Below are 138686 nucleotides of genomic sequence, written 5' to 3'. Positions count from 1 at the left end.
TATCGCCATCATCTACCAGCCAGCATGGCGGAACAGGTGATGTGCACGCCATTGATGTGTAATAGTCTATAATCATAATAATAATAATAATAATAATAAAGGAAACATCAACGCTACCAGCATGGTCTCGATCGCCATCAAGTCTATCTGCCATCTAACGTTTGAGGAGCAAAGAGGCCCAAGACCATTAAGACTAAAGATGGCTGCTCCTGATAAGCCGCCCGACTGTTACTGCTGCCTTCAGGTGTCTTTTACAATACAAAAAAAGTCATTTAAATTTGGTGAGGGTCTGGATAAAGGTGCAAGTACAGGAAAAGTCATCATCGGTTGGTGTAATCCAGGGGTGTCCAAAGTGGGGCACAGGGGCCGTTTGGAGCACTGCGGCTGTTTTGTTTTTATTTAAATTGAGCAACAATAACAACAGAAATTGGAAAAAAAAATTATGAGAATAAAGTGAAAATATGAAGAGAAAAAAAACAAGAAAAGGAATTTTACAACAATAAAATAAAAAACATGTTAAAAAAATATATAAAATATATGTAATATGTTCATAGCATAAAGTTTAAATATTAAAAAAATAATATTTTCAAAGACAAGTCATATTATGACAATAAACAAAAAATAATGTTTTGGAAAATTAGGCTGCTATGAGTTAGTGATTATGATACAGTATTATTGAAATGTCTTAAAATTGTGAAAATATAGAAAATACAGAAATTGAAAAAAAACGCTGTAATTTTATGAGAATAAAGTGAAAATATGAAAAGAAAAAAACAAGAAAAGGTCAGTATTTCACAATAATAAAATAAAAAATATATTTAAAAAATATATATAAAATATAGTATGTTAGTAGCATAATGTTTAAATATTAAAAAAAGAATATTACTTTTGAAGACAAAAAAAACAAAAATATAACATTTTGGAAAATTTGGCTGTTATGATAAGTTATGATACAGTATTATTGAAGTTTTTTTTAATTATTAAAAATATAATTTAAGTATTTTTTAGAAGAAAGTTGAAATATTTGTGGGGAGAAAAATGTAAAAAGACCAAGACAATAGGATATAATGTAAATAGATTTACAGTAATATGCTCTATTTTGGTGAAAATTTTGGCAGCAGAAATTGAAAAAAAAAACGCTGTAATTTTATCATAATAAAGTGAAAATATGAAGAGAAAAAAACAAGAAAAGGTCAGTATTTTACAAAAATAAATTAAAAAAATATATTTAAAATATAGTATGTTAGTAGCATATAGTTTAAACATTAAAAAAAGAATATTATTTTTGAAGACAAAAAAACAAAAAATAACGTTTTGGAAAATGTGGCTGTTATGATAAGTTATGATACAGTATTATTGAAATGTCTTAAAATTATGAAAAAGTATTTTTGAGAAGAAAGTTGAAATCTTTTGGGGGGAAAAAATGTAAAAAGACCGAAACAAAGTTTCCCATAGGATATAATGTAAATATATTTACAGTAAGCCCTGTTTTGGCAAAAATGTTGGCAAAAATTAACTGCAAAAATTGACTGAATCATAGAAAAAAATTGGGCGTATGAACATGATAACCTATGTGGAAAAATTGCTTCGCTTGTCGTCAGACCTTTTGTAACGAATTAATAACAAAAATGGAGGCCCCACTGTGATTGTGTAACCTTAGCACAGATGCTACAATATTATAATATAATAATAATATATAATAGTACAAGCATGAGCACATACAGTATTGCTATTATTCTGACATATTTAGTCTGCCCCCCTTAGACACCCCCCCCCCCTTCTTGTCCAATCTTAACACTTCAGCTCGACTTTTCTGAAGAATCTCGATAAGGCGCGGCAAAACAAAACGCCCCCGGGAGGAAGCACCCTGATGGCGACGGCCGTCTCATCTCCAGACGGGGGTGGGGGGGCGGGGGGGGGGGGGGGGCAGATAGGGGCCAGAGGAAGGCGTGCTGAATGGTACTTTTTGGACTTATGACATGTGCTAATCTGCAGATCTGCCCGGCGTGACGGATGGAGGTTAATGGGCTGTGGACGGGAGTTTCTCACTAAGTGCCATCATTCATACGCTTCAAGACTCGATGGCGGACGGACGGCGTTTCCGTAGCGCGTCGCCCGGGTTCAACTGTAGGAACCCCCTTCAAGTGTTTACAGTAGAACCGCTACCGTTAAAGTACCATATTCTAGTATTTTTCAACTACTTGACATACTTTAAGGGTCATAGGTGCTACAACAGCGTGCTAGCCATGAGTGCTAAGGCCCGCTGTGTGTTAGCATTGATGCTAATGAGCGCTATTATGTACTAGATCCACTTTTACATTGTAACTCTGCATGGAATGGAACCCCAAAGTTAGCAACTGTGGGATTAAGGACCTAGAGTTTGGGTTAGGCTTCGTGTTTGGGTTAGGATTACGGTTGTGGTTACAGTTGGGATTGGGTTAAGGACTAGGGTTAGAATTCAGGTTGCGGTTAGGGTTGGGATTAGGAGCAAGGGCTAGGTTAGAGTTAGGGGCTACAGTTAGTCTTAGATTGCAGTTGGGATTAGGGTTGGGATTAGGGTTGGGATTAGGGTTAGAGTTACAATTGGGTTCGGGGCTAGATTTCGCTTTAGGGTTTATGGTTGTATTTAGGGTCGGGATTAAGGTTAGTGACTAGGTTTGGGATTAGGGACTAGCATGAGAGTTAGGATTAGGATTGGGGATAGGGTTGGAATTAGTGTTAGGATTGGGGCTGGAATTAAGTTTAGGATTACGGTTGGGTTTAGGTTAGTGATGAAAATTGGGATTAGGGACTAGGATTACAGTTCGGATTTGGGTTAGGGTTGGAATTAGGGCTAGGAGATAAGGTTAAGATTAGGGTTGGCGTTAGGGTTAGGATTGAGGCTGGAGTTAGGATTAAGATTACGTTTGGGGTTAGGTGTCGGATTAGGGTCAGAGTTAGAGTTAAAAGTTGGAGTTAAAGTTGGGATTATGAGTAAGCATGAGGATTAGTTTTTGTATTAGGATTAGGATTACGGTTGTGGTTACAGTTGGGATTGGGTTAAGGACTAGGGTTAGAATTCAGGTTGCGGTTAGGGTTGGGATTAGGAGCAAGGGTTAGGTTAGAGTTAGGGTTAGATTACAGTTGGGGTTAGGGTTGGGATTAGGGTTAGGAGCAAGTGTTATGACTAGGATTGGCGTTAGGGTTAGAGTAACGATTGTTAGGGGCTTGATTTAACTTTCGGGTTTCTGGTTGTATTTAGGGTTGGGATTAAGGTTAGTGACTAATTTGGGATTAGGGACTAGCATGAGAGTTAGGATTAGGATTGGGGATAGGGTTGGAATTAGTGTTAGGATTGGGGCTGGAGTTAGGTTTGGGATTACGGTTGGGTTTAATGTTGGGATTAAGGTTAGTGACTAGGGTTGGGATTAGGGACTAGGATTACAGTTCAGATTTGGGTTAGGGTTGGAATTAGGAGATAAGGTTAGGATTGAGGCTGGAGTTAGGATTAAGATTACGTTTGGGGTTGGGTGTCGGATTAGGGTCAAGGTTAGAGTTAAAAGTTGGAGTTAAAATTGGGAGATAGGATTAGGGTTGGCTTTAGGGTTAAGATTGGGTCTAGAGTTAGGATTAAGATTACGTTTGGGGTTAGGCGTCAGATTAGGATCAGGGTCAGAGTTAAAAATTAGAGTTAAGGTTGGGATTAGGAGTAAGCATGAGGATTAGTTTTGGTATTAGGGTTAGGAGCTAGGATTATTTTAGCGTTAGGATTGCCGTTGGGGTTAGGGTTGGGTTTTGGGTCCTGGGCTAGGGTAGGATTAGGGGCTTGGATTACGTAGGTTCGGGTTAGGGGCTAGAGTAAGGTTTAGGATTAGGGGTCCAGTGTATTTAAAACCGGAATGCTTAAAACCGGAATAGTTTGGTCTTCCTCGGACTTTTCAAGGCCGTGAGCGATTGGGCCAAATGAAAACGGGCCAACCCGGACAAGACGAAGACAAACAGACTTGTGGACGGTTGAGAGGAGGCGGGAGATCCTATCCAGACGCCCCAGTGGTTCAAGTGTTCATTCCATGAGTCAGCGCGTCCGTCAGCGCTTACAAGTGGGATGGTGGGGGGTGTGTGGGGGGGGGCTTTCTTTTCCCCCTAAAATGTGATCCTCAGGGTTCAAACAACGGCAGATGGGAATGCTGAGGTCCTGAGCGTGCACGGACACGTCCTGTCAAGATTTGAAACCTTCCTGCTAATCCTGACACCATCGCCGGATTACAAATATCACTTTATCAGTTATGAGGAAAATATTGCGGAAAATACGGAAAATGTTTCTCTTCATATCTGACATTAATTAGCTTGTCATCATAACAAAAATGTATCTGCTTTATGAAGGATGGCGATATCTACAGCCTTCACATATTTACTTCCTGTTTGCCTGTCAGGAACCGCCCAACATCCTCATCCTGACCTTCACGCTTTTATGAGTGGACAGTCAACCGTGGACGGACGGGTGACAACCAAGGTTCGGCGTCACAACCAAAGTTCTGGTTTACAACCAAGTTACAAATGAAGTTCTGGGTTCCAAACTAAGTTCTGCGTTACAACCAAGGTCCTGGGTTACAACCAAGGTTCTGCATTTGACAGTTCTGGGTTACAACCAAGGTTCTGCATTTGACAGTTCTGGGTTGCAACTAAAGTTCTGGGCTACAAAGAAAGCCCTGGGTTTTAGCAAAGTTCTGGGTTACAACCAAGACTTTGGTACACAACCAAAGTTCTAGGTTACAACCAAGATTCTGGGTTACAACCAAGATTCTGGGTTAGCAAGGTTCTGGTTTGGACAGTTCTCGGTTGCTATTAGCATTCTGGATTACAAAAAAACCCCAGGGTTACAACCAAAGTTTTGGTATACAACCGAAGTTCTGTGTTACAATGAATGTTGTGGTTTAGTAAGGTTCTGATTTTGACAGTTCTGGGTTATAACCAGCGTTTTGGTACACAACCAAAGTTCTGGGTTACAACCAAGGTTCTGAGTTACAACAAAGGTTCTGCCTTAGTAAAGTTCTGGATTTGACAGTTCTGGGTTGCAACTAAAGTTCTGGGTTACAAAGAAAGCTCTGGGTTATAAGCAAAGTTCTGGGTTACAACCAACATTTTGGTACACAACCAAAGTTCTGGGTTACTACCAGGGTTCTGGGTAAGCAAGGTTCTGGTTTTGACAGTTCTGGGTTGCAACTAACCTTCTGGATTTTAAAAAATGCCCAGACTTATAACCAAAGTTTTAGTATACAACTGAAGTTCTGTGTTACAAAGAATGTTGTGGGTTAGCAAGGTTCTGGTTTTGACAGTTCTGGGTTGCAATCAAGGTTCTGGGTTAGCAAGGTTCTGGTTTTGACAGTTCTGGGTTACAACAAAGGTTCTGGGTTACAACAAAGGTTCTGGTTTTGACAGTTCAGGGTTACAACCAAGGTTCTGGGTTAGCAGGGTTCTGGTTTTGACAGTTCCGGGTTGCAACCAAGGTTCTAGGTTAGCAAGGTTCTGGTTTTGACAGTTCTGGGTTGCAACCAAGGTTCTGGGTTACAACAAAGGTTCTGGGTTACAACAAAGGTTCTGGGTTTACAACAAAGGTTCTGGTTTTGACAGTTCAGGGTTACAACAAAGGTTCTGGGTTAGCAAGGTTCTGGTTTTGACATTTCTGGGTTACAACCAAGGTTCTTGGTTAGCAGGGTTCTGGTTTTGACAGTTCCGGGTTGCAACCAAGGTTCTACGTTAGCAAGGTTCTGGTTTTGACAATTCTGGGTTACAACCAAGGTTCTGGGTTAGCAAAGTTCTGGTTTTGACAGTTCTGGGTTACAACAAAGGTTCTCGGTTAGCAAAGTTCTGGTTTTGACAGTTCTGGGTTACAACAAAGGTTCTGGGTTAGCAAGGTTCTGGTATTGACAGTTCTGTGTTATAACCAAGGTTCTGGATTAGCAAGGTTCTGGTTTTGCCAGTTGTAGGTTGTAACCAAGGTTCTGGTTTTGACAGTTCTGGGTTGCAACCAAGGTTCTGGTTTCCAGTTTGATTTGTAACAAAAAACTGAGTCACAAATAAAGTTTTGGGTTACAAACAAAGTTGTACACATGAAATCCTGCATAACGGTGTTCTGGTTCCCAAACAGTCCTGGTTTACAAAGAAAGTTGTGAGCTGGAAGCACAAAGAGCACTTCTAGCTAGGTGGAGTGGCGTTATGGGGGTGCGGCGGGGGGGGGGGGGGGGGTGTTTGCACGATGGGACAGCTGAAAGAGCGGCGAGGCCTGTCGTGTTTCTGTGCGTACGCTCGCCAAAGAGGCTCACGTCTCGTCAGCGCAAAGCGCTTTGACCTCGCTTTGTAACCCGAGACCTCCTGCTGGAATTTCCAAAACTTTCATCTCGCCAGTCAAAACTTCTCAAACATCTTCATCACCACGTCTTCATCACTTTTACGCCCACTAAAGTCAACACGGAAAAAAAAGAAGGGAAGTCATCTGGCAACATAAAAGGCATTCAATGAAACTATTTACGGGCATAATGAAGGTTTGTTAGTTTGCAGGGTGATGATCAAAGTACGTAAAGTAGACATTCAAGCAGGCTCATCTACAGTATTACTTTTTTCATATATAATTATATATAATAATTTAATATAATTTTTAATATAATTTTTATTTAATATATCCTTTAATTGATTTAATATTTTCTTGGAAAATTAACTTATTTTTTTATATGACTGTATTTCATATTTTTGTGTTTTGAGGACTAGAATATGTCATGTAGTTTATGTATTTTAACAATTATTTAGTATTCTTATTTAATGATGTTATGTTTTTTTCTTAAAGTAATTTAATATTTTGTATTCAATTCGACTTATTTTTTGTGTTTGACAAATGGAATGTAATTGCAGAAATAAAAAAAAAATATTTTCTTATTTCATATTTTTTGTTAAATTATTAAAAAAAATTCTGTTCAATTCAGATTTTCTTCAATTTAATAGAAAATGCAAAAAATATGTATTTATTATATATTCTTGTACAATTAAGTTAATATTTTTGCATTTAACTGAAATTCATTTGATATTTGTGTTTGAACAATTACAATATAATTTACAGAAATTGAATAATATATCTAGTTTTATTTTTTATTATTTTTTTTATTATTATTTAATATCATATTATGAAATACTAAATATTAAATTAACTTAATTTGCATTTATATCAGATTAAAAGAGTTTGTGTTTAATGAATAGAATATCATTGCAAAATATATTTGTAATTTTTTTCTGTTGACCTTAATATTTTGTATTTAATTCACACAAATGTAATATTTTTCTGTTTGATGAATAGAATATAATTGCAGAAATTGGGAAAAAAATGAATTTAATTAAAGTCAGTTTCTTGTACAATTAATTTAATATTTTCTATTTAACTGGAATTTATTTAATATTTTTGTGTTTAACAGTTGGAATATTATTGCAGATTTTTTTTTATGTTTTGTATTTATTTCAGATTAATGGAGTATTTTGCTCTGTAAGAAATATAATATAATATAATTACAGAAATGGTGGAAATATGAACGACAGTCCTGTTTAAATAATGATAATAATAATAATAATAATTCCATCAGATATAAATGATGTATATGTGGGTAGTTGTTGCTTTTTAGCAATGTTGACGTTGAAACGTGAAGTCCAGATTTCTCGGAGCGCTAAATGAAGCGGTAAGACGGACAGCGGCTAATAAACACGGAGGACGCCGCCTTAAGATTCCTTCTACTCGGCCTTTGGTCCACGAGAGCAATCATTTCTTCATTAGCCTTTTATTTGTTTCCAGACGTTCCACTTCAGGGTTTATTCCGGTTCTCTTAATTACAAAAGGGAGCGTGCGCTCGTGCGCGCTCGTGCTCTGCTCGCCAAAATGAAGCTTTCTGCTAGCGGCGTCCCACAGGGAAGCGTCTTGATTGCACCGCTGATGAACTTATCCCAGCGTTGACCGGTCCGACTTGGACTTTATGTTCAAGTTCTGCCACCTCGGGCTGTGGCCCATTAAGACGAGAGATTCCTTTATTTCCTATACTCGTTATCCTTTTTTCCAAAGAAAAGCCCGCAGGCGTGCGGGGGTTGGGTGTCTGTAAATTACGTTGCAATCTTGTTGCCTCCTCCAGATAGCCATTGAGGCGCCGCGGCTTCCTTCAGGATCTTTTCATTTCTGCTGCTGTTATTAAACACTCCTCCCCTACAGTCGCTTCACTAACGTCACACTTAGCAACGGCAGATGAAATGTGCTTCAGCGCTTCATCCCTGACATCAGGAGGACGCTTGGACGCTTGTTAGGGATCAGTCGCCTACCACCTTTGGAGGAGATGCAACATGTCCGCAAACAGGATTTGGTTTCTTTCTAAAAGGTCACCTTTGAGGCAAAACGGACTTTTCAGTGATGAACATGTGACATGAGAGACCAAAAAGTTTGGACACCCCTCGTTATTCACATTTTTGTATGTACAATTTTTTGTCTATAAAAGGTATTTTTTGTTCAGATTTTGGGGATTTATTTTTTATTTTTTTTAAATTTGCTTGTAAATTGTTTAATTATTTTTTTAAATAAAATAAAATAGTCTCTATAAAATGTGTTTTTGTTTATATTTTTGTGTGTGCATAGTGGCATAAAAGTACATACAAATTTTCATTTTTCACACATTTTATTTTTGTCAAATTTTTAGAAAATTTTTAACCTTTTTTAAATTTTATTAGAATTTTCTCTTCGCTAATAGGAGTCGTGATGTTAGATGCTCACTGATGCCAAGGGGTGTCCAAAGTGAGGCTCTTGGGGTGAGGGGGGGGGACAAAAAAGTTTGGACACCCCTCGTTATTCACATTTTTGTATGTAAAATTTCTTGTCTGTAAAATGTATTTTTTGTTCAGATTTTGGGGATTAATTTTTTTTTTTATTTGCTTGTAAATTTTTAAATTAATTTTTTTTAAATCAAATAAAATAGTCTATAAAATGTGTTTTTGTTTATATTTTTGGGTGTGCATAGTGGCATAAAAGTACATCAAAATTTTCATTTTTCACACATTTTATTTTTGTCAAATTTTTAGAAAATTTTTAACCTTTTTAAAATTTTATTAGAATTTTCTCTTCGCTAATAGGAGTCGTGATGTTAGAGGCTCACTGATGCCAAGGGGTGTCCAAAGTGAGGCTCTTGGGGTGAGGGGGGGGGACAAAAAAGTTTGGACACCCCTCGTTATTCACATTTTTGTATGTAAAATTTCTTGTCTGTAAAATGTATTTTTTGTTCAGATTTTGGGGATTAATTTTTTTTTTATTTGCTTGTAAATTTTTAAATTAATTTTTTTTAAATCAAATAAAATAGTCTATAAAATGTGTTTTTGTTTATATTTTTGGGTGTGCATAGTGGCATAAAAGTACATAAAAATTTTCGTTTTTTCACACATTTTATTTTTGTCAAATTTTTAGAAAAATTTTAACCTTTTTAAATTTTATTAGAATTTTCTCTTTGCTAATAGGAGTCGTGATGTTAGATGCTCACTGATCCCAGGGGTGTCCAAAGTGAGGCTCTTGGGGTCAGGGGGGGGACAAAAAAGTTTGGACACCCCTCGTTATTCACATTTTTGTATGTAAAATTTCTTGTCTGTAAAATGTATTTTTTGTTCAGATTTTGGGGATTAATTTTTTTTTTATTTGCTTGTAAATTTTTAAATTAATTTTTTTTAAATCAAATAAAATAGTCTATAAAATGTGTTTTTGTTTATATTTTTGGGTGTGCATAGTGGCATAAAAGTACATAAAAATTTTCGTTTTTTCACACATTTTATTTTTGTCAAATTTTTAGAAAAATTTTAACCTTTTTAAATTTTATTAGAATTTTCTCTTTGCTAATAGGAGTCGTGATGTTAGATGCTCACTGATCCCAGGGGTGTCCAAAGTGAGGCTCTTGGGGTGAGGGGGGGGGGGGGGGGACAAAAAAGTTTGGACACCCCTCGTTATTCACATTTTTGTATGTAAAATTTCTTGTCTATAAAATGTATTTTTTGTTCAGATTTTGGGGATTTAATTGTTTTTTTTTTAAATTTGCTTGTAAATTTTTTAATTAATTTTTTAAATCAAATAAAATAGTCTCTATAAAATGTGTTTTTGTTTATATTTTTGGGTGTGCATAGTGGCATAGAAGTACATAAAAATTTTCGTTTTTTCCACACATTTTATTTTGGTCAAATTTTTAGAAATTTTTTTTGTTTGGACACCCCTCGTTATTCACATTTTTGTATGTAAAATTTCTTGTCTGTAAAATGTATTTTTTGTTCAGATTTTGGGGATTAAATTTTTTTTTTTTAATTTGTTTGTAAATTTTTAAATTAATTTTTTTAAATCAAATAAAATAGTCTCTATAAAATGTGTTTTTGTTTATATTTTTGGAGTTGTGATGTTATAACATCACATAACATCAATGAGCCTCTATTTGGTTTGGACACCCCTCGTTATTCACATTTCTGTATGTAAAACTATATTTATTGTCTATAAAATGCATTTTTGCTCATATTTTGGGGATTTTTAAAAATGTCCTAAAATTTGCTTGTAAATTGTAAAATAAAACAATATTTTCTTAATCAAATAAAATGTATTTTTGTTCATATTTTGGGGATTTTTAAAAATGTTTTGAAATTTGCTTGTAAATTGTAAAATAAAACAATATTTTCTTAATCAAATAAATGTATTTTTGTTCATATTTTGGGGATTTTTAAAAATGTTTTAAAATTTGCTTGTAAATTGTAAAATAAAACAATATTTTTTAATCAAATAAAATGTATTTTTGTTCATATTTTGGGGATTTAATAAATTTTCTTAAAATGTGCTTGTAAATTGTAAAATAAAACAATATTTTTTTAATCCAATAAAATGTATTTTTTGTTTATATTTTTGGGTATGCATAATGGATTAAGTACATAAAAATTTCGTTTTTTTTTGTCAAATTTGTCAATTTTTTTGAATTTTTTTAACGTTTTTTTTAATTTTATTAGAATTTTCTCAAACTTTTTGTAAGAACGAATGACATTAATGACAACCGAGCCACCACTGCATATTGAAGCGGGATGTCCGATAATTGTCGGAACCGATAATTATCAACCTGATATCAGCGTAAAATACAAAACCGGTTAATATCCGATTTTTTTCCAGAAGTGATATTTTTAAAACGCACGTGTTCATTCCAACACAGGAGCTATATCATGTTTACGCATATCGGTATCGGTTGGACAGTATCAGTTTTTGTCAAAAAAAAAAAAAAAGCCAATATCAGACATATTAAATTAAATATAAATAATCCAAATGAATAAACCAGAAATGAAATCCTCTCCATGATGAAGGTCTACAGCGGCAGAAAGTGCTGACTCGGGTAAAACCAGCGTGGAAGCTAATAATTGAATCAGAAGAAGAGCTCGCTGTTGTGAGTCCGCCAGGATATTTTACGCATTAATTGATGTTTAGCGCCCGCCGTCTCACAGGTGCTGATTGCCCGTGCAATCATGAGAATGCCCTCCCGTTGACCCCGCCGCCATTAACCCCCCCACCAACACACACACACAACCCGGTATCAGCTCCAAGATTCTCAGCATATGCGAAACGCTTCCCCAAAGAGGAAGTTGCAACCAGAGCCATTTTGTGGGAGAGTCGGCCGTTGTTTTGTGCGCGGCGGCAGCGGCGGCGGCGGCGAAGAGGCCAGCGGGATAATTGCATTTTCCATCCTGACACGAACGCAGCATCCCTTCCTCTGTTATTAATCATAATGAGGGGGATATAATAAGCCGCCATTCATCACGCCGCTGACAGTCATAGTTTGCGAGGCCAAGCATTCTTCCTCTTTTTAATGGCCCCAAACTGAATGAATGCACGCGCATCCGATGCGCCTAATCAATTGTGGAGGAGATTTAAAGCCTTTTAGCTGCGCCGTGCATGATTTTTTTTATTTTTTCCTTTAGGATTGCATCAACAGAATTAGATATGCCGACTTCCTGCGGGGGCAACAGTGAGTCACGGGTTTAAGATAGCGGAATGATCTTGGCCGTGTTTAAATTGTACCTACTGAGGTGCTGAAACACCACACCTGTTTTCGCTTAGGCCTTCATTTAAAGGATTGAATCCCTTTTGAAACGCGCATGTATTTCTATGAAAATTAAGACTTTTTGGAAAGCATCTATCCTTCTAACGCTTCTACTCCTGAACTGTTAAACACACAAGCCTGAAAATTTGTCAAAATATTCACCTCGACTGTGTTGTTAATGCTATTACTTTTCTAACAAATACACCACATGGTGGCGCTGTTATTAAACGCCAAAGTTTGACCCAATGAGTTGGTTTCACTTTAAATTTCTTTCGACTTTTCCAAAACATTCACTATAACATGGGAGTGTTTCGCTGAATCCACATTAAATTCGGTACGCACCTTTAAGGGACTAACGAGTACACGTGTGCCAAATTTGAGAAAGATCGGTTGAAAAACATGGCCGCCACGAGGCAAAACATTTGGGTCATTTTTTGCGGTTATGCTAAAATGTTGTATGCTAGCCTGTGTATTTTCAACACAACCCACTAGGGGGTGCCATTAGCATCGTTTACATTCACGCGTCTGCGGCCTAAGTCGCACGGCGTCGTCATCCATCTCGGTGGAAGTCGGCGGCCGGCGAATGAAAACACAAACAAGCAATCAATTGTTTTTGGCGCCGCAGCTTGGGGCTTTACTAATCGAGCACATTTATCTGAACGCCGGCGGCGCTCGCCCCGGCAATACTTTCATTTGTCACGCATTATGTTGAGTTAGCGCCTACCGGGGTCGCTGCTACACCTGCGGGGGGGGCAGGCTTTGTTTTAAAGCAACGACGCCATGTTGCTGTGCTGGGACACTACCGTGTAAACGACCCCACCCGCCGCAGCTTTAATGGGCTTTTCCAGGGAATATTGCATTGTATCACCGCCTCATTAGGAAGCTGCTGCTGCTGTGCCGCCATTTGTCCTGCCCCCCCCCCCTACTCGATCTGATTGGAGGAACACAAGTCTGCATGGGGGGGGGGGTCTAATAATGATGCACCCTCAGGCCTAATGTGCCCTTCACTTCTCTTCCTCTCATGAAGACAGTAGAGTTCATGGGGGGGGGGGGGGGGGGCGGGGGGTATATATATGGAGAATAACTTCACAAATGTAAAATTATTATTATTATCAATTATTATCTTTAGTCATGATCTGATATTCCCACACATTTTATACATGTGTGTCTTTATCTTGTCTCATTTCCTTTGCACTGAGAGCCCGCCCCCTTGTCTTGTAGGCCAGCCAATCAGCTCCTTTCCTGCCCTGGTGTATACTATACTGTTATTCAATGATTTTCATTCATTTTATGTGTTTTTTTTTTCCAATTAATGGCCACTAATGTGTGGTTATTATAAATAAAAAGCTATAATCATTAGCTTTCATGACTTTTAAGCAATTATTATATATTTTTTTAATAATAGTAAGGTTAATAGTTTCAATTATCTCACAGCCTAAGCAAGGAAGACCAGACTTCCCGCTCCCGGTTACTTTGTCCAACGGATCCCGAGGCATTCCCAGGCCCATTGAGAGACATAGTCTCACCAACCGGTCCTGGGTCTTTCCTGAGGCCTCCTACCGGTCGGACGTGCCCTGAACGCCTCTCCATGTGTTGTTGTTATTATTATTATTATTATCATTATTATCATCATAGTAATAATAATAATAATTATCAATAATAATATATGTTAATAACAATAATAGTAATTATTATTATTTGACTATACTTTTTATATGTTAATTATAATTACATATACTTTCAATATAATTTTTTACTTACATAATATATCTTTTAATTACATATGATGTGCTAATTACGTTCAAATGGTTGTCATAACACTTTTATTAAAATAGTGTTACTTTTACCTACTATTTGTAGTTTTGTTATTCAGTATATTCTTTTTTTCCATATTTATGTCTTAAAATAAACTAGAATTTTTTTCATCTGCATATTTCAATTATATGAAAAATAACTGCAATCTGGTCAAACAAAAATTGCTAAATGCAAGAAAAATAGCTGAGGTTCATGTTGAATGATGGGCACATGTCAAATATAAACAAAAGTGTAAATATAACTTGTAAAAATGTATTTTTTGTTTTATATTGTGCATTATTTCATGTATTATTTACAGGCTGCTGCTCCTAAGTAAAAAAAAAAAAGTCTGCCATCTTTGTCATACATGGAAACGATGAGGCCAATTAGGATTGCTTGCTTGTTGTGCGCATGCGTGGAAGTTAATTACTGAGGGTTTATTTTGAAACATATTCATCATACAAAATAATGCATGAGCAGTAAATCGGTATTTTTCCTAGCTAATAATTCATACTTATGTGCACGTGAAAGCTTTGCAGTGATGGCGGGAATGTCCACCTGAAAAAAAATAAAATAATAAAAAAAATACCTTCTCTACTTCCGGAAAGTACAATCCTAATAATGACAAATTAGGATCCTTCCTCCTGCTCCTCTTCCTCACCTGTTCAAGGCGAGATGAAAAAGGCGATCAGGTTAAATGAAATAGATGCTCTTTTATCCCACTAAATTACATTCACCTAAACGCCTCACCGGAGGGGCGCTGAGCAGTTCGGGTAATTCACTTTCAACTCCGGCAACTTACTCAATAAAGCGCGGGAAGAGAACCGATGGCCGATCAATAGGTAGCTTTATTCCAGGAAAAATAATATTAGTTTTAATTATAATAAGAATAATAATGATTGTTTGCACGAAATAGAAGGGGGCATAATAATAATAGTAATAATGTAATAATAATAATAATAGGTACCTGCTTGAGCATGTCAGTGCAGCAATATGTCATCCATCAATCCTCATCGTCCCAAGCCTGCATTTAACTTTCCTTTTCTCCCCCCCCCCTCCCCTGCACATTGTTTTCACTCCCCCCCCCCTCCACCTCTCATCCTCTTCACTCTGTCCAGTTTGTCGTCGTCTGCTCCGGGCAGCGAGGCGCCAGGTTTCCCCCTGAGGGCGGCGAGGAGTCAACGACTGCACCCCGCAAATGCACGATAATGTAATCCAACTCTCTGGATAAAAACAGCTCTCCGGTGGGGGGGGGGGGGTAAAAAGTGCAGGCTTTGGCCTCCTGGATGCATCCTTCCATCCATCTCTATCCATCCATTCATCCATCTCTATCCATCCATACGAGACTTTTCAATGTGCTTTCATTCCCTTTTTCTGCCTGGAAACAATAAAAGGCCCATAAGTAAAAATATGCATAGCTATGTTTTCCAAGACATGCACGGCTAAGATGCTGCAGAAGACTCTTTTTTTTCTAACGCATGCGTGGAACTGGTCTAAAACAACTACCGTAATGCTCTTAAATTGATTTATAATTGCTGCTAATTCAACAAAAATCGCAACAAGAAATTATAATTATACAATTTTCGTTGAATTAAATGCCATCAAATGATTTAAATAAATAAGCTATCTTGTAATAAAATTATCAAAATGTAAACACACAAACACTCATTTATTCATATGTATTTTTATGCAAAAATAAAATGGCTTTTAAATTAAAAATGGTCTAAATTTGGTTTAAAAATAAACTATAATATTATTAAACTATTCCAGGGAATAACTCTCCCATTGACATTCACACATTCATCGCCATTCCACACACAACACGTGGGCCTTCTGCGTGGCCACCTGCACTCCTTTCTTCTTTTTAATCGGCTGTGGAGACACCAGGGACACCGGGCACGGCCACGAAACCCCACGCAGAACCTCACTCGTACATCAGCAAAGGCAACTGGGACAAATTCCTTTTGTCCTTTTGCTTTGTTGCTACTTTATTACCCAGACTAGGAGACATCGCCTGCAGACAAACATTCATCACACACACACACACACACACACACACACACGAAGCCCAACCCACCACAGGCATAGCCTTTGGGCAATCACACACACACACACACACACACTTAATTGGCAATTGCCTTTTTATTGCATTAGAAAAATAGCTGATTGCAATCCTGCACATATGCCCTTTTATGATGATGCAGACCCACAATATTAGGTACAGCACAAGCTATAGAAATACATCAGCATAGAAGCCTCTACATCACTATAGGAACCGTCCCTCTATAGTTTATGTCCGTGGGTGTACTACAAGTGTTCTACATCCAGCATCCAGCTATTTATGACATGCTCATATTTTGTGCAAAATATATCTACTTGAATGAAAACACTGTAAAATAAAAATAATGCTTATTGAAGTGAAAGCCTTACAAGTCTACAGTCTTGTAGGCTAACATGTTTAAAAACAATTAATTGATTTAAACCACTTTTGTGTGTAATAATAATAATTCACATGCAAAAAAAACAACAATAAATATTTATCAAATTTAACAAAATCATAAAATACAATCAAAAGATTGATTAAAACATGTTGACTTTCTTTTAAATAAGTGTATATATTTTAAATATTTATAGGCCACGTTTTGGACCTGGTAACACATTAAAAACAAGACTAATTTAAATCAATTCATGAATAATAATAATAATAATAGGCTACACGTGCAATGTACAAAATCAGCCATATTTAACTAAACAATATTAAATCCAATATATGATGAAAAATCATATGAAAAGATGCTGCCTTTTATGAAATATACACCTTTTAAATCCACGGATACGGAAGTGAAAAGGTTCATCGCGTGAGCTCAGATTCCCGCGTCAGTTACATAAGGACAACAACTAGCAAACGATTAAAAAAAGGATTCAAGCTAAACTATCATTATTTTTATTACAATTAACCTTGAATTTGATGAGTTATTAAAAAATATAAGGGGGGGAAAGGAAAATAATTAGTCAATCAATGAATGTATCCTGACGTTAGCTTTGAACAATATCAACCGGAAATGCATGAAAGCTAAACATGTAGCAAAAACAAGCTAACGTTCAACGTTGTAATTGTTTACAATATAATAGTGACACACAGCACATGCAGCCTCTGCTATTTTAAGGCACACATCCCATAATAATAAGAATAATGAGGATAATAATCATAATAGTAATAGTAAAAGGTGGTAGAGGTACAGCAGCTAGCTGTTATTGATATGGGCCGGCCATGCACACAATTGATTTTTATGCTTCCCTGCAGCCACCTCGTGCAGCGGAGACATATCTCCATTCGCGCCCAAAGTGAAATAAGTGCGTAATAAAACGGTGATATATTAAATTTGTTTTTTTTTTTTTACACCCTCCTCCTCCTTGCTTCTTCCTCCTCTCACACCCCCCCCACTTACCCCCCCTCCCTCGCCGCGTGTCGTGCTTTTATTATCACTCATTTTTCATCTTTATTGAATTGAGGCCACGTCGAGCTGCACGTGCACGTGCACGGCAAGGTGAAATCATTTGTGCCGATCTATCTATTATACATCTATACCGTCTTCGTTCATAGCCATCCGCTACTTCCGGTTGATTCCTGCCCCCCTTGATGACGTCACTATACACTGTTAATTAATCCTACACAATAAACTGATAGTGGTTCACTTTTGGCGTTTAAATGTGTATTTTTTTAAATCTGTAATATATATATTGATTGTAAAATTTAAAATAAATATTTTTTTTTTACAAATAAATTATTCTACATTTCCATATAAATATATATGACGTCACAATGAAAGCTAACACCATACAGCATATTCACATAGCATACAGTTTTACGGTACAAGCAGTTTATGTTCGTCTATTGTTTACAGTTTGTTTTATTTAAAACATTTAATTAATGCCTTAAAAAATTTATATAAAACCTATATATTTTATTAAATATTTTAATACATATTTAAAATTGTGTTTTACATTTCCATATAAATATGTATGACGTCACAATGAGAGCTAACACCATACAGTATATTCACATATACAGCATTACTGTACATGCAGTTTATGTTTGTCTCTATTGTTTACGGTTTGTTTTAATTGAAAAATGTCTTAAAAAATAATATAAAACTTTTAGATTTTATTAAATAAATATTTATATATATGTATATATTTTTAAAAAATGTTTAATTTAAACTTCTAATGAATCATTATTTATTAAATGTGTGACGTCACCATTTACTTCCATAGATAAATCTTGATTTTTTTAATTTAGTTGAAATAAATAAATGTGTATTACTGCACTATAATAAATAAATACAAATAAATATTAAACTATTTCTACAGCATTGTGACTAGAAGGAAAAATATGAAAATTCCACCTGCTTGTTTGTAAATGATTGCAGTTTTAAAGGGGCTTTGTGTGTCCAAATGAAATGAATAATAATAATAATAATAATGCCAATATTAGACTAGACAGTAATAATAATGAGCTGGCTGGATGTCGGCCTCCAGCATCATTAAAAGACACAAACCCTCCAATTGGTTCCATCATGTCTGCAGAGGAACAAGATGCTGTACCTTTAAGAGATGAGAGCACGTCCACTTTCGCCAGGAGCAGGATGATGAAGACGACAACGAGGAGGAGGAGGAGGAGGAGGATGAAGATGAGGAGGAGGGTACGACCGAATGGCAGCGTTTACGCAGAGCTTCTTCTCACCTGCACTTGAACGCAACACAAGTTCCCACCTTGCTTGCAGCGCTAGTCTGCAAAATTAAAGTCCACGTCAATCGCGTCATGGTTTGGCTTTTTGCGGCTGCTTCGGTTCTGGTTGTGGATCTGGATCATCACCATTACCATTCAGGGCCCATGCCGGCTCTCGGGGGGACCTGGTCACCTCAGAGGGAGGATTTTTGTCAGTAAGTGTTTTTGGCTGGTCTTGAAGATGGAATATGCAGTCTCCTAAAGTCCAACACGCTGCTGGACGCCAAATGATGGCAACATGTTGGACCTCTGACGCGCTGGACCTGTTCCTGTGGACCACTGAGGCGGGTGTGGATGCTTGAAATTGTTTTGAAGAGAACACTGAGCATTGATTGTTATTGTTTTTTTTTTTAAAAGAACATAATTAATTGTAATAATTGCATAAGATAAAGTATGGAGCACACCGGCATCGAGGAGGTGAACCAAACCCACCAGCAGCAGCACGAACCCATCAGCTTCGGGATCGACCAGATCCTCAACAGTTCGGACCAGTCCAGCGGATGCATGCTGCCGAACAGAACCGGCGACACGGACTACTCGCTGGCCGCCTCCAACGTCTACAGCAACGGCTACAACAACGTCTACAACCCGGCCTGCTCCATGGGCCTGGCGGGTTCCTACAACGTCAACATGAACATGAACGTCAGCATGAACATGAACGTCAACGTCAACTCCGCCGGCGCCGGCGGGGTGATCCGGGTTCCGGCTCACAGGCCCATGCCGCCCCCGACTGCTCCCGCAGCCGCCACTGCAGCAGCGGCCGCCCCACATCAGCCGCCCTCCGCGCACCCGGGCGGCATCGGGCCTGCCGGGATACCACCCGTGCCCGGCATGGGCCCGATGGGGAACGCCAATTTCACCTTCCCGTGGATGGAGAGCAGCAGGAGGTTTGCCAAGGACAGATTAACAGGTAAGCAGCCTTTTATTCAGGGCCATGATAATTACCTGCCTTGTCCTGCAGCAGAGAAAACCTTCACACCCTGCAAAACAACATTGCAATGCACGTACATTACCTGACAAATATTGACAAAAATAACATATACCTGCACTGCAATGCAACCATCAACCTTCAAACCATTAAACCGGCATTTACCAGCATTAAAACACACATATAACCTACAAAATCTTAAAAAAACAGCATTTGTAAGCATTGAAACGCACATAAAACCTACAAAACCTTAAACATTAGAATTTATCTGCATTAAAACACACATATAACCTACAAAACCTTAAAAAAAATCAGCATTTATCTGCATTAAAATTCACATATAACCTACAAAACCTTAATACAATCAGAATTTATCTGCATTAAAATACATATGTAACCTACAAAACCTTAAACATCAGAATTTATCTTCATTAAAACACACATAACCTACAAAACCTTAAAAAAACAGCATTTATCTGCATAAAATACACATATATCCTACAAAACCTTAAACATCAGAATTTATCTGCATTAAAACACAAATATAACCTACAAAAAACCATTAAACCAGCATTTATCTGCATTAAAACACACAAAACCTACAAAACCTAAAAAACCAGCATTTATCTGCATTAAAATACACATATAACCTACAAAACCTTAATAAAATCAGAATTTATCTGCATTAAAACACAAATATAACCTACAAAAAACCATTAAACCAGCATTTATCTGCATTAAAACCTACAAAACCTTAATAAAATCAGAATTTATCTGCATTAAAATACATATAACCTACAAAACCTTAAAAAAAATCAACATTTATCTGCATTAAAACAAACATATAACCTACAAAACCTTTAAAAAACAGCATTTATCTACATTAAAACACACATATAACCTACAAAACCATTAAATCAGCATTTATCTGCATTAAAACCTACAAAACCTTAATAAAATCAGAATTTATCTGCATTAAAATACATATAACCTACAAAACCTTAAAAAAATCAGCATTTATCTGCATTAAAACACACATATAACCTATAAAACCTTAATAAAATAAGAATTTATATGCATTAAAACACACACATAACCTACAAAACCTTAAAAAAAATCAGCATTTATCTGCATTAAAACACACATATAACCTACAAAACCTTAAAAAAACAGCATTTATCTGCATTAAAATACACATATAACCTACAAAACCATAAACATTAGAATTTATCTGCATTAAAACACACATAACTTCCAAAACCTTAAACATCAGCATTTTATCTGCATTAAAACGCACATAAATCCTACAAAACCTTAAACATCAGAATTTATCTGCATTAAAACACACATATAACCTAAAAAACCTTAAAAAAACAGTATTTATCTGCATTAAAATACACATATAACCTACAAAAGCTTTAAAAAACAGCATTTATTTGCATTAAAATACACATATTACCTACAAAACCTTAAAAAAAGCATCATTTATCTGCATTAAAACGCACATAAATCCTACAAAACCTTGAACATCAGCATTTATCTGCAGTGAAATTCCCATCTAAACTTTCCAACCCTTACAAATCAGCATTTATCTGCATTTCCATGCACATAAAAAGCTACAAAATCACCATTTACCTACACTGAAATGCACATATCAACCTCCCAGCCATTAAAACCTTAAAAGTGTGCAGATGGGCTGCAATGACGTCAAATGCATGAGACGAAGAAGAAAAAAGGCTCTGGTTGCGATTTTGGTCCTTAAATGTCATTCATTTAGATTTTAATTTAGTTTATTCTACTTTACTGTGAAATAACAATGTATACTATTTCTCACTATTTGTATTTCATCTGTAAGAAAACAGCATAAATTGTTGCAGGAGAAGAAATTGTAGAAATCTTTTAAGTGATTATATGTTGCTAAAAGTATTATTTTTTTAAATTACTGTATTTTGATTGGTTACATTATTTAGACCTAATATTTACAACTAGTTTTTATTATTTGTTCAGGGGGAAAATATCATTAGTATTTTTAAATTGTGCTATTAATTAGTATTGTGTGTGTGTCAGTATTGTGTGTCACATGACGTCACGTTTATGAAGATGAAAATGATCATAGATGCCCCCCCGCCCCCTCATGAAATATTGACCATGGCTTCCATAGGTGATGAATAATTAAGAAGCGAGGTGGGGGGGCGATAAGTCAAGTGAAAAAGTGTAAAAAGCTTCATCGCTTTCCTCCTTTTCATTGCTGGAATGATTTCCTTGCACTTTGTTGTACGACGTATTGATCACACGAGGAAGCACGTTGCTTTATGATTATCAATCATATTCAGCCTTATTGTCTCCATGAAAATGCCAAGTCATTTATAATAATAAAAAAATATGAATACAATACTACAGCAATTTAAAAAGTGACCTTATTTAGTTTTTACTATAAAATCATTCATTCAAAAAATGGAAGAAATATTTTCTAAATACTGTATGTAACCTGTATAATAATTAAATAATAAATAAATAAATAATAATTACATGTAATTAAATAAAATAATCTTAATCTAAAAAGATTATTTATGCTTTGAAAACAATTCTAAATATATATATAAAAAACATAAACGTCAGTATTTTTTTTTAAAGGAGGTGACTTGATTTACTGTCTTATCCTCACCAGGGTATGCTGGAGCCTACCCCAGCTGACTTAAGGCGATTATCATATATAATATATACAGTATTTAATTTTATTTTATTTTTACTTTAAAACCCATTTATTAGTAAATTAAACTTTTTTTCCCACAATACCTGCTTTGGGTTACGGGAGTATATATTTAACAAAAATAATGAAAAGTAATATATGCATAAGTTAATAAATGCATTGACTCTAAAAAAAAACATGATTCAATCAGTTCAATGATTAAAATGCTTTAAAAGAATTACAAACATCCTATTACACAATCCCCACTCAGCACAATAACCGAGTGTTTAATACCGTAAAATGTTGAAATAATAAGACAGCAAACAGAGCAGCCATCACATCCATTTCCTCCGCCATACATTACAAATAAAAACAGTTTAAATGCTCTCAACGTGTGGGGAAAAAGACAACCGGCTGCCTTTTGCAAGGCCCGGTGTAATAAATAGCAATGTATGTTCATGTTCTATTTCAATATCCCCCCCTTTAGAATCCTTCACGGATATATTTATTAGATTGCCTGCAAAAGGTAATATCCGCAGTGGGGGAGAGCGGCCCTGTCACTGAGAAGTGTTATTAAGTATAAGTGGTTTTATTACAGCCTAACATATTCTCTGCGGTGGCATTTCCTTTTGGTGATATGCTAAATTGTGTTAGCCTGCTTGCGCATTTTTATTTCTCTTTCACATGGAAACATCTTCTGTGTTTTAGTTTTTTTTTTTTTTTTTTTTAGAAGAAAATGCATTCACGTTTAATGCTCTCCAGGCTGCTTGTAGTACTTTAGCACAACAATTTTCATGCACTTTTGGAGATTATTTTCCACATTTAAAAGCGTCTTAATGAGTTTGCTTTACAGTAATGGTAGATGGGTTGAAAATTTAATTTCGGGGTTTAGCATTTTTTAAAAATTTTGCATAAATCTGAGAGTAAGATAATGCAGATTTGGGAATTTTCAGAGGTTAATATTGCTGTAGAATATTCATCTTGGTGAGATATTTTGCGGTGCATGCAGGGTTTCTGAGGGGTGTGGTGCATAAAAATGAAGGAAAAAAAATTACATTTTTTTTACAACAGTATCATGACAATGGAAATACAAAGTGCTAAAAATACTCGAGGGAAGTCATTCACTGGTGTTTAGTCTGCCAATAAATAGTAAGTAGTAATGGTAGTAACGGTAGTAATGGCCGACTCCTCTGCTCCATCACTGAGCGGCACAGATAGCCCCCAAATCGCGTTTACTGCGGCTTAATGAGTTTGCTTTACAGTAATGGTAGGTGGGTTGAAAATTTAATTTCGGGGTTTAGCATTTTTTAAAAATTTTGCATAAATCTGAGAGTAAGATAATGCAGATTTGGGAATTTTCAGAGGTTAATATTGCTGTAGAATATTCATCTTGGTGAGATATTTTGCGGTGCATGCAGGGTTTCTGAGGGGTGTGGTGCATAAAAATGAAGGAAAAAAAATGACATTTTTTTTTACAACAGTATCATGACAATGGAAATACAAAGTGCTAAAAATACTCGAGGGAAGTCATTCACTGGTGTTTAGTCTGCCAATAAATAGTAAGTAGTAATGGTAGTAACGGTAGTAATGGCCGACTCCTCTGCTCCATCACTGAGCGGCACAGATAGCCCCCAAATCGCGTTTACTGCGGCTTAATGAGTTTGCTTTACAGTAATGGTAGGTGGGTTGAAAATTTAATTTCGGGGTTTAGCATTTTTTAAAAATTTTGCATAAATCTGAGAGTAAGATAATGCAGATTTGGGAATTTTCAGAGGTTAATATTGCTGTGGAATATTCATCTTGGTGAGATATTTTGCGGTGCATGCAGGGTTTCTGAGGGGTGTGGTGCATAAAAATGAAGGAAAAAAAATGACATTTTTTTTTACAACAGTATCATGACAATGGAAATACAAAGTGCTAAAAATACTCGAGGGAAGTCATTCACTGGTGTTTAGTCTGCCAATAAATAGTAAGTAGTAATGGTAGTAACGGTAGTAATGGCCGACTCCTCTGCTCCATCACTGAGCGGCACAGATGGCCCCCAAATCGCGTTTACTGCGGCATTATGCGGCCCGACGTGCTGCTGTGAGCCTCCGCAGGCCTTTTCGGCGTGAGCATGTGACCTTCAAAGTGAGACTATGACCTCCAACGGTTGTTTTGAACCCCGAATGCTTTCCATGGAAAAATAGCCAAATTCATACTCCGGCATAAAACGGGGAGTATAAAAGTAATGATGGAAATCCCGGCCAAGTCTTCAAAGAAATCCTAGCGGGATACAATTACAATATCCATAATTATGCACGGTGAAACCTGATGATGTTCTTATTAAAAAACGGGAGTTAGTGCAGGAGATTATAGGAATAGTTATTACAGGCGTGCAATAAGCGGCTTGTCATTTACGCTGGCTTCATTTGACGGCGAGCACAAATTGCGGCAATTCATCATGGAATCACAAATTTGCCTCGGATTCTGCGGGGACGCCAAATAGCCTCTTCGACACCCGTGCAGATGTTTACGCCTGTTTTTTTTTTTTTTTTTTTTTTTTGATTGCACAAAAAGGAATAAATGAAAGAATGAAACGTTTCATCTTCTATTGCTGGGCTTTATCAGCATCATGGTGGTGGGGGGAGAGGGGGGGGTCCATACGTCCCAAAACGATCTCCTTACACGTATTGATCTTCTGTTTACCCACGGCTGACAAAATAGACAGGATTCATAGATATTTTATGATGCAGGAGATAAGTGGTTATTAATACCATGCAGGACACGCTGAGACGGACGGGAAAGTCAACCAACAACCGAGTGACAACAAGCTGGTTCATATTTGTGGAACGGGAAAATAAAGAAAATTAACAGAGATTGTTTATTAATTCCATATTGATGAAATACTGCACTGTAGGTATTAACCGTTTATTTATACACTAATCCCTCGTTTATCATCGAAACCTTCGAAATATGGTTTTTAACACTCACGTTAGCATCCTTCTTGTTGGTCTTTTTGTACTTCCTGTTCTGCACACTACTTCCCGCAACATTCTCTCATCAAACGTATCATAACTAACACTTAGTGACCAGTGAATGCATCTTTCAATGCATCTTCTGAATGCCACATATTTGTATTTTATGCAGTTTCGCCATTTTTATGTTTGCAAATGCTTCATTTCGATAAAAAACAGGAAACTTGGATATTTCTCGATTAATAATAAGCCATAAAGTGGTGAGGTATTACTATATTGGTACTATATATGTATATTATGATCAATATTATTGAATCAATCAATAATTTAAAGAAACATAGCCAACAAATTTGTATAACAAAACTGCACCTCATACAGATATGTACTGGAAATAAACGATTTTTCTTGAAATAAATGTACAAATTATTCTATAAAAGAAAAATTATTATTTTGTATGTATTGATTTTGTAATCCATTTTCGACACCACTGCAGAACCCTTGAATGGTACGCAGGACTGCAGTTTGTTATTATTTATTAATTTGGGTAAAAGTAAAAATAAAAATAAAAATAAAAATAAAAATAAAAATAAAAATAAAAATAAAAATAAAAATAAAAATAAAAATAAAAATAAAAATAAAAATAAAAATAAAAATAAAAATAAAAATAAAAATAAAAATAATGCAGTGCAGAATAAAGCTGCTGTTAAAAAAAAACAAACAAACTCCAAACCATTAACGCAAATTATTTTATAAAATAAAAATTATTATTATTTTGTATGTATTGATTTAATAATCCATCCATTTTCTACGCCACTGCAGCACCCTTGATTGGTACCCAGGACAGCAGTTGTTATTAATTTGTTATTAATTTGGGTAAATAAAAATAAAAATAAAAATAAAAATAAAAATAAAAATAAAAATAAAAATAAAAATAAAAATAAAAATAAAAATAAAAATAAAAATAAAAATAAAAATAAAAATAAAAATAAAAATAAAAAATAAAAATAATGCAGTGCTAGATAAAGCTGCTATTAAAAGAAACAAACCCAAAACAAACTCCAAACAGCCGTTAACACAATTTTTTTTTGGCCGGTCATAATCATCGACCCTGACGATTATTTGCTTTTGTCGACCACGCCGACTCAGCGGCTAACTGAATGGAGAGTTAATTGGAGCATTTCTGTCAATGTCGCTGAGTGAATGTTCTGATTTACGAGCGCTTTAAAGTGATAGACCTTTAAAAACACTTCCATTGTTTGTCATTGTCGGTTATCTACTGATGCTCCACAGCACGAAATGTTCATATTTGTAGATAAATGACCTCCAGAAGCTGGCGTGCTTCATCATGATCATATTTGCAACAACGCTACCTGTCATTTAGGCTCCTAAATGGCAGACATGTCCCCGTGCAAACGCCAGCCCAAGAGAAAATGTGATTGAAGCAGCTTGTGTTCATCATTCAGGCGTCTCGGTCATGTGATTATACGGGTCGGTGCCGCTGTGCTCCAGATGCGGGGAGCTCACTGTGTCTCCCTTTCCTTTAGGGGAGCAGGCAGAGGAGAGCCGAGCGCGAGAGGCCGCAGTGGGGGCGGGGGCGGCCGGGCCCCTCTGCCCTCTCCCCAAGGGAGACATCGGCAGGGTCCCCGTCTGGAGCACGGTGGAGACTTTAACTAAATGCTATTACCCCGAGCTCGCTCACCTGCGAGACGGCAATGGCCTTCTTGCAGACTATTCTTTCCCAAAGGGGGCTTGCCCAGGTGAGTCACCCGCCCCCCCCCATCCCATCACCTCACCCCCCAACACCAACATTGTTCAGAATTTAGTTGGTTATTTACCGGAAGGCACAAAAGGTTAAGAAAACACATCTTAGCTTTGTGTTATGATAACTTCTTATCTACTTCGCCTTTTCGGATATTAAATTGTGATATTCCAAACTTATTAAGCATCCAACACGACAACTATCACCTTCATCGTCTTTCACATGTTCTGATTTGAAATACAGTAATCCCTTGCCACTTCAAAAATAGAAATAATAATTAGATAATCACTTTTTGGGGTTGAATACAGCCTATTATTAGGAAAAATTAGGCACAATTAAGCTAAATTTAAATTAAATTCATTCATTCATTTTCTACCGCTTATCCTTATGAGTGTCGCCACGGGTGATGGAGCCTATCCCAGCTGTCTTCAGGCGACAGGCGGGGTACACCCTGGACTGGTGGCCAGCCAGCCAGCCAATCACAGGGCACATATAGACAAACAACCATTCACACTCACATTCATACCTATGGACAATTTGGAGTCGCTAATTAATTAACCTAGCATGTTTTTGGAATGTGGGAGAAAAACGGAGTACCCAGAGAAAACCCACGCATTCACGGGGAGAACATGCAGAGATGGCCGAGGGTGGAATTGAACCCGGGTCTTCTAGCTGTGAGGTCTTAATTTAAAATCAAATTAAATTAAATAAAAATTTAAAGCTAAATTAACATGTTTACAAGCATAAAAATGGCTAAATGAAGTACAATAGAAATATAAGGCATTCGGAAAACGCATTCAAAGACGTAGTGATATGTAGTATCCTACACCGGTCACTAGATGTCACTAATGTTACATTTATGGGATCGCAGAAAGAACCGTGCAGAAACCGAAAGTAAAATAAGAAACCTTATCTCAAATTTTTTAATGTTTTTTCCTGAAAAACTAATATGAAAACTGGGGCGTTCGAAAACCACACCCTGGACTGGTGGCCAGCCAGCCAGCCAATCACAGGGCACATATAGACAAACAACCATTCACACTCACATTCATACCTATGGACAATTTGGAGTCGCTAATTAACCTAGCATGTTTTTGGAATGTGGGAGGAAACCGGAGTACCCAGAGAAAACTCACGCATGCACGGGGAGAACATGCAGAGATGGCGGAGGGTGGAATTGAACCTGGGTCTTCTAGCTGTGAGGTCTTAAATTAAAATCAAATTAAATTAAATAAAAATTTAAAGCTAAATTAACATGTTTACAAGCATAAAAATGGCTAAATGAAGTACAATAGAAATATAAGGCATTCGGAAAACGCATTCAAAGATGTTGTGATATGTAGTATCCTACACCGGTCACTAGGTGTCAGTAATGTTACATTTATGGGATCGCAGAAAGAACCGTGCAGAAACCGAAATTAAAAAAGGAACCCTCATCTCAAATTTGTTTATGTTTTTTCCTAAAAAAACTAATATGAAAACTGGGGCGTTCGAAAACCACACCCTGGACTGGTGGCCAGCCAGCCAATCACAGGGCACATATAGACAAACAACCATTCACACTCACATTCATACTTATGGACAATTTGGAGTCGCTAATTAATAAATCTAGCGTGTTTTTGGAATGTGGGAGGAAACCGGAGTACCCGGAAAAAACCCACGCATGCACGGGGAGGAATTGAACCCGGGTCTCCTAGCTGTGAGGTCTTAAATTAAAATCAAATTAAATTAATTTAAATTTAAAGCTAAATTAAAATGTTTAAAGCATAAAAATGGCTAAATGAAGTACAATAGAAATATAAGGCATTCGGAAAACGCATTCAAAGACGTTGTGATATGTAGTATCCTACACCGGTCACTAGGTGTCAGTAATGTTACATTACTTAAGAACCGTGCAGAAACCAAAAGTAAAAAAGGAACTCTCAAATTTTTTTATGTTTTTTCCTGTAAAACTAATATGAAAACTGGGGTGTTCGAAAACCAAGGTTTGACTGTAGGCTAGTACCTTCTCGCTTCCAACGGAAGGCTTCCAGTATGCCAACTTTTATTGGTCAGAATTTCCTCCGAGGAATCGGGAAAATTGTTGAAATGAAAGAAATGTTGACTTTTCGAAATTTGACCCAGTTCTATTTTTGTCTGTCTGCTGTTTCTGTTAAAAAAAAAACAACTCAAACGATTCATTATTTCCGTGTTCTGTTCCAGCCGCCTTGTCACCGTTCTCGGTGACACGCCGCATCGGCCACCCGTACCAGAACCGGACGCCCCCCAAGAGAAAAAAGCCTCGCACGTCCTTCAGTCGGGTGCAGATCTGCGAGCTGGAGAAGCGCTTCCATCGTCAAAAGTACCTGGCATCGGCCGAGCGCGCCACCTTGGCCAAGGCCCTTAAGATGACGGACGCGCAGGTCAAGACGTGGTTCCAGAACCGGCGAACAAAATGGCGGTAAGTCTTGAAACCGCGACCATCATTTTGCGATGTGCTCATTTTGATTGAAGCCTAAATGGACACTCACCGTGTCTCTCGTTTGGGTCCAAAGTGGCGACTTGAAACGTTTTTGAGGACGCCGTGCAACACAGCGCCTTTTTTTTTGCTTAGCTGGGCGGCCGGCGGAGGCCAGTTCACTTGACCAAGCACAATTACTGGAGCCTCCTAAAAGGCCTTTTAGGAAGCTGCTGTCCACAGCAATACTCAAAACACTCACTGGAGGATCTGGCCTGCATTCCTACACTCTCCCCGCCGCCGCTTCCAGTCATTTGGCGGCCGATGAGGGATAAATCCAATGACGCTTTTCCCGCCCATAAAGCCACTGCACCTTTTAGAAGCCATTTTTATGACAGAGCCACTCGAAAACTCGGCATTTTTCATTTTCACACATTAGCTTCTTAAGGCAGGGGTGTTCACACTTTCTACAGAGGACCGCATACTGAAAGTCATATGAAGTGGTGGGGGGGGGGGGGGGGGGCACTTTGATGTTTTTAAGTAGTTAAAAATTTTGCAATTTTTGGTTAGCATTATTTAGCATTATTGGTGTCAACATTTCGACTTCTTTCGCCTTGTTAAATATTCCTCCATTTCTACCGTTTTCCCGTTTTTATTTTTACAATATGTCACTGGCCAAAAATATTTTTTACATATTTTTGTTCATTTTGTTCATCAAATGTATAAAGAAGCAACTCTGTGGTAAAGCTGAAGGCCGTATGTCCAACCGAGACGCATTTTGGACACCCTCGGCTTGAGGTATAATATACCAAAGATCACATCACTTGGGAGGGACTGTTAGGAATGGAATATTTTCCACTCTGTTACAACAACGTGCTGATCTTGCACAGAGAAAAAGATAATAATAATCGTCATAATAATAGGGTTTATCGATATGCCACTATAGAGGTAATACTTTAATCATGTTAAATACTGTATTTAGGTCCTGTTATGCTCCAAGTATTTCATTTAAAAATAAAAATAAAAATAAAAATAAAATAAAAATAAAAATAAAAATAAAAATAAAAATAAAAATAAAAATAAAAATAAAAATAAAAATAAAAATAAAAATAAAAATAATTCTACTTTGCAGAAATTCACCTATTGTGTCTGGAAGAGAGTAAAAATACAATCTAAATAAAACAAGACATGATTGTATATGCAAAACAATACTAACTTTCATAACCCGCAAGGCATGCTGGGAAGCCCATGCTCACACGTCCCCCAACAGGAAATTACACAGTCTCCATTTAGTTTTTTGTCTCGGAAAATAACCCCAGCAAAAAGCAGGCATCTAGTATCTACAGTACATATACTATCGCTATATTAAGTACTTGGGCCGAGTGTATAGCGCCCTCTGCTGGTTGGCGACAAACAATTAAGTAATAACAATAATCACATTTTGGTCCATGAAATGTGACATGATGGATGGATTGTTTTCGTAATAAATAAATAATTTACATGAAACAGGATGATATTCAGAAACAACTGTTAGCGCCCCCTGCTGTTTTTCAATTTTTAAGGGGGCATGACTCTTTGCTAGTGTGCAAAAATATACAAAAATATACCAATACACATATACAACATAATTTTTTTTGAAAAAGCTAGACAAAAGTTGTAAAAAAAAATAACTTTTGGATCAATCTGAATGAAAAGAATAATCTACAGATGCTATTTAAACACAAGAATCTCCAATAGAAAACGGCAGCTAGCCTAAAATAAACAGACTAAATGGCGTGTCACGACAAATAACCGGCCTCGGTACTTTCCAAGATTTATGCCGTCGCCATCTCGTTGCACCTGGCAGGCCGAACATGAGGGATGTCTTTGCATGACCAGCACGCTAACTAACAAGACGGTGATCGAATCAGCAGGCAGCCAATCGGATTAGCATAATGCCGTTAGCAATAACGTGTGGCTAATGGACGCAGGTTGGCGAGCACGCCTGTGTGAGCCCCCTGTACCTGCCGTAATGATTTTTCTCTTCTTGCCATTAGCGCTAGACAGCGCCTTTCACACGAGCCGGATTATAAATCTTTGATTACAGATACATTCACTGGTTGAAGAATGCTGGAAAATTGAAAAAACAATAGAAATATGAAATTAAATCTAATTTATCGCAGCATGAGAGTGCAATACTTGGCTTCAACCAGCAGAGGCACTGTTGATTCAGTCTTAATTAGTTAGCCGGTCGCCCGCAACGCATGCTGGGTAACCAGCAGCAATGCATATCTAGGCTACAATATAGTGAGACACGCAATAAAGCAAACAGCACATGTAGTGATGCTCGAATGCTCGAATGCTCGAATGCTCGAATGCGCGAAGCTGCAGGTCAAACCTTGGCGCTTTGTTCACGAAATAAAAACGCGCGGTCGGAACAAATGCAGATGTTTGTCATTTCAGCGCCTCCCGACACGACGTACAAGATGTTGCGTCTGTGTTAACATGTGTAAGGTCGATCCTCCCACCCGCCCTGTGAGTCACGTTCCCTCGCCAGCACCTGTCACTCAGCCCCATCAGCTGTCATCTCGCCCCGAGCCCCACGCGGCGGCGCAGGTGGCGGAGATGTATAAATGCAAATGTATACCAAACCGCATGTGGTTTCTTTATTCCCCTATTATGAATTTTAATTATTGACAAGGGCCACTTTTACAATATAATTTTTAATTTAACAATTTTTAAATTTTTCATTTTTTTATTTTTTTATTTTTTTTAATTAAATAAATATTTTTTAATTTTTTTAATTTTTTTTAATTTTTTAATTTTTATTTTTACAGTTTTTAAAAATGCATATAAAAACAACATAATACAAAAGCTGTATCCAAAATATACAAATGTAAAAATCCTTAGATAATAAATACAAATAGTACTTCATTTCCTTCAAATATTAGCAACTTTATTGACATTAACGCAAGCTTGATCGATAAAATTGTGCTATGTGTTATCGCAGTAGTCATGACGACGCGCGGGCGTGCAATTCTCACTGACTTGCTATGATTAACTGCTCCAGGCAAGTCACAGCACATGGTGCGTTCAAGTACCACTGAATAAAGTGGGATATTTGAGAAAAAAATCGTAAAAATTTTTTTTTAATCGTGGCATAACTATGATCATATATGTGGAAATTATGACTGACTTAATAAATAAATACATAATATATATTAATAAATATATATTAATAATAATAAATAATCTATATAAATAAATGAGATTTATATGGAAAAATATATATAAATGCACACATTTGCAGGGCTGTGAATGCTGACTCAGCAATATTGTATGTCATTACTCCTAATTTCTTGGTGAACAAACAAGGTTGCGGATAAAAAGCGTTGTAAAACACGATCATATGATCCAACTACGCGGCCCCTAACGCTTCCCTCCCGGTCTCTCCTCCCGGCTAGGCGACAGACGGCGGAGGAGAGAGAGGCGGAGCGGCAGCAGGCCAACCGTCTCATGCTGCAGCTCCAGCAAGAAGCCTTCCAGAAGACCCTGAGCCAGCCTCTGCAGCCGGACCCGCTCTGCCTGCACAACTCCTCCCTCTACGCCCTGCAGAACCTGCAGCCCTGGGCCGAAGACAATAAGGTGACCTCCGTCACCTCCGTGGCATCTGTTGTGTGAATGTGAGCGTGATTGTGGGCGGGACGTAGACCGTGCGTCCTGGCTGGGGGGGGGGGGTGTTGGTTCGCCGCCAAGGAGCTGCGCTGACGTTGAAGATACACTGTAAATATGTGTTGAGTCAATTTCCTGCCTTACACAACGTTTCCGCTTTCCCTTCAGCTGACGGTCTAAAAAAGGGAGGACGGGCGCTTTATCCCTAAGTGCCGCACACCTAACTAATGGACACCTGTGTACATGCCCACCTATCAAGACTGAACCCCTCCCTCTTCCCTTTTTACTTCTGGAACCTTCAAGGAGGACGCAGAGACTTTCTGCCCATAGCTGCAAAAAATTAAAAAAAAAAGAGGCCTGGTTTCTCCCTTTTGACTTTGTACAACGTAGCAAATGCATGTTTATGTCCTTTTCTGTATGCTGCTGTCGAGGCGCCACGCCGCGCTGCCGCGGCGGGACGGGCGGTACTCCTCATCACGGACTCCTCACGATGGTCCATTTAAAGGGTGTTTTATATTAAATCATATTGTGACTTTTTTTCCAAAGGCTTTCTCTCGCCTCTTTGTGTCTCATTGGCTTCGTACACAACATCGACAACGGCACTCGGAGGAGGGAAGACCTCCGTCGAGGCCGAACGGTCCTCATTTGCATCAGCACCAAATGGAATTACTTCACTGATAGCCGCCTCCTGCGAGGAGCGGAACTATAAAAGATGTCTTTAAATGTCATCTTCTGGATTGAATGTGTAGGTTATTTTTATATATTTACCATATTACATTTCACCAAAAGCTTGTAAAATATACTTCAACAGGTTTCGGGATATACTATGCGACGTCACTCAAACATTCCACACCAAAATGTCATTTTCTGAATTGTATGTGTAGGTTATTTTTATATTCTGCTACATTTACTATATTACATTTCACCAAAAGCTTGTAAAATATACTTCAACAGGTTTCGGGATATACTATGCGACGTCACTCAAACGTTCCAAACCAAAATGCAATCTTATGAATTGTATGCATAGGTTATTTTTATATTCTTCTATATTTATCATATTAAATTTCACCAAAAGCTTCTAAAATATACTTCAACAGGTTTTCAGGATATACTATGCGACGTCACTCAAACGTTCCAAACCAAAATGTAATTTTCTGGATTGGATGTGTAGGTTATTTTTATATTCTGCTATATTTACCATATTAAATTTCACCAAAAGCTTCTAAAATATACTTCAACAGGTTTTCAGGATATACTATGCGACGTCACTCAAACGTTCCAAACCAAAATGTCATTTTCTGAATTGTATGTGTAGGTTATTTTTATATTCTGCTACATTTACTATATTACATTTCACCAAAAGCTTGTAAAATATACTTCAACAGGTTTCGGGCTATAACTATACGACATCACTCAAACGTTCCAAACCAAAATGTCGCAAAACATACTTTTAAAGACGTTTTTTAGCATTGGTTTTACGACTTGTTGACATAAACAAACAGACTCGAAGCATCCCGAGAATCGCAAAGTTGTCCTTGGCTGCGTTTCCATAGCAACCAACGACAAGTAAACTGCATCTGCAGATAAGAAGAACCGAGAACATATTCTCTTCGACTTCATCCTTGAAACCACCTTGACGGGTGTTTTGTCATCTTTAGCGCCCACGTTGTCATCGTCGTCAAGGTGACGACCAAAGAAAACAAGACAGCGGGGGCAGCCGTAAACATCCGTTATCGCCGCGTCCGCCCGATGTGTTTGAAATGTTTTTTCAGCCAAGTCATAACAAAGATTAGCCATCTGGAAGGAGCAGTAAACGCCTCATTCAGGTTCCTTGCTCGTAAATGAGACTTCAGCGCCGTGACGTCGCGGTAAAACGGCCACGCCCCCTCCTCGGTCTCATTCGGGGGAATCACTTGGGCTGAGTTGGTCTGTTGTTGATTTTGCCGGTTGTTTGTCTTAGAGCCTTTGCTAATAACGCTGATATGGCATTTTGCCTTGGTTTGCGTACATTTTCTTGGTTAGCATACAATATGGTGCCTGTCTTGGCGTGTTATTAATACAAAGTCCAATGAAAATAACATGAGCGTCATTGGCGGACTTTGATATGATTATCACGCGTATATGTAGATATCGCCACCTACTGGCCTGGCATGCACATGACACCCTTTCCAGTACGGGATTTCGTAAAAACGCCAGGAGTCTGTCAGCCAAGGTTCCCGTCGCGCCTGCTAGCAGCTGTCCTTAAACGCATCCACCCCCGACGACCCCGCCAGGCGCTCGGGCCGCGTTCCGTCATCCAGTGGTATTCACGGGCGTCTTGCTTGGTCGGGATCCTGTCAGTGGCGGCCTTCTCTCCAGGTGACGCCGCCGCCGTCGCCTCCTCGGCCCCCCATTTCCTCCACTCGCCGCTGCCGCTTTCATCTCCCTGTCTCACAGGGGCCTTGAAGACGTGACTTGGCTCATTTTGGAAAAATTCCTGCCTTGGCTGTTTTCATAAGTGCGCTTTGTGTTTTACTGCAGGTGCTTAAAGATTTTTTTTTTTATCCTTCGCCGTGTTTGTGGCGCTCTACGCCCGAAGCTTATGTCTTCGTGGACAAAGAGTAGACCTTGTATCGGACTTCCTATCGGACGGAGAAAGCAGACAACTATTCGGCTCACAGTGTGTGTGTGTGTGTGTTTGCTCGGCGTCACGCTTGGTCTGTGCCCGTCACTTGTCTCCATTCTTTGGAGACATTTAACTCACAATCAGGCGGCCATTGAAACGTCCACGGTTCACTTAACGCAGCACAGAGAGGCTGCAGACGTCCCGACCATAAACACTCATGCAAAATGCTTGGAGGCAATGTGGATTTATACGATACGTTATGTTGTTTAGATGTTTATTTATTTATTTATTTCTTCTCTCCGGGTACGGACGCTTCCGCCCACATTCCAAACACACGCGTGTTCATTGGTGACTCTAAAAAGCCCATAGGAATAACCGTTTATCTACATGTGACCTTCCATTGGTTGGCAACCCCGCCTCTCGTCCAAAGTCAGCTGGGATAGGCTCCAGCATACCCCCAGAACCCCAGTAATAATAATAATTAAAAAACTAAAAATATTTCAACAATTGCCGTTATTATATTCCATCTGGAGCCTATCCCAGATGACTTTTTTTGGCAAGAGGCGGGGTACACCCTGGACGGGACTACCTGGAGTAAACCCACAAACCCACCCACGGGGAGAACATGTTAACTCCATACAGAGATGCCCAAGCGGAGGTTTGAACCCAGGTCTTCATGATCTCCTGACTGTGTGGCTAACATGCTAACCACTGGTGCACCGTACGGCCTATAACTGTAACCTCAAGTCAATTTAAACACGGCCTTTTTGCATTCACGTTTATTTTTTATATTTATGTATTTTAAAAAACAATAAAATTGTTGAATTTGAATTACAATGCTAAATAAAATGTCATTAATAAAATATGCATGTATATATTTGTAAAAACATTTTAAACCGTACATTTTAAAAATATTTTATGTTTTTTAAAACTTTAATCTTTTCATTACACTAGGAATTGTTTCAAATAAATTCAAATAAAAAACATTAATAAAATAAAATATATTTGTCATTAGATGTACAGTAAAATAAAACTGTCCTTGTTTCTATCATCATGAAAACAGCCTTTTATGGTCACATTTATTTGTTTGTAATTTTTAAAAATATTAATTTTTTAAAAACATTTTCTGGTATTTTTTATATTCATATATTTTAAAACCAATAACATTTTAAAATAAAAAAAAAGCAAAATAAAATATATTAAAAAATATTTAGGTATAATTTTCAAAGCAATTTTTAATTTTTTTTTGGAAAGCCATAGTATTTTTTTATATTATTTAAAAAATAAAAGAATTGTTTCAAATAAATGAAAAATGAAAAATAAGATAAAAAAATATACATTAATTTAAAATGTCATTAAAAAATGTATAAAATATAATTACTAAAACAGTCATTAAAATATATTTTTGATTAGATGTACAGTACTGGACATATATAAAAAGTACAAGCTATTGATCAACATTACAAATGAGCTGTCTTCCATACTGTGGAGTCTGTCATATACAGCAAAATGCCCAAAGATGTCTGCAAATAGGTTGACTGACATCTCCTGTAAATTTATTCCACTCAATCATGCAATCCGATATTTATTCAATCCAAACAACAACAAATCAGCTGTTGGGACACTTGACATTGTTGTCTTTATTTGGAGAAGAAATCCAAACAAGAAATAAACTCAAATAAACTGTTTATCCCTCGCTAATCCCGCTATAAAACGCCGTTTGCTACGTTCGACAACGCCGACTGTTCCACACAGCGTCTAAATAAAGACGCTGGTTTATCTAACATGTTTATTTAACCAGCGGCCCGACACCCACTCCACCGTCACGCCAACGCCATTCCCAGCTGTCGACCGTTTGCTCACGTATGAAAAGTTCGGATGAATTTGGTTTAATGTGCAAGTTGTTACACGCCAGCGGCGCCTCGCCTGTTTTTTTGTTTTGTTTTTTTTATGAACCAATGGGCAATTTCAGTGTAGCTTTGTATCACTGAGAGTGCATTCAAACATTTCAATCAGGTGTCGTTTAAGTGAAGAAAACATTTTCATAACCTTTCTCTCACTCGTGAAAGCCATGCAGCAAAAACATTTACTCCAGGCAAAAAAAAAATATATATACATATATACACACTAGGACTCGGAAACTGTTGGGTCTAAGGCTCAACAAGACACTGGACCGACCATCCAACATCTCAAAGGCAGTATTGCTGGTATGGTTTTCAAACACTGGCACCTTTAGTGATTAAGGGACGATGCCATGATGCATTTTAACAATCTACAGAATAAAACACACACGTGGCAGTTTTATGTTAGTTATCCATTTAGTTGCACATTGAGGTGTTGAATTTGGCTTTGTTATGATAAAACCTCCTCAGAGACAATTAGTGGGAACCTAATTTCTGTAATATTTCAACTTAATGCTCCTAAAATGACATTATTTGGCATAATATTACAATGTTACTTTTGTATAATTTGAGTTTTTTCTGCTAATATTTTGACTTTATTATTGTAAAATTACTGCTAATTGTTCCATTTTTGCTGTTTCTTTTTTTTAGTTTTCCTATTAAATTATATCTAGAACAGGGGTCTCAAACACGTGGCCCGCGGGCCAAATGTGGCCCGCAGGACACTAATTTGAGGCCCCCGCCTTGATATGAAAGTTAAACATAAGTTTGATATGGATGCTGTATGGTATCATGTACCCAGAAAAAATGATTACGTTTGATTAATGTTCATGTTAAAGGTTAAATAACTGTTAATAGTTATCCTCCCTATCCGTGTGGAAGTGGTAAGTTTTTGGCTATTTAAGTTGAAAGGAAATAACTTGGAGGCTACCGCTTAGGTCGCTAGCTCTCTAGTTTGCGAGTTAGCATGTGTCTCGAGACACTGCAGTTGCACAATATGTTGTAAATAAAAAGAGTATAAATGTGACTATAGTCGTGTTTTGTCATGTCTACAGGGCTCTAATAATGCTTTGTTCATTTTAATCTGAAAAGAATTTGTCTACCCACCAACTATATGTGGTTTCTTAATGTTTTATTATTTGCCGTTTAATTATTATTATTATTATATTTATTTATTACTGATTGATTTTCTTTATTCTTGATTTGTTTATTTATTGACATGAAGCTTTGGTAATGGGTTTTAGAATTGCGTAATAAAATATTTACTTATTTCTTGATTAACTGGAAAAAAATACAAAATAATTCGGGAATTTCGGTGATTATCGTTACCAAAAAATGATTTAATGTGATGAGGTTTGGTGTTATTGTTAGTAAGAATATATGCAAGCATAATTAAGTAAACCTGTACTGTCCACGTGAAAGCGTGTACGTTTTCATACAAAAAATGTACCTAACTTGTGCAGAAAAGGTGCAAAGGCTACGTGTTGATTGATCCGCCGACGTGCAGATGTGCCTCATCCAGCTCTCGCCCATGCATGAAGACAAGTCATTGCTGTTGGCTCGAACGTTTTTTTGGCCCGTGTGAATCGACACCTGCCGTGCAACGGCGTGACGCGGAGGCTTGGAAAGAAATTGGACAAGTTCAGCTGGTGTTACACAATGCCGCCTCAAGACCTTCACGGTACGCCAGCAATTAAAACATATGAGTGGTCAACATGAGCGCCGCTGATGATATGACAAGTCACATTTTTGTGAATAAAACAAACCCAACATAAGAGGTATCAGCATGCATATTTTATCATACATTACATTTTATTTACCAGAGCCCATCCCATAATGCTTTTTCCCTACTGGACTCGTTTATCCTGTAATATTCTAAAATGCCAAGGCTTTAACATCCTCATTTTATTATCAATAAATTTCACCAACCACAGAAGACTCCTCTAAAAGGCTACAAGTGCCCCCTGGGCTGGACTTTTAATATCACTGACCAAATGCCTCTTTTATTTAGTGCAAACAACCCACCCGGTGCGAGATATGGGCCATTCTTAAAATAAAAGCTGAGATTTGTATTTTAGGACTATACTGCTGGTAATTAAAAAAACACAAAAAAATAAGCAAATTGAGTTATTAGGAAGTCGAGTACTTGTTTTTTTAACTATAATAATATACTGCTGAATTATCAGTTTGTTGAAATTCTTAATATTATGCTCTTTAAACCTTAAAATATGCTCTAAATGCACTTACCTCAATAAACATCACTACAGCTCCCTCTAGTGTTCATTCACTGGAGAAGTACCAGTCGTTTGTCCCGCCCTCTCGTCCGTTCGTCCTTTCCTATTGGTTCAACCGTCGGTACCATCACTGGACATTCCTGTCTTCCAAGTGGCTCTGTCCCACGTCCGTCAGCGTGACCTACGGAAGTAAACCAACGTACACAACAAAGATGGAGGGTGAAATTTCAGATATGAACAGACCTCAAATGTACTTATTTGGTGAGTTCAGACATGCGACAAACCTATATTTACACGTTCGCACAATAGGTTGTATAGTTTTTTTAGTAAAAAACATAATATACGTTAATTCAGAGGACGTCAGCGATGTATGGGGTCAATCTGTATGTTCCCACAAACCGCGCCAATTGTGCTCTTTTGTTAGCTAGCAGGGAGATAAACGACAGAAACAACAACATGCACTCACATTACTCCATGTCTTTGTCGTCTTGTTGTGCAAACACCTGGCATTAGTTACAGGTTCCGTACGTGCTTCTCTCCGCAGGTTGTACCCTCAAATCGGACAAACGGGAGTACAAAGTCGATGTCGACGACGATGAAACGGAGCAACAGTTGTCGATTAAAGCAGTAAGGCGTCCATTTGAACGCATAATGTCTCCGTAGCGTAGCATTAAGTGTTTGCGGAAGAAAACTATTAGCTTCAGGATGTTTTGGTAGCGTTTCTTCATCGTTTAGAGAGCTGCTTTGCCTCGCGACATTATTTGAAAAGGCGCCAAAGGAGAGGCGCTGGCGCTTGTCGGCCATATTTAAAGGGATGTCACGTGATCACCACTCACCTGTCATTACCTGTTTGGAATGAAAAGCATTTACATTATTTAATTAAACCTGGCCTGTGTTGTACGGCTAATCAACTCAGTTTAAATGAAATTGGGATTATTATTAAGTTGTGTGTAGTTTGAAAACAGCATTGAGCCACAAAACTTACTGCATGATTAGTTTGTTATATGATGAACTTTGTGGTACAGATATACTCTGCTGCTGCTCTTTCAGGCCTGCTTGGGAGCCGAGGCTGAGGACAAGTTCCACATGGTGGAAGTGGAGGCCCTCACATATGATGGAAAGGCCACCAAAGTGCCACTTGTCGTGCTGAAACCATCGGTCCTGCCCTCTGTGAGTCAAAAGCACATCATATGTATTTGAACTTATTTAATCTCAGGTTACCGATCTTTTATAAAATTGCGACATCACCTCTTTTTGCCTCTTGCTCAAAAAATGTATAGAAACATCTTTGGTATTGAATGAGTTAAGTGGTGCCCGATGATGTGCAATTCTGCAAAATATTACTTCTATGTTGCTTTTACACTAATTGTGTTGTCTTTTCTTTCCCAGATGAGTTTAGGTGGATTTGAGATCACGCCGCCAGTTACCTTACGTCTCCTGTCAGGTTCCGGACCCGTGCACATCAGCGGGCAACATTTTGTCAGTGAGTATTGAAGACCCTCATGTGTTTAAAGTTTATATTAAAATATCTTTCCTGTTTGTGTAACACGCTTCTAAAAGTGATAAAACGCCTGTGGTTGCTTTTCAGGTGTGAAAGAGTCAGACGCTGAAGAGGAAGAACACAACACTTCTCCGGTGAAGCGTCCCGTGAGCTTGATGAAGGGGAAAAAGGCTACACTGGTAGCTGTTTCGGTTACTTGTTTACTCAATAAATCATTTCTACGTTGGTGTTTTTAAGCGTAAATATTTAGCGGCACTTTGGCTGCTGCAGTCATGAGATTATTATCATGAGACTGCCTGTCTGACTTCAATAGTTGACACATCTCATATGCACCTAGTCTGCCAGGGAATAAGAAGATGTAGCAGGAGGGACAAAAAGAGAAAAATAGTTCAGGATAAGTAACGCAACACTTTGTATTGCAGGATAGGAGGAAGTTATGTCGAGGTCTCATGACATGAAAAGCACGTATCGCTTTTCTAGACGAGCAGGAGGTGCTACCGTGGACTTCTACCTACCCCATGTCACTTTTTTTACTGAACTTTTTTCATTCTTTTTTCACACTGCAACTTAAAAAAAAAAAAAATCTAATATTTCAACTTAATGCTACTAAAATGACATTTATTTTTGTAAAAAAAATTTAAAAGTTTTTTCTCCTAATATTTTGACTTTATTATTGTAAAATTACTGCTAATTGTTCCATTTTTGCTATTTTTTTTAGTTTTCCTATTAAATTATATCTAGAATGTGCTGCGGGCCAATAAAAAACGGCCAAGGCATGCAAATGGCACCCGGGCCGCACTGTAGATATCGGTCTTCTGGACCTAATACTACCCGTCAAAAGCTTGGAGACACTTTTTCATACAGTAACATGATAAAGTGATTTTTTTTAATCCCTTTTCTGTTCTTCCGTGTCCAATTGCATAATGGCCAATTATGGCCCCTCCACCCCCCAACGCACCACTGCCAAAAATAGACAAAAAAAACTCTTAATAGTGCCCTGTATGGGTGTAACGAGACAAGATGATACACGAGATTGGGTCTACAAGCCGAGATTTTAACATTCATTACTTTTGAGAAAATTACAATGACAAAATATTGCAGTCTACTAAATACATTTTTACTACATACCTTGAACTGCGTCTAGGAGGTTAGGAGGCGGAAGATGAAAACCAAGCCTAGCGCCAGCCAGACGTTTTTCTAAGCGAGAACTCGTGTCACGTTTTAATCTCGTGAGGTCTTGTGAAACCGTCGCTAAGCTCTCATTCATTTTCTTTTATTTTTTGCAGAAAAAGCTAAAGATGGAGACGGATGAGGACAGCGATGAGGATGATGACGACGACGACGATGAGTATGTTTCTTTATCTCGCTCGTTAGGCAAAGCGAATTTGATTGTCACTTTCTTTTCTTAGTGATGAAGATGACGATGGTTGTGGAAATGCAGTGGCACCCCACAAGAGTGGCAAGAAGGTAATCCTGGCATGTGTGTAGATTTATATATATATAAAATATATAATATATATTATCATTGGTCACAATACATTTGTATTGTTATTGTCTTTTAAGTGTGTTGTAGCTCATGCAGCTAGAAAGACATTAGTGTTATTAGTCTGATGTTAGTTCAGTATTGTCCACTAGGTGTCAGGCTAGTCAGACGTTTGTCTTTAGGGGTTTGTCTTTAGGGGTTTTTGAGCAGGCCCTCCCGCCCCGCTGCCATCCCTGCACCCACTGACCGTCCACTGTTTTTGTGTGTGTGTGTGTGTATGAAGCAAAAAGTTTTCATCCTGTTGGCTCTTGCACCCACCTGTTTTCAACGCGTAAAACACAGGGTGTGCGTGGCATAATGATCGGATTTCTCCTCTGTAATCTACGTGGATTCTCACTGTCTCGGAGAGACGGCACTATTTCATGCTTGCACACATTTGCACACATGCATATATGTGTGTGTGTGTGTGTGTGTTGCTGCATATTTCCTGAGAACACGCATGCATTTCTATCAACAAGATTGTGTAAACACGTACGCTGACTTCACACAATTTGAAATTCTTATCGCCTTTTGTCATTTCAACCCCGCACCTGGCCCTAACCTTTGAACACTTTGTATTTTTTCGCGTGTCCTCGCCATCGCAACTGCACATGTGCATCGAGCCCGATTTAATTGTCTTTCTTTGCTTTCACAAAAAAGAAAGAAGCCACGCCGAGGCGAGAGATCAAAGCGGAGGGCAGATGCGCATACCTGCGACATGAGCGCCTCGTCCGCGCCTCGGGGTCAGATGACAGCTGAGCATGTCTGTCACCTGTTGATTTATTCTGTTGTCTTCCCCTCCGAAACCTCCGCCTCCCGTAGACCTCCCCTCCGCGACCCCCAAATCCACGTCTTCACGCTTCTCGTCAGTCCTAAATAGTGACGGTGGCTGTAGATAGAAGGACTTGGAGGGACTTGTTTAGTATTTCTTCATTTAGTCTCAATGTGGACTATTTGGTTATCACTACAATGTTGTACTGTGTGAGTGTATTTTTAGTGGTTAACATCTTTCTACACATTCAGTACTGCATAGTGAAGAAGTTGAAAAAAATGTGACATTTGTGTTCCTATGTCTTAATAACTTATTTTTACACTTGTATGAGCACAAAAACCTGACTCTAAACAGATTATTATGGGATTGAGCAAGAAGGAACAGTGTTGCTGACCTTGCAACATTGTCGCTACATCTGTCCGTATGTCCGTTTTCTATGCCGCTTATCCTCATTAGGGTCGTGGGTATGCTGGAGCCTGCTGTCTTTCTACATTCAGCGAATAATCCGACCGCTCCAGATAAGGGGTGTCAAACTCGTTTTCGCCGTGGGCCACCTGTAATTTCAAAACCATATTAAGGTATACTCGTCTCATAATAATATGACACAATTGATTATTCTTAGTATTGTTTTGCCATCAAACTTACATTGAAAGAAGTCAATACAACTATTGCATCATCAACAAAATTATTTCCAGGCTCTGGCGGGCCACATAAAGTCATATCAAGTGCCGAATCCAGGTCTCGTGCCTTGAGTTTGACACCCGCGCTCTTTTTCCAAGAAGCGACTAGCGACAAATCTTGTGAAAAGACACACGTGTCCAACTTGACATACACAGCGGTTTGTCTTGGATTTATGTCTCACATAACTGTGGTGCGTTCAAGGACCCCCCAACAGAGAGTGAAATCTTCATTTCTGATGGAAAACATAATCAATGAGACGAAAAAAAAAAGGAAATTGCGGGCTTTCTTCCAGAGACTCTGACATGACAGCAGCCGGTGCTGCTTTGCGCCCCCCCCCCTCGCCCCCCCCTGTCTGAAAACACTCGCAGGCGGCTCTGTCTTGTTTGTGACCTTTAAAAAAAGACGCCAAAAAGAAGTGACAATATAATTCACTTGTAGTTGTAAACATATTTATGGTGCTTTTGATGTTTATGGTCGTTATTCCTCACGATTATAACTTATTTTTACAGTACACTTGTATGAGCATAAAAACGCGACTTCAAACATCGCCTGTTTCAGCCAGTACAGTAAAACACAGATGTGAGTTTGTAGCCGGGCCTATTTAAATTGGACGTGGGTGCTAAGGTACTAAGAACAATGCTTCAGGGATGTTTAAATGTCAAGTCAGGAGCCATGTAGTAACACGCCACAGATAACTCGGGTTCTTCAACGCTGCGCCCTGTTTACCACAGCGAGCGTCCTCGTTCTGTCCTCAGCAACCGGAACATGGCGAGGCTGTCGTCATGATTGAAGAGACTTCCTCCGCCGCTTTCGTCTCGTCGAAACGTGTTATAAAACGCTGTCACTTTGTCTGGCTAGAGGTATCGCTGGAGGAAACGACACGCGTAATGGTTCTTGTAGTCGTTATGTCAACACAGGCAATTACGCTTGTAAGCCGCTCCGAGGCGAGGAAAGAGGTTGGCGTTCAGGAACTGTAGGTTCTCTCTGCCGTGACTGGATAACCACACAGGTGAATTCTACCAAGAGAAACCTAATTGGAGAGCCTCCGGTGTGCGGTGCAACAATGATGATGGATTACTTGCACTGCTTTGTGTTGACTGTCCTTTATTTCCAAAGTAAACAATCATTTTCGACATGTCTATTTATTGTTAGCATTGTGTACGTGTTATGTATCGTCTTTGTTGCAGGGCCCGGAAATGTTGAAGGCCAACAAGAGACTGATGAAACCTAACGGCCCTGCCGCAAAACCATTAGGATCAGGCCTCAAAGCAAAGGTTAAGGTAGGAAAAGTTAAACAACTTGTTAACGTCTGAGACAAGAACGACATTTTGTGCGTCAAATTTTGTAGCTTCACTTTATCCATCCACCCATTTTCTATGCCACTTATCCTGACTAGGTTTACATGTATGCTGGAGCCTATCCCAGCTGTCTTTGGGTGAGAGGCGGGGTACACCCTGGACTGGTCGCCAGCCAATCACAGGGCACATATAGACAAACAACCATTCACACTCACATTCATACCTATGGACAATTTGGATGCATGGTTTTGGGATATGGGAGGAAACCGTAGTATTCGGGAAAAAACTTATCAAAAATATGTTAATAAATAATGGTATTTAATGGTTGGATACAGCTTAATTTTAGTTTAAAATATGCACATTTAAGCACATTTTACAGTTTTGTCCTAAATTAAGCCTAAAAATGGCTACATGAAAATATAAAGCATTCAGAGATGTTGCAATGCTATGTAGTATTCTACACTGGTCACTAGGTGTCAGTAATGTCACTGTAATATTTGCTGAACACCACACATACAACAGATTTGAATAATCTCTCAACAGGCACAATAATCCCGAAAAAAGGGCAAATTAATACTAAGGTAAAATGAGTATGAGTCTTATTTGTGTCTTAAATGGCTTCATTCATTCATTTTCTACCGCTTTTTCCTCACAAGGGTCGCGGGGGTGCTGGAGCCTATCCTAGCTGTCCTAGCTTGGGGCGAGAGGCGGGGTACACCCTGGACTAGTCGCCAGCCAATCACAGGGCACATATAGACAAACAATAATTCACACTCACATTCATACCTATGGACAATTTGGATAATTTTTTGGGGATATGGGAGAGTATTCCCAAAAGTATAAGTATTCGGAGAAAACCCACGCATGTACTGGGAGTTAAATCTCCAGATTTTTTAAAAATATGTTAATGAATAATGGTATTTAATGCTTGAATACAGCTTAATTTTAGTTTAAAATATGCAAATTTTACAGTTTGTCCTAAATTAAGCCTAAAAATTGCTACATAAAGTAAAATACTAAGCATTCAGAGATGTTGCAATGCTATGTAGTATTCTACACTGGTCACTAGGTGTCAGTAATGTCACTGTAATATTTGCTGAACACAACTAATGATCACAAATTCACAAATAATCTCTCAACAGGCACAATAATCCCAAAAACAGGGCAAACTAATACAAAGGTAAAATGAGTATGAGTCTTATTTGTGTCTTAAATGGCTTATTTTCTCTTATTATCTAATCTTACCTACTAGATTGTTGAGTGTAAAGGTGAATATATGGACGTTATTTCATGCCTAATAATGTTTAAAATTATTAAATGGTCGTAAACAGGTTTTCTATGTAACTACGAAAACATTCCATTATAAATAAGAATCCCACTTTGTGGAAATTCCCAATTAACCATTATAAACAAGGGTTTACTGTATTTGCTTTTTGCTGATATCGGTGCACAAATCAATATTAGTATCGGATCAGCACCGCTAGTTTGTAGCATGTCTTTTTAAAATTTACTGAACACAAGTGTGGCAAACAAAGCAAAGCGTTCAGCAGACAGAGCGTCACAATTACAACCCGGACTGGCCAACATCGTCATGCGTCCAGCTATTGTGGAGCCACATTGTCGCTATCATTGATTTTACACCCAAATATCCCAACAGGAATGTCTCGCTCAGGAATGTGATAAGCGCATTGCAATTAGCTCAGCCTGATAGTACATTTCTTTCAAAGCCCAAATCTTCCACTCTGCCTCTCTTTAAGCAAACACACCTGACCTCTAAAACGGTTTCCTGGGGCAAGGTTTAAACCCGTGACCCCCCCCCTTGTCGCGACCCCGCCGTCTTGGGTTGCAGCCACCTTTGATGCCTTCCACGGCAACATACACACCAGGGAATACAAATTGGCCCGGCTTCTCCGCACATTTGGCTAAGCATTTGATCAAATGGCTGTGACAGGAAGAAAGATAAGGGAACTTCACCACAAAGACAGTACACCCGGGCCAAGTGCTGCTTATCTGACCTCTGCTAAGGTTGGGATTGGTGTGTTTAATGCTAACAACACTAACGGCTAGACTCCCATGGTGAGGAATAGATTCCTCGAGGACAGCCGTGCGGTCTCCCTTTGTTGATCCTGTTGTTTGACAACGCTCCGAGGATGAGCAAGATGGCCGAAACCATTTTAGCGATCTGGATCTGTGTCGTACCCAACAACTGTTCCCTCTTGACAACCTCTTCACACCCCTTACTTCCTGGACACACCTTTTCCCAATTGCTCTCATTACCAGCGTTTGATGTCTGGTGCAGCCTGCGCTTCCAGATGCCCCCGAGGAGCGAGGAAGAGGGCGTGGATGTCTGTTTTTTTGTTTTTTTTTTTTTTTCCCCTAAGTGCAGGTGACCGGCCATTAGATGGCCTTGTCAGATCTGCTGCCAGCACTGCAGTTCTCGCCTCTCCGGCAGGCCCAGCGTGTCGCCGCACCTCCTTTTGCGTAACGAGGCCTGTCATGAGAGTCGGCGACATCGCGCTCCAAGCGCATTCATCTTCAACCAGCTGGTTTTCCTTACATTGATGAGTTGGGAGAAGTTATGCCTGAGAGCAGACGTCAGAGTTGTAAAGTTGTTAACCACTTTGCTCAGACTTATCCCAGAGGATGAGTCATTGTTTTGAAGCAGCTGATTGACATGTGTTAAAACAGGTGCCTATCTGGATAGCATTAACTTATAAAGATATTTTTTTTTATGTGGGTATGACTCCTCAGATTGGAACTAATGTGCATGAGAACCTTCAAAAAAGACAAACCCCTCTGGTGACAATACTTCATATCCAGAAACATGACTCATTCAATACCAGCCATTTTTCAAAAGACGTCGCTCTCGGTTTTGACGATTTTGACAGATTTTTCAAGGCACACGGAATATTGTGTTCAAGGCCCGTGTAAACATGGTACGTGCCGAAAGAAAGATTAGACTCTCATCTTTCATGGGGTTTGTTTCTTCACGTGAGTCTCAGTAAAATTTCAGTTATCAACAAAAAAGGGGTGAAAAACAGCTTTTTGTGAAAAGATACATTTTGCGCACTTTCACCGTGACACATGCAGATTTAGCCAAAATATCTAAACAACTAAGCCTCAACATAAACAACACAAAAATGGTTGTCTTTGCATGAAAATAACAATGTATTTACAAATAAACACCATGCACTATTTACAATTTTCACATTTAGAACTCAACTGTATGTGCACGCTACACGACTCCATGCTTTTTGAGAAGTACGACCACGGGATGAATGTCTCTGAATGCGTTTTCCGAATGCCTTATATTTCTATTGCACTTCATTTAGCCATTTTTATGCTTGTAAAAAATTAAATTTAGCTTTAAATTTTAATTTAATTTTAATTTAAGACCTCACAGCTAGGAGACCCCGGGTTCAATTCCACCCTCGGCCATCTCTTTGTGGAGTTTGCATGTTCTCCCCGTGCATGCGTGGGTTTTCTCCCACATTCCAAAAACATGCTAGGTTAATTAGCGACTCCAACTTGTCCATAAGTATGAATGTGAGTGTGAATGGTTGTTTGTCTATATGTGCCCTATGATTGGCTGGCCACCAGTCCAGGGTGGGATAGGCTCCAGCACTCCCCGCGACCCTCGTGAGGATAAGCGGTAGAAAATGAATGAATGAATGAATCCAGTATGAACACAGTATGAATCCACACATCACTAGTCTAGTAGTAATCCTACGCTTGATCAAACTTACTTAAGATTTGTAGGAGCAAAACACTGAACTTCCTTAATCTGCACTCTAAGCATCATGGGAACTGTAATAATTTTTAGTCACGTTGTTGTAGTAGAATATTTTTGAAAAACCTTGATGTGAGGTAGCGAAATTGAAAGCATGAAATGGCGAGGGATTACTGTATGAATCCACTCGTACGCTCAATTCAGACAAATAATTCCCCCCTGAAAATATTGTCAAAATAAACAAATATATAAATATAAAATATTATCTCTAAATATTACTTGACTCTGTTTGGTATTAGCAAACATGGATGTATTTAAATCTACTTTATTGTGTATTCACAGTCGTTGAATAGCTGGTAATGCTTTGCCCCCCCCCCCCAGCATCTAAACTTGATTTAGCTCCATATTTGTGCAGGATTACGACTCGTTCTTGTTGATTCAAGCCTGCGCCGCCTCGTTTATGCTAGCATGCACGCGGCTAGATTAGGAGAACCAGGGTTGACTTAACGTGGCGCTTATCGGTGATTGAGGCCGCTTGGTCATGTCAGCCACATCTCTCATTGTGGCTTTGTGGAACTCGCAGCCCCCCCCCCCCCTGCCCCCCTGGGCAAACTTGATGAGCAAAGGTGTTGCAAAACACGTGTTTGCTTTGGATTGAAGACGACAGATTGCGTCGAACGAGAGCGTGCTTGTGATTAAGTTCCATGTCTTGTGGCATCTGTAATCAGCGTCTGGCGCAGATGAAAAAGCTCGCCGTTGTGTTTATCAGCTGTTTCGGGTCCACAGCTGGCCTTTTGGAGCTGGCTTATGCAGAGAGTTGCCTGTAAATAATAAATGTAGTGGATTTAGTCTGGCCGGGAGCCAGCAGCATATGCGCGCTGTGTCTGTAGCGCCAGGTTTTTTTTCTCCTTTTATTTCGACCTTTTGATGTCCGTTGTAAAACACCGGCCTCTCGCTGGGGATGGGGACACATGACCGCATGTTCATATTCTTATGATTATTCGGTGTTACTTTTATCAAATTCAGCATATTTCTCCACACCAGCTGTCAACTGAGAAGAAAATCAGGTGTTTGCACACGGATCTCTGGCTCTTCGGATGAGAGGAAAAATGTCTTGGACTGAGCCGGTCAGTCTGGGATTTTTTTTATTTTAAGGCGAAGCTCACTCTTGGGAACAATATGTACACAACTTAAGCAAAGTTACTCATGATTTAACACCATATTTCTGAAGCAACGATAACATCCAGCACCCATTAGCATGAGTCCAGTCGACGACGCAACCGTCCCGGACCGTGCACGCTTCTCGCTTCTTTCATGCGTGTTCCAGACTATTGATGAAACCCTGCAATTTCTTTGGATTCCACGCTTGCTTTGCGTGTAGAGGCAACTACAACACATGTCATGATGTGGGGACACTGTGGGACTTAATTAAGACTTTTGGGACTTGAAGTTATGATGCTAGGTGCTAGCATGGTAGCCGTTAGCATGTTAGCATTAAAGCTAATTTACTCATGACTAAAGGCAAATATACACATGGCATGATGCAGGGAGGTTATAGGACAACCTTGGCACTTTCTAAACGTGAGGCTTTCTTGGTAGGTGCGAGCATGATGACTGTTAGCATGTTAGCATTGAAGCTAATTTACTCATGTCTTAAGGCAACTACACACATGTCATGATGTGGGGACACTGTGGGACTGCTTTAAGACTTTTGGGACTTGAAGTTATCATGCTAGGTACTATCATGGTAGCCGTTAGCATGTTAGCATTTAAGCTAATTTACTCATGTATAAAGGCAAATACACACATGGCATGATGTTGGGATGTTATAGGACAACTTAGGTTCTTTCTAAACTTGAGGCCCTCTTGCTAGGTGCTAGCATGATGACTGTTAGCATGTTAGCATTTAAGCTAATTTACTCATGTATAAAGGCAAATACACACATGGCATGATGTTGGGATGTTATAGGACAACTTAGGTTCTTTCTCAACTTGAGGCCCTCTTGCTAGGTGCTAGCATGATGACTGTTAGCATGTTAGCATTTAAGCTAATTTACTCATGTATAAAGGCAAATACACACATGGCATGATGTTGGGATGTTATAGGACAACTTAGGTTCTTTCTAAACTTGAGGCCCTCTTGCTAGGTGCTAGCATGATGACTGTTAGCATGTTAGCATTTAAGCTAATTTACTCATGTATAAAGGCAAATACACACATGGCATGATGTAGGGATGTTATAGGACAACTTAGGTTCTTTCTAAACTTGAGGCCCTCTTGCTAGGTGCTAGCATGATGACTGTTAGCATGTTAGCATTTAAGCTAATTTACTCATGTATAAAGGCAAATACACACATGGCATGATGTTGGGATGTTATAGGACAACTTAGGTTCTTTCTCAACTTGAGGCCCTCTTGCTAGGTGCTAGCATGATGACTGTTAGCATGTTAGCATTTAAGCTAATTTACTCATGTATAAAGGCAAATACACACATGGCATGATGTTGGGATGTTATAGGACAACTTAGGTTCTTTCTAAACTTGAGGCCCTCTTGCTAGGTGCTAGCATGATGACTGTTAGCATGTTAGCATTTAAGCTAATTTACTCATGTATAAAGGCAAATACACACATGGCATGATGTTGGGATGTTATAGGACAACTTAGGTTCTTTCTAAACTTGAGGCCCTCTTGCTAGGTGCTAGCATGATGACTGTTAGCATGTTAGCATTTAAGCTAATTTACTCATGTATAAAGGTAAATACACACATGGCATGATGTTGGGATGTTATAGGACAACTTAGGTTCTTTCTAAACTTGAGGCCCTCTTGCTAGGTGCTAGCATGATGACTGTTAGCATGTTAGCATTTAAGCTAATTTACTCATGTATAAAGGCAAATACACACATGGCATGATGTTGGGATGTTATAGGACAACTTAGGTTCTTTCTAAACTTGAGGCCCTCTTGCTAGGTGCTAGCATGATGACTGTTAGCATGTTAGCATTTAAGCTAATTTACTCATGTATAAAGGCAAATACACACATGGCATGATGTTGGGATGTTATAGGACAACTTAGGTTCTTTCTAAACTTGAGGCCCTCTTGCTAGGTGCTAGCATGATGACTGTTAGCATGTTAGCATTTAAGCTAATTTACTCATGTATAAAGGCAAATACACACATGGCATGATGTTGGGATGTTATAAGACAACTTAGGTTCTTTCTAAACTTGAGGCCCTCTTGCTAGGTGCTAGCATGATGACTGTTAGCATGTTAGCATTTAAGCTAATTTACTCATGTATAAAGGCAAATACACACATGGCATGATGTTGGGATGTTATAGGACAACTTAGGCTCTTTCTAAACTTGAGGCCCTCTTGCTAGGTGCTAGCATGATGACTGTTAGCATGTTAGCATTTAAGCTAATTTACTCATGTATAAAGGCAAATACACACATGGCATGATGTTGGGATGTTATAGGACAACTTCGGTTCTTTCTAAACTTGAGGCCCTCTTGCTAGGTGCTAGCATGATGACTGTTAGCATGTTAGCATTTAAGCTAATTTACTCATGTATAAAGGCAAATACACACATGGCATGATGTTGGGATGTTATAGGACAACTTAGGTTCTTTCTAAACTTGAGGCCCTCTTGCTAGGTGCTAGCATGATGACTGTTAGCATGTTAGCATTTAAGCTAATTTACTCATGTATAAAGGCAAATACACACATGGCATGATGTTGGGATGTTATAGGACAACTTCGGTTCTTTCTAAACTTGAGGCCCTCTTGCTAGGTGCTAGCATGATGACTGTTAGCATGTTAGCATTTAAGCTAATTTACTCATGTATAAAGGCAAATACACACATGGCATGATGTTGGGATGTTATAGGACAACTTCGGTTCTTTCTAAACATGAGGCCCTCTTGCTAGGTGCTAGCATGATGACTGTTAGCATGTTAGCATTTTAGCTAATTTACTCATGTCAAAAGGCAAATACACACATGGCATGATGTAGGGAGGTTATACGACAACCTTGGAAACTGAGAAGAAAATCAGGTGTTTGCACACGGATCTCTGGCTCTTCGGATGAGAGGAAAAATGTCTTGGACTGAGCCGGTCAGTCTGGGATTTTTTTATTTTAAGGCGAAGCTCACTCTTGGGAACAATATGTACACAACTTAAGCATGATTTAACACCATATTTCTGAAGCAACGATAACATCCAGCACCCATTAGCATGAGTCCAGTCGACGACGCAACCGTCCCGGACCGTGCACACTTCTCGCTTCTTTCATGCGTGTTCCAGACTATTGATGAAACCCTGCAATTTCTTTGGATTCCACGCTTGCTTTGCGTGTAGAGGCAAGCTCTTTTGGCTTGTGTAACATCCACTATGGATGTGTGTGTGTGTGTGTGTCACATTCAGACACCTCCTAATTGAAGACCTCTTGGGGCCTCGTTTGCCCAGGTCTGGACACACCTCCCAATACTGCCACGATTTGAATTAACAGCCTGTGATGTCATCCCAGGATTCACGGAATGTTGATTTCTGCCTCATAATAGTTCATTAGAAAACATCAAGTCCTTTTTGACAATGACAAACTTAAAACACTTGCGCCGCACATGTCTTTCATTTGCCATTCAATTTTAACAATGTCTCTTTTGCACGCTGGAGCGTCAGGGGCTCGCCCACTCTGGCTTGCGAGTAATAAAGTCATTATTTTGCATCGGATGTGTAAAAAAAAAGAAAAAAAACATGTTGTAATTAGGTTACATTTTGTTGTCCCTTCTTATTCTCTTATCTCTGTCCAGCTACTTCCTCATGCCAAGACCGTAAACACACACGGCAGACTAAATAGGTCACGATGGAGATGAAGCCCAGTCTGCTCCACGTGGGTCGTAATATTGATCCATCATAACAGCTGGCATGACAGCTGATGAGAAGCAGAATGTCTTGTAAGACAACTTCACTGTACCTTAACGACTGTCGTGAGGATAAATACTCGGGTCTGGTAACATCTCCTCAGACTTGGGCTATCCTACCATGAACAACCTGAAAAGTGCTTTGAGGATCCATCATGACTGATGAATTTACCGTGAAAATTATATTTAAAAAAAAATTAAATTTACCACAATCAGACACAGGGGCGGCACGGCGGGGTAGTGGTTAGCGCGCAGACCTCACAGCTAGGAGATCAGGGTTCAATTCCACCCTCGGGCATCTCTGTGTGGAGTCACTTGGAGCAGCTGGTGTCTACCAAATACGCTTAGGCCTGAGTTTGTATCATTATACATTGGTTAACTTCTTTTTACACTTTAATGACAGTTAAGCATATGGAAATGCTAACTAAAAGATTGCCTGGGGAGTTAGAGTTGATGATTGCATTATTTCATAATAAATGTTTCAATGGTGTGGCACGGCGGTCGAGTGGTTAGCGCGCAGACCTCACAGCTAGGAGACCAGGGTTCAATTCCACCCTGGTGTGGAATTGAGTGTGGAGTTTACATGTTCTCCCCGTGCATGCGTGGGTTTTCTCCGGGTACTCCGGTTTCCTCCCACATTCCAAAAACATGCTAGGTTAATTAGCGACTCCAAATTGTCCATAGGTATGAATGTGAGTGTGAATGGTTGTTTGTCTATATGTGCCCTGTGATTGGCTGGCCACCAGTCCAGGGTGTACCCCGCCTCTCGCCTGAAGACAGCTGGGATAGGCTCCAGCACCCCCCGCGACCCTCATGAGGAAAAAGCGGTACAAAATCAATCTGTCCTGAATCAGGACATGGAAAAAAATTGAAGTTGAATTAAGGAAGAAATACGGTCAAAGTATGCTATCTTTCAAATCCGCAGCTCCGAAATAAATCTGTATTTGACGTCCCAATCAGTCTGTCTTATCTGTCTAATATATTTCTTTTCCAGACACCTGTTCCAGGAAAAGCCCAAACCCAGGCCGGGCCGTCTAAATCTCCGTCTTTGGCTGAGATAAAGAGCAAGCTGTCAGCGGCAGCTAAAGAGGTATATGGTCCCATATCCTGGCTTTTTTTGGGGGGGTTGTTGTTTTTGTTAATTGAGTGTCTGCTGTACGACTGACTTGGATGATTTACTGTCTTCTTGCATCAGGGGAGACTGCTGCCCAAGACGGAGCAGAAGTTTGAGAATTTTGTGAGGAACTCCCTTAATATTTCAGACAAAAGTGTAAGTAATTGGATGTATTTTTAGTGCATTTATTGACGGCACATGGTTTAGGAACCCATAGCTAACTGAGGTCTTATCTATAAGATACATGGTCCGCTCTCACAGAATGAGTTATGTATTGCTAGTTTTTTTTTTTCTCTTTTTGATCTGTGTGTAGCCAGAAGAGTTGTTTACGGTCTACTAAATCGAAGAAATGTGTCAGGTTTATCATCCCACGGTTCATATTTGTCTGTTTTTAAATCGCTATCCTTTGCTCTACGATGACAGAGGTGGCGTTATGATCGTAATGGTATAATGCAGGGGTCTCAAACTCAATTTACTTGGGGGGCCACTGGAGCTGGGGTCTGGGTGAGACTGGGCCGCATCAGGTTCTCCAAAAAAAAAAAAAACACATTTATTAAAAACAAAAAAATTAAAAAAAACTTTGCTTTGGTTCCAATTTTCTACATGAAAAGCTCTGATAAAACATTCCACTGTTCTCAAATATCTTACCTTTTATTTTTCTACACAAAATAAGATGAAAAATAAATAAACAAATCAAGAGTAAAAAAATCAATCAATCAGTAATAAATAAATAAATATAATAATAATAATAAAACGGCAAATAATAAAAACTTAAGAAACCACATATAGTTGGTGGGTAGACAAATTATTTTTTTCACATTAAAATGAACAAAGCATTATTAGAGCCCTGTAGACATGACAAAACACGACTATAGTCACATTTATACTCTTTTTATTTACAACATATTGCGCAACTGCAGGGTCTTGCGACACATGCTAACTCGCAAACTAGAGAGCTAGCGACCTAAACGGTAGCCTTCAAGTTATTTCCTTTAAACTTAAATAGCCAAAAACTTACCACTTCCACACAGATAGGGAGGATAACTATTTCACCTTTTCACCTTATTTAACCTTTAACATGAACATTAATCAAATGTAATAATTTTTTCTGGGTACATGATACCATACAGCATCCATATCAAACTTACGCGGGCCACACTAACATTAAACTTTCATATCAAGGCGGGGGCCTCAATGTAGTGTCCTGCGGGCCACATTTGGCCCACGGGCCGCGTGTTTGACACCCCTGGTATAATGTATAATGGTCCCAAAATCCTTTTTTTTTTTTTCGTCTTTGAAAAACTGCGCATAATATGAAAAAATCAAATTACTCATTCTAAGATGTATTTTTGTTGCCAAATGTTGGCAAAATTCTGAATCATACGACTTTAGATTGCATTTGACTTCTGAGGTTTCTCTGTATGAACGCCGGTAGCTGCCACTTTTGCCCGAGTCTTGGCAGTCGCCGGGTCAAGAGCCCTTTTTCCCTTCATTGAAAGCCTGAAGAGCTGTTTGGCATGATGGATATGCAGGAATGCACCATTGTTCTTCACACGGTTGACAAACATTACACTATCCAGCGGGTCTCCGAGATCTCCCGTGGGACGGCGCGTTCTCTTTTGAATTATGTCCATTTTGTATCGCTGGGCCCGTTTTGAGGCAGAATGGGAGTACACCTGCCAAGACCAAGTCTTTGCCGGTGATTTAGTGGAGTGTGTGTGTCTTTTGTAGCCTTAATGAAGAGACTGGTGGTATGCGGATGGTACCAGTCTCACATTCACATCCAAGGCCTTTGACCAGCCCAGGAGAACCTGGTTGTTATCTTATTGCATGAACTAAATCTTTTCTAATGCTTTCTTGTCATTTTAGTGGCAACAAAACAGCGCTGGTGTTTTATTTTGTGGTGCAGGATTAGTCCTCCCAAGAGGTTTATGAACAGTGTCAGGTAGTAGCGCTGTATTATGTATTACTCAAACAGTTAGCAACAGTAGGTATGAGGGAAAAACTCACCGATTTACTTCTTTACGTGGGGTGAAGTTGTACTCACGATGTGGCAGCTAATATAATATACCTAATATAGCGAGGTTTGAGGTCCGCAGTTCAACCGACATTATTCGCCACCGACAGGGGATGGCTCTTTTTTGTTATAGCTAATGATGTTATGCCGTCCCATGGGAGTTTCCTTTGTGACGCATCAAAAGGCGTGATGCCGTTATTGTGTTCAACGTCCCCTGTTTTGTGCGTGACAACTTTTTTTTTGGACTTTAACAAAAAATACATCTTTCATCTTTCTGAGTATGAGCTCTAAATACCAAAAACCTCACAAACATGTTGTATTCACCCACAAAAATGTACAAACTTATTATGGTTTGAAACTCATTCACAAATTAATGCATATTGTTTTGCAAAAAATTCCCATCAAACAAATACAAAAGTCCCCCAAAAATATTAAAACTACGAAAAACACATGATTTTTGGCACTAATTTTCCTCCTTGAAGGTCCACACACAAATGAAATCAACAGCGGCACCTGCTGTTGTGGAGTAGGAATTGCAGGTCAATTTTCAGAAAGTTTGTTTGTGGAAAATAAGTGCCGAAAGTCAGGTGACAGTGCTATAGAATTTTTTTTTTTAACATTTGTATCATATTGTAGTTCCCCAGCATGCCTTGCGGGCACTGTAAATAGTTAAAGCTTTGTTTTTGTATTAATGCGTCGTTGTTGTTGAATGGTAGGTAATTGCTTCTCAAGACATATGGTCATCTCTGCGGGTATTTGGGGACGTCGTCGTGGCGGGTGGATGTTCGTGAAGTGTTAGCTTGCTAGCGTGTCAAGGTGTCTAAGGCAGTGGCGAGGTCCCGTACGATTGCTATGTTTGTTTACAAAGCACGTCACGTAGTAGAAAATGATTGGATGATTCTTGCATGCTAACTCAAAGACAGCACAGTACTCCTTAAAAAAATCGGTTATCAGAGCTATTTTTTTTTAGCATTATCGGATTTATTGGTATGACATCATCATTTCTTATACCGGTCCGATTATTTATTGTGTTTGATGACTTGTCTGTCCGTTTGCACTATTTGTGTTACGATGCCATCTACTGGACAAGCATGTTTCTGTGGCGGCCCATTTTTATTTGTGGCGACCCGCCACAGATAAATCAATGTATGGGAAACCCTGCATTTACAATTGGGTTTTAGTTGCCATTAGTCGGCCATGCAGTGTAAAGGGTGTGTAAAAAGTCGAAGCGGCACTTGGTGTTGATCTCGCTGTGTCGAAACATCTGTGGAAATGCTTTTGGTTTGGTCCGCCAAAGGCTGAGTTTTGTCAGACCTGAAGCACCTACTCATATACTCTGGTATGTACTACTGCCCCCACCCAAGCCCTCGTCGCTACCCGGCAGCCCCATCTAGGCGAGACGCACAAAAACATGTAGTAAAAGTGACTCACGTCTCTCATTCTTGACTTTTGTCTCTTTCTCAGGTGGTCAAGGACCTGTGGGGATTTGTAAACACGGTGAAGACGGAGAAGAAGTAGACGTCCCCTCGCCTTCTTGTGAAAATGATGTTGTTGCAATCCCATCAGGTGATTTAAAGGCACAGTCGGCGACATTTCCTACTTAGCCTTGTATCGTGTCAACGTTTTTTTTTTTTTTAGGCGCACAACGTAGAACCGGTAGTATTTTCACATTTAGCACAAGCCGCCCACCTTGTCACATGTCAATCCGCACCACCTGTTGGAGAGCCAGGCGACACACAGCCGCGGTTCAGACCTGCTGTTGAAGTGCCACCTGCTGCTTTTCCATTCATTCATTCATACATACGTGCATACATTACATTATCAATTGCATTGCAGGAATTGAATAATGATAAAGACAAATGAATGCCTGAATTGATGCAACATCTCCAGTCATGACTCCCTCAGGATAATGAGCATCATTCAGCCCAAAATGCATGCGACTCCATCTTCTTCAAACGGTGAGTTTGAAGTTCTTTACACACACACGCACACACACGGGTGTAAATCCTACAACAGTAGCTATAAAACATAAAGCACCTGCAGATGTCACATTTTATTACATTCAGGTGCTGCAAGGTGTTTAATTGCGCGCATGCTGGGATCGGCATGTCTGCATCTTACTTTACTTGTGTGTTACATTTTTTTTTTTTTTTTTAATTCCACCATACCGGGCGACACCGATTGTGGAAGCTCCGCCTTCTGTTAACCTGAGCATTCCAAAAGAGTCGATAATGTAATAGGAAATATTGCAGAATGTGCCTTTAAATGTGTGTACTGTACATGTAATGAAATACGTCCCAGTTCTTATGTGAATGACAGCCCATGTTATGTTTGTTTGATTATATGACTTTGTTATGAATGCTTTTGTACAGTTTCCGTGCTTAAAATGGCACCGTCAACACCAAAGCCGCGGTTTGGTTACCCTGCAGTCCGCTCACTCATCTAGTTACAGTACAACGCTGCGGTAACTGCTGCATATCTTTCCAACTCAAAACGCATTTTCTCGCTTAATATTCTTCCAGGAACACACCTGGCGCTTCTGGATCAGACGAGTGTCATTCTTTCCCTTTCTGCTTTTCTCTTTTTAACGTGTTTAATGCAAATGCAAGGCTTTATTCCTTTCGGGGATCATGTGGAAATGTAGAAACCCGCTGCAGACGTAGCGAACGGCTCCGATGGAGGAAAATCAGTGAGTTCTATAAAACCTGACAGATGGCTTTTTCTCTTTGACTTCTCAAAGCGTCGCATTAAGAAGAAATTAAAAGCACAGGGAACCATCATCACGAGTTTGCAGCGGCGCATGTCCGACTGGCCCGCGGTGCGTTTGAACGTAGGAGAATCCTGTGATTCAGCGAGAGCGTGGTGTTTATTGCAACATAATCATAAGGTATCTATCAGAGAAATGACATGAGCATCCAATGATGTCACCTTGACAGAAACCACATTAAGTACACAAGCACTCCTTAATTGTTTGCACTCGCGGATGTCTGACGGCTAAAAGCGTGCGCTCAATCCACGCTTATTATGTGTTTATGATGCCGTTTTACGGGGCAAATGTTGGCACCGGGATGCCATCTTTTAACGATACAAATGGCTCGCGCCAGCTTTGTCGCTAATGATTACTAGGAATATAACCTTATAAATGTCGTTATCTCATCTACTAACTCTTCATTTGTCGCTAAGTCTCATTTTACTTTTATTTTAAGGTCCCACGACTGAAGAAAAATGTTTTTTTTCTACAAATACACTCAACAAAATGATCAATACTGTTGTGTTTGCTCCCATCTTTCATGAGCTGAACTCATGTACCATAAAGGCATGTTTCTTTCAAATATCACCGAATTTGTGTTAGTGAGTACTTCTCCTTTGCATAGCATTAGCCTGGTCACAATAAAAGTCCACCACAAATGTACACTTTTACTGTATTGGGGATTTCTGACAGTTTGTAGCAATACAAAGTGATTATTGGAGCAACTGAGGTTTCTATTGCAACAAATGCAATGTGACCCATAATGCATTGTGATCACTTTGCACGTGATCCAAGATGGCGGCGTAAACAAAGCAGACACTAAACAAAAATTTTGGTTGTTAACCAAAAAAAAAAGCACTAACCAGGGTGGACGTTAACTGAGGTACCACTGTAATTGCTGTGGTGTAACATTACTGACACCCAGAGGCCAGTGTAGAAAACTACATATCACTGTATAATCTTTGAATTTGTCTTCTATATGCCTTATATTTGCTTTTTTTTTATTTAATTTAACTATTTTTATGTGTGAAGCGACCCTCGTTAGGATAAGCGGTAGAAAATAAATGAATGATTGAAAGTGCTATTGATGCAATATGCATAATTTTGACTGACAGGCCGTGTTCAACCACAAAACAGCAATAATTTATCAATATGTTTTTTGAAAAACATGAAAAAGGGAGGCTGCAAAATTTGAGGTGCAAAGTGAGACGGTATGACTACACTTGGCAACACATGCGGCATCGTACTAAAAACGACAAAACTGCACATTTGTCCTTGTATTGTGGCCAGCCTACGGCACAATATTTGAGAGAAATATTGCTTTTTTTTATGAGGAGAAAAAGTTGTACATGTTGAGATGGGAGCAAAAACTAAAGTTGTGCATTTGTATTTGAGGTGAGTAATTATTGTGTATACGGCAGCTGAACAAGAATATTTGAGTGTGTAATGATACTTCTTAATCCGCCCTTGTATTGCAGATTTTTTGTTGTTGTTGTTGTCGTTTATGTTTTATTTAAAACCCCCAGTGCTCTTTTTCTCTAGTTTCCCTCATTATTGTTTGTGTTTGTAGACTGTACCTGAGTGCATTGTGTTGATGGGGTTTTATTAGGTTCAAATGATAACGTTTTGACTACTCTACTGTAAGGACGACTCCCTGAATCTCTAAAAAAAAAAACTGTAGTTTTGTAGGAATGACTTCATATCAGGTGGAAAACACGACTACGGTCAAAATGTGAAATGCTAAGGTGACTCATCTTGTGTCTTACAATTGCAACATGGTTCATTCATTTATAACCAGCCAGTACAATTTGCCTAAATAAAAGACAAGTCTTGACATGGTCTCTTTAAGAGTCTTCGAATGCCCCAAAAAGTTTAACCCATTTGACATTTAATGAAAACGTATTGCAAAAATTTGTCTTTTTTTTTGCTTTTTTTGTGAGCCATCACAGGAGGGTACAAGGTAAGGCAAAAAAAAATTTTTTTTAAGTGTGATGATAACCATAGAGCCAGGAATGTGTCTGGCTGTGCAATACAATGAAATATTTATACTTATAAGACGCCACTAGATGGCAGTATTACACCTTCCTGTTTCCTATCTATTACAAGCAGTTTGTAGTTTTACTTCATTTTGCTTATTTTTCTCATTATCTGCATCCAGGTTTCTCCTCGCTCATCATTAGCGTAACGACCTTCAAAGCGCCGCCATCATGACGGGGTGGCACCGGGCTTCCATCAGGCTTCGACCGAGCCTTTTGAGTACAACAAACCGATGATGAAGTCTTTACCTGAAGTGTGAGTCAGGCATTACTTCACTCCCAGCTGAACCTTCTTCTTTTTGCCCCCCAGCCATGTGGAAGTGAGGCTGGCTTTGGCGGATGCGGCCACGGGATGACGCACGGCGTCGCCCCTCCGAACGAGACCGTTGCGAGGCACGTGGAAATCAACCCGCGTGTTTCCAAACACCCCCCTCCCTTTTTTGTGGTCGACTCGGAATTCCAGTCGCCTGGAGGTACTGACACATGAACGCCGGCTTTGTAGTGTTGCATGCACGAGTTCACGAGCGTGCACCGCAATTAAGCCTTTTCTATTGCGATAACAATAGCAACAATAACCATATAATATGCCGACCTGATATTAATTAAACATACGATTTAAAAAAGGAAGTCACTTGGAGCAGATGGTATCTACCGAATACGCTTAGGCCTGAGTTTGTATCATTATACATTGGTTAACTTCCTTTTACACTTTAATGACAGTTAAGCATATGGAAATGCTAACTTAATGCTAACTGCAAGGGAGTGAGAGTTAGATTTCCCTGGAACAGATGATTGCATTATTTCATAATAAATGTTTCAATGCATACACAATTAAAAACATTATTTGTAGAGTCAGGCATCCCTGGCTGAGTCCCATTGTGCTAACATGCTAGGTGCTAGCATGCTAACAGCATCTTGTGCAAAATGAGACCCTAATTCTGTAGATTGTGGGACCCTACACACAGCACATGGTCTGTATATGTACATATGTAGGTTTCTGGTGATCACAGTTTGACCCTGGAACAGATGATTGCATTATTTCCATTGGGAAAATGTTTGAAAATTTCCCAAAATGGAGGCACGGCGGTCTAGCGGTTAGCGCGCAGACCTCACAGCTACGAGACCAGGGTTCAATTCCACCCTCGGCCATCTCTGTGTGGAGTTTGCATGTTCTCCCCGTGCATGCGTGGGTTTTCTCCGGGTACTCCGGTTTCCTCCCACATTCCAAAAACATGCTAGGTTAATTAGCGACTTCAAATTGTCCATAGGTATGAATGTGAGTGTGAATGGTTGTTTGTCTATATGTGCCCTGTGATTGGCTGGCCACCAGTCCAGGGTGTACCCCGCCTCTTGCCCGAAGACAGCTGGGATAGGCTCCAGCACCCCCCGCGAGAAAAGCGGTAGAAAATGAATGAATGTTTCAATGCATACACAATTAAAAACTTTGTACTTAAAAAAAAAACATTATTTGTAGAGTCAGGCATCCCTGGCTGAGTCCCATTGTGCTAACATGCTAGGTGCTAGCATGCTAACGGCATCTTGTGCAAAATGAGACCCTAATTCTGTAGATTGTGGGACCCTACACACAGCACATGGTCTGTATATGTACATATGTAGGTTTCTGGTGATCACAGTTTAACCCTGGAACAGATGATTGCATTATTTCCATTGGGAAAATGTGTGAAAAAATTTTTTCCACTTTTGCAAATAAATCAGATATTGCAAGCAAACACAAAAAATATTGTGTTCAACCTACCACTGTACAGTTATGTTATGTTTCTGCCACTTACTACATCATAACCAATGAAGTAAATGGAAGTACCTTCATGTCCTAAATTGACTCTTGCAGAAGAACTACTGAGCCTGTAGACTCACCTGTTTACAAATAGGTCCGGTCCCCACTTTATTTTAGTGCACTGTAATAAAAATATCACAAGAATTCAGCTGAGCAAGGGTCAGCTTTGTCGGACGACCCCTTGTGACTGAACCTCATGACCTTAAAAAAAAAAAAAAAAGGGTAGCGTTCCAACACAAATGCGTTTGTGCCATTGCTGGTACTAGCTTGTATCGACTAGTAGCAATTAAGCTACAACTTGCTGCCGCCTGGAGCATTACGCCAACGTCCTGGACATGTCAGGGTATATAGCGTTGTCTGGAAGCAGGCGTTCTTTTCCTTGAATCCACCGGTGCCGATTATGCAATCTCGACCCGCTCCGGTGTTTGCAATGCCTTTTGGGAATGCGAGGAGCGCTGCGAGAATGCCTCAGCCTGCATTTTTATAATTCCACTTTTGATACCTTAAAGCAGACGCTGCTTCTTGTAGTGCGGTGTTATTACCCGATATAGTATTGTTTGTTTCGGCCATATTCTGGCTCTCTGCTGGAGAGAAATGTAAAGTTAAATATCTCTGCAGGCATGTACATTTCTGCCCCCCCCCCCCCGCGTCCCCCTCTCTGTTCATAACCTAAAGGGATGTGCAATATTTTGGCACACATCTGTGCGTGTAGTTTTTAGCGCTGCACAACAACAGATGTTGTCAACATGTGTTAGCAGTATATAATAATTCCGTGGGTCTGGACATGTGGTCAGTACTGTAACTAAGTGTTGTTATGACGATAAGGAGGGCGGCAACTCTGTGTTGGCCCTTCAAACTGGGACACACAGGTGTGTTGGAAAAAAATGTGCATTGGGCGGCCCCCAGTGGCGTTGAGGCGTGAACTTGATTTATCCGTATCGCAGTCGTGATGTGATACCGTGGGTGAGTCGATTTGTGTGGATTGATTATGGACTAATTTAATTAGTGAAATTGTAAAGTGGTCTCATTCAAAGTGATATCATGGCCCCGATGTGATACCGTGGAGCGTCGGTTTGTGTTTCTGCCATAGTGGATATAACTGAAGTATAAATGATCTGTTCCAGGGTGAAGCAGTCACCATTGTAAGACATTTAAACATACAGGCAGCGCTTTTAACTGACATACAAGTGTAAAAAGTTCTTAACCGCTGATTATATAATGAAGATTAAAAATGATAAATAAATTTGAGATACATGATATTGGATTTCTCGCCGATATTCAATATGCCGACCACTCCATTACCGACCAATAGTCAACTAATATAACTATATAATTTTCCTTCATTAATTAAGTAAGACAGGTTAGTCTTCAATAATTGACAAAAATAATGCATTGGAAAGCTGCACATTTGTATGTGGCACAAACATCAGAACAAAGTGCAAAGTATGTAACCTCTGGACTAATATCAGGGAAATTGGGGTAATTATGGGGTCATTCAAAGCAGAAATATCAGAAATATTAAAGGATAGTGCACCCCCCCCCCCCCCCCCACATAGACAGCGCTTTCGTTGCAAATTTAAAATCCAGAGGCTAAGGCCATAGTGAGCTAGCAAGCTTGTTGCTGTATGGGTGTGGATATGATTATCAGCGGAAAATACAATATTTTCTTTCTGACAATTTATATGATGCCCCCTACTGTTGGAATATCATTTGCTGTAACAGTCTGCTCGTTGGTTGCTGGTTTGATCCCCAATCTGTAATCATTCAATTCATGCATGCATTTTAAATTTCAGTGTGCCTTTTTTGACTTTCCAACAATTTAAATTCTGCCCGGGCTGCACAGTGGTCGAGTGGTTAGCAAGCAGATCTCACAGCTAGGAGACCAGGGTTCAAGTCCACCCTCGGCTATCTCTGTGTGGAGTTTACATGTTCTCCCTGTGCATGTGCGGGTACTCCGGTTTCCTCCCACATTCCAAAAACATGCTAGGTTAATTAGCGACTCCAAATTGTCCATAGGTATGAATGTGAGTGTGAATGGTTGTTTGTCTATATGTACCCTGTGATTGGCTGGCCACCAGTCCAGGGTGTACCTCGCCTGAAGACAGCTGGGATAGGCTCCAGCACCCCCGCGACCCTCGTGAGAAAAAAGCGGTAGAAAATGAATGAATGAAAATTCTGCCCGGGCTGCACGGTGATCGAGTGGTTAGCGTGCAGACCTCACCGCTAGGAGACCAGGGTTCAATTCCACCCTCGGCCATCTATGTGTGGAGTTTGCATGTTCTCCCCGTGCATGCATGGGTTTTTTCCGGGTACTCCGGTTTCCTCCCACATTCCAAAAACATGCTAGGTTAATTAATTAGCGACTCCAAATTATCCATAGGTATGAATGTGAGTGTGAATGGTTGTTTGTCTATATGTGCCCTGTGATTGGCTGGCCACCAGTCCAGGGTGTACCCCGCTTCTCGCCCCGAAAAGACAGCTGGGATAGGCTCCAGCACCCCCCAGGAAAATTGGTAGAAAATGAATGAATGAATAAATTCTGCCATTTCTAGTCTGCTAAGACCAAGACTTTAGTCTGAGACCTTAAAAGCGAACTATTCCGGCAAATGTTTGATGACTCGCACAACCTCTGAGGGAGGTCTTTGCAGTCCAAACCATGTCGGGATCAGGAATTTCCCTCCGGAATATATTGCAACTTCATGCCGCCATGTCAAACAAAAGCTGTCAGACATATTTACAGCGGTGTAGATTGCAGCTTGACATGTCACACTTCAAACTAACAAGTGTGGTCTGTCAGCTCCCCCCCCCCCCCCCCCCCCACACACAGAGCTTGCTCCCATCCCTCCCATATGTCGATTGTTTTGACCTTTGCTCGGAGGAAATAAGGCCTTGCGAGCTTGATGTGACAGGCTGGCGCATCACCTGGATACCGGAAAATAAACGAGCAGGCAAAGAGAAAGAAAAAAAAATATCAGGGGAACATTTCAGGCATTCGCACGGCGCTTTCAAAATGGAACAATGGCTTCGCCCCGAGGGAAAAAAGCGATCATGCTGGTATGTTTATATTACAGCGAAAGGAAGCCGTCATTGTCATCACCAGCCATTTTCTCTCTTTCTGACAGTACGACTGTATCCCAATAATTCCCTTCTATATCCAAGGCAATTGTCACGGATAATGTCCTTATGTAAACATTCTGCTTTCAAGCTGTCACAATACATGTGCGAATATTCTGCAAAACTTTATTAATCCCGTATATATGTGCTTCGTCTGCTTTGTTGTTTGTTCATGCTGAAGGTTTAGGAACACTTGAGAAGGGAGCGCAGAGGGGGGGGGTGCTTTATCATCTGTCTTCCCGTAAGCAAAAACCTGGCCCGTGCAGTAAAACACAACCCAACGGGTACAGCAAATAGTGACATGCGCTTATTAATACACGAGAGGGAGGTGCGCTCAACCTCAACAAGCGCCAACATGCGAGCGCATTACCTCGCCGGCTGCTATGGCAAAGATGTGAGCTGCATTCCTCTACCCCACAAGAATACTCGCAGCTTTTTAAAACCCCCCTCTCCAAGTCAAGGAGGGCAACTCCGCTCAGCTCTGCGGGCCGGGCTTTATAAAGACATTCTTTATTTGTGCCCGGAGAGGGAGGGGGGGGGGGGGGTTCTCCCGCTATCGAACGCAATTTCAACTAGTGTGCACACATGCACAAACGCCACACACGAATACTAGCAACGGGTACAGTTTCTGTAATTCATTCTCGATGTCCGTCAACTTCGGTTGCAGGACCCTTCATCGCCCCTTCATGACAAGCCGCGACCCAAATTATGGAAGTTTTACAAAACTTAGATCAGGGTCTCAAACACGCGGCCCGCGGGCCAAATGTGGCGCGCAGGACACTAGTTTTTAAGGCCCCCGTTTTGATATGAAAGTTTAATGTTAGTGCGGCCCGCGCAAATTTTGATATGGATGCTGTATGGTATCATGTACCCAGAAAAAATGATTACGTTTGATTAATGTTCATGTTAAAGGTTAAATAACTGTTAATAGTTATCCTCCCTGTCCGTGTGGAAGTGGTAAGTTTTTGGCTATTTAAGTTTAAAGGAAATAACCTGAAGGCTACCACTTTATGTGTAAAATAATCTTCCTGAGGGGTGACACTTCCGATATAGTCCATGTGGTCTACTGTTCATTTATTCCTGACGGCCAAAGTTGATAAGAAATGAAGGTTCCGATTCGATTCCATAGAAAATACATGCGGGTCATTTTTGGCCCACTTATGGAAGTTTGGGGTAGTAACACAAAAACAAAAATTTCTTAAAATGTATAAAAGGTAAGTTAAAAATGTGAATGGCATGATATTAAAAACATGTTTTTTAGGAATACCTGGAATATGAAATGATAAAAAATTTTCATTACAAAGATATTTCAAGAAAACAACCTGACCGGGTCATTTTTGACCCACTTATGGAAGGTTGGGGTAGTAATACAAAACCTAAAATTTCTTAAAATGTATAAAAGGTAAGTTAAAAATGTGAATGGCATGATATTAAAAACATATTTTTTAGGAATACCTGGAATATGAAATGATGAAAAATTTTCATTACAAAGATATTTCAAGAAAACAACCTGACCGGGTCATTTTTGACCCACTTATGGAAGGTTGGGGTAGTAATACAAAAACTAAAATTTCTTAAAATGTATAAAAGGTAAGTTACAAATTTGAATGACATTATATTAAAAACATGTTGTTGTTTTTTTAGGAATACCTGGAATATGAAATGATGAAAAATTTTCATTACAAAGATATTTCAAGAAAACAACCTGACCGGGTCATTTTTGACCCATTTATGGAAGGTTGGGGTAGTAACACAAAAACTAAAATTTCTTAAAATGTATCAAAGGTAAGTTAAAAATGTGAATGGTATGATAGCAAAAACATGTTTTTTTAGGAATACCTGGAATATGAAATGATGAAAAATTTTCATTACAAAGATATTTCAAGAAAACAACCTGACCGGGTCATTTTTGACCCACTTATGCATCTAAGGGTTAATCATGAATTAACCATGGATCCATCCAAAAACTCCAAATGATTGTAAATGTTCCTGCTAGCATTCAGTCTTTAGTTGGGAGCTCAGCAGACTGAGTTGCATTTCTGAGCTTTTACTTTGAAGTACTGTAAAACTGAACATACGGAAGCAAAGCATAAGATTCTCATACTGTGATTTTACTGGCTTCTTAGAATTGATAAGTACATTTTACTCGGGAGTACCACAGGGCTCTGTTCTTAGCCCCCCTCAGAGTGCCCCTGAGCTCCCATAAAGACTCAGTGGGAGTCGAGATTCATTATTTTTTATTACAAATATTGCCTTTTCTGTGTAAAAATATACTATGTATCTTAATGAGAGTTAAGGAACTGACCATTTTCTCTTGTTGTTTGGTTTTAATAGCTCAGAATCTTTGCAAATATGCTTTTCTATGAATAATAAACTGATGAACTGAGTTTGTGTTGGTTCTATCAAGGTCGGATGCTCCATCGAGGTGTCTTGGAGGCAACCTGGACTTGGACCGGGTAAGTGATATACATGTGTTCAGAAATAAATCACTAAATAAATCAGGTTAACCTAATCCAAAGCATATTTATCATTCTCGTTTTTCTCACAGGAGTTCTGCGGCAGCCTCAAGCGCTCCTTGTTTTTTTTTTGTTTTCTTTTACCAGATATTTGAAAGACATAGCTCACTCGGAGCAGTCCGGTGCTACAAGGTAATTTGTCAGTCCCTGAACTTCAAAAAGCCGAAATCTGTAATGACTTGAGCCCCCGAGCTCTGTAAAGCTGTTATGCTCGTTGCATGTGGTCTCCCTTTATTGGAGCCATGCTCTTGAGTTAAGATGAAGGTTCAAGCTCACGTTCACACGCAATTTGCTATTTGACCAGCTTGTCATTCAAATAGCGTAGACTATATTCATCAATGTATACGTTCACTTATAATAAACCACACAAAGAATAGTTTGAACTTAAAAACCCACACACAGACTTAACCCTGTCCGTGTATACTCCCAGTACTTGATTTAAAATGTAAAAATAGTTCCTCTTCGGGAGTGACCTTGGATGAGGGAGTCTATTTTTCCCTATAAAGCCATGCAAAACGATTCCACTCTTTATACCCTGATAATGCATTTCCTGACCTACAACACTCCACTGAGCTTATACTTGATTTACAGGTTTACTGTTTTTCCCAGCGACTCCTGTTTTCTCTTTCACCTTTCTACCAGTAAAAAACATCTTCTCATTTAGCTTCCATCTTAGATTTATAATGTAGGATTTGCATAACTATGATGGCACTCAGGAGACTAGAGACCCCTGCCGAGGCACAATAATCCTAATTTGTTCCAGAACAACAATTCTCAATCTGGTTTTGAATCGGGACCAAAAGTTGATCAATTGGTTGTTGGATCGGACTAAAAAAAAAAAAAGTTAAATCCAAAAATAAAATGACAATGAAAACAATGACAATACTGTAATACTGATGACCCTTTGTCAGTTTTACAAAAACTAAGCAGAACTTGGTCATGATCTAAAATGTGTCAGTTATTCAGTCAAACCAAATTTTAAGGTGAATCTGTAGGGATCGATTATTTGTGGACTATGTACAAAATAACAAAATCGGATAACCCGAATAAACTCCATTCTTCTTCATACTACCAATGATGCAGACCAAAAAACATAATCAAATATATTCATGCTAGGAGATTAAAACATGATCAGTATTTTCATGCAATAAAACTGCCTTGTGGGTATGAGGCCTTTACTGACTTCGGTATTTAGCCATGTTGACCTCGTTTTTTGCCTCCAATCAGACTGACAGAGGAACCATTCTGTGCATTGGTTTGTTTGTTCCACAGAACAACGGCATGAATGGAGTGAGCCCTTTTGTCAGTCATACAATCTCTGTTTCTGTGGGGGGAGGCGGGGCCACTAGCATACATACAGAGTTCAGAAGAGTGTAGCGTATTCGAAATTAAGTGAGTAAATTATCATATTTTTTCCTTGTACTAGTACTACATTATAAGGTACATTGTAAGAGACCCAATATTGTGTATCGTATTGTGACGAGAGACGGGGTACACCCTGGACCGGTCTGCCAGCCAATCACAGGGCACATATAGACAAACAACCATTCACACTCACATTCATACCTATGGACAATTTGGAGTCGCTAATTAACCTAGCATGTTTTTTGGAATGTGGGAGGAAAAAAAAACGGAATACCCGGACAAAAACAGAACATGCAAACGCTTGTGGGTGGAATAGCGTGCTAAACACTTGACCACCGTGCAGCCCCCTAATACATACACAGAATGCAAACTCATCTTAGCTAGTTTTTTTCCTGGATGTGTGGAGATACCATCCAACCTTCCCATTGTACATCTGGAGTGGCACATTTTTCCCTTTTTTTTCCCCAAATAACATCTGCTGCTAAAAAGCCAGACAGGTAGTTAGAGTCTATTGGTCATGGATGGAGTTTCTCTCTCTCTCTTTCTGTCTTGCACTCCTTCCTTCTCTCTTTTTTTCTATTCTAAAAAGCCCTAAGGCTAGTATTTCACTGATTACAGAGTCCCTCCATTTGAATGGTCGTTTGTGTATTGTCAGAACAAAGGGGGCGAGCGGCCTCTGAAGAGGTGCTAGACAGGGGAATGGATTGGGCTCAGCGATTAGGATGAGTGGAAGTGCAGGTTCAGGCTAGCTTACCCCAGGAGAGGTACTCCACACAAACTGCGGTGGAAGGTTTCTTGACCAGCTGCAATGCAAAAAAAAAAAAAAAGGTCCAATGGCAACACAAGTGCTTTTCTAGCCATTAACATTATTCTGCACTTTGGTCATTCCTTTCTACTCCGTCAGCTACAAAGCTGGCTTTAGGGGGGGCACGATAGTTGCAAGTCCCGCACTAATCACCTGAAATGACGGGAAAAATGACAGAATTTTCCCTTCTTGCGATCGCCGTAAAAGCCACGCCAATGTTGCTAATCACAACATTGCTAATTGCTAACTTTTTCCAAAAATTACAGATAATTTTTTTTGGTCTCTTATAATATTATACCCGAAAAATAGCTTTAGCTTTAGCTTGGACAGAGGAATGTCAGGTGAAGGCTCGAGTTTTAGAAAATTACAAAACAATTCAAACCGCAAGCACTTAAATCACAGGTTTTTTCAACCATCTTAACTTTTTTCTTGTAATATTTTGCCTTTATTCCCACAACATTGCTAATTGCTAACTTTTTCCGTATCAATTTATTTCCAGTTGGACAGAGGAATGTCAGCTGAAGGCTCGAGTTTTAGAAAATTACAACCATCTTAACTTTCTTCTTGTAATATTTTGCCTTTATTCCCACAACATTGCTAATTGCTAACTTTTTCCGTATCAATTTATTTCCAATTGGACAGAGGAATGTCAGCTGAAGGTTCGAGTTTTAGAAAATTACAAAAACAATTCAAACCACAAGCACTTAAATGACAGGTTTTTAACCATCTTAACTTTCTTCTTGTAATATTTTGCCTTTATTCCCACAACATTGCTAATTGCTAACTTTTTCCAAAAATTACAGATAATTTTTTTTTTGGTCTCTTATAATATTATACCCGAAAAATAGCTTTAAAAAAACGGTTAATTCTTTAACTCCTTGCAACAAAAATATTATTTTCTTTCTACTACAATGTTTTCGTAAAATTCTGAATTTTCCTTGTTAGCTTACAACATTTTTCTCTTAATATTTCTACTTTAGTTTAGTAAAATGGCTTTTCATATTTACATTTTTGCTGCTGTTGTTTTGTTTTGTTTTTTAAAAAAGGTGCCGCAGGCCAATAAAAAGACCAACCGCGGACCACATAAAGTCCCCGATCCCCACTTTGGACACATCACAAACAAACAGCAACACTTGAATCAACCCATTGTGTAGAGCTTTTGCCCATCCCAGACTCTGTTTCAGAACTAAAAATAACTATTCATGTTATTATTCATGTTAACTTGTTAACTCAAGTTAGCTTAACAGGTTTTCTTTATTTTTCTCAAGCCGCTGTCCCTCCTGTGTCCAACTTTTTGTTGATGACTTCCTGTGTATCCTGGTGAGATATACGGGAGTGTTTCTCATCTTTATCAAATTGCTGGCAGGTTTTTTTGGCCCCATGGCAGGTTATTTAGAAGTCAATTTAAAAAAATGGTAAGTCAGGAACGTGTGGGGTGTTTTTTTTGGGCATTGCTTTTTGTGGAATGTTCCGGTACAGGGCAAACAGATTAGTTTATTGTACGAAAACTAAGACCGTGTACCAAAACCGGGGTAAAATTTTCAGAAGTAGTGATTTGGCATACTACTACTACTGTACGCAATAATCAGATAAACGCCAACGCGACGGCCTTCATCTTTGAACACTCACTCAGTACTTCTCACCCGCCGCAACGCTAAAGGTGGCGACTGGCAATCAAAGTCCTCATCAAATTACCAGGCCGTGTTTTTGCCGCCTGGGCGGGGAGGGGAGGGTCACGCGCTTGGTGGGCTTCCGCATCCTTTTGATTCTAAAGCATCACCTTTTCAAAGCTGTTTTCCAGAGGATGTCTTTTTCATTTACTCTGGCTCTTTGTGCCGTTAATGAGGCTTGTAAAGCGCCATCCATCAAGTGATGGAGGACCAATATACAGCGGGGGCACCCGGGGGTGTTTGTCAAATAATCACACAGGTCGCCATGAAACACCCGGCGAGGTTTCTGGTCAGCTTGTTGAGATTTTCCTATTCAACCTTTTAAAACCGGCACAGGAGGGAGGGGGCGTGGTTGCATTGGCGTTGCTATGGTAACTGTGTGTATCAATTTATTTCCAATTGGACAGAGGAATGTCCGCTGAAGGCTCGAGTTTTAGAAAATTACAAAAAAATTCGAACCACAAGCACTTAAATCACAGGTTTTTAACCATCTTAACTTTCTTTTTGTAATATTTTGCCTTTATTCCCACAACAATGCTAATTGCTAACTTTTTCCGTATCAATTTATTTCTAATTGGGCAGAGGAATGTCAGCTGAAGGCTCGAGTTTTAGAAAATTACAAAAAAAATTCGAACCACAAGCACTTAAATCACAGGTTTTTAACCATCTTAACTTTCTTCTTGTAATATTTTGCCTTTATTCCCACAACAATGCTAATTGCTAACTTTTTCCGTATCAATTTATTTCTGATTGGACAGAGGAATGTCAGCTGAAGGCTCGAGTTTTAGAAAATAAAAAAAAAAATTCGAACCACAAGCACTTAAATCACAGGTTTTTAACCATCTTAACTTTCTTCTTGTAATATTTTGCCTTTATTCCCACAACATTGCTAATTGCTAACTTTTTCCGTATCAATTTATTTCTAATTGGACAGAGGAATGTCAGCTGAAGGCTCGAGTTTTAGAAAATTACAAAAAAAATACAAACCGCAAGCACTTAAATCACAGGTTTTTAACCATCTTAACTTTCTTCTTGTAATATTTTGCCTTTATTCCCACAACAATGCTAATTGCTAACTTTTTCCGTATCAATTTATTTCTGATTGGACAGAGGAATGTCAGCTGAAGGCTCGAGTTTTAGAAAATTACAAAAAAAAATCGAACCACAAGCACTTAAATCACAGGTTTTTAACCATCTTAACTTTCTTCTTGTAATATTTTGCCTTTATTCCCACAACATTGCTAATTGCTAACTTTTTCCAAAAATTACAGATAATTTTTTTTTTGGTCTCTTATAATATTATACCCTAAAATAGCTTTAAAAAACGGTTAATTCTTTAACTCCTTGCTACAAAAATATTATTTTCTTTCTACTACAATGTTATTGTAAAATTACGAATTTTCCTTGTTAGCTTACAACATTTTTCTCATAATATTTCTACTTTAGTAAAATGTAAAATGGCTTTCCATTTTTACATTTTTGCTGCTGTTGTTTTGTTGTTGTTGTTTTTTTTTTTAAAGGTGCCGCAGGCCAATAAAAAGACCAACCGCGGGCCACATAAAGTCCCCGATCCCCAATTTGGACACATCACAAACAAACAGCAACACTTGAATCAACCCGTTGTGTAGAGATTTTGCCCACCCCAGACTTTTTTTGGAACAAAAAAAAACTATTTACAACTCAAGTTAGCTTAACAGGTTTTCTTTATTTTTCTCAAGCCGCTGTCCCTCCTGTGTCCAACTTTTTGTTGATGACTTCCTGTGCATCCTGGTGAGATGTACGGGAGTGTTTCTCACCTTCTTTATCAAATTGCTAGCAGGGTTTTTTTGGCCCCATGGCAGGTTATTTATGGCAGTCAATGTAAAAAATGGTAAGTCAGGAACGTGTCGGGTGTTTTTTTGGACATTCCTTTTTGTGGAATGTTCCGGTACAGGGCAAACAGATTAGTTTGTTGTGTACTACAACTAAGAATAGTTGTCTACCAAAATTTTGGGCGGGGGTAAAATTTTCAGAAGTAGGGATTTGGCATACTACTACTGTATGTACTATACTGATACTGTATGTAAACCGTATTCCACGGTGCTGCTGGGGGGTGATTTGTTGCAGAGTGAGGCTTTCATTTTCACCTTTCACTCCCCCCCCCCACACACACACACACCCCTTCCCCTTCTGGAGTCTTTAATGACTCCACGCAAACAAGGTGTGACGGGGGACAAATTACTAAAACACTTTTTTCCTTCCCTTCCGTGTCCCTCAGGTAATACTTGAAAGGTCACAAGGTAGCTGCTGGCTCCTCTCTCTGGCACCCTCCGCAATGTCAAGGTGTCGCGACCCCGCCGCCCGCCCGCCCGCCCGCCCCGGCCCCTCAGTAGCCCACAGTGGCGCATGGGCGACGGTGTGAAAAGGGAAGTGGAGAAGGGGGGGGGCATGCACTAATGGGGTGAGGGTGATTCCAGCAAGATCAGAGGAAGAAGGCCTTCTTCCCGTGTGGGGCTTCACACGCCTGTGCTCTTTAAAATGAAAGAAAGCTTTCTGGGTGGCTTGTCCGAGTCACCCCTCCGCATCGGCCACCCCCCCCCTATTCCCTTTCAGTCAATATGTCCGTGTCAGAGATGAAAGTGCAAAGTGGGGGGGGTCCTGACACTAATGTACTACATTGGGCTTCCCTTACTGATCTGCCAACTTCTTTTGTGCGGCCTTAAATGCCTGCTAGGGACCCTTTGAACCCGCCCAGCGCTCGCCCGCCTGCCGATGCCGCCTCCTTCAGTGACATGTCCTCACCCGCATTCCCACCGTCCCGTCGCTGTGGACAGACACGCATAGCTGCACGCGGCGCACCGGGGTTTGAAATTCAAAAGCCTGCAAGGAGGTCTGCGAGGTGATAGGGGGAACCAAGTCGCCCGCCCCCGCCCCCTGCCCCCCAATCCCAAGGTAAGCGGACATTTTCTAGTCCTCAAAAGCACATACCTGTCAAACCTCTCGTTTTTAACCACAAACTCACAGATTTTGCCCGTCTATGTCCGGTCAGTTCAACAACAATCTGTACAGGTAGGCCTTCAAAATAAAAGAAGCACATCGGTAAAATGTTACCACAGCAGGAAGTCGGGTCTTTACACCCCTCCCCCCCTCCCAGGTCACAAAAAACATTGTCTTAAAGGGGGTGCTGGTGGAAACTATTTAGTAAAATCCCTTTCTCTAATTTCATAGAGAAATAATGATGGTGCGTTCAATGCACCTGGGGAACCACATATAGGGTGAAGTTGAACATTAATAAAACTGTGCTTGAATCGGATTTTACCGATACCCACAAACGCATCGTGATGAATCTCGATTTCACCCGTCAATTGCATCCGTACCCAGTGAATGAGCCGATGCACTCGCATCGATTAATATCGATTATTTTCCACACCCTTAAAATGTTGACAGGTATGTCTAAAGCAAGTCCCGTGGATGTGGGCGGACATTTTTGTAGTCCTAAAAGCAGTTGGCCTCAATGAAATTTCCCTGACACCTCAAGATGAGTGAACATTTTTGTGCAGTTGCCCCCCCACCCCACCCCAACATTTTTGGAGTGCAGTTTTCTTGTCCACACACCCCCCCCCCCCCAACGCCACGACTTAAGTGGACATTTTTGTAGTCTTCAAAAGTAGTAGTAGTAGTAAAATCCCTTTCTCTAATTTCATAATGTAGTAGTTGTATGTGCCTCACGGTATTCAATACAAAGGCCAAATAATGATGCGTTCAATGCACCTGGGGAACAGCATTTTGGGTGAATTTGAACATTAATAATAATAAATAAATAATAAATAAATAATAATTGGATTTTACCGTTACCCACAAACGCATCGTGATGAATCTCGATTTCACCCGTCAATTGCATCCGTACCCAGTGAATGAGCCGATGAGCACTCGCATCGATTAATATCGATTAATATTGATTAATATAGATTATTTCCCACACCCTTAAAATGTTGACAGGTACGTCTAAGCAAGTGGGCGGACATTTTTGTAGTCCTCAAAACAGTTGGCCTCAATGAAATTTCCCTGACACCTCAAGATGAGTGAACATTTTTGTGCAGTTGCCTCCCCCTCCCACCCCACCCTCACCCCAACATTTTTGGAGTGCAGTTTTCTTGCCCCCCCCCCCCACGCCACGACTTAAGTGGACATTTTTGTAGTCTTCAAAGCCGTTGTCCCCTTGATTTGTCCACTGTACTCCTGGTTTGATGTTGCCACTTTCCTTGTCTGTCACATGACACATGGACATTTTTGTAGTCCTCAAGGTAGTCCGCCCCCCCGCCCGCCCCCCGGCCCCAGTAGAGTGGACATTTCGTCATCCTAAACACTCTCCTTGTCCCGCCAGGTAAACCAAAACCTCCAACTTGATTGCTTTTCCTCACTCATTCACTCCTGTCAGCTAATCTCTACCAGGTAACCTAAAACCTTGAGTAGCTAACCCCCCCCCCTGCCCCCCCCCACAGTGGCCTCACCCCTCCTCACTTCCATTTCTCCTCATTCATAAAACATCCTCCTGTTACGCTCCACCGACGGCTACCTGCATGTCAGACATTTTATCGGCTCCTCAAAGCGCTGTCAGCTGGCAATTTGTAAAAGGTTGCGTTTGCAGTCCATGAACGCACCGCGGTGCGACGACAAGGCCTGCTGTGCGAACCGTTTTGACGCAATTTGGTATCACCGCTTATGAGCGGCATCCTTGAAGGGCGGACATCTTTTATTTGAAATCATAAGGTCGCATGTTACTCGCATTTAAATATTCTTAACGTTCAAGTGAATAATAAAAATAAAATAAAATAGCCGAGTGGTTAGCATAGGTCACACAGTCAGGAGCTCAGGAAGACCCGGGTTTGATTCTCGTGATTTGCATGTTCTCCCCGTGCATATGTGGGTTTTTCTTCCGGGTACTCCGGTTTCCTCCCACATTCCAAAAACATGCTAGGTTAATTAGCATTACTCCAAATTGTCCATAGGTATGAATGTGAGTGTGAATGGTTGTTTGTCTATATGTGCCCTGTGATTGGCTGGCCACCAGTCCAGTCCAGCTGGGATAGGCTCCAGCATACCTGCGACCCTCGTGAGGATAAGCATTATAGAAAATAGATGGATGTTTTAAAATGTTAATTTTTCCTAAAACATTTTACTCCGTCTGTAACGGACATGGGCGGCACGGCGGTCGAGTGGTTAGCGCGCAGACCTCACAGCTAGGAGACCAGGGTTCAATTCCACCCTCGGCCATCTCTGTGTGGAGTTTGCATGTTCTCCGGGTTTTCTCCGGGTACTCCGGTTTCCTCCCACATTCCAAAAACATGCTAGGTTAATTAGCGACTCCAAATTGTCCATAGGTATGAATGTGAGTGTGAATGGTTGTTTGTCTATATGTGCCCTTTTTCCCCTCGTGTGAAATCTCCGCATGGGAAGTGATGTGTATAATCATTTAGGATCATTTTCAATATGAATGGGGCAGGAATGTGGAGGATCCAGTTTTAATGGGACAATAAAGTTTTTTTTTGTAATGGCAGCAGGGATGTGTGCTGTGTGCAAGGACTCACTTTTTTTTTTACCTCTGCCTGCCTGCTTGCCTGCCAGCCAGCTCTGATGTGCTTGTAAACACTTTCACACCTCTCTTTCATTTAAATGCAGGATAAGTTATAGCACATTATTGAAAAAAAAAGAAAGAAAGGGGAGGAAGATGCATTTGAATGCTGTCTGGGGAAAGGTGAGGCCCAATCCACAAAGTGGTGAAGCTTTAAAAAGCATAAATAACAGCCGAGAGAGGCAGTTTCTGGCAGGGGAACAATGAAATCGCTGCTAGGATGTTTCATCATGACAGGGATCACATCTGTATTGGTACTCTATTACAAGAAAAAAATAGAAAAATAATATGTTTAAAAAAAGGATGTATTTATTTATTTACTATTAATAATAAAAAATACTAAATAAAAATAGTATTTTTTAATTAAAATAGTAATAAATAAAAAATATTCCAAAACAAACAATTAGCATGAAAGGAAAAAAAACATTTAAATACTATTAATAGTAAACTTGTAAACATTCCAAAATAAATAACTATAATAAATATTAACATTTTCTAAAATCTTATTATATTATTATAAAATAAATGTTAAATATTATTACAAGTAAACTAGTAAACATTCCAAAATAACTCTAAAAATTATTAACATTTTCTAAAATCTTATTTTATTATAAAATAGCATTTAAATACTATTAATAGTAAACTAGTAAACATTCCAAAATAAATAACTATAATTATTAACATTTTCTAAAATTTTATTTATATTATAAAATAAAATTTAAATACTATTAGTAGTAAACATTCCAAAATAAATAACTATAATATTAACATTTTCTAAAATCTTATTTATATTATTATAAAATAAAATGTAAATACTATTAATAGTAAACTAGTAAACATTCAAAATAAATAACTATAATTATTAACATTTTCTAAAATCTTATTTATATTATTATAAAATAAAATTTAAATACTATTAATGGTAAACATTCCAAAATAAATAACTATAATATTAACATTTTCTAAAATCTTATTTATATTATTATAAAACCAAATTTAAATACTATTAATAGTAAACTAGTAAACATTCAAAATAAATAACTATAATTATTAACATTTTCTAAAATCTTATTTATATTATTATAAAACCAAATTTAAATACTATTAATAGTAAACTCGTAAACATTCCAAAATAAATAACTATAATAATTATTAACATTTTCTAAAATCTTATTTATATTATTATAAAATCAAATTTAAATACTTTTAATAGTAAACTAGTTCCAAAAGAAATAACTCTAATTATTATTAACATTTTCCAAAAACTTACAAATATTAGTAATTTTGAAGAAAAGGGGTAAAAAATGCAATTGAAGTGAAAACTGCAGATTTAAATCAATCATGTTTTTTGCCCACTGAGAGGGAGGGAGTGGGGGTGGGGGGGGGTGGTTGGGGGGGAGAAACCCTCCTCTGCCTGCTGATGGCCCTATGATTACCCTATCAGGTGCAAACGGCTGACATGTTTCCACCCACCAAGCAGCAAAAAGCGTCTCTGCGCCCCAAAGTGCAGCCGCAGACGCGCCAGGCTGACAGACGGGCGGTGCTGCGCCATCACCTCCGCCAAGCAACAAGACAAGAAGACACTTGCTCGGATGTGTTTATTATTATTATTATTATTATTATTATCGCCCCGCAGCCCTCCGAGAGATGAGGAATGGGACGGTCAAGGTGTAGAACTTCTTCCCTCCACGCACACTTTTGGGAGTTTGTGACCGGAGGATTTCATCTTGTTTTTTCTTCCCCGAGAATCGGCCAATAATCTGGATAAGCCTTTGAACAAGGACCCGCCTCATGTTGCCCGGCCGCGCGGCTGTTGCCCCCGAGCCGGGACTCCTGCACCTCCGGCGACTCCTCCTCGGAGCCGTGCGCGTAAAAGGCGCACCGAGGTCCGCGTAGGAGTTGAAGGAAGGTGGGCTCTACCTTCTTCCGCTTCTCCCGCTTCTCCTCTTTTTGCCCCCCCTCCCTCTGTGTGCACTCAACGGAAGCAGGTGTATTTGTGTGCAACGTCAAGATGTCGCTGCTGCCTTCCAGGTTCTTTTACCTGTAAGTGTCCCCCCCTCCACCCCACCCAACCAACCACCCACCCAACCTCCCAAAAAGAACACAACAATCTGCATTCTTTCCAATAGAAGTCGCTAAAAGCCTTCAACTTGTGATTCGTTCATTCATTACTCCTCTGCTTTTTTTTTCCTTTCAGGTGTTTACATTTCCTGGTCCTCTATTTCCAACTTCAGGTACAGTTCCTCGTTTCATTCTCACCTGTTTGTCTGTTTTATGTGCATGTGTTCGTGGAATGTCGCAATATTTGCATCGAATCACGTGGCGAGGTTTCAATTTAAAAGTGTATAAAATCTACTAAAATAACATCCAGTACATTAGCATGGCTCTTCTTCGATATTAAAAAGTACTACTAAAAGTTAAAAAAAAAAGAAAAGTAATATTCCAACAAGCAGGTGTTGCTGCAGGTACACTTCCACACTTCCATGGAATTCTTTCATTCCGTGTGTAATTTGGAAATGGGAGCAATAAATAGAGAAATGAGTGCTGCTGTAAATTAGGATAGTTTTCTATTAAAATTTGACATTCATTTTGTATTTCTTGTAGAAATCTCATTTTTTCTTAATAATCTGGCTGTTTGTCTTGTTTTTTTTAATATTTTTTTCTCCCAGAAGTAAATTTTTTCTTTCCTAAAATTTAATGTTTCTTGTAGAAATCTGATATTTTTTTCTAGTACTTGGATTTTTTTCTTGGAAAATATGAATTTGTTTTCTTATTTGAAAAATCAGATTTTTGTGATAGGAGTACAACTTTTTTTCATGTAAAATTCTGTAAAATTTCCCCCTCATAAAATAGCAAATTTATTCTCAGTTCATACTTATGTAAAATCACAAGCAACAATTTTAAAATTATATTTTCTTTATGTACATTTTTTATGTAAAATTGGAAAATTAAATAATGATTTTGTTCTCATAGAATTCATTGTTTTTCTTATAAATTAAAATGTTTTTCCATTTCATTAAATTATAAATATTTTTTTTCTTGTTAATATTTTGACTTTTTTAAGTTCAATTTTAGTCTTTTTTAATTAAAAAAATATATATGTTTTTCCACAGTCCAACTTTTTTCTGTCTAATTATTTATTTTCATGAATTTTTTTAATAAAATGATTTTTAGAATATTTTTTGTAAAATTTGAGTACAACTGTTTTTTCTCATAAAATTACAACTTTTTCCTTTTTGCAGCACAATTAAACACCTCATGTTTTTTTTGGGGGGGGGGTGAAATTCAGATTTTTTTTTTGTAATATTGTGTATATTGTCATTAAAAACCATCACATGACTTTTGAGGTACCAGTACATCTTTCCAATACACAGGTTTTTACTGAAGGTGTAATTCCACACTGAATTCAGATAGAATTTGAAGTGCAAATTGTCCAAGTGGCGAAAATAAGCGTCTCAACGACTTGTTCCCATGAGCAACGCTGCACTTGCCGGTGTAAAAGTGTCTGAAATGTATTTGGAGGAATGCGTGCGTTACATGTGCACCTCAATTAGCCGCGGCAGCTTTTTTTTTTTTTTTTTTTTTACAGCAACAACCCTGACAGATATTTGAAGCTCCGGGGTTAAAAGTTCCTCTTTGAAAGGCCTTTTTTTCCCTCCTGCTTGCTCGCTCCACTCTTGTTGTGTTTTATGAGCGGAGTCTCACTTTGAACTGTAACCATTTGCAGGCGTCTGCCTCACCTAATTGACTCATTCACTCCGTGTTTCTTCTCCTTCCACTCACACAAACTCCACTTTTATGATGATGATTAGTATTATTTTGGCCCCCAGTCAGCGGGCTTCTCCTCCGCTCTCACGCCGGCGACGCTAAGACAAACAAGCGTGGGTCGCGCCGCGTGCTTTTACTGCACACATGCTGCTTTTCCATGTGTATTGGCGTTTCACGTACATTTCATGTACATTAAATGTACATTTCATGCATGCTGATGGGGAATTAACATGCATTCAATTTTGACTGGAGACATATCTTATACTTTCTCCTCTATTGAACGTCTATCTAGATTTTTTTTATACATGGAAAAGATTTTAAAAAATACAAATTCTTTATCATTTTTGTTTAAGTTTTTGCAGTATGGAATAAGGATTGTCCAATGTATTACTTAGCATTGTGTCCCAAACTGGACAGGACAAGTAAAAAAAAAAAAAAAGGATAATATTAGTAATATTAGTCAAATAAAAAAAATAAAATAAAATTAAAAAATTGAAAAAGTAATTAAAAATGTCCTTAAATCCTTAATTTTGTGTAATATGTAGCAACATGTTACAAACTGGACAGGACAAGTAAAAAAAAATTAAGGATAATATGAGTAATATTAGTAAAATAAAATTAAAAAAAATACAAAATAAAAAAATAGAAAAAAGTAATTAAAAATGTCCTTAAATCCTTAATTTAGTTTAATATGTAGCAATATGTTACAAACTGGACAGGACAAGTAAAAAAAAAAATAATGATAATATTAGTAATATTAGTAAAATAAAATACTAAAAATACAAAATAAAAAAATAGAAAAAAGTAATTAAAAATGTCCTTAAATCCTTAATTTAGTGTAATATGTAGCAATATGTTACAAACTGGACAGGACAGGTAAAAAAAATTAAAAATAATATTAGTAATATTAGTAAAATAAAATACAAAAAAATACAAAAAAGAAAAAAATTGAAAAAAGTAATTAAAAATGTTTTAAAATCTTTAAAATTTAGTGTAATATGTAGCATTTTGTTACAAACTGGACAGGACAGGTTAAACAATAATAATAAAAAATAAATAGAAGTTTTTTTTAAAAAAAGAACAAAAATACAATAACAAATGTAAAAACAATAAATAAAAAAATAACAGTAGTAAATAATTTTTTTTTACAAAAATAAACAATAGAAAAAAATAAATAAAACATTACAAAAATGTATTAAAATGTATGTAAAAGTTTCAATGTGTTCAAACTGAACAAGTTATAAAATAATAAATAAATACAACCAAAAAGTTTCTTCGATCCAAACTGTGGGTCGGAGCTCTGAATGGTACACAGGTCAATTTGAATGGGGTGGGTAAAAAAAAAAAGGCTATTTCAATATTGCTCATCACCATTGATCATCATCACTTTTGGCCGTGGCTTGACAAGGTTTTGTTAAATATATAAAACATACTTTTTGGAATCCTTCCTGCCGGTCTGGATAGCTGCCCAATGAGGCTTAGTCGCCATTTATCGCGGATAAATCCATTCCAATCGGAGTTAGACATGGCGATTGTCAGCCTTTTTTCCAACTGAAAACCAGAGAGCGGCGAACACGCACACACCAGCGTCATTGACCTCCTTATCGGACGCACACTGATGGGAAGTGGAGTCTTTTGTGTGTCATGGTGGAAATGTAGGTCATGTGGGATGACATTTGTGGTGAGAGAACACACTAGCTGTTACGTAACGTGGATTATTTTGTAGTAGCATTGTCAAATTTGAAATGGACTTAGGTAAGAACTTGAGCTTTAACTTTTATAGTCCATATCATCAAAATATTTAAATTTTCCTGACCCAAAACAGGCCAACCTAAAAAAAAAAAATCTCCCAAATTTCCTCTGAATCAGTGTGGGTAGTGTCAGGGATCAAACCTCAGCTAGTTAGCTTCCCAAAGAGGCCAACGTCACGCCGTCCCATCCCAAAGCGCCGCCATGCTAAGGGGTTAACAACCGCCATCATCAAAGAGCAGTCAGAGATGGACGCCACAAGTCCACTTCCACCGTGGCACTTTTCAAGTCGTATCCGCTTTCACCGCCGCCCGTCTTTGAACGCACAAAGACGCCACCCGATAAAAAGCCAGCAACGCCCCCCCCCCCCCCCCCCCGCCCCCGTGTGTTTGTTTGGAGATAAATCCCTCAGCGCTTTTTATTTGGATTGTTTTTCAACCTTGAAGCTTCCACTTGGAGAAGCTTGACGAGAGACCAGGCTGATGTTTATCTTTTGACTAAGACACTTTGCAACGTTCTGTTTTTTTTCCCACTTTCTCATGTACTCCAATTCATTATTAAAGTTGAATCAGGAGTTTTTCCTTTTTGATTTTGGGGATTTTTCAAATTTAAAATATCATTTTTTTTAAACCGTATTTTGTTTTTCTTTTCGTGAGTCTTCTTAAATATATTTTGTAATTATTTATTTTTTGTAATTCTCACAACTTTTTCCTCTTTTTCCGCATTTTTGTGTAATAGTAGTTGTCATTTTTGTAATTGTAATATTGTGATTTTTGGGGGTTTTAATAATAATTTGACTTTTTTCTTGTAAGTTTTTCTCAAAAAATCATTTTTTTCCTGTATAAGTACTTGTACTTATATATAAACTTTTTTCATAATTTCCAACGGCTTTTTTTCTTCTAACACATTTTTTCCTTGTTTTTTTCCCCAAAATTTTAGATTTTTTCTCATAAAATTACGACTTTTTCCTATTGTAACATTGCAAGTGTTTCTTCGAAAATGTAATTTTTTTTCATAATATTCTGATTTTTTTTGAAAAATTAGTAGTATTTTCTAAAATGGCATTTTTCTGATATTTTTTATGACTTTTTTTCTCTTAAAATTCAGATTTTTTTTTACATTTGTTTCTTGTAAAATGTACGTTTTTTTTAAATATAATATTCCAACTTTTCTTCTTGGAGACCTTGATTATTTTCTCAAAATGCAACTTTTTTGTCTTGTAACTGTAACTTAAAGTTTTTTTTTATTTAATTTTTTTTATTTTTTTTTTTACTTTTTCTCACACGCAAAATTTTGACACTTTTAATTATGTACTTTTTTCAAATATTTTAACATTGTAACGCGTCACATTGCAGTATTTTCTCATAAAAATGTCCTTCAATGGCGTCACACCCAAACATGCCAAAAGGAACATTATGCATTGCTTCCTAAATCTCAATGGGGGGGGTTGTTGGGGGGGCTAAAGCAAATATGTCATGACGAGTGGACGACTTTAGTCTGATTTTTAAAGGTTTTTCCGGCCACATTGAAGTTGACAAGTTGATCCCTGATGCGCGATTAGCGATTGTCACACGGAAGTAAACAAGCAGCGCCACAGTGGATCCTCCTCAGATTAGCTGCTGCTATCCAACCTCACCAGGTGCACAAAGTCGGAGGAAGGGGCGGAGCCTCGCGCTCGCCATAACTTGTTTGTCCCCCTCCTTCCCTTTCCCCCCCTGCGTTCTGACTTTTAGGGATTTGTCGTACCGCGGCTACCATCCTCCCGTCCTTTTTCCTCTGGATGTCATTAATTTGGCGGGGGGGGGGGTTGGAATAACAAGGGGGGCTATAATTAGCCACCTGAGAGCCGCGGCGTAAAGAGCCATTACCGTGCAATTACTGCCGACGTCCAGCTGTGGAAAGCAGGTCCCGGCTGAGATTTCACGGCCCTTGAAAGTATACCTTTCCTCTCCGCGTTCCACACGTCGGCTTCGCTTTCTTCGCTATTTCCCCCGTTTTTTTTTTACGCCGGGTCTAAAGGTGACTCGTAAACATCACACAGGTGAACTCTTGCGGATTGGATGACAAAACCCCGCCCCTGCTCACGCCTCACATCCTGGTCGTCTTCCTCTTGCGGTGTTTTTGCTAATTTATGGAGCATCGGTGTCCCGCGGGCAGATATTTCTTTGATGATAGTGAAGCTTCAGGTGTAGAACTGCTCGCGGGGGAACGCTAGCAAACGCAGGTAAATCAGAGTAACCCCCCCACCCCACCTCCGAGATTCAAACATCACCACCACAGTTAACACCTTGTAAAAAAAAAAAAAAAAAAAAAAATCCACAAGCCTTATTCCTCCCTTCTTTCCCACGCAGGAGTCGCAGCAGAGCTCCGCCGATTTCAGGTTCTACATCGAGAACCACACGAGGAACCCGGACGACCTGAGCCGCAAGCAGGTCCGCATCTACCAGCTGTACAGCAGGACCACGGGCAAACACGTCCAGATCCTCGGGAAGAAAATCAACGCCAACGGAGATGATGGGGGCAAGTATGGTATGGGAGAATTCCTGTGCATCTCACTCACATTTCATTTACTCCAGATTAGAAGAAGAAGAAGAAGAAGAAGAAGGAATCTTCTTGGTAGTCTTTGCAAAAACCGACTGGATGAATGCCAGCTCAGTTCGCTCACTTTTTAGTCAGTAGATGTTTGGATTTCTACATTTTAACCTTCTCTGGGTTTTGCCCCTCTTTTCCAGCGCCCTCACATTTGAATTTTAAATAAAATAAAAAATAAATAAATATGAAAGCCTGCTAACAGGTAATTCAGCAATAAATACAATCCTTTTGCATTTTTTTGGTGAAAAAAATAGACACAAAAAAGACATAATAAGACACAAATTTCTTTATTCTAAAATTATGAATTTTTGTTTGTATAATTATGAACAGAGATTTTTTTCTTTTTGTAAAATTGCTAGGGTTTCTTAAAAAATTATCAATTTACCAGTGTGTAAAAATTGCAATATTATGTTATTAAGGAATATAACTTCTTTTCCCATCAAAGTTTTCTTTCTTGAAAAATTGATAATTTTTGCTTGTAAATAATTACATAATTTTTTTTTTACAATTGTAAGGGTTTATTGTAAATGTTTTATTTTTACACAAAAGTCTTAAAGTCTTTAAAATATGATTTTTTTCTTGTCGAGGTATAACCTTTTTCTTATGAGGTGGCCAATTTTTCAACGTTTTCATTTTGTAAAATTGCAAGGACGACTTTGAGATGTAGATTTTTACAATGCTTAGTCGTAATCACAAACGCAATCGCTCCTCCCGCCAGTTATCAATGCCAAACTCCACTTCAAATGAACAGTAAGACTGGAAATAATCTGCGACATCAAAACCCACAGTTCACTTGGTCACGCATGTGCACAACGTAGCTTAGTCACAATCACGAACGCGATCGCTCCTCCCGCCAGTTATCAATGCCAAACTCCACGTTGTGTAACAGAAATGAACAGTAAGACTGGAAATAATCAAAAACTAATCAAAAAATATCATATCAAATCAAAAATAATCAAAACCCACAGTTCACTTAGTCACACACAATGTAGCTTAGTCACAATCATCAACGCGATCGCTCCTCCCGCCAGTTATGAATACCTTTTACCGGAGAAATGAACAGTAAGACTGGAAATAATCTGCGACATCAAAACCCACAGTTCACTTGGTCATGCACGTACACGTGCACTAGTCACAATCATGACCGCGATCGCTCCTCCCGCCAGTTATGAATACCTTTTACCGGAGAAATGAACAGTAAGACTAGAAATAATATGCGACGTCAAGTCTTTACTTTTTAAAAAAGTCTTCCATCTACCCGGCCAGGGTTTGGTAGACCCCACCCCCCTCCCCACTCAGTGCAAAGTTCCACTGGATTAGGACTCATTTATTCCTCCCAGCGTCCCCCTGGAGTTTTAGGTGGCAGGTTGGGCTTGGGGGGACTTATGCCCCGGAGCCCATCCCGTCCCCTCGGGCCTCTTGAGCGTGTGTGAATGGGTCTGTGTGTTAAACAAATGGATCATCTTAACTTTTGGATTGAGTGAGCACAGACTAAAGACGCGTTGAAACCTAATCCTGAGGTTGGGGGGGTTGAAAGGGGGGGGGGACAGAACCACTAGCCAAATGCTGGGCCCATCTCTTTGCTGCTTGGAGGGCCCGACGCAGACAAAGGCCGCCTCGCAGGGGTTAACGTCAGGGATGCAAGGGGGTGGGAGGTGGGGGGGCCTACAGAGGGGGGGCTTGTAAAAAATAAATAAATAAGAAGCACCGGGATGCGTCCCGGGAGTAGATTACTGCTGTGTCAGCTTAAAGTATTTAGCATCTTTTATCAACAGAGGTAACGTTAGCGCGTCACAATCATGATGTCATTTGTTTGTTTGCTAACACTAATAGCACTTTGCAGAAGGGGGGCGGAGGGGTGGCTACAGGGGGCCATCGAGGGTCCACTAGAAAATGTTTTCATCCAACCCCCCCCCCCACAAAAGATCATCAAGTTCACTTAAGGATACATTTACTATAAAATAACTTATTATCCAAAGCAAAGTAAATACAGAACATTATCACTTTACTATACAGGACCAGGAATATTATTCATACACACATGAGAATGTTATTTATTTATTTTTTAAGTTATCTTGTTCAATTATATTTCTATAATTCATAAAAAAAAACACAGCCATAGGTAACAAATGGATCCCAGGTGGATAAAAAACTGCGATAGAGTGAGGGCAAAATGTTCAACGCGCCATGTAACAAAGAACTGTATTTATACGGGAAAAAATAATTTGGAGGCATAAAATACCAAAAATATTTTTTTACCAAAAAAATCTACAAATTTGCAGGCTTGCAAATGCGGCATAGTTTTATTATTATTTATTTATTTATTTATTATTTTTTTATTTGTATTTATTAATATTATTAGTTTATTATTATATTATTATTTTACTACTAAGATTTTATTCTTATTGTTACTCTTATTGTTATTCTTATTATTTTATTTTATTGTTATTTTTATTGTTATTCTTATTATTTTATTTTATTGTTATTATTATTTGTTATTAGTATTTATTATTATTGTTGTTATGCTTATTGTTATGCTTATTGTTATGCTTATTATTTTATTGTTATTATTATTTGTTATTAGTATTTATTATTATTGTTGTTATTCTTATTGTTATTCTTATTATTTTATTTTATTGTTATTATTTGTTATTAGTATTTATTATTATTGTTGTTATTCTTATTGTTATTCTCATTATTTTATTTTATTTTATTATTATTTTTTTTTATTAGTATTTATTATTATTATTTATTATTATTATTATTGTTATTATCATTTATTATTATTTTATTATAATGGCAACATGCCGTTTGTGTTGATTGGAAGTGCAACGTCGGGGTCACCAACTGTACACAAACAAAATGGATTCCAAAACAGGAAGTTGTCTTTCTGGTGCCAACAAACCACGCCCCCAGCCTGACTGCTGCCTGGGTGAGCGATACGCCCCACGAGAGTCTGCCACCATTTGTAATTTTTTTTAATAATAGCGCTAAAAATGAGGAAACTGTATTGAATGACGGACCAAATTCTGCAGAAATGTTCACTTTAATCCATAAAAGTCACAAAGAACACCTTTTATGTAGTAGTCATGAAAGTAGCTGTCCTTTCACTAGTACTTCAGAGTATTTGTGGTCATGCATGGTGGTGCTGACTAATATTGGTGTTTTTGGTGTTTTGCAGCGCTCCTGGTGGTGGAGACGGAAACCTTTGGCAGCCACATTCGAATCAAAGGGAAAGAGAGCGAGCATTACATCTGCATGAACGAGAAGGGCAAAATCGTTGGACGGGTGAGCCCATTTTCTTTGCTTTTTCCCGCAAAATTTTGTGTCTTAATCCCGGTGGGGGCTGTGGATCGGCTTTCTGCCCCCCCCCCCTGAAAACAAAACCCCTTTGATAGCTCTCGGCCCGTTCCTCCGTTACGCAATCGAGCCTTTGACACTTGATCAGTCAATTACCCGCTGCCGTCAACACAATGCGTCCACAAACTAATGGTCACTTAGGAGGAATGCTGCTGCAATTATGTCACCTGCTCTCACCAGGTGGCCTCTCTTGGAGGGGGGGGGGGCATGGCGTTATCTTGGTCAACACTGGGGAGGTCTACTGCGTGGGACACATTTCAAAATTAAATTTCAACATTTACGCCCAAAATGTGTACAACTTTGCACCATCTTGCTGTCACTGTGAAAGGTTCAGGGAACCCTTCGTTTTCGGTAAAAAGAGTTTCCGAAAGCAAAAAACGAAGCAATACAAAAAATATATAGAACGCTCAGAAATACGCAGTGCACATGAACGCCTCATTACTATAAACGGGACCGAAACGGAGATGTTCATCGTTCTGTGTGAACACATAATCCACTTATATCCACACATATAAAGACAATTCAGTGATTCCCTGGATGGAATCTGTCTATAGTGTCCCAACTCTCAAAGAACCACTACCCATTTTTGACAGAACCTGGGGGCGGGGGGCATGGCATTATCTTGGTCAACACTGGGGAGGTCTACTCAGAGTATATTGTGTGGGACACATTTCATATTTTTATTTTTTTTACACCCAAAATGTGTACAACTTTGCACCATGTTGGTGTCACTGTGAAAGGTTCAGGGAACCCTTGGTTTTCGGTAAAAAGAGTTTCCGAAAGCAAAAAACGAAGCAATACAAAAAAATATATAGAACGCTCAGAAATACGCAGTGCACATGAACACCTCATTACTATAAACGGGACCGAAACGGAGATGTTCATCGTTCTGTGTGAACACATAATCCACTTATATCCACACATATAAAGACAATTCAGTGATTCCCTGGATGGAATCTGTCTATAGTGTCCCAACTCTCAAAGAACCACTATCCATTTTTGACAGAACCTGGGGGCCGGGGGCATGGCATTATCTTGGTCAACACTGGGGAGGTCTACTCGGAGTATATTGTGTGGGACACATTTCATATTTTTATTTTTTTTACACCCAAAATGTGTACAACTGTGAAAGGTTCAGGGAACCCTTGGTTTTTGGTAAAAAGAGTTTCCGAAAGCAAAAAACGAAGCAATACAAAAAAATATATAGAACGCTCAGAAATACGCAGTGCACATGAACACCTCATTACTAGAAACGGGACCGAAACAGAGATGTTCATCGACTTAGGCACACATATAAAGACGATTAAATGATTCCCTGCATGGAATCTGTCTATAGTGTCCCAACTCTCAAAGAACCACTATCCATTTTTGACAGAACCTGGGATGCTTTGTTGTGGCGCTGTGAAAAATGGATCGTGGTTCTTTGATAATTGGGACACTATAGACAGATTCCATCCAGGGAATCACTGAATCATCTTTATATGCGCGCCTAAGTGGATTATGTGTTCACACAGAACGATGAACATCTCCGTTTCTGTTCCGTTTCTTGGAATGAGGGGTTCACGCGCACTGCGTATTTCTGAGCATTGTGTATGCTTTTTTTTGTATTGTTTCGTTTTTCGTTAGAGGCTTTCGGAAATACCGAAATCAAAGGGTTCCCTGAACGTTTCACAGTGACACCAACATGATGGGTGGTGGGTGCCGACGTCATCGCAGAAAATGTTGCAATAGTAATCATAACAATAACAGGACAGAATAATAATTATTATTATAAAAACAATAGGGGCGGCACGGCGGTCTAGTGGCTAGCGCGCAGACCTCACAGCTAGGAGGACCAGGGTTCGATTCCACCCTCGGCCATCTCTGTGTGGAGTTTGCATGTTCTCCCCGTGCATGCGTGGGTTTTCTCCGGGTACTCCGGTTTCCTCCCACATTCCAAAAACATGCTAGGTTAATTAGCGACTCCAAATTGTCCATAGGTATGAATGTGAGTGTGAATGGTTGTTTGTCTATATGTGCCCTGTGATTGGCTGGCCACCAGTCCAGGGTGTACCCCGCGTCTCGCCCGAAGACAGCTGGGATAGGCTGAGGAAAAAGCGGTAGAAAATGAATGAATGAATGAATAAAAACAATAATAATAATTATTATGATATGTATGTGGAACTTTTTAGAATATAATACTCAAGAGCGTTATTGTTTTTATTTGTCAGCCCGACGGAAGGAAGCAGGAGTGCGTGTTTGTGGAGGAGTTCCTGGAGAACAACTACACGGCCCTGGTGTCGGCCAAGTACAAAGGCTGGTACCTGGGCTTCAACCGCAAGGGGCGGCCCAAGAAGGGCTCGCGGACCACTCAGCGTCAGCAGGAGGTCCACTTCATGAAGCGCCACCCCAAGGGCCGGGAGAACCCGCTGGAGGAGTTTCGCTTCACGACAGTAACTAAGCGGACACGTAGGGCCCGGCGGCTAAAACCCAGGAGGAACTGACGGACCCGCGGCGGGACAGCACTCGTGTCGGTCGGACGGGAGGAGGGACGTTTTTTTGAAAGAACAAATAAGATGTTTTATTTTTGTACTCTTGGACGCCTTGGTGGTTTTATTTATCGGAGACGTTTGAAACGGAGACGTTTGGACTGAGGTGCCGCACCGCCATAAAAACTGGCCAAATGGGATTTATTGGTTTTTGTTTGTGTTGCCCCTGACGACCAGGACGCCATACTTTCCACTGGATGGGGACGCCGTGGAGACGCAAAGGATGGCTGTGTTGCTTCGAGTGCAATATTTAACGCATCTTTCTGGTGGGGGGGGAAGTGGGGGTTGGGGGTCAACCTCGGCGACACGTCCACATGTGCTTTTTCTTTAGCCCCTGACAACAAATGCCAACGTCAAATGGTCTTCCGTTCCGCCTTCACCCCCCCCGACTCAACCTCCATCCATGGACGCACTACTGGACTCGCCGCTCCACAAAAACGGACGGGAGCTTTTTTGGGGGGGGGGGTTTGTGATGAAGACTTCCTCTACCTCCTTTTGTTATGTCGTGTTGTCCACAACTCTTCTTCTTCACGGTCCACAGACTGGAAGACTGGAGTCTTTCTTCTCTCCGGTCATGTGTACTCACCCGTCTACTGGCTGTTACTAACAACATGACACATTTATGACCTTTTTTTTTTTTTAAGAAAAAAAACATGTAAGCAAAATAATTTTATGACTATTATTAAGATATTTATTGCCTCCCCTTTGTAAATAAAATGTGATAAGTTTTATTTGGCCTCTGTTAATAAAATGAGGACTATATTTTAAAGAAAAGTTCATTGATGTCTTTATTTATACTAACATTCGCTAACAGTCTTCACTATATCTTCCTACTGCCCTCAGTGTCTTCTTGGATAAAATTGTTCTAGATAAAAAATGTTCCCCATGAGTTTTTTTCCACTCTCTAGCTGCCCACATTCTCCTCTTGGATCAAATTTACCTCCCGTTGTTGCCATACATCATCCTGGTGCCCTTAGTCTCCAAAAAGCAAAAAATCACTACAGGAGACCCTAATTGTCATCCACCGTTGTTGGCTACTTCATGCTGCCCTCAGTCTCTTCTAGGATAAAAATGTTCCCCTTGAGTTTTTTCCGCTCTCTTACTGCCCACAGTCTCCTCTTGGATCAAATTTACCTACTTCCCAACATAGTACATAAGGCAAGACAAGTCAACACAGGAGACCCTCATTCTCTTCCGTTGTTTACAGCCATCATACTGGTGCCCTTAGTGTCCTCTCAGATAAAATAAGTCATCTTCCCAAAAAGAAAAAAATTCACAATGGGAGACCCATTGGTCATCCACCGTTGTTGGTTACTTCATGCTGCCCTCAGTGTCTTCTGTTGTTGCCATCCATCATCCTGGTGCCCTTAGTCTCTTCTCATATAAGATTTGTCTTACCAAAAAGTAAAATTAACTACAGGAGACCCTAATTGTCATCCACCGTTGTTGGCTACTTCATGCTGCCCTCAGTCTCTTCTGTTGTTGCCATCCATCATCCTGGTGCCCTTAGTCTCTTCTCATATAAGATTTGTCTTACCAAAAAGTAAAATTAACTACAGGAGACCCTAATTGTCATCCACCGTTGTTGGCTACTTCATGCTGCCCTCAGTCTCTTCTAGGATAAAATTGTTCCAGATAAAAAATGTTCGCCTTGAGTTTTTTCCCCACTCTCTTGCTGCCCACAGTCTCCTCTTGGATCAAATTTACCTCCTTCCCAACATACATAAGGCAAGACAAGTCAACACAGGTTGTTTACATCCATCATATTGGTGCCCTTAGTCTCCTCTCAGATAAAATTTCTTACCAAAAAGCAAAAATACAAAACGGGAGACTCTAATTGTCATTCACCGTTGTTGGCTACTTCCTTGCTGCCCTCAGTCTCCTTTTGCAGGAGACTAAATGCAGGAGACTCTCATTCTCTTTTCTCGTTATCCCTCAGTCTCCACCAAAATAAATGTAATCATCTTACCAAATCTATTGTTGTCCACTTTCTCACTGCCCTCAGTCTCCTCTTGGATAAACAAGTATCTTCTTCCCAAGAGCCTCATGCAGAGAACTGAGTACAGGAGTTCTAAATAGGGTGTTCTTTTCTTTTCTAGCTTCCCTCAGTCTCCTCTTGGATAAAAGTCCTTGAATTCCAACCAGTGAAGAAGAAAAATGATCTATTGATGTTTAAAAGTGTTTTAAGTCGCTGATGGCCGTTTGCTAACCTCGGAAGACAGTAAGTTGTCCATGTTAGTAAGCAACAACGGCGCGGACGTTTCATGCATGTTTTATGAAAAGGTACTGCAGGAATGCACGGCGGCGTGTCTCCTGAACGCCGTGTGCTGGAATGATGTTTACAGGAGGCGTCAGACTGAGTGATGACGCGACTTTCAGAGAGAAAATAAAAAAAGCCTTTGGTTTAAATTCCCAGCGTTGCTTCCTCCGATTCAGACCCCCTCGGAGATCACCACCACCTCACTTCTCCCAAATCCCACCCACTTACCTTAACCCGTCTAGTCATTCTGGATGTGTGGTCGCATTTTAAAGCCAAAAATTTGTGCAGTTGAATGTCAGCAAAGGGAGGGGGGGGGGGCAAAAGAAGGGAATCTTTACGGAATTTTTTTCTATCCAACTCATTGCTTTTTTCATCTGTGGTCCTCCACCATTCATGGCGAGAACTCCCCTTTCACACAAAGATTGCACATATTTATTTGAATGTGTCTTTTGTACAAAACCAAGCACGCAGGCCTTTGCCATAACTGTGTGCTTTCACACAGTAACACTGCATTCCTCAAAAGGATTATTAGACAAATGCTTTCAACACAACAGGGTAGGGTCAATGTTCCGGCTTTTTGCTATTCCCTTTCACACAGCCGCTATCGTGCCTCTAGCAGCCAGGTCTACAGGAAAGGGGATTTCTGGTGCCGGAAAATTGCCGGTTCAAATTTGTCCACTCAGACAGTTGCTCTTTACACAGAACAGTGACAGTATGAAATGGAAGTCTGATACAAAATCTATCAAAAATTTATAGATTTTGGACCCATAATCTGTGTCAGTGCTTTTCACACAGAACAGCACAATGAAAATAAAAAAATATCACTTATGGTGGGTGTGAAAAGGGGCTTCGGAAACTACCTCACCAGTCGGAAAATTGCCAGGTCCATTTCTGACCCATAATCTGTGTCAGTGCTTTTCACACAGAACAGCACAACGAAAATAAAAAAAAATCACTTATGATGGGTGTGAAAGGGGCTTTGGATACTACATCACTCGTCGGAAAATTGCCAGGTCCATTTCTGACCCATAATCTATGACAGTGCTTTTCACACAGAACAGCACAACGAAAATAAAAAAAAATCACTTATGATGGGTGTGAAAGGGGCTTTGGATACTACATCACTAGTTGGAAAATTGCCAGGTCCATTTCTGACCCATAATCTGTGTCAGTGCTTTTCACACAGAACAGCACAATGAAAATAAAAATATATCACTTATGGTGGGTGTGAATGGGGCTTCGGATACTACCTCACTAGTCGAAAAATTGCCAGGTCCATTTCTGAGCCAGTGTCAAATGGAGGTTTGATACAAAATCTATCAAAAATTGATAGATTTTGGACCCATAATCTGTGTCAGTGCTTTTCACACAGAACAGCGTAATGAAAATAAAAATATATCACTTATGGTGGGTGTGATACTATGTCACTAGTCGGAAAATTGCCAGGTCCATTTCTGACCCATAATCTGCGTCAGTGCTTTTCACACAGAACATGGAAACATGGAAAAAAAATTCCCCAAAAAACAGGGACAAGATGTCCCTGAACATTTTCCCAATCGCTTTCATACCCCCATTCCGTCTTAGTTGTGTTTATACTAGGGATGTGAATCTCAGCACTGAGGACGATTCCGTACAAATCTCCATGCACTGCCAGCGATACCATACTTTAACTATACAATGCGATACGATTCACCCTCTACGATACGATACAATGCGATAATCAATTAGTTCACATCAATGCAATCCTTCTTGCCATCTTAAAATAGCAACAACTTTTCAAAAATAACTTTTATCCCACTTTCACATGGTCTATGCAATTCCAATAGCAGTGGTTCAGTAAAACAATTCAACAATAATTCCCGCTGTAAAAAATACAGTACAGCAACAGCAAAGTTAAAGTGACACTTTCAACAGTGGAATCAATGTTTGTTTACATTCCTGTCTGCTAAACATACCGCTAATATGAATGAGCTAGCAGCTAGGCTAATACAGTAGTGGGGAGTAGAAAGTGGAAAACAACTTATACCCTTTTAAAATGGGGGGGGGGGGGGGGGGGGGCTTGTACACTTGTAGCAGGGACGAACAAATAGCTCCTGGATCCACTGACCTGATTAGCTTGGTTCTTCCCCGGTGTCCGACGAGGAACTCGACGGGGGGGGCGGCGGTAGACTTTTTGTCGAGCTTTCCGCCGTTCTAGTGTTTCCAAACATACCATTTAAACGTTGCGGGGGGGATAAATATAGAAATTTTCCTCACTGCTGCTTGGTACGAACGTCCATGTTGTTTTACTAGTAGTTGTATGTGTTTCATGGCTTCCGGCCGTATTCAATACAAAACGCCAAATAATGATGATGCATTCAATGCACCTGGGAACAGAATATGGAGTGAAGTTGAACATTAATAAAACGGCGCTTGAATCGGATTTTTTCGATACCCACAAACGCATCGTGATTAATCTAGATTTCACCCGTCAATTGCATCCAATGAGCCGATGCACTCGCATTTATGTATGTATGTATCAATTAATATGGATTATTTTCCACACCCTTAGTTTATACAGACCAACAACACTTCTGATAATACCTCCCAAGCTGGAAAATGTTGTCCTCCAATTCTGACATTGCTGTTCACACAGAACATTCACTTAAACAAAAAACGGAACAAAAGAAAGCTTCTTTGGTCAGAATGAAATGGGATTCTGGTGCCACAAAAGCCCCCATTCTGATGGTTCTGTTCACACATACCAAAAGTGGGCAGTGTGAAATGGGATTATGATACAGCAGATAATTGCGTTGGTGCTGTTCACACAGAACAGCAACATGAGAAAAGTAAGAGTCAATTTCCGAACAGTGTGAAAGGGGCTCGGGGCAAGTTTTTATTTTTGTCATTAATTGATTATAAAGTTGATTTGTAAAGATCAACAAGACAGTAAACAGCCGGCATTTTTCAGGCTGTGTGAAAGGGGCATAAAAAAATCCTTTAAACCATTTCAATACAAAGAAAAGTTCCCTTATAAAGTTGATTTGTAAAGATCAGCAAGACAGAAAACAGCCGGCATTTTCAGGCTGTGTGAAAGGGGCATAAAAAAAATCCTTTAAACCATTTCAATACAAAGAAAAGTTCCCTTATAAAGTTGATTTGTAAAGATCAGCAAAACAGTAAACAGCCAGCATTTTCAGGCTGTGTGAAAGGGGCATAAAAAATAATTGAAATCATTTCAATACAAAGAAAAGTTCCCTTATAAAGTTGATTTGTAAAGATCAGCAAAACAGTAAACGGCCAGCATTTTCAGGCTGTGTGAAAGGGGCATAAAAAATAATTTAAATCATTTCAATACAAAGAAAAGTTCCCTTATAAAGTTGATTTGTAAAGATCAACAAGACAGGAAACAGCCGGCAATTTTCAGGCTGTGTGAAAGGGGCATAAAAAAATCCTTTAAATCATTTCAATACAAAGAAAAGTTCCTATATAAAGTTGATTTGTAAAGATCAACAAGACAGGAAACAGCCGGCATTTTTCAGGCTGTGTGAAAGGGGCATAAAAAATCCTTTAAATCATTTCAATACAAAGAAAAGTTCCCTTATAAAGTTGATTTGCAAAGATCAGCAAGACAGGAAATAGCCGGCATTTTCAGGCTGTGTGAAAGGGGCATAAAAAAATCCTTTAAATCATTTCAATACAAAGTTCCCTTACAAAGTTGATTTGTAAAGATCAGCAAGACAGGAAACAGCCGGCATTTTTCAGGCTGTGTGAAAGGGGCATAAAAAAATCCTTTAAATCATTTCAATACAAAGAAAAGTTCCCTTATAAAGTTGATTTGTAAAGATCAGCAAGACAGTAAACAGCCGGCATTTTCAGGCTGTGTGAAAGGGGCATAAAAAAATCCTTTAAATCATTTCAATACAAAGAAAAGTTCCCTTATAAAGTTGATTTGCAAAGATCAGCAAGACAGGAAATAGCCGGCATTTTCAGGCTGTGTGAAAGGGGCATAAAAAATCCTTCAAATCATTTCAATACAATGAAAAGTTCCCTTACAAAGTTGATTTGTAAAGATCAGCAAGACAGTAAACAGCCGGCATTTTCAGGCTGTGTGAAAGGGGCATAAAAAAATCCTTTAAATCATTTCAATACAAAGAAAAGTTCCCTTATAAAGTTGATTTGCAAAGATCAGCAAGACAGGAAATAGCCGGCATTTTCAGGCTGTGTGAAAGGGGCATAAAAAAATCCTTTAAATCATTTCAATACAAAGAAAAGTTCCTGCCTGCATACTTGAAAGTTGACCAAGCACGGCCAAACTGCATTTTGACATTTAAAAAACGTGTCGGCTGATTCGCAATAAGGGAGGGGGGGTAGATGGGGGCGGGAGGGGGGGGGGGGGCGTTTTAGCATAAACCTCCCGCTAGGCTTTTCTCTGACTCCACCTTTGATCAGTGGAGGCGAGATGCTCTTGGAGCTGGCCCAATAACTTCCAAATGAAACATAGTAGAACCCCCCCCCCCCCATCCCTGTTCCTTTCCAGGGAGGTGGAATCTTTAAATGGCGTCTTTCTTGCCAGCTCGTTGATATTCTATTATTAGGAAGCAGTGAAGCCGTGCGCCATGTTTTACCATGTCATACAGTACCAGGCGGCAACGCTGAGAACTTTTTACTGCTGCGAGCAAAAGTTGTTGTTTGTCCACAAAGATCAGCGGCCACCCTTCACAGGTTTGCCAACACAAATGTTTGCCCTTTCAGACGTTTAACAAGATTTGTCTCGGCAAATTTTCACCCAAATTGTCCCCCCCCCCCCATCTTCCCCCGCTCGGAGGTCAACTTAAAAACAAGGCGGCGGCCTCCAAAGCAAACAGACTGGCGGCTCGATTACGGCTCGTGTCGTTAAAAGCGACGCTTGGCGTCTCGTCATTTACTGTCAAAACAGGAGCGCAGCTACCGCACTTTGACTGCTGGCCTTTTTATGACTGTGGAATCCTCCGGGGGGGGAGGGGGGGGGGGGGACACGGCGTGATTGTGCACATGGCAGAGTGGGTGTTTTTACAGGATTACAAATGTGCTCGCTGGACGCAGAGCTGGTGGAAAAGACAGACCTCCACTCCGCACCGACGACGGCGACGATGGCGGCGGCTCTCAAAACAACCGCCGTTTCACTGCAGTCCAAATTGTCTTTTTCCATTTTTGTTCTCGAACGCAGACGCTAGAAAGCACACGGCGACAGCGAGCGTTCGATTCCAGCTCGCCAAGAGACAACATTATCCAACACGGACAGATTACAGTAGTCACTGTGACGCTTGTATTGCTTGTATATCATGAAATTAATACCATTGTGTAAATCTGGCAACACACGTTATGTTATCTACCATGGCCTTGATCCTCTTGAACACCGAAATCTTTTTCCACTCTTCCATGATGACATCACGGACGTTCCATACCATACACTCCGCCTTCCTTCCGTACTTCCTTACTCGACCACTCCATCACCTTCGTTTCCTTGACCCTTGATCACACACTTGATCATCTTGGATGTCTAGTTGGGCTCCTTATGCTCCTGAAAAATGCCCATCGGGGCCGCTTTCTGCTTCATAATGTTCCAGTACATGTTGGAAGTCATGTTTGAATTCAAAGATGGCAGCACTCGTGCACATGACCACCACCATGCTTGAATGCAGCCCATTTTCTTCTTCACTGTGTGACAGTACTTGTTGGAATCTTTACCAAAACATGAACCGCAACTCAATGTCAGCAGCACTCATGCCTCAACCCCATTAGTGTGGGCAAGACAAAATTTCACCACCATGTTTTACTTCCGCCCTGTATCAGCTTCACAATGTTACAGTACATGTTGGAAGTCATGTTTGAATTAAAAAATGGCGGCACTCGTGCACACGACCAACACCATGCTCGACTGCAGCCCATTTTCTCCTTCACTGTGTGACAATACATGTTGGAATCTTTACCAAAACTCCAACAACCAACAACTCAATGTCGGCAGCACTCATGCCTCAATCCCATCAGTGTGGGCAAGACACAATTTCACCGCCATGTTTTACTTCTGCCCTGTATCCGCTTCACAATGTTACAGTACATGTTGGAAGTCATGTTTGAATTCAAAGATGGTGGCACTCGTGCACACGACCACCACCATGCTTGACTGCAGCCCATGTTCTCCTTCACTGTGTGACAGTACATGTTGGAATCTTTACAATCAAAACATGAACTGCAACTCAATGTCGGCAGCACTCATGCCTCAACCCCATTAGTGTGGGCAAGACACAATTATATTGCTCCTCACTTTCTGTGCAGAACTGTGTGTTTTACCCTCAATTAACCACAGTTTCAGCACTCGTGCACGCTACCACCACCATGTTTTACTTTCGCCCTGTATCTGCTTCATAATGTTACAGTAAATGTTGAAATGTCGGTGTCGGCAGCACTCATGCCTCAACCCCAGACCATCACCACGAGTGTGGGCAAGACACAATTATCTTGCTACTCACTTTGTGTGCAGAACTCATGTTTTACCCTCAATTAACCGCAGTTTCAGCACTCGTGCACGCTACCACCATCATGTTTTTCTTCCGCCCCTTATCTGCTTCACAACGTTAAAGTACATGTTGAAATGTAGAGTACATGTTGAAATGTCAGTATTGGCAGCACTCATGCCTCAACCACCTCAACCACCACCCTGACTGTGGGCAAGACAATTATTTTGCTCCCCCAGCTGCTCCCCTGACAGCTGACAGCATTCGTGCATGCTACCAGCACCACGATTGACTGCAGCCCTGTTTCTGCTTCACGGTTTCATAGTGCATATTGAAATCCATCTTTCCCTTTTATGAACCGCAACTCCCTAGTCTTGGCAGCACTCGTGCACACTTCAACCTCCATGCTTGACTGTTGGCCAGCATCCACTTTACTGTGTCACAGTACATGCTGGAATTCATCTTTCCACTTAATGAACAATGACAACTCCCCTGTGCCGGTAGCACTCATACACACTACCACCAGATATTTAGGCAATAATGGCTGTGTTTTGGCTCATGCTCAGTGGATACTACAGCTGTACAAGCTGTGCACTGACTACTCTAAAGCATATCGGCCAATGAAGAAGAGCTTTAGTTGTCTTGGTGCATGAATCCGCTCGGAAAAACAATAACGTGCCGTTTATTCCCGAGCGCTTTGTGTTTTTTTGAATTCAGACTTTTTACTTGAGGAGTCGGAGGAACGAGAGCAGCCTGAGCGGAGCAGTCAGGTGACACGGCTCATTAACTTTTTCCCTTTCTCCCATTCTTTGGCCTCCTCATTGTCTTGAGATATGAGATGAGCCTTTGTTGAAGAGTTTTTTCCTGCGGGCCAGCCGGGGCACATAATTAGTGCTTAGCGCTGGGCGTACTTTCTCACAGGGCGATGACACAATTAATCAGCACTTTCCCACCAATGGACACAAGCCGCATGATTCCATGAAGGACGCATTCTCAACTTGTGGCGCTCGGCTTTGTTTTCCCATCATGCACATATCAGGATGGTGAAATCATTTTCGTTGGCGTTGTTTACGAGGGCGGGATGATGGAGGGACGCTGAAACCATAAAGTTTCAAAATGTCATCCTCATCCATAAACGATGTTCACTTTTAATTGGTATTCATTTAGTACGGCCTTGTAGCAGGCAGGGAGGTTTCATGCTGTTGCCATAGCAACACATTTGGCCTTTAATAGTCTGTATCATATCATTTCTCCTGAATTAACATGAATTATCTTATTCAATAAATATTTTCTATCAGCCGCTATATGTAGGAACCTATTTTTAGCCATAATTTATTCTGTACATTATTTGTTATACAGTATTTATATTAGTTTGTATTATGATTATTTATTTTTATTTATGTATTTACTATATATATCATGATAAAATGTCTATCTTTTATCTGGTATCATATGTACCAATCATGTACTGTACGTATCATACTGTTTACGCGTTATCATGGCATGTCATTATGTATGAAATAACTGATATCATGGTATTTGTATCATATTTGGCATCATGTACTGTTTGTATAATGTATGAATCATATATCTGGTATCAGTTATGCATCATGTGTATGGTATCCTATCTGGTATTAAGTGTGTATGTGGTATGATGTACATATCATATATCTGATATCATATATCTGGTATTATGTATCATTTGACTGCGCTCATGCATGTATCATATATCTGGTATCGTACTGTATATCTGCTAATAACTGTATGGGTTAGTATCATATGTTTGGTATCATATACAGTATCTGGTATCATGTAAGTATCATAGCGTATATCTGTTGTCAGGTAAGTATGGTACGCCTGATATCAAGTTAGTATCACATGTTTGGTATCATATTAATATCATAGAGTATATCTGGTATCATATATGTATCATACAGTATATCTGTTATCAGGTAAGTACGGTACGCCTGATATCAAGTTAGTATCATATGCCGGGTATCATACATCTGGTATCATATTAGTATCATAGAGTATATTTGGTATCATGTATGTGTCATACAGTATATCTGTTATCAGGTAAGCATCGTACACCTGATATCAGGTTAGTATCATATGTCTGGTACAATATATCTGGTATCACGTAAGTATCATAGTGTATTTCTGGTATCAAATATGTGTCATACAGTATATCTGATATCAGGTAAGTAAGGTATGCCTGACATCAAGTTAGTATCATATATCTGGTATCATATATGTATCATACAGTATATCTGTTATCAGGTAAGCATCGTATGCCTGATATCAGGTAAGTATTATATGTCTGGTATCATATATCTGGTATCATATTAGTATCATAGAGTATATCTGGTATCATGTATGGATCATACAGTATATCTGCTATCAGGTAAGTATTGTATGCCTGATATCGGGTAAGTATCATATGTTTGGTATCATATATCTGGTATCATATTAGTATCATAAAGTATATCTGGTATCATGTATGTATCATACAGTATATCTGCTATCAGGTAAGTATCGTATGCCTGATATCGGGTAAGTATCATATGTCTGGTATCATATATCTGGTATTATATTAGTATATTAGTATCATAGAGTATATGTGGTATCATGTATGTATCATACAGTATATCTGCTATCAGGTAAGTATTGTATGCCTGATATCGGGTAAGTATCATATGTCTGGTATCACATATCTGGTATCATATTAGTATCATAGAGTATATCTGGTATCATGTATGTATCATACAGTATATCTGCTATCAGGTAAGTATAGTACGCCTGATATCAGGTTAGTATCATATGTCTGGTATCATATATCTGGTATCATGTATGTGTCATATAGTATATCTGCTATCAGGTAAGTATGGTACGCCTGATATCAGGTAAGTATGATATACCTGGTATCATAAATCTGGTATCATGTATGTATCATACAGTATATCTGCTATCAGGTAAGTATAGTACGCCTGATATCAGGTTAGTATCATATGTCTGGTATCATATATCTGGTATCATGTATGTGTCATATAGTATATCTGCTATCAGGTAAGTATGGTACGCCTGATATTAGGTTAGTATCATATGTCTGGTATCATATATCATATATCTTGTATCATATTAGTATCATAGAGTATATCTGCTATCAGGTAAGTACGGTACGCCTGATATCAGGTAAGTATGATATACCTGGTATCATAAATCTGGTATCATGTATGTATCATACAGTATATCTGCTATCAGGTAAGTATAGTACGCCTGATATCAGGTTAGTATCATATGTCTGGTATCATATATCTGGTATCATGTATGTATCATACAGTATATCTGCTATCAGGTAAGTATGGTACGCCTGATATTAGGTTAGTATCATATGTCTGGTATCATATATCTGGTATCATGTATGTGTCATACAGTATATCTGCTATCAGGTAAGTATGGTACGCCTGATATCAGGTTAGTATCATATGTCTGGTATCATATATCTGGTATCATGTATGTGTCATACAGTATATCTGCTATCAGGTAAGTATGGTACACCTGATATCAGGTTAGTATTATATGTCTGGTATCATATATCATATCTGGTATCATATTAGTATAATAGAGTATATCTGATATCAGGGAAGTATGGTACGCCTGATATCGGGTAAGTATCATATGTCTGGTATCATATATCTGGTATTATATTAGTATACTAGTATCATAGAGTATATGTGGTATCATGTATGTATCATACAGTATATCTGCTATCAGGTAAGTATCGTATGCCTGATATCGGGTAAGTATCATATGTCTGGTATCATATATCTGGTATCATATTAGTATCATAAAGTATATCTGGTATCATGTATGTATCATACAGTATATCTGCTATCAGGTAAGTATGGTACGCCTGATATCAGGTTAGTATCATATGTCTGGTATCATATATCATATCTGGTATCATATTAGTATCATAGAGTATATCTGCTATCAGGTAAGTATGGTACGCCTGATATCAGGTTAGTATCATATGCCTGGTATCATATATCTGGTATCATGTATGTGTCATACAGTATATCTGCTATCAGGTAAGTATGGTACGCCTGATATCAGGTTAGTATCATATGCCTGGTATCATATATCTGGTATCATGTATGTGTCTTACAGTATATCTGCTATCAGGTAAGTGTGGTACGCCTGATATCAGGTTAGTATCATATGTCTGGTATCATATATCTGGTATCATGTATGTGTCATACAGTATATCTGCTATCAGGTAAGTATGGTACGCCTGATATCAGGTTAGTATCATATGTCTGGTATCATATATCATATATCTTGTATCATATTAGTATCATACAGTATATCTGCTATCAGGTAAGTATGGTACGCCTGATATCAGGTAAGTATGATATACCTGGTATCATAAATCTGGTATCATGTATGTATCATACAGTATATCTGCTATCAGGTAAGTATAGTACGCCTGATATCAGGTTAGTATCATATGTCTGGTATCATATATCATATCTGGTATCATATTAGTATCATAGAGTATATCTGCTATCAGGTAAGTATGGTACGCCTGATATCAAGTTAGTATCATATGTCTGGTATCATATATCATATCTGGTATCATATTAGTATCATAGAGTATATCTGATATCAGGTAAGTATGATATGCCTGATATCCTGAATCAGGCATCCCGTGTATGATAGACATAAGTATAGTATGCATAAGTCCAAGAAAAGCGAACGCGTCTGTATCGGTGTGGCGTTCATAGCGGACGCTACCAACGGTGTTGTGATGTTGTGATGGCGGAGGGCGGAGGGCGTGAGAGGAAGGCCGCGGGCAGAGAAGGGCGAGTGTGAAAAGCAGTCCCATGAGTTGGGGTCAGGGGTTGGACAATGTGGACATTCAGCTACTTAGCTTCCTTTGCAACTTAGTGACAAAAAGTGTTTGGCCAACACCAATTAAGATGCTTCTGTGCGCTCAGCGGCTTTGACGTCCAACGACGTGACGTGTCCCTGAGCACGAACAAGCTGGCCTGTGTCCTCCGCCCGGTAATTGGTGTCCCTTGCTTCCCAGGGCCGTCCTTTGTGTCCCCATGGCAGTCCTAAATGAGGGGAGTCAGGGCTTTAATGGAACTCCTGTTAGTTTTAAACAAACATGGGGGCCGCCCCCCCACCGTTCAGCATGCTGCGCCCAACAGCTGGGAGTCCGCGGGAGAAGAAGGGAGGAGGGGGGGTCAAAGCGCGGACCCCCTCCGCACTGTGGCGTCCCCGATGTCCTCTCGGGACAGTTGATCGGGTGGACGACCATGTGGGTGTTCTTCTTTGGGACAACATCATCGTCCGAAACGTGACCACAAATCGGTGATGAAGGCGTCGCAAGTGTAAGAAGAAGTCAAGCCAAGCGGGACACAAACATGAAAGGAAGACGGCATAAAGAAGGGGGGGTTTTAGGGCGACCTTTTGAGCGCACCAAATGGCTAATATAGTCATAAATAAAGTCATAAAGTCATAAATTTCAACACAAGCAATATGTTTACACTAGTCAAAGATCCTCTATGTGACAGGAGCACTCTGCTCTTTATAAGGACTGAAAAATGGGAGTCAAAGATCCTCTACATAACAAGTGGAAAAATAAAAATATTAGCATATTTACATATGACATTATTATTGCTATGATTCTATATTATGATAAAAGTTATTTAGATTACAATTTATGGGAAAAATTGCTAAATTATTATTAGAATTTAATTTAATTATAATATTTAAATACTATTTAAAAATATTATATTATACATTTTAATTTAATTTTATTTTAATTTTTAATAATTTATAATTTAAAAATTATAAATATATACTATTAGTATTAATACTATTATAATAATTAATTCATATGATGTCACTTTTTTGTTATTTAATACAATTTAAATATCTATGTATATGATATAGTAACATATTTAAATTCAATGTATTTTCACTGTTTATTTTTGAAAAAATAGATATAAAAATATATGATTAATATTAAAATATTGTTATATTTTGTTATACATTTTAATTCAATTTGGTATCACTAATTTGGGAGGGGGGCGGGTGTCCATTATTTATTATGAGAAAAAAATGCATTGTATCCTGATACATTTATTATTATAATTATAATCCAAAAATATTCTTACAAAAAATAAGAATGGTTAATTAATTTTGGTGTTGAAATTTGCATTGCTGAAAAATAAATATAATTTCAATATAGAGGTTTCATCATCCCACAAATTGTCAAGATAATATTCTGCAAAATGAAGACGTTTTGATCAATAAATTAGATCAATAATGAGTCAAATCTGTAATAGATTTGAATGTAAAGGCCATAGGACTTGACATAACACCTTTTTTTTTGTCCCGTCACTCCCTTAATCCACTTAGGAACGACCTACCTGACACCCGGCCTCCAGATTTGGATTAGCGACGCCTTCACAAGCGTAGGACGGCAGCCGGCTCAGGGAGACCAACGGGAGGAGGACGTGCAACCACGTCTTCATTAGCCGCGCTGTTTAAACACATGAGCCCCGCCTCAGGCCAACCACTCCCGCTGCTGTGGACACACTCCAACATGGAATACTCCAACATGGAATACTCCAACATGGAATACTCCAACATGGACACCTTTCTACCTGCAACCACTTCAGGTAGTGTCAGTATATATGAGTGTTATTATTTTGTTTGTCTTAAAAGACAAGAACCTGTATGATATATATAAGTTAAAGGTCATATTGATAATTAGATGTCAGACTTCCGGCTTTATTTATGTAATAGTTATACTTTTTCACATAATATTTTGCAATATTACCTTTTTTTCCCTCTATAAATTCTGTCCTTATTCTTGTTGAGTTATCATTTTTTTATATTAACACTGAAAAAAATCTGTAATATTGTGATTTTTTTTTGTTAAATTAATCTTGGAAAAAAAAATTTGGTAAAGGAAACCTTCATTTTTATAATATTTAGAATTTATATATGTAAAAATTAAAAAAAAATTGATGGTTTTTTTTTGAATATTTTGACTTTATAATTTGAAGTTCATTTAACAACAAATTCAGTTTTTATCCTTTATCTTTTATCTTTATTCTTCTTATTTATTTATCTATGTAAAATTAAAATATTTTTTTGCGGAAAAAAGGAAGTAAAATTACAGCTTCGGATTTGTAATATTCCCACTTTTGCTGTGATAAAATGACAACTTTACTATCATCACATTTTGATCTGATTTCTGAATTTATTTTTGGTAAATTACACCTTCATTTTTGTAATATTACTGTTTTTTTTATTATAATATTACAAATGTACTCTTAGAATATTATATTTTTTTCTCCTAATGTTTACACTGTATGCAAATTCACATTTTTTTGTCTGAAAAAAATATTTTGACAGTTTTTTTTTTAATATTTTGACTTTATAATTTGACTTTTTGTCTGTAAAGGTCTAACAACTTAATTTCACAACAAATTTCGTTTTTATTCTTAGTAAATTACAACCATATTTCTTTAAATCATAAAATTCCATGAGCACTGTATGCAAATTCACATTTTTTTGTCTGAAAAAAAAACATTTTGACAGTTTTTTTTTTAAATATTTTGACTTTATAATTTGACTTTTTGTCTGTAAAGGTCTAACAACTTCATTTCACAACAAATTCCGTTTTTATTATTGGTAAATTACAACCATATTTTTTTAAATCATAAAATTCCATTAGCACTGTATGCAAATTCACATTATTTTTGTCTGAAAAAAAACCATTTTGACAGTTTTTTTTTTTTTTTATATTTTGACTTTATAATTTGACTTTTTGTCTGTAAAGGTCTAAACTTAATTTCACAACAAATTCCGTTTTTATTCTTGGTAAATTACAACCATATTTTTTTAAATCATAAAATTCCATGAGCACTCAATGCAAATTCACATTTTTTTTGTCTGAAAAAAAAACATTTTGACAGTTTTTTTTTTTTATATTTTGACTTTATAATTTGACTTTTTGTCTGTAAAGGTCTAACAACTTCATTTCACAACAAATTCCGTTTTTATTCTTGGTAAATTACAACCATATTTCTTTTAAATCATAAAATTCAATGTAATATTTAGAATTTTTTCTCATAATATGAAAAAATTTAAATTACCCTTTTAAATAATTTTTTTTTTTTTATACGAATAAACAATCCTAGGTATATTTGTCCATGCGAGGAGCGCCACGGCTGCGGCGTCAGGAGGCGAGAGAGCCAGCGCACGGCAAAGTGTACGAGGGGAGGAAAAAGGCCTGTGAAAGTATGACAGGTATGATAAACTTTTCAGTAAAAGCGGCGAGGCCGTGTAAATAAAACAGACTAAACGTGTTGCTACAGGTGACAAATCAAATAAACTGGCTGAGCTTTTTGAGGTTCTTTCCAAGCCCGTCTCAAGTCAAGTCATGGTTACTATCACAGACAAATACCACCATTCTTTTTCACGATTACTTCAAGACTCCGATTCTCACCCATCCTGAAGGCCTTCTTGCTATTCTTGCATATTTCACGACTGAAATATGACTTTTTATGCAATCCATCTAAACAAGACCTCCTAAGAATGCAGGGGTGTGATTGAAAGGATTTATTTATGAGTTATATCATTATATATATATTTATATATATGATACTAATTCACTTTGTTAGCTAGAAAACTAAGCTAAAATGTGGATGTTTTCTTCAAATCTTTTAGTGTGAAGATTCCAGGATGGGACTCAGCACCTCCAAATCCAAGGCCATGTTCCCAGTCGAAAAACTTGTGTCCAAACACTCCTGAGCCACTTGTTGCTAGGCGGAATTCACAGCTCTTCAGGATACCTGCAGAATTTTGTCACATAGCCACGCCCATACAAATGCATATACTGTAAGACAAGGGGTCTCAAACTCTATTTACTTGGGGGCCACTGGAGCTCGGAGCTGGATCAGGTTTTCAAAAAAAAAAAAAAACGCATTTATTAAAAACAAAAAAATTAAAAAAATTTCGCTTTGGTTCCAATTTTCTACATTAAAAGCTCTGATAAAACATTCCACTGTTCTTAAATATCTTACTTTTTATTTTTCTACACAAAATAAGATGAAAAATAAATAAACAAATCAAGAATTTAAAAAATCAATCAATCAGTAATAAATAAATATAATAATAATAATAAAACGGTAAATAATAAAAACTTAAGAAACCACATATAGTTGGTGGGTAGACAAATTATTTTTTTCAGATTAAAATGAACAAAGCATTATTAGAGCCCTGTAGACATACAAAACACGACTATAGTCACATTTATACTTTTTTTATTTACAACATATTGCGCAACTGCAGGGTCTTGAGACACATGCTAACTCGCAAACTAGAGAGCTAGCGACCTAAACGGTAGCTTCCAAGTTATTTCCTTTAAACTTAAAAAAAGCCAAAAAATTACCACTTCCACACGGATAGGGAGGATAGCTATTAACAGTTATTTAACCATTAACATGAACATTAATCAAACGTAATAATTTTTTCTGGGTACATGATACCATACAGCATCCGTATCAAACTTGCGCGGGCCGCACTAACATTAAAATTTCATATCAAGGCGGGGGGCCTCAAACTAGTGTCCTGTGGGCCACATTTGGCCCGCGGGCTGCGTGTTTGAGACCCGTGTTTGCTGTAAGAGAAGGAAAAAGCGCCGTCTTCTGGTTCTGGTGGGGCACTGCCTTGTCCGCCCTTCACCAAACTTGACCAACGCCACCCCCCCCCCACCCCCCCACCCCATGAGAAGGTGCGTTTAGCTACTTTCCCAAAGTTATCTTTCATGAATTAAGATAAAAACGTAAGCAAAGTGTCGGACATTTCATCTGTGTTTTCTCCCTCATGGCCGGGGAGGGAAAAAGCATCATAGAAATCGTTTTTTTTTTTTACAATTTTTTTTTTTTATGACACCGTGAAGATTTGTGACTCGTAAGTTGACCCTCCTTCCCATCTTCCCGTCTTCCCATCTTCCCGTCTTCCCATCTTCCCATCTTCTGGTCTTTTCCCACACAGCTAAGTTTACATTCAACAAAGGACAGCAGTGACGTTTCCACTCGCTTGCAGAGCGTCTGCTTCATTTTAGAGAATTTTTATGGTTGAGTGGAGCATTGGGGGGGGGGGGTATGCGAGGGGGGGGGTGTTAAATATTTGGCCTGAATTAAAAGAGGTCATCTTTCATTGAGGCTGCACGGCGGTCGAGTGGTTAGCGCGTGGGCCACACAGCTAGGAGACCCGAGTTCGATTCCAGCCTCGGAGTTTGCATGTTCTCCTTGTGCATGCGTGGGTTTTTTACGGATACTCCGGTTTTCCTCCCACATTCCAAAAACATGCTAGGTTAATTAGCGACTCCAAATTGTGCATAGGTATGAATGTGAGTGTGAATGGTTGTTTGTCTATATGTGGCCTGTGATTGGCTGGCCACCAGTCCAGGGTGTACCCCGCCTCTCACCCTGAAGACAGCTGGGATAGGCTCCAGCACCCCCGCGAATGAATGAATAAATAAATCTTTCAATGATATCATTGCTATTCAAGGGCGTATGTTTTCAGAAAATGTTTTTATTACATGTGATTTATGTTATTATTGATCGGCATATTATGAAAGCCGTTTGTTTGTGGGTTAGTTATTTAGTCTGGAAGCAGAATTTCGCACAAAACGCATGATCTGTTTTATTTCTAAACGGGTGCCAACGTAGAAACCATTAAATTTTGATGCAGATCTGGTGCCAATACTGAAACTACTACATTTTGCTGCATAAGTGCACCATACAATCTAGCATGAATTGACAAGGGTTATATTTTGATAGCCGTTTGTTTGGTGGTTAGTTATTTAGTTTGGAACCAGAATCTTGCCAAAACAGCGTAACACTTTTTAAGAAAAACATGGCTGCCAAAATAGAAATGGTTGTATTTTGGTGCAGATCTGGTGCCAAGTTAGAAAACCATTACTTTGAGCAGTTCTGGATATTTTTGCCGTTGCATTGGGTCCAAGTGGAGTAGTTTTCGGGGGGGAGGACGGCCTGCTCAGTTTGTCCGAGAGTGAAAATCCACATTTTGAGAAGGGTGGGGTTTACCCTGGCATTTGTTTCTGTCTGAGTGCGTCCGCTTGTTCATTGTTAAAAGTTTGCGTCTTTGCTGTAATGGTCTCAATGTGTCCTTTCCATGCAACACATAAACAAGCCGTGATGAGCGCTAACTGCTAGCTCCATCCCGTCTGTTGTTAATTAGCGCTGGCTGACCATGACATGAGGCTAGCTCTGATGTCATGGAGAACGGCAACCTCACGGGTCAGACAGCCACATTGCACGCCGCGCGCTGCTTTGAAGCTCACAAACATCCAACTGGCCGCTGCCCCGCTTTGCCGCGATGCCAGCGGACGCTAACAGCAAAAATCATATCATTTTGATATCATCTTATTAATAGCTAATGATCAGTAGGATGGAGTGCAAAGTCCAACCACAATGACAGACTTACTGCACATATTTGGGGCAGTGCCCCACCACTCTTTCATTCATATTATTTTTACGAAAAATTTGCAAAATTTGTTTGCTTTGCCATGCTTGAAGTTATTTTATTTTTCTTTACTAAGATCACTGGTGTATGCTGGAGCCTATCCCAGGGTACACATAGCCAATCGCAGAGCAGAGTTATTTATTTAGGCTTTATTTTAATTTTTACTGCCGGATCTTCCTGCCCTTTCTCTGCCTGAGTGTGGCACCTTTTGCGAGATATGATATTAAATAATATCTGAAATGCTATATAACGACATGCAAAATAAAAATCCTGTAAATAATTCATTAAATAATAGCAGCAAGTAAGAATTAGTTTTAATTAAAATGATGTTTTGGCACCCCCTGGCGGCTGGGGCTGTCTTTAGCATTTGCCTATATTGCCTAATGGGCAAGTCGGCTTTGCCCCCTCCAACAGAAAAAAAAAAAAACATACTAAGCAAAACTGAAATATTGTGATTTTTTTGTTAAATTAATCTTGAAAAAAAATGTGGTAAATGAAACCTTCATTTTTATAATATTTAGAATTTATATATGTAAAAATAAACATTTTTTGCGGAAAAAGTGAAGTGTAATATTCCCACTTTTGCTGTGATAAAATGACAAATCATCACATTTTGATCTGATTTCTGAATTTATTTTTGATAAATTACACCTTCATTTTTGTAATATTACAATTTTTTTTAAATGATAATATTACAAATGTACTCTTAGAATATTGTAATTTTTTTCTCCTCATGTTTACAATGTATTTAAGCAAATGGACATTTTTTTGTTTTTTTTGAATATTTTGACTTTATAATTTGAAGTTCATTTAACAACAAATTCAGTTTTTATTCTTTATCTTTTATCTTTATCTTTATTTTTCTTATCTATTTATCTATGTAAAATTAAAATATTTTTTTGCGGAAAAAAGGAAGTAAAATTACAGCTTTGGTTTTGTAAGATTTCCACTTTTGCTGACATAAAATGACTACTTTGCTATCATCACATTTTGATCGGATTTCTGAATTACATCCTTCATTTTTGTAATATTACTAATTTTTTAAAATTATAATATTACCCATGTACTCTTAGAATATTGATTTTTTTTCTCCTAATGTTTATACTGTATTTATAAATTTTTTTGTCTGAAAAAAAACATTTTGACAGTTTTTTTGGAATATTTTGACTTTATAATTTGACATTTTGTCTGTAAAGTTGTAACAAATTCATTTAACAACAAATTCCGTTTTTATTCTTGGTAAATTCCAACCATATTTCTTTTAAATCATAAAATTCCATGTAATATTTAGAATTTTTTCTCATAATATGAAAAAATTTAAATGACCCTTTTAAAATTATATAAAAAAAATGTTTACATGAATAAACAATTCCATGCATAGGTATATTTGTCCATGCGAGAAGCGCCAAAAAAAACATACTAAGCAAAACTGGTGTATGCTCATTTTATTTGGGGCACAAACTGTAGTGCCCCATAAATTCTGCCTAGCAACAAGTATCTGTGTGCTTCTATTTGATTTATGTTGTAAGATATCTAAGTAATATAATAAATTATATTTATCTGGAAGTAAAAACTACGCATCCGATAGTAAAATCGAGTACTGCAGTACTTTTATGATGTAAATATTTGTATATACATTCTACTTTCAACTTTTCGGACTGAAAGATGGCGACAAGATGGACGTTAAAAGCCGACTTGATGTTCCAGCTGTGAGGTCGTCTGCTGGATGTTTGAATCTCCCAGGTAGAGTTCAGGTATGGGCTACATTAGCGGCCTGCGCCGGTTTACGCATCAAAGAAAGCGGCGAGGACGTAAAAATGTGGCTTCATTCAAACAAACTGTAACAAGAAAAACATTTCTGGTAAAAATATGTCAATATTTTCTTAAGCGGAGGGGAAATATTTCATACGGCAACTTATTTTGGGCGTGACAGGTCGAGGTGTACTGTACGCCGTGTCGGGTTTTGTACTGTAAAGATAAATGGAAACACACGCCATCTCAGAAACGGACCGAGCAGGTCCCAACACGTCCCACGGTGAGAAAGTCCAACAGATAATCTCTCAAGGTGGTTCTCGTCTGGTCCTCCCCGCCGGAGCGGACAGGTGATCCTGCGTGTGATTTAGACGTCCTGACTGTTGCTCGGCCAATTAGCGGCACACTCTTCCAACGCGCCGCCGCCTTCGAGACGCTCGTACATCAACTTGACTCGAGTTGGGGGGGAGCGGCTGGGATGAATTACTGGGAGTTTGCACTTCTTCACTGGAGGCCCCCCCCCCTGTGCTCCGGGAGGGACGCCAAATTGGACATCCTGATCAATCACACATGGAAGGACAACATGTCAATCAGTCAATCAATTAAAATTAAAATTAAAATTAAAATTAAAATTAAAATTAAAATTAAAATTAAAATTAAAATTAAAATTAAAATTAAAATTAAAATTAAAATTAACACACATGCTCTATGATGGAGCAAATGTCAATCAGACGATCGATCAGGGAAAAAATTAAAATTAAAATTAAAATTAAAATTAAAATTAAAATTAAAATTAAAATTAAAATTAAAATTAAAATTAAAATTAAAATTAAAATTAAAATTAAAACACTTGGGCTCTTTGATGGAGCAACATGTCAATCAGTTGATCAATCAGGGAAAAAAATTAAAATTAAAATTACCACACTTGGGCTCTTTGATAGAGCAATATGTCAATCAGTCGATCAATCAGGGAAAAAATTAAAATTAAAATTAAAATTAAAATTAAAATTAAAATTAAAATTAAAATTAAAATTAAAATTAAAATTAAAATTAAAATTAAAATTAAAATTACCACACATGCTCTATGATGGAGCAAATGTCAATCAGACGATCGATCAGGGAAAAAATTAAAATTAAAATTAAAATTAAAATTAAAATTAAAATTAAAATTAAAATTAAAATTAAAATTAAAATTAAAATTAAAATTAAAATTAAAATTAAAATTAAAATTAAAATTAAAATTAAAATTAAAATTACCACACTTGGGCTCTTTGTTGCATGTTGATGTTTGCTGGTGTATATCTAAAAAGGCGGAGGAGAATGGACGCCACACCGTGATCCCCCCCCAACCCCGACTTCAGTGAGTCCAATTACGATGCACTAATCAAGTCAAGGAGACTCCTCCTGGAAGATGAAGAACAAGTGGTGATCCTCTTTCAATCAAACATCCTGTCCCACTAAAACTAAGTCCTCTTTGTCCTTTTCCCCCTTCTCCACACCATCTGCTAATGAGGACTCACAGAGGTCAACATAATTGTTGCAGGAAACCCGCACTGATCAGAGGTGCAATTTGAGGGGAAAATGGATGACCTCATCCCTTTGGTCCAGCAGGCGGGCGGGCGGGCGGGCGGGCGGGCGGACGGGCGGGCTTGGGCAGGGAGCGCCCCGGGGATGGGGACGCTTCTGATTTGTCTTCTTGGGTCAGCAGCATCGAATGTGTGCGCGATGCGTTTGTGTGTCGAGGGCTCCGGTGAGGTCACGGCGGAGCGGGGATGCCAGCGATGATGAGTGTGAGATGATTGGACCTCCTAGGGATGATTCCACTTCCAGGCAGGGAGATTTAGTCCACTTGGAGGTCTTATCAAAGTTCTCGTGGCAGGAACCTGATTAGGGCTGCTGATTAAACACGAATGTGGAATTAAGCATTCAATGAAGGAATTTTGGAATTTAGCAATGAATTTTGCAAGTTGATGACCCGCTACAGATGGCTTTCATGAGACAAACATTTTATTAACGTTATTTATGGGATATTTTTAGTATTGATGGGAATATACAATCCAGCTACAGGCTCCAATAAGTTCCCACAAAGGCCTCTTTTCCACTAAAAAGTACTACAAAGTACTATTTCTGCTCATTCATTGGGGGAGAGGATTAATCAGTCAATTTTATTGATTAAATTAATTTTTTTCATTTGATTTTATTCTTGTTTTAATTGTATTTTATGTAGAATTTTAATTCTATTAGTGTTTAAATTTAATTTAATTTTACTTGATTTAAATATATCAAATAAATATATAAAAATAAAAATAAAAATAAAAATAAAAATAAAAATAAAAATAAAAATAAAAATAAAAATAAAAATAAAAATAAAAATAAAAATAAAAATAAAAATAAAAATAAAAATAAAAATAAAAATAAAAATAAAAATAAAAATTATATAAATTTAATAAGATAATTAATTTGACACCTCATTCACCATCGATAACACACTGTGAATAATTCAAATGCCCACAAACATGTCTCTTTTTGACACAAGGCTGGACTCCCCGCCCCCCCCGTCCCTATCTAACAGTGTAAAAATTTGAAAATCAAAATCAATTTGAATGAATGAATGAATCATCAAATTGAGGAGAGATTATTCCCTGTGCCATAAGGATCTTAGGGGGGTCCCAAAACCCCCAAAACAAATGAAGACACCCAAAACGGACATGCCCAGTCATGCTTGCGATCCCGTTTCCATGGCAACTCTACTACACACAGTCGAGCAAGCTGTAAAGAACACTAAGCTAGCTCCGCTCAAACACTAGTCCGAATTTTTTTTAATTTTTTTCACTCCAGTTGGGGCACTTCCTTGCTTGCCCCTGCGTTATACTAAACCCCCTACTGGTCGATGCCGAGCAAACACACTCTGTTACAGCTTGCAGGGCACTTAGCTGAGACAAAGACAGCAAATAAAAAACGCTCTCCGCCACTTTATTCAAAAGTCAACAAAAGCCTTTGATAGCCGCTAACAGAGATAGAAGATAGAACATCTTCTTTCTGATACAGTAAACAGTCAGTAAAGATCTGAAAAGAACAAAAAAAATGCCTTCCTGCACTTAAGTGTCGGATTCCCTGTAATTATTCCCCATAATTACACGCATGCAAGCTTTTTACAGGCTTCACTTTTATGGGAATTAAAGCAGCAATTTGTACCTTTTAGGGAAGACAATGAATTCATGCTTGGTGCTTTTTCACAAGGCCTCAATCACTTTCATGCAGTTTAGCTTTTTATCGGACGGGGAACCATATTTGATGATAAAAATTCATATTTGCTCGCTAAAAAAAATGTGATAAAATATATATAATTTAAATGTAGTTTTCCCCACATCATAGCAAGAGCTGTATTGTAAACTTAATAAAGTAATACAGCTTATGCACGGGTGATTGGAAGCCTGGTAGAGAAGATAGGTAGATGTTCCGTGCACGTGTTGGACGTCCGTGTCAGCGGTGGCACGCTAGGTAGCGAGATAGCGAGACAGATGAAAGAGCGCCTGCATGGGAAGAAGACGAGATGCGGAGGAAGTCTCCAAAACAATTCCATTATTGACACAGTTGGGTGCAGCCCATAAGGGTCCACTCTTCTGGGTCCTCATCAAAGTTCTTCATAGGAGGCCACAAAGGAAATAATGCAATGAAGCAAATCGCTGGTGTGCATCAAAGACTCGCCATTATCACACACACACACACACACACAAGCTCCCAGCATTCTTTGGGGCATGTCGGAGTGACGTAAAGCTTTGATGTGCATATATCTGGATGCTTAAATGGCCGCCATGTTGGAAAAAGGTTCTGGTCCGTTGAAGAACAATGGTCCTGGTGACCTGTCCTGGGGGGTCCAAACACTAACACATTTCTCCCTGGTCCCCCCCTACAGCTATTCTTCTCTTCTGGACCACGATGGCGCCTGATGGAACATCTCCGCCTTTTATGACTTGGCAACTCAATGTTACTACGCCTGTAAACGCACCATTGTTGTGTTTAGGAACGTATGCCACCCGGCAGTACTTGTCTCTTCACTTTGGTACCGTAGACTACAAAAACACCGGTCAAAGATCCTCTATATTTAAGGATCTGCTACAAAAGTGTGAGTCAAAGATCCTCTGTATTGGAAAAGTGCTAGTCAAAGATCCTCTATATGACAGCACACTGCTTTTAAGGATTTGCTTGAAATGGGCTAGTCAGAGATCATCAAAATGAAAAGAGCACTCGGCTATTTTTTAAAGTATCTACGACAAAAGTGCTAGTCAAAGATCCTCTATATGACAACACACTGCTTTTAAGGATCTGCTTGAAATGTGCTAGTCAAAGATCATCTAAATGAAAAGAGCGCTGTGCTATTTTTTAAAGCATCTACTACAAAAGTGAGTCCAAGTATTTTAAAAGTGCTAGTCAAAGATCCTCTATATGACGGGATTGCTTAGCTGTTTTTTAAGGACCTATTTAAAAAAAAGTGCCGGTCAAAGATCCTCTACATAACAATAGTGCTCTGCTATTTTATTAAGGGCCTGCTATAAAAGTGCTAGTTAAAGATCCTGTAAATGACAGGAGCACTCTGCTGTTTTTTTAAAAAGGCTTACTGCAAATCCTCTAAATTACAAAAGTGTTAGTCAAAGATCCTCAATGTGACAAGAGTGCTTTACAGTTTTTGTAGGCTCTAATACAAAAGTGCACGTCAATGATCTTCTATATGACAAGCGCACAGCTAGTCAAAGATCCTCTACAAGTTCTTGTCAAAGATCCTGTACGTGACAGGAGTGCTCTGCTGATTATTTTAAGGGCCTACGGCAAAAATGCTAGTCAAAGATCCTCTATACAAGGGAAGGGCTCTGCTGTATTTTTAATTATTGATTATGAAAGTACAAGTCAAAGATCCTCCATATGAGAGAAGTACTCTGGTGTAGTTTTAAGAATTATAAAAGTCCTAGTCAAAGATCCTCTATATGAGAGAAGTGCTGTGGTGTATTTTTAATAATCTATTACAAAAGTGCTAGTCAAAGATCCTCAAAATGAGAAAAGTGCTCCGCTGTATTTTTAATAATCTATTACAAAAGTGCTAGTCAAAGATCCTCTATACGAGAAAAGTGCTCAGGCATATTTTAAGAAACTATTATAAAAGTGCTAGTCAAAGATCCTCAATACGAGAAAAGTGCTCTGGTGTATTTTTAAGAATCTATTACAAAAGTGCTAGTCAAAGATCCTCAACATGAGAAAAGCGCTCTGGTGTATTTTTAAGAATCTATTACAAAAGTGCTAGTCAAAGATCCTCTATACAAGAAAAGTGCTCTGCTGTATTTTAAGAATCCATTACAAAAGTTCTAGTCAAAGATCCTCTATACGAGAAAAGTGCTCTGGCGTATTTTAAGAATCTATTACAAAAGTGCTAGTCAAAGATCCTCTATACGAGAAAAGTGCTCTGGTGTATTTTTAAGAATCTATTACAAAAGTGCTAGTCAAAGATCCTCAACATGAGAAAAGTGCTCTGCTGTATTTTTAAGAATCTATTACAAAAGTGCTAGTCAAAGATCCTCAATACGAGAAAAGTGCTCTGCTGTATTTTTAAGAATCTATTACAAAAGTTCTAGTCAAAGATCCTCTATACGAGAAAAGTGCTCTGGCGTATTTTAAGAATATATTACAAAAGTGCTAGTCAAAGATCCTCAATACGAGAAAAGTGCTCTGCTGTATTTTTAAGAATCTATTACAAAAGTGCTAGTCAAAGATCCTCAATACGAGAAAAGTGCTCTGCTGTATTTTTAAGAATCTATTACAAAAATGCTAGTCAAAGAACCTCAATACGAGAAAAGTGCTCTGGTGTATTTTTAAGAATTATTACAAAAGTAATAGTCAAAGATCCTTTATAATCCAAAAGTGTTAGTCAAAGATCCTCTACGTGAGAGGAGCAGTTCGACTATTTTTTAATAGGTCGTACTGCAAAAGTGTTAGTCAAAGGTCCTCTATACGACAGGAGTGCTCTGCTGTTTTTGTAAGGCTCTACTGTCAAATGTCTAGTCAAAGATCCTCTATTCTTCAGGTCTTCTTTTCGAATAGATGTACATGTACATGACAGGAGCTGCTAAAAATAGCGCTCTGCTGATTTTTAAGGGATCTTGCATGCGGATTGTGAATCTACGTCCATCATTAGCAGACCCCAGTCCGGGTTGCCACAGTTACCATCAGCACGGGTCCCAGGCTGGGGTTTCGTGTAAAAGCGCTGATAGCAGCAAAAGGACGACGTCTTCCACACTTTGAAATCTAAGACCCGGCAAAGAGACGAGTCACGCTCACCGGCCTTTGTCACGGCCGCCATCTGCTCACGCACGCTCGTAATCAGCAAGCGGCCATCTTGATCTTCATGGCCGTTTAAGAGGATAACGGTGAGGGCACAACAATCCCGGGCAGGAGGATGCGGGCCGGGCGAGTGCCTGATGAGCAGAAGGTGATGACGTGATGATGTGGACGTCGCTGTTGGCTGATCCTATTCTCGTTTTCATGGCGCTTTGCCAAGATGTCTGACTCTTGTTGACTTCTTTCCACATTCCTTCCCAACACTTTCACGCTCTTCCAGCAGGTGACAGCTTTTTGGCAGGGGTGGATGATTGGGGGGGGGGGGGGGGGCACTGTAGGTGTGAAGTGTCCGCAAACATTTCAAATAAAACAACGACAGTATTTTACTTTGGGCGTCTTAGTTTTATTGGGTAATAAGCCACAGAAGCTCTTTAAAAGTATATTTTACAAGCTTTTGATGAAATATAAGATGGTAAATATAGCAGAATATACAAATATTTCATCCAGCAGGCAGCATTTTTGGTTTGGAATATTTGAGTTAGGTGACGGAATTTGTCACGAAAGCTCTTTAAAAGTATATTTTACAGGCTTTTGATGAAATATAAGATGGTAAATATAGCAGAATATACAAATATTTCATCCAGCAGGCAGCATTTTTGGTTTGTCACAAAGCTCTTTAAAAGTATATTTTACAGGCTTTTGGTGAAATTTAAAATATAATATATAAAAATAACCAACATATTCAACCCGGCAGATGGCGTTTTGGTTTGGAATATTTCATGTAATGTGACGTAAAAGCTCTTCACAAGTATATTTTACAAGCTTTTGGTGAAATTATAACTCGTCAATACAACAGATTATAAAAATAACATACCTATTCAACCTGCTGATGGTTTTTTTGTTTCTGGAATGTTTGCGTTATTTCACACAATAAGTAAAAAAAAAAGCTCTTTAAAATGATATTTTGCAAGCTTTTGGTCAAATGTAAGCTGGTAATTATAGCAGCATGGAAATAACCGACGTATTCAACCCAGCAGATGGCGTTTTGGTTTGGAATATTTCATGTAATGTGACCAAAAAGTTCTTTATAAGTATATTTTACAGGCTTTTGGTGAAATTGTAAGTCGCCAGTACAACAGATTATAAAAATAATGTACTCATTGAACCTACAGATGGTATTTTGGTTGTGGAATGTTTGCGTTATTTCACTCAATAAGTAAAAAAAGCTCTTTAAAATGATATTTTGCAAGCTTTTGGTAAAATGTAAGCTGGTAAATATAGCAGCATGGAAATAACCGACGTATTCAACCCAGCAGATGGCGTTTTGGTTTGGAATATTTCATGTAATGTGACCGAAAAGCTCTTTATAAGTATATTTTACAGGCTTTTGGTGAAATTTTAACTCGCCAGTACAACAGAGCAGCATGGAAATAACCGATGTTTTTTGTGGACCAGCAGATTTGGTTTGGAATATTTCATATAATGTGGCGCAAAAGCTCTTCACAAGTATATTTTACAGGCTTTTGGTGAAATTTTAACTCGCCAGTACAACAGATTATAAAAATAACATACATATTCAACCTACAGATGGTATATTGGTTGTGGAATGTTTGCGTTATTTCACTCAATAAGTTAAAAACAGCTCTTTAAAATGATATTTTGCAAGCTTTTGGTCAAATGTAAGCTGGTAAATATAGCAGCATGAAAATAACCGCCATATTCAACCCAGCAGATGGCGTTTTGGTTTGGAATATTTCATGTAATGTGACCAAAAAGCTCTTTATAAGTATATTTTACAGGCTTTTGGTGAAATTTAAACTCACCAGTACAACAGATTATAAAAATAACGTACATATTCAACTTGCAGATGGTATATTGGTTGTGGAATGTTTGCGTTATTTCACTCAATAAGTAAAAAAAGCTCTTTAAAATGATATTTTGCAAGCTTTTGGTCAAATGTAAGCTGGTAAATATAGCAGCATGGAAATAACCGAAGTATTCAACCCAGCAGATGGCGTTTTGGTTTGGAATATTTCATGTAATGTGACCGAAAAGCTCTTTATAAGTATATTTTACAGTCTTTTGGTGAAATTTTAACTCGCCAGTACATCAGAGCAGCATGGAAATAACCGATGTTTTTTGTGGACCATGGAGCTGTGGTAGAGGAACCCTGCCTTAAAGGGTCTTAATAGTCCTAAGAGTCTTCAATAGGCCTGCCTGTGACAATAATTTACTTTTTTGTTAGTTTTTTGCATATGAGTGAATAGGGCTAGCATATTTTGTATGCTAGCAGACAGCAAGGGGGGGATTAACGGCTCTCCATCATTCATTATGCCCAGCAAGTACGCTGCTGGAGTCATTCCAAGGGGGCTCTCGTCATTAGCTTGCCACTTGGCGGGCCAATTGCTGGAGCAAAGCGGACAAAAGCTGCAGCTCGGCCCTGCATGCTCTGATTGCTCCCAGAGAGGCGACTGGAGGGCCCCCCCCCCCTCCCTTGTTTGCGTGGTGCCACACACATTCTCACCACAGCCTGCCGGCTCTGCTTTGCTGGCTTTTTGGCACAGGACGTCCCGCACAGAAGCAAACGGGACCGCTGTCTCCTATAAGCTACTGTACGTGTCATTAAATGCAACACCACACATACTGTACACTCACTGGACGCTACATTAGGTATACCGTACGGGGCTCTCGCTGGACATAACATTAGGTACACGTATGGAGAAGGTCAGGTAAGCATTTTGACATGATTTTATACAGTGAGTCGTTTATCATAAATGATCATAAAATCATAAAAGTAAGTAAAATAAAGTTAAAAACAATGAAATAATATAATAATTATTATCCTATAATCCTATAGTGCAGTTTACATGAAAACAATTTTAACATTGAAATTATTTCAACATTTTAAAATAATATTGTAATATATATTATATTTAAATATAAAAAAATACATGTGAAAAATATATAAGTTATTATCATTAAATATTAAATATATGTTTCTAATAATATTAAATTATATTTGTATTATATGTTTAAATAATATATATTTATATAAATATATATTATATAAAAATATATATTTTGCAATTAAATATAAAAAATAAACATAACAAAAAGTTATTCTTGATATCATAAATCATATATTAATATAATAAAGAAATATTGTGTTATATTATTACATATATTATTATTTACATGGTATATTTTTACATGTAATATTTGTAATTATGATAATAGAAAAATATAAAAAAAATAGACATTCATAACCAAAAAACATTTATATTATTAAAAATGACCACAATTCCAATAGGTTGTAATAATAATGAATTGATAATACACTATTGGACACATATACCAAATATTAGATAACAAATGTCAAAATGTACTGAACTATGTGTCACTTCATTAATTTATGAATTATTAGTGACATTTCCAAATAACCCCAGCCCAAAAACTGTAAAAATATGATATAGTAAATGGAAATGTAGTGCTACTGATGAAATTGTCATTCATAAGAATGTCATTCATTGGCGGTGGGAATATAATTTTTGCCCTTTTGATCTCCTAACCAACATAAATATATGTATACAGTACATATGATTGCATCATATGTTTTCCCTGATGACTCTGGATGATGAGGAGTGTTATTGATTTACAGTATCAAAGTCATGGAAGCTGCCAGGAGAAAATCCAAGGCTGTCCTGTCCTGACCTGGACAAGAAAAAACAATAAGAGACAAAAAAAAGCTTGGATCCGTTTAGACTTTTTTTTTTTTTTTGGACTTCTTCACAGTCGGCAGATGTGACTCCTCTTGCGCCTGAAGGCCTCCGGAGTTGAATGAAAGCGCTGTCAATCAGATAAGCGTTGACCTGGCAGATACGACGTTACATGGCAGGAGACACAAGGCTCATCTGTGACGACTCGTTGAAGCGACACTGATGGCCCTCGAAGCACCCATGGCCCTGCCAGCGCCACGACGCCTTCCAATATCAATACTGCGATACATATGTATTGTATTGATATCGCATAGCACACCGGGATCAGACTTATTGAAGCCCGTTGCCCTTTTTTGGGGCATTCTAGAGTGGTTTTGCATGCATGCCATATAAATAAGGATATATCCAATGTTAGATTAGATTAGATTAATGCAGGCGTTTCCATGGCGACCTGAGGTAGTGACAAGAAAAGAAACTTTCCATCCACTTTGTGCAACAAAGAAATGGACTTTTAAAACAGGAGTGAGGCGGCAGGGAGAGTCTTTGTATGCGTGTGCAGCATTTGGGTGGTCTTCAGGTTGTGGAAACCCTCTGGTGGGGGGGGGGGGGGGGTTGGGATCAAGGGGAACTCGCTGTGTCACAGCAATACATGGACCTGTTCAAACACGGCCACGCGAAACAATACACAATCTTAACGTTCACGCCAAAATAATGGGGCGCCCCCCCCCAATATAATGCCCCCTCCCCGCCCACTTTCTGTCTCACCATGTCACTGGCCTACATGCTTCTACTAATAATAACTACTTTTTTCTTTAGTATTTACATATTTAACAAAATCCCTCTTTTATCACTGTTAATTGACAGTGATAAGTGAAGTTTCATGAAGTATGATTACTTATTTATAAAAATAATATTTTTGTAGTTAGAAAACCTGTTAACAACCTTCTTAATACACCTTTAAACATAATTAGAGCCCTCTAGACATCAAATAACACCCCTATAGTCACCATTACACACATTTACCTTTACCACATTACCCAATATAGCAGATATAAATTGAGAAAATCAGATATATACTGTAAGACATGATATAGACTCATACATTAACAGCGGGAGAGTTCCTTGTTCTTTTTACTTCCTGCTTTGTGCAGTACTTCCTGCGGTGGCTATTGTCTCATCAAAGTAACATTACTGACATCTAATGACCAGTGTAGAGTACTACAATTTGTATTTGAGTTCATTCAGACATTTTTATGCTTCAGTTCGGCTCAAAACCATGTGTGAAATGTGCTTAAATATGCATATTTGTGACAAATAACAGATCATATTCAACCACAAAAATATGAATAGGATTATTATAGAAGTCACTTAGCATGCCTGATACTTGCAGCGACTGGGATTGAACACAGGATGCTGATGGGAGTCGAGCGAGCCGACCACTGGGCCAAAAGCCCAGACTGTCAGCCAAACCGTCAAGCGGAGGGAATGAGGTTTTAACAAACGTACACCGGCTGGCATCGGTGCCACATGTAGCATAAACATATGCATTAACAGCAACCATAATGGCCGCCTTGATGCAAAGGAACCAAGTATGGAAAGGTCGTTTTTGAAGAAAGTTACAGTCTGGGCGGAGGCCAGAACGACCACCGGTGGTTCCCTGCTTGACATTTTTAGTCTCTGGTCTTCATAACCGCCGTCGACCGGTTTTTCGTCACTCTGATGGAACATCGTGGAACAAACGTGGAACATAAATTGTGATGTTTTTTTTGTGTGTGCGTGCAGTAACAGCCGCGAGCTAACAGTGCGGGACTAATCCAACCTTAATGACACCGCAGCGCGGCCACAGCCCCTTTTTAATCCTTAAGTACTGTTTGGACTCAGGTTACGAGAACACGTTGCAGATGTTTCCTGGAACACCTGGAGGTGCGGTGCTATCACATTCTTGTCTTTGATAGGCACATACCTGGAATAGCAGCGGGGCCGACATCATGGCTGCCACAAATCTAATCTGGGCCCTTGGTGGGTTTTATTTAACATTACATAAACAATCAGCACATTCATATTCTTCAATGAGCTCTTATACATTTCAGCAGAATGACGTCAATATATATATAGCCTGTATATATGCTGTTTAATGCACGTGGTGGTCAGTAGGGCATATACTATGTGCTTACAGCGCCCTCTATTGCCCACTTGGTTGAAAAGCAGGCAAGCCAAGTGAGGTTATGCTTGAAGAAAAATTTGATTTATGCTTTAGATTTATGCTTTAGATTTATGATGTAATTTTATTTGAATTTATTTAAATTTGGAGAAAAAACAAATAGAAAAAATAACAAAATGAATAAAAATGTGTTCATTATAATTTATAATAAAATGTAATGTTAAAGTATTAAAGTAAATTTTAAACACGATTAAAAATAATATTTAGATTTATTGTTGGCAATTAATGCTCGTAAATTCATGTTTCACTAGTGTTGTTTTGTCATTGTAAAAACTGCTTAGATGCACACAATGGGTAATATTATATATATATGGGTAATAATTACAAATTTCCCTACTGAGGGACGAATAAAGGCATATCTTAATCTTAATATACAATTATTATGTTTATGTAACTTAACTGTTTATGTATTACTAACAACACTTATAACATTTTCATTTTACTTCATTATAAATGAGATAAATAATGTACTTTGTGTTATATTCTGTGACTATTTTAAATAAAAATACATAAATTAATTTGTGCTTGTATTTAGGGTGTTTATGTTTAGAACCCGCCTTCTTCTGGGTGCACAAAGAGCCACTTCCGGTTTACCCGGAAGTTCGCGTCATTCCCAAAGATGGCGGAGCAAGGTCCGATGGCCATAGCGATGCGGCTACGAAACCAGCTGCAGACCGTATACAAGCTGGACCCGCTTCGAAACGAGGTGAGCGACCGTCCTTGTCGTGTCGAGGCCGCCGGCGGGTGGTAGAATCCCCGCGAAGGCGTGTTTAGAAGCCGCTTAGCTCGATGCTTGGGTGATGCTGGAGCGTCTGAGCATGCGTTGTCCTGCCGAGTCAAGCCCGCGACGTTCGCCTTCCGCGTCGGGGAGACAATCCTCGGTTGTCGGCTCTCCGGTGACCCACCCTGCTTCTTTTTTATCGCTTGTTGTTTCACAAAAGTCAACAATCTGTTGGGAATGCTAGGTTGCTAGCTGCTAGTTACAAGCTAGCTGCACGCGCTCATTCACCGTAAAAGTCCAACAAAAACAACACAACATCTTATTACACCACAAAAATCTTCTCAAAGTATACTTTATTGTTTATGTATTGGAATAAAACTCATTAATTTGTGATTTTACCCGGAAGTTTGAGGTTATTGACACAGCTGTCAGGTCCAGGTTGTAAACAAGAACCTAAACAGCAATACTACCAAGCTAAACAAGATAGCAGTTCATATTCTTAGCATCTTGTACTGTTTTATTTTAAATAAAGTTTTCATTGTGTGTGCTCTGCGGGACTGCAAATGTGGTAAAAGCATGCATTGGAACTCCTAAAGTATAAATTGTCTGTGTTCCCAGGAGGAGGTGAAGTTAAAAATCAAGGACCTGAACGAACACATCGTTTGTTATCTTTGTGCCGGCTACTTCATCGATGCCACCACCATCACAGAGTGTCTGCACACATGTGAGTCTCCTCCCGCCAACACCCCCCCAACCCCCCAACCACCTTCTTGATCATAACACCTCCCTCGTCTCCTGTCCTCAGTCTGTAAAAGCTGCATCGTCAAGTACCTGCAGACCAGCAAGTACTGCCCGATGTGCAACATCAAAATCCACGAAACGCAGCCTCTGCTCAACCTCAAGCTGGACCGCGTCATGCAGGACATCGTCTATAAGCTAGTGCCCGGTCTGCAAGAAAGTACGTGTAGAAGATTTATTGTAAATGTTTATTATTCTGCGCTTGCACATAAATAACCATGAACTAAATACACGTTTTGACAGGTGAAGACAAACGAATCAAAGAGTTCTATCAGTCACGAGGGTTGGAAAGAGTTCTTCAGCCTGCAGGGGACGGTGAGTAGGATACTTTTACTGCATTTATGTTGTATTTTGAACACAAAATGGACACCACTACTTTAGGAGTCATCGTTGTAGGAAGTAGCATGACTGAAAAGACCAAAATAAGTCATGGAATGCAAGCAATATGCACGTAATGTATTGCGTTATAGACTATAAAGCAAGTTTATGACTTATACTTCAAGCATAAACATCATAAAACATCAGTCGGAGAACGTTATGTAACATGACGTGTTGTCAGCAGCTGCATGTGTCCCCCGCTATACAGTCCATAAGTGGTGATTGAAAACAATAACAATAATTTCTTGCTCCATCAGACTGCGTATCAGACCCATCATCTTTACCGTACACCAGCTTCGACCACGCCAAGGCACATTTTTACAGATACGATGAACAGGTGTCGCTCTGTCTAGAAAGACTAAGGTGAGTTTTTATCATCACGCAATCTGTCACTGTTATTAATAATAATAATAATAATTAGCATTATTGATGTTTATCAATGTGTTTGCTATGTGCAGTTCATCACTGGCTGGAAAAGATAAAAGCAAACTTGCTCTGCAGGTCAGTAGCACACACATGTGATACTACACACTTGTACTAGTACTATCAACACACAAATACAATATAATAATACTTTACACTTGTATAAGTACCATCAACACACAGCTATGATACTATACGCTTGTAATACTTGTCCTAACACATGCTTCCTGTAATACTTAATGTAAATCATACACTTACACAGAACCATTAAAGTACTCCCATTCATTACAACGCTGCAATCTGTCGTTTTACCAGCAGAGGGCGCCATTACACCGATTTTTTTTACTGCTCTCTTACGTCTAATTATTTAAAGCTACAGTAATAAAATAAAATGTTATTTTATAACTAAAGAATAATTACAAAAAATAATTAAATGAAGGGGAAAATAATTGTATAATAATAATAACAATAAAAATAATAATATAATTTCTGAGAGAAACTATAATAAGAGAATGAAAGTGTATTTCAAGCACATGTAAATGTAAAGAATAGCAGTATTTTTTTTTAAGGGTGGGAAGTGGGCTTGTTCTCTAGTAATATTCCAACTTTATCCTTTGACTCGATGTTTATTTGCAGTATTACTTTTATCGGAGCAGCCACAGCAGACGTCCTTTCAACCGCTCATGTTTGTGTGTCTCTGCAGCAGAAGTTTGTGCGTTGTTCTGTGCGAGCGGAGGTTCGACATTTACGAAAAGTACTTTGCCATCGACTCAACGTGGAAAAACATCAGGTAACTTCACTTTCACTTCCTGTTTGCCTCCAAAATACCAACAGCTAGTACACAACTTGATGCTTCTTTGTGTGTGTTTAGGTCCAGATGTTGTTCAACAATGAGTCTTTGCCTGATCACATGACCATGAAACGGTTATGGCTGTCACACTGGTTTGGAAAGGTGAGACACCTGGTGGCCACTAGTATAATAACACCATTGGAAGGAACATTTTCAGGTTTTAAGCGATGACGCCAGCTTGAACGGACACGCGACGTGATTAATAAAAGCTGCGCTGTTGTGTTGCAGGCGCAGCCGTTAGTGCTTCACTACACCATCAAGGACAAACGGAGCAGATAGGACCGGCTTCCACAACAGATTTTCTACTATACATATTTCTATTTTAATAGTCTTTGTGTACAGCAGCTTATTTTGCCTCATTTTTGTATTTTTGGAAAAATAAATGGAAAATGTCAAAATGATTCGCTTTGTGTGCATGATGCTTTTATTACAAAAAGATCGGCCATTTTAGATGATTTTTGGCTGATCTTTCAAGTCACATAGAATATAGCGACGTAAACATGGAACCTACCAAAACAAAGATTAGACTCTGGACTCTCATCAGACATAGTTTTTTTCTACCTTTTTTGTTCTTTGGTAATCAGCATAGAACACAAGTTTCATCTTTTATATAAATATTGCTATTAATTTATTTATTTTTAGAATTAAAATCACCTTTTTCCCCCCACTAAAACACCTGCTGTCTGCAATAGTGTTGTAGTGACTCAATGTGGCCGCTAGGTGGAGTCCTTGTGCCGCACGAAACAAGGACAGGCGTTTTTGTATTGAGTCACGTGCCGATAATGTCACCTTCGGAAGCGCTTGGTAATTTGGCTCCCTTTTCACACTTTCGCTTGATCACATGATCATTTCCACAGTATGTCTGTTATCATAATAATGTTCAAAATTATATAATATTTTAAGACGTAAAAAATGTCCACACCACAATAAAGATGACACATAAATAAATACCAATCTTATCTATTGCAGTCATAATAATGTCACTTCTTGTTTATTTGTATTTTTCATCCACACCCCCACCCAATCCCTCCCTCCCTCCCTGCAGGCCTCAAGTGGTCGTGGGGGGGTGTCACTTGACTTTTCACCTCCATGATTCCAGCCCATTACCTCCATTGTGTGCCGGCAGTCTGCTGCACTCTCACATATTGTGTCTTTAATTTCTTATTCATTTGGCACACACTCCTCAACATGCTCATACTTTTCACATTTTATTAGCTGACTGTTTAAAATTATTATTTATTACATTTTTTTCCGTGGGGGGTTACGTTATTATTTATTATAAGCACAAGATTAAGTGACAGGAATTAAATAATACTCTGATATTAAATATATTTTTTAATTCAGAATTAGACTTAATGTCAGATTTATTTTTTTTAGAGTTCAAAATGTGGAAAAAAATCTAAAAATATTACGAATAATTAAATGATCAGAAAATAATTGACCATGTTAGAGACATAAAGCATAATAATAACGAAATATCAATTTATGGTAATGTGAAAAGATGTGAGGGGAAAAACAAGTACAAAAACATAAATAATCAGGAAAAATATAATCCTGAAAATGAACTTAGAAATGATAATGTAGTATGTTTATATTTCTATTTGTAATAATATACACTGTTGTTTTTTTTATAATGCTGAACACAATCTACTGCATATATGTACAAATCTACCATAAAAAATGATGGAGAAAATGATACTTTTTCCCTAAATAAATACTAGTTTTTCTTCACGTTGTAATCATTAATCATGATCAGGAAAATTGTAAACTGTATTTTTCGTTGGAAAAAGAATCTAGAATGAAAACCAAGACATATTTTCCAATACATTAAGTGTATTACTATTACTGTATATGTTTATGATATTTATCGGCATGGAATATGTGTTTTAAGTTATCTTTGTATTCATGAGGGAGATCTCCTATTGATGGCTGCTGAAAGAGACCAGATGCCATCCGGCCTGAATGACTTTAAAGGCGGGTTCGGGACGATCAATCAAGTGGGCATGGAAGGGTGCAAGGATGCAAGGATGCAAGCATATGGTGACCCGAATGGAGGTTCTTGTGTAAGACGATGTTTGCAAAAGAACAACAAAGCAGGGGTTAATTATTCTACATGTTCTTTTTTTTTTTAATATGTCATATTTAAATGACATGTATAAATATAAGTAAATATACTAATTATAACTCATTTTTATTGTAATATTATGTCAAAAAAGACTTTCCAATCATTGAAATAAGCTTTATTTACATAGATGCCGATTAAATACACTTCACCTTTTATATATATTTATATATACTGTATATATACACAGTGTAAAAGGTTCATTATTATTAGAATAATAATAATAATAATAATAACGCTCGCAGAGAATTGTAGGGAAGCATTCATCCACAAAAAGGTCCCTTCAATTGTCCTGGGAAAAAGGAGCTTTCGTAAAAAAAGTGTCTGTCCGTCTTCATGGAGAATAAATTAAATTGAAGGAAGAAAATCCGGAAATGTTTTTATTGACGCTCCTTTTTTTGGACAAAATCCGTGCAAAAGTTTTTTTTTGGGGGGGGGGGGGGTAGGAGGGGAATGCCCTTGTTTTGTGTAAAATTAAAAAAAAAAAGAAGCTGTCAATCATCCACTTCGATTTCCTCGTCATCCTCAGAGAACTCGTCCGTGGTTTGGCCTCGGGACGAAGACGGGGACTGTGGGAAGACCCTCACGTGTCCATCAGAGGGGGACTGGGACCCCGGTCCTCCCGGTCCACCCTGGACCTCGTCCATGTTCTCCATGGTGACGAGCTTCTGCAGAGTCTGCGGAGTGATCTTCTTCAGGGACTCCACGTCGGCCTTCATCTCCTCCAGGTCTCGCTTGAGCTTGGCGCGCCGGTTCTGGAACCACGTGATGACCTGGGCGTTGGACAGGCCCAGCTGCTGGGCGATCTGGTCCCGGTCTGCCGGGGACAGGTACTTCTGGTACAGGAAACGCTTCTCCAGTTCGTAGATTTGGTGGTTGGTGAAGGCCGTCCGCGACTTCCTTCTCTTCTTGGAGGTCTGCCTCTGGCCGAAGGCGTTCATGTGTTCGCGGCCTGCATGGAAATACATTTTTTTACATATATTTTTTTGCTTATATTTGCAAATAAACATTAATATTTCAAATTCCGGTACGAAATATAGGCCCGTAAACGCGCAGTAATTCATATTTGATGAGTAATGCGTCCATACGGGACATACAGTATAATACCATTTTCCATTTATAGTCGTGAATATTATGCATATTATGATAAAATATAGAAACTGTCAGCCATAAAGAGCACATAAACATATTACTTATATAAATATACATTTCTATGCAGTTCGGCGTACCTTCCGCCGCCTGAATGACGTTGACCTCCAGGCCCTTGAACGTCTTGCTAGCGAGCTCCTCCAGGGCGCACAGCGGGGAGGAGGGCGTGCTGAGGCCGTTCCTGGCAGCGTTGGAGGCGGCCACTTTATCCAGCACCCTCGGCGGACACGTGACGCTGGGCGAAGCCGCAGTGGCCTTCTTCTTGACGGACGGTTTATTGAGGATGTCCTCGATGCTGAAGGGCGTCAGCGGCTTGTTGGAGTTAGCCGGCGGGGGCAGCTGATCCAGGGGAGCCCGTCTCCGGTCCTCGCCGCTGGACTGCAACGCGGATCCCGCCTTCATGTCTTTGCTGGACGTCATGGACGCTGCAACTGGGAGGGAGAAAAGTTTTTCGCTTCTTTTTTTGCGGGGTTCCGTCTGCGTTTTAGAGCCTCTGGAAAGCGGGTCTCGCTGGCATGCTCGCTGCAGCCCGTCCTCCGAGAAGATCCATGCAAAGGCTCCGGAGCTGCACCGAACCGCACCGAACCGGACCGGAGCGTCGAGTGGAGGAGAAATAGGAGTCCGGAGCAGACTGCAAGGAGGAGAAGGTTGGACCGCTAACGACTTGTTGTTGATTGGCTCAGGCTCAATTAGAGCAAAAGAACACTTTTGACCCGCCGCTGCACTTCAAAAGCAAGAAGTGGACCAACGAACAGGAGGAAGAGGAAGATGAGGAGGAAGGTGTGGGGGGGAGGAGTCTGATGGCCCCAGCGTGTTTATCTCTACATGCATTCTGATACAATACTTAGTGGGACGTTCAAATACGCCACAACAGTCTCAGTCACTCAATGTGGAAAGTTAGGAGAGATTTCCACGTGTAGTTTCACTTTTGTTATATTTCATATCAATTTTTAACAGAAACAAATAAACAACAAAAAACAACAAATAACAAAAAAAACAACAAAATAATAAAATATTATATAATATTTTGGGCTATACGGTATACATAATTTAAGAAAGATTGATTCAAAATATCAATTTTAGTGATAAATTATATATTTGAACATATCTATATCTCTTTTAAATAATTAAATTCAAAGTATGTATTAACAAATGCATTCTTTCTATAAATGTGGTATTTTACATATTCCAATGACAAAAATAATAGTGTTATTATACAGTGTACTGTCCCTTTAAATCCGAACTGTTTCATGCATTATATGTGCCTAGCTGTAACAACAAGGAATATATAAGCTTTATTTTCATTTGCCACGTGCATTATTCCAATTTTTCATGACAATGTTTTTATATTTCTTGCATTTGTGAAATAAATAATAATTACATTACAATTTGTTTCCTTTTCCTTTACACTACGAGTTTCTAGTGGGCCATTTGTATGGAAGGGGAAGTGTTGTGTGCCAACAGCACCATATGGTGACATGAGTCGTAAAACAGCAGGACTTTCTATTAAGGCTGCCTCGGAGGTCTTTGCTGCACCTTTTTTATTTGTGTGTGTGTGGGGGGGGGGGTATTTTTTTCGGACGCAATGCTGCTTTGGATTATTAATACCCTTTTGCGCTTTTTAAACGCACCATTTCCGATTCTTTTGGTATTCGATGCAGATATTCAAGGCATCACGTGATTCATTTGAGGCGTTTGATGTCCTGTAGGAATGTTCTAAAGTGTCCACCAGATCGGTCATAATAGCAAATTAAGGCGGATGCTTAATTCGATGGCTGTGTTGTTTTTTTTTTTTTCGTTGAAGCTTAATTGTGAGGTTAATTTGACGCACGAGCAGCTGACCTCATCAATCATCAACTCCTTTAATTGGACGCCTCGGATTCAATCAGCACCTGTCAGCCAAAAAAGAGGAAAAATACCCACTTTCAGCTTTATTATTATTATTATTATTATTATTAAAACATCCTATTTATAAAAAAACAAATGAAAATGAAAGCATCATTAATTAAAGACAATTAGATTAAATACCTCACGAATTTAAACACTTAAAAATTCAGTCATACTATTGCTGCAAATATCTCGTTTCTAAATATTACTGCAAAAAAATACATAAATGAAAAAGGTGTATAAATTACCCACGCACAAATGTATTGGTGTGTTTTACGGCTCCGGGAAATGTAGTGTGTGTGTGGTGAAATGATTCCCATTTCATCCTCATCGAGGCCTAAAAAAACGTTGACCGTAAAAGCAACATCAAACTGCAAATCGAATGTGTGTTTACTTTATTTAACCACAAGACTAGTTTTGTTACTTTTTTTTTTTTTAAAAATACGGTTTTATATTTTATTTAAATATAGAAACACGTTACTCATGGGTCACTTCATTAGGCACATCCACACAATGTAAGGAGAATATTGATAATAAAAGGGTCATTTATTTTATTATCGTGTGTGTGTGTGTGTGTGTGTGGTGTCAAATGAACGTAAGAATGTAGTACAAGGAAGGTGATATAATATAACAACTAACATAATATCACATTTTATTGCTTGTTTGATGAGGAAAGTACTCTGACGTTTTTCGTGCTAAGTAGCTTCCTAGCTAAGTGGATATTTTTTGTTGGGCGAGTTTTACATTACAATAAAAATATTTCAAAATAACTACCGAGTACTACAATTATGTATATATTCTTCGAGGACATGCCGGTTCTGTATCGTCACCGCGCTCATTCACTCCTCTCCTCTTCCAAGCTGTCTTTGAAGGCATCTTTCAGGTTGTGGCACTCAGGTGTTCGTTTGCACGGCAGCACGGCGCCGCTGGGAGGGGCGGAGACACGTCCTTCACGCGGTGACGCCACGTCCCAACTTGTCGTTGAACGCTACCGGGGCATTCCGTGACGTCATCGCCATATCAGACATTTTATATTTTTACTGGAATTGATTTATTTATTTAGCTAAAACAACAAATCATAAAATTACACATCACATAGAAAATTAGCATCATATTTTTTCATAGCTTAAGAAAAAATTGTTACGGAATTTTTCTGACATGTACTACTTTAAATACTTCAATAATACTAAATAATAACTCAGCAATGTACAGTTCATTACTTTGAGTGCACACATTCTACACAAAAGGAGCGGAGATTGATGATTAATAATCGACAGTGTTGTGATCCTGATGTTTGTGAAGGCACCTCGCTGGCTGTGAATGTGATTGGTGGATAATCAGGAAGTGTTGACGTTGGTGGATAATCAGGAAGTGTTGATGTTGGTGTGGATCGTGACCAAAAATGGCGGTGTTAAGGTCAGGTATTATCACTTTTTCAAGCACTTGTTGAGTCTGCATTCATTTAGCAACAAAATGATGTTATGATGCAGAGTTTGTGAACGCATCCCTTCTTGTTTGTTGATTAACATAATGTTATTAGAATTTTGTATAGAAAAAAAAAGCCAATTTGGCCTTTGTTTCAAAGAAAAAAACGAGTCTGGCCTCCATTGCGGACTATTAAGGCCTATCTTCTCATGTCAGCGGCCATATCTTGGCAAATGAAGACAAATGTTTGTCCGAGAAGGCCGCGTTCCAGGGGGATCCTCGGCCAAATTAATCACTGCAATTCTATCCTCCACCACTTGGGCGCTCGGCAGGTCCCTGATGCGAGGTTGCCGAGGTAATGAGGGCGGCGTGATGAGCACGTCTTTGGAGAGATGCGGTGACGCCGAAGCCTACTAGGATATGGCCTCCTTGCAACGCCTCCACCGAGTCCTCCTCTCCCCTTTTGACATCAGGATTTCATTACGGGGGATTCTCTCTCCTCCATCACCACCATCACCGCCGCATCTCCCCCACCATTCCCGCTCCTTTTGCTCCACTTTGCTCCCCACACCAAATGAGGAAATAGCTTGTCTGCTTGCTGACAGTCTCTAAGCTTTGGCCGTAAAAGATAAATGATCCCACATATTTAAGTATAACACACCTGATCTGTGGGATCCATACAACAACAACAAAATAAATAAATCTGTGGAAAAAAGTGTGGAAATAACACCCAAAAAGGTCAAAGACTATTCAAGATAAGAACATTATACTTCATTGGTGTATAGCTGTTTAGTTTGAATCTAACCGTAAGGAAATATGCAAAAATATACAAGTTGCTTGATAAAGATCAACACAATATGACACAAAATGATTCCAAGTGCTCATGAATACTAGATTTTGCAATGGCCGACCTGGTTCAGGGTTCCTGGCTGTAAAAAAAAAACAGCAGAACCAGAATGGGACGCCATAATGAAAAATAAATCTTTGTGTTGGACTAAAGCAGGGGTCTCAAACTCAATTTACTTGGGGGCCACTGGAGCTAGGGTCTGGGTGAGACTGGGCCGCATCAGGTTTTCCAAAAAAAAAAAAAATGCATTTATTACAAAATAAGATGAAAAATAAATAAACAAATCAAGAATAAAGAAAATCAATCAATCAGTAATAAATAAATATAATAATAATAATAAAACGGCAAATAATAAAAACTTAAGAAACCACATATAATTGGTGGGTAGACAAATTATTTTTTCAGATTAAAATGAACAAAGCATTATTAGAGCCCTGTAGACATGACAAAACACGACTACAGTCACATTTATACTCTTTTTTTATTTACAACATATTGCGCAACTGCAGGGTCTTGAGACACATGCTAACTCGCAAACTCGAGACCTAGCGACCTAAACGGTAGCCTTCAAGTTATTTCCTTTAAACTTAAATAGCCAAAAACTTACCACTTCCACACAGATAGGGAGGATAACTATTAACAGTTATTTAACCTTTAACATGAACATTAATCAAACGTAATCATTTTTTCTGGGTACATGAT

At 38.8% G+C, this 138686-nt stretch overlaps 5 protein-coding genes and 1 long non-coding RNA gene across 12 annotated transcripts; 5 read left to right on the top strand and 1 right to left on the bottom strand.

The window, feature by feature from the left end:
* Positions 1–18594: 18594 nt before the first annotated feature.
* On the top strand, positions 18595–33710 carry tlx2 (T cell leukemia homeobox 2). 2 transcript variants are annotated; one of them, XM_078788537.1, is made up of 4 exons: positions 18595–19588; positions 29214–29451; positions 32892–33072; positions 33268–33710. In XM_078788537.1, the coding sequence occupies exons 1-4, from the start codon at positions 19072–19074 to the stop codon at positions 33277–33279; spliced, it is 948 nt and encodes a 315-aa protein (XP_078644663.1). In that variant the 5' UTR covers positions 18595–19071; the 3' UTR covers positions 33280–33710. The 2 variants fall into 2 exon arrangements, with proteins under 2 accessions (XP_078644663.1, XP_057908871.2); XM_058052888.2 differs by lacking the exon at positions 33268–33710 and having other exon boundaries at positions 32892–33108.
* A 6285-nt stretch (positions 33711–39995) lies between these two features.
* On the top strand, positions 39996–61984 carry npm1b (nucleophosmin 1b). The gene is made up of 11 exons (XM_058052929.2): positions 39996–40100; positions 40384–40466; positions 40890–41009; positions 41229–41322; positions 41428–41519; positions 42627–42688; positions 42750–42807; positions 45503–45595; positions 55258–55353; positions 55459–55533; positions 58859–61984. Exons 1-11 carry the CDS (start codon positions 40052–40054, stop codon positions 58910–58912), a joined length of 876 nt encoding a protein of 291 aa, XP_057908912.2. The 5' UTR covers positions 39996–40051; the 3' UTR covers positions 58913–61984.
* An 18551-nt stretch (positions 61985–80535) lies between these two features.
* fgf24 (fibroblast growth factor 24) lies at positions 80536–93810 on the top strand. 4 transcript variants are annotated; one of them, XM_078788508.1, is made up of 6 exons: positions 80536–80723; positions 80802–80964; positions 81253–81289; positions 86924–87092; positions 90346–90452; positions 92735–93810. In XM_078788508.1, exons 1-6 carry the CDS (start codon positions 80648–80650, stop codon positions 93005–93007), a joined length of 825 nt encoding a protein of 274 aa, XP_078644634.1. In that variant the 5' UTR covers positions 80536–80647; the 3' UTR covers positions 93008–93810. The 4 variants fall into 4 exon arrangements, with proteins under 4 accessions (XP_078644634.1, XP_078644633.1, XP_078644635.1 ...); XM_078788507.1 differs by having other exon boundaries at positions 86924–87101; positions 92735–93809; XM_078788509.1 differs by having other exon boundaries at positions 80581–81098; positions 92735–93809.
* Positions 93811–108297: 14487 nt separating this feature from the next.
* Positions 108298–110832, top strand: LOC144894882 (uncharacterized). Its single transcript, XR_013625413.1, has 3 exons — positions 108298–108483; positions 110014–110122; positions 110543–110832. It is a non-coding gene; the product is annotated as an uncharacterized LOC144894882 (long non-coding RNA).
* A 17111-nt stretch (positions 110833–127943) lies between these two features.
* On the top strand, positions 127944–130952 carry pcgf1 (polycomb group ring finger 1). 3 transcript variants are annotated; one of them, XM_058064110.2, is made up of 9 exons: positions 127944–128090; positions 128724–128829; positions 128911–129063; positions 129147–129218; positions 129539–129644; positions 129740–129782; positions 130411–130494; positions 130576–130656; positions 130783–130952. In XM_058064110.2, exons 1-9 carry the CDS (start codon positions 128004–128006, stop codon positions 130831–130833), a joined length of 783 nt encoding a protein of 260 aa, XP_057920093.1. In that variant the 5' UTR covers positions 127944–128003; the 3' UTR covers positions 130834–130952. The 3 variants fall into 3 exon arrangements, with proteins under 3 accessions (XP_057920093.1, XP_057920090.1, XP_057920091.1); XM_058064107.2 differs by having other exon boundaries at positions 130408–130494; XM_058064108.2 differs by having other exon boundaries at positions 127950–128090; positions 128727–128829; positions 130408–130494.
* A 2099-nt stretch (positions 130953–133051) lies between these two features.
* On the bottom strand, positions 133052–134245 carry lbx2 (ladybird homeobox 2). Its single transcript, XM_058064207.2, has 2 exons — positions 133906–134245; positions 133052–133628 (listed from the first exon to the last, which is right to left on the bottom strand). The coding sequence occupies exons 1-2, from the start codon at positions 134243–134245 to the stop codon at positions 133171–133173; spliced, it is 798 nt and encodes a 265-aa protein (XP_057920190.1). The 3' UTR covers positions 133052–133170.
* Between the last annotated feature and the right edge of the window lie 4441 nt (positions 134246–138686).

This window comes from Doryrhamphus excisus, linkage group LG23 (assembly GCF_037039965.1).
Source record: "Doryrhamphus excisus strain RoL-2023G ecotype Guam linkage group LG23, RoL_Dexc_Guam_v1.1, whole genome shotgun sequence".
Taxonomy (NCBI): domain Eukaryota; kingdom Metazoa; phylum Chordata; class Actinopteri; order Syngnathiformes; family Syngnathidae; genus Doryrhamphus; species Doryrhamphus excisus.
This window is presented reverse-complemented; position numbering and strand designations above follow the sequence as displayed.

What these genes read in the sequence shown, in the direction of transcription:
- tlx2 (XM_058052888.2), top strand. Translation starts at nt 19,072, where the DNA reads ATGGAGCACACCGGCATCGAGGAGGTGAACCAAACCCACCAGCAGCAG. An exon ending in TGCCAAGGACAGATTAACAG is followed by an intron (nt 19,589 to 29,213) that starts GTAAGCAGCCTT and finishes GTTCTGTTCCAG; the next exon opens with CCGCCTTGTCACCGTTCTCG. An exon ending in AACCGGCGAACAAAATGGCG is followed by an intron (nt 29,452 to 32,891) that starts GTAAGTCTTGAA and finishes CCTCCCGGCTAG; the next exon opens with GCGACAGACGGCGGAGGAGA.
- npm1b (XM_058052929.2), top strand. Translation starts at nt 40,052, where the DNA reads ATGGAGGGTGAAATTTCAGATATGAACAGACCTCAAATGTACTTATTT. An exon ending in ACCTCAAATGTACTTATTTG is followed by an intron (nt 40,101 to 40,383) that starts GTGAGTTCAGAC and finishes TTCTCTCCGCAG; the next exon opens with GTTGTACCCTCAAATCGGAC. An exon ending in GATGACGACGACGACGATGA is followed by an intron (nt 42,689 to 42,749) that starts GTATGTTTCTTT and finishes TTCTTTTCTTAG; the next exon opens with TGATGAAGATGACGATGGTT.
- fgf24 (XM_078788507.1), top strand. Translation starts at nt 80,648, where the DNA reads ATGTGTTTATTATTATTATTATTATTATTATTATCGCCCCGCAGCCCT. An exon ending in TGAGGAATGGGACGGTCAAG is followed by an intron (nt 80,724 to 80,801) that starts GTGTAGAACTTC and finishes TTCTTCCCCGAG; the next exon opens with AATCGGCCAATAATCTGGAT. An exon ending in AGATGATGGGGGCAAGTATG is followed by an intron (nt 87,102 to 90,345) that starts GTATGGGAGAAT and finishes GGTGTTTTGCAG; the next exon opens with CGCTCCTGGTGGTGGAGACG.
- pcgf1 (XM_058064107.2), top strand. Translation starts at nt 128,004, where the DNA reads ATGGCGGAGCAAGGTCCGATGGCCATAGCGATGCGGCTACGAAACCAG. An exon ending in CACAGAGTGTCTGCACACAT is followed by an intron (nt 128,830 to 128,910) that starts GTGAGTCTCCTC and finishes TCCTGTCCTCAG; the next exon opens with TCTGTAAAAGCTGCATCGTC. An exon ending in CTCTGTCTAGAAAGACTAAG is followed by an intron (nt 129,645 to 129,739) that starts GTGAGTTTTTAT and finishes TGCTATGTGCAG; the next exon opens with TTCATCACTGGCTGGAAAAG.
- lbx2 (XM_058064207.2), bottom strand. Translation starts at nt 134,245, where the DNA reads ATGACGTCCAGCAAAGACATGAAGGCGGGATCCGCGTTGCAGTCCAGC. An exon ending in CGTCATTCAGGCGGCGGAAG is followed by an intron (nt 133,629 to 133,905) that starts GTACGCCGAACT and finishes ATTTCCATGCAG; the next exon opens with GCCGCGAACACATGAACGCC.